This window comes from Danio rerio, chromosome 6, assembly GCF_049306965.1.
Source record: "Danio rerio strain Tuebingen ecotype United States chromosome 6, GRCz12tu, whole genome shotgun sequence".
Taxonomy (NCBI): Eukaryota; Metazoa; Chordata; class Actinopteri; order Cypriniformes; family Danionidae; genus Danio; species Danio rerio.
Window position 1 is genome coordinate 9,160,189 of NC_133181.1, and position 121,945 is coordinate 9,282,133.

Below are 121,945 nucleotides of genomic sequence, written 5' to 3' on the forward strand. Positions count from 1 at the left end.
AAGTAAAGGAAGGTCTTTTTCATTTTGTTACAAAGCAGTTTTGTTGTATTAGTTATAAATAAACATGATTAATACACACAATTTGTACATAATGCCCCTCTAATAGTCCTCTTAGCCATGCTAGAACAGTTGATCTAACAATAACATGTTTCTTTAATGAAGTCATGGGCAACACCAGTGTGTTGTATAATATAATTAAAAGCTTTGTTTAAATCCATTGGAGGCTCATGCGCAAGTATATATGCTCGAGACATATGCAGAATATCTGAACATCACCAATGACTGCATCAAAGTTTCATAATTTACACCGTTTATGTAAGTCAAAATATAAGCCTGTTTTCTCAGCTATGGCTGTGAATAAAGATACATTAATACTGTTAAGGGCGACAGTGAGTAGCACAATTGCCTCACAGCAAGAAGGTCATTGGTTCGAGCCTCGGCTGGGTCAGTTGGCATTCCTGTGTGGAGTTTGCATCTTCTCCCCGTGTTCGTGTGGGTTTCCTTTGGGTGCTCCGGTTTCCCCCACAAGTCTAAAGACATGTGGAACAGGTGAATTGGGTAAGCTAAAATGTCCATTTGTGTGTGATTGAGTGTGTATGGGTGTTTCCCAGAGATGGGTTGCAGCTGGAAGGGCATCCGCTGCGTAAAACAGATGCTGGAAAAGTTGGCGGTTCATTCCACTGTGGCAACCCCTGATTATTAAAGGGACTAAGCCGAAAATGAATGAAAGAATACTGTTAATTAGCTTAAAGCAATGGTCTCAAACTCAACTCCTGAAGAGCCGCACTCTGCATAGTTTATCTCCTACCACCTCCAACTCACAACAATAGTTTCTAGTAGTCTTGAACACATTGATTAGTTGGATGAGCTGTGTTTGATTAAGGTTGGACAAAAACTGTGCAGTGCTGCGACCGTCCAGGAATCAAGTTTGAGACCTATAACCTATAATGACAAAGCATTGCATGCACAGAAAGCTATCTTAGATTATAAGTTTATTATCTGTAAGCACATGCCTCGGTCAATGGTAGTGAGGCCTGAAGGATTGCTCTCACACCCTGATGCACAGCTCAGATCAGCTCCAGCGCCTCCACCAGACTCTTATATAACAAAGTCAGGAAGGACAAAAAATAGGACAAGCACACCTGTACATGGAAATGCCATTCTGCTTAATATCTAGAAGCAGTATTAAAGGGACAGTTCACACAAAAATGTCAATTCTGTCATTTACTCACTTGTTCCAAACTCGTTTGATTTCATTTCTTCTGTTGAATACAAAAGAAGATACTTTGAAGAATGCTGGAAACGTGTAACCATTGACTTCAATTGCATTTGTTTTTAAAGTCAATGGTTACAGGTTTTTAGATCTATTCTTTAGTGTTCAGCAGAAGAAAAAAACTCAAATTTTTTTTTTAACCACTTGAGGGTCAGTAAATTTGTATTTTTGGGTAAGCTATCTCTTTATAAGAATCCCATTCATACTACAGTAGTAATATAGTCTGTGATTGAGCTTGGTTATGAATTAGTTCTCATAAAGCATGTGTTTATATGAGAAAGAAAAAAATGTTATGGCAATAAAGGATGAATTCCCTGAATATTTCTGTTATGAAAACACATGGCAGAGATTTGGGGCTGTTTACATGACAATTTTACTAAACATTAAACCTTTTATGCTGTTTGACAGTTCATTTACACATCACAGTGCCATGAAAACACAAATTTTTGAAAGCAGTTAAAATTATATTGGAATCATCTAGTTTTAACTTAAAAATGTACTGACATTGTGTGTGTAGCAAATTATGTGTGTAGGTATGCAGGTTCTTTACAAACTTGACTAAAAAGCAGCACTGTCCTTGTGCAAGTGCATTTTTTCTAACTGGCCTGACATGAAAATTACAGGGTGTTTAGGCATGTATGCAAACCATTTCAAAGTCACACTATGTTGTTATGTAAATATAATGTACAATAGAGAATTTATAAATTTGATGGTCCAGGATCAACATTAGTGAATTTGTATATTGGTGGTCCAGGATCAACATTAGTGTATTTATATATTGATGGTCCAGGATCAACATTAGTGAATTTATATATTGATCAACATATAAATTCACATAAATTCATTGATGGTCCAGGAGCAACATGTGTGAATTTATATGTTGATGGTCCAGGATCAACATGTGTGAATTTATATATTGATGGTCCAGGATCAATATTAGTGAATTTATAAATTGATGGTCCAGGATCAACATTAGTGAATTTATATATTGATGGTCCAGGATCAACATTAGTGAATTTATATATTGATGGTCCAGGATCAACATTAGTGAATTTATATATTGATGGTCCAGGATCAACATTAGTGAATTTATATATTGATGGTCCAGGATCAACATTAGTGAATTTATATATTGATGGTCCAGGATCAACATTAGTGAATTTATATATTGATGGTCCAGGATCAACATTAGTGAATTTATATATTGATGGTCCAGGATCAACATTAGTGAATTTATAAATTGATGGTCCAGGATCAACATTAGTGAATTTATATATTGAGGGTCCAGGATCAACATTAGTGAATTTATATATTGATGGTCCAGGATCAACAGTAGTGAATTTATATATTGAGGGTCCAGGATCAACATTAGTGAATTTATATATTGATGGTCCAGGATCAACATTACTGAATGTATAAATTGATGGTCCAGGATCAACATGTGTGAATTTATAAATTGATGGTCCAAGATCAGCATTAGTGAATTTATATATTGATGGTCCAGGATCAACATTAGTGAATTTATATATTGATGGTCCAGGATCAACATTAGTGAATTTATATATTGATGGTCCAGGATCAACATTAGTGAATTTATATATTGATGGTCCAGGATCAACATTAGTGAATTTATATATTGATGGTCCAGGATCAACATTAGTGAATTTATATATTGATGGTCCAGGATCAACATTAGTGAATTTATATATTGATGGTCCAGGATCAACAGTAGTGAATTTATATTTTGATGGTCCAGGATCAACAGTAGTGAATTTATATTTTGATGGTCCAGGATCAACATGTGTGAATTTATATATTGATGGTCCAGGATCAACATGTGTGAATTTATATATTGATGGTCCAGGATCAACATTAGTGAATTTATATATTGATGGTCCAGGATCAACATGTGTGAATTTATATATTGATGGTCCAGGATCAACATTAGTGAATTTATAAATTGATGGTCCAGGATCAACATTAGTGAATTTATATATTGATGGTCCAGGATCAACATTAGTGAATTTATATATTGATGGTCCAGGATCAACATTAATGAATTTGTATATTGATCGTCCAGGATCAACATTAGTGAATTTATATATTGGTGGTCCAGGATCAACATTAGTGAATTTATAAATTGATGGTCCAGGATCAACATTAGTGAATTTATATATTGGTGGTCCAGGATCAACATTAGTGAATTTATATATTGGTGGTCCAGGATCAACATTAGTGAATTTATATATTGATGGTCCAGGATCAACATTAGTGAATTTATATATTGATGGTCCAGGATCAACATTAGTGAATTTATATATTGGTGGTCCAGGATCAACATTAGTGAATTTATATATTGATGGTCCAGGATCAACATTAGTGAATTTATATTTTGATGGTCCAGGATCAACATTAGTGAATTAAAAAATGTAATGGTCCAGAATTTATATGCAAACAAGAAACACTGCATTAATTTGTATTTTTTTTGTATTAATTTGTCCAACCATGTCTTTAAAATATGGCAATTCATGTCACGGCAGTATTTTTAATGGAGTTTTGCGCTAGCTTGCTGCTAATGACAGCGCCTGCTTTTAAAGTTTTTCATCTCTTTTTTCACTTTAACAACCAAATGGATGCTTAAGTCTATTTAACTGATCCTATTTAAATTACATTACAACATCAACACTGTATGAGGAACCTTATAATATTGAAGGTAGTCACCGGAAGTTCATCATTGGGTGCAAAACCCTAGCTGTGCATAGAACCCATTGTTCAGCATTAATTTAATCTCCGGTGTCACATGGTCCTTTAGTAATTATTCAAATAAGCTAATTTAAACCTTATTAAACATTTCTTATTATCATCACCATTGAATAAAACTTGCAGCTGGAAGGGCATCCAGTATTTAAAACATATGCTAGATAAGTGGTTCATTCCACTGTGGCGACCACTGATGAATAAAGGGACTAAGCCAAAAGAAAATTAATGAATGTTGTATACGTGACAGATATTGTATGCTTGAGAACTTGTATGTCATATATGAAATTTGCATTTACTGCCATGTATGTAAAGTTCTATATGGGTAATACTTTACATTTTTGTTTTTGACATTATGACTGACAGTGTACACGTGCACATATTTCAGATTCTGTGCTGTGACGGTATCTCTGCCTCATCTTCATCACAGGTGTCATGTGAGAAGAAAATCTTCAACAGGTGTCACATTAGACTGACGAGTCGTCTGACATGCAAATAATCATGTGCACAAAATAACTGTCTCTTGAAATCAAACTACATCATGTTCAATCTCTTTATTTTTCTTAAGCATGAATGTCCAGAATTCTAGAATGATTATGTTTTAAAGTGGATCAGATGCTGACGAACCCTCATCATGGGGCTGGATCAGATCAGAGTTTACCCTTCCTCTTTTTGATGCGAGTCTTCCTCTTGGTATTTGCGTCAATGATTGCCTGCGACTGATGCTTCAGGCTGAATCGGGTGATGATATCGCCCTCATCATCGCCGCTGTCCTCCTCATCTGTTGACAGAAAACACATGCAGGTGTGTGATACCTTTTTTCTAATAAATATGTCAGTTCTGGTATATTATGGGGCAGTTGTGGTTAGGGAATTAGACTTGTAATTAGACAGGTTGCAGGTTCAATTCCTCGTCAAGGAAAATAGGGGGAGTGAATAAAGCACACTCTTACCACATTTGATACCTAGCTGAGGTGCCCTTGAGCGAGACACCTTACCCCTAATTGTTCCACGGGCGCTGGAAGCAAAAAATACCCACTACTCACTTCACTTCCCTCCAATATAGATCCACAGTATATACATACTGTACACTCATATTATATTATTCATTCATTCATTCATTTTCTTTTCGGCTTAGTCCCTTTATTAATCAGGGGTCACCACAGCAGAATGAACCGTCAACTTATCCAGCACATGTTTAACGCAGCGGATGCCCTTCCAGCTGCAACCCATCTCTGGGAAACATCCATACACACTCATACACTATGGACATTTAGCCTACCCAATTCACCTGTACCGCATGTCTTTGGACTGTGGGGAAAACCAGAGCACCCGGAGGAAACCCACATGAACATGGGGAGAACATGCAAACTCCACACAGAAACGCCAACTGAGCCAGCCAAGGTTCGAACCAGCGACCTTCTTGCTGTGAGGTGACAGCACTACCTACTGCTCCACTGTGTCGCCATATTATATTATATTATATTATATTATATTATATTATATTATATTATATTATATTATATTATATTATATTATATTATATTATATTATTTTACATTATATTATATTATTTTATATTATATTATTTTATATTATATTATATTATATTATTTTACATTATATTATATTATATTATTTTATATTATTTTATATTATTTTATATTATATTATATTATATTATATTATATTATTTTATATTATTTTATATTATATTATATTATATTATATTATATTATATTATATTATATTATATTATATTATATTATATTATTTTATTTTATATTATATTATTTTATATTATATTATTTTATATTATATTATATTATATTATTTTATGTTATGTTATGTTATTTTATATTATATTATATTATATTGTTTTATGTTATGTTATGTTATGTTATGTTATGTTATGTTATGTTATGTTATGTTATGTTATATTATATTATATTATATTATATTATATTATATTAAATTATATTAGATTATTTTATATTATATTATGTTATATTATATTATCTAATATTATATTATATTATATTATATTATATTATATTATTTTATGTTATGTTATGTTATGTTATGTTATGTTATGTTATGTTATGTTATATTATATTATATTTTATTATATTATATTATATTATATTATATAGAATTCAGAAGGTCATGATTCCCACCTGATAAATAATTACTTTATATAAATTTATTTTACATTCTAAGGAGATACAAAACACAATCGTTTCAGCAAAATGGCTTCCTGAGTGTGTGGCACAATCTTCTCGCTTCACTCTATTATTCCAGTCAATCACTTTACATCATTAGTTAGACGACTATTCAATAGTTAAAAACAATCTCATTTTTGTTTCAATGTAGCTAACAACACTAGAATTATTTCCTTCACCTGTAAAAACATTATCTCCATTGTACAGGAAAAAGCCATTTCATTTATCATCATTAATACATTTCATGTATTCATCAACTGATACAATGAAATTCCGACAATCCAAAACATTAAAAATACATTTTTATATCATTATTTGTTTCATTATTCACTCAAAATCCATGATTCACAATGCTTTAAATCAGTGGTCACCAAACTTGTTCCTGGAGGGCTGGTGTCCTGCAGATTTTCGCTCCAACCCTAATCAAACACACCTGAACAAGCTAATCAAGGTCTTACTAGGTATACTTGAAACACCCAGGCAGGTGTGTTGAGGCAAGTTGGAGTTAAACCCTGCAGGGACACCGGCCCTCCAGGACCTAGATTGGTGACCCCTGCTTTAAATAAACGATAATACATTAAAGAAATGTAACCCTTTTGGTGTTACTGATTTTAATTTATCAATCCAGAACACTGCTCTTTGTAATCATTTTTATTTAGATTATTATATATAGAGTTGAAGTCAGAATTATTAGCCCCCCTTTTCTTTTTTTAAATATTTCCCAAATGATGTTTAACAGAGCAAGGACATTTTCACAGTATGTCTGATAATATTTTTTTCTTCTGGAGAAAGTCTTATTTGTTTTTAATTCAGCTAGAATTAAATCAGTTTTAAATTTTTTGAACACTGTTTTAAAGACAAAATTATTATAGCTATATAATATGATGTATAGCTATTTTTTTTCGATAGTCTACAGAACAAACCATCATTATGCAATAACTTGCCTAATTACCCTGCCTAGTTAACCTAATTAACCTAGTTAAGCCTTTAAATGTCACTTTAAGCTGTATAGAAGTGTCTTTAAAATATCTAGTCAAGTATTATTTAGTCATCATGGCAAAGATAAAATAAATCAGTTATTAGAAATTAGCTATTAAAACCATAATGCTTCGAAAGCTGTTGAACAAATAAGGGACTCATGAATAACCATAACAAAGCAAAAAAAAAAAAAAAACAGTCATAGATCATCCACAAATCAAGGGTTCACAAAGTTTTGCATGGGTTAATTAATAAATTTAGGTTGTTTTTTTTACTATATGCAGATATATTTTATGTAAAATGAATGGTACTAAATAAAAAATAGCATGCATTTATATAAAAAGATTTTCACATTTTCACAGATATTGTCAGAGGTTGATAAACTTTCAATTGCCACATACAGTTGAAGTCAGAATTATTAGCCCCCTTCGATTTTTTTTCTTCTTTTTTAAATATTTCCCAAATGATGTTTAACAGAGCAAGGCAATTTTCACAGTATGTCTGATAATATTTTTTTTCTTCTGGAGAAAGTCTTATTTGTTTTATTTCGGCTAGAATAAAAGCAGCTTTTAATTTTAGGGACAAAATTATTAGCCCCTTTAAGCTATATATTTTTTTCGATAGTCTACAGAACAAACCATCGTTATCCAATAACTTGCCTAATTACCCTAACCTGCCTAGTTAACCTAATTAACCTAGTTAAGCCTTTAAATGTCACTTTAAGCTGTATAGAAGTGTCTTGAATAATATCTAGTAAAATATTATTTACTGTCATGATGGTAAAGATAAAACAAATCCATTATTATAAATGAGTTATCAAAACTATTATGTTTAGAAATGTGTTGAAAAAATCTGCTCTCTGTTAAACAGAAATTGGGGAAAAAATAAACAAGCGGTCTAATAATTCAAGGGGGCTAATAATTCTGACTTCAACTGTATATATGGGCTTTATATGGCAAGTATACAGTATGTATCCCCATTCAAAATACATTTGACACTTCATGCCTCCAAAAATAATTAATATCAATTAAAAAACTAGATTTGGAAGAAATCATTGAGATAAAATAATATGTGATCATGTGATAAAAATATGATATTATGAGTCAAAGTTATGTCTAAGCACTGCAATAAATATAAGCTTTCTGCCTTTGTAATCATTTTCAGCATTTAATTAGTTTTTATTATTTAGATTCTGATATTTTCAGCTTAGCTCATGCTGTACTTTTAATCTGAATTTTATAACTTAGTATTTCAAAATTTGTACTTTTTAAATCATAACTATGACTTTGTATTAGGCATCTCATGTTATGTAACAGATATGTGATTTCATGTGGAAGGAGTGTCTCACCGTCAAAAGGATCCTGTTTGTGGGCCTCATGCAGCTGAATGCGAGTGTTGTACTGGGGTATTTTTCTCGCTATAGTGGCATGGAACTGCAGGGAAGCAGAAAAAATATGAGCAAGGGCTATTTTACAGCTTTAAATAAAACCAAACAAAGATAGCACATGTTCTTAAATTAAACAAAACTCTTCATAAGGCCAAAATATAAAAACACTAATGGCGTCCCTAACCTCTTCCTCCTCCATCTCCTTCATGATGGTTGCCAGATCATTGCCCTGCAGTTCCTCTTTCAGCAGCATGAGTTTCTCCTCAGCCTCAGACATCAGCTCCAGTATGTGCTCGTCTGAGTCTGGAGACAGCTGGGGTTCCGGACCCTTCATCTGCCAGAGACACAGAAAAATATTTATATTACAGGGTTTACAAATACACTCGCCGGCCACTTTATTAGGTACACCTTACTAGTACCGGGTTGGACCCGCTTTTGCCTTCAGAACTGCCTTAATCCTTTGTGACATAGGTTCTACAAGGTATTGCAAATATTCATCAGAAATGTTGGTCCATATTGACATGATAGCATCATGCAGTTGCTGCAGATTTGTCGGCTGTAGAACTATGATGCGAATCTCCAGTTCCCCCACATCCCAAAGGTGCTCTGTTGGATTGAGATCTGGTGACTGTGGAGACCATTTGAGTACAGTGAACTCATAGTCATGTTCAAGAAACCAGTCTGAGAGGATTCACGCTTTATGACATGGCATGTAATCCTGCTGGAGGTAGCTATCAGAAGATGGGTACACAGTGGTCATGAAGTGATGGACATGGTTAGCAACATACTCAGGTAGGCTGTGGCGTTTACACGATGCTCAGTTTGTACTAATGGGCCCAAAGTGTGCCAAGAAAATATCCCTCACACCATTACACTACCACCACCAGCCTAAACTACTGATACAAGGCAGGATGGATCCATGCTCTCATGTTGTTGACACCAAATTCTGAGCCTACCATCTGAATGTCGCAGCAGAAATAGAGACTCATCAGATCAGGCAGCGTTTTTATAATCTTCTATTCTTCAATTTTGGTGAGCGAATTATAGCCTCAGTTTCCTGTTCTTATCTGACCAGTGACACCCAGTGTGGTCTTCTGCTGCAGTAGTCCATCAGCCTCAAGGTTTGACGTGTCATGCATTTAGAGATGCTCTTCTGCATACCTCAGTTGTAACAAGTGGTTATTTGAGTTACTGTTGCCTATCAGCTCGAACCAGTCTGGCCATTCTCCTCTGACCTCTGGCATCAACAAGGCATTTGCGCCCACAGAACTGCCGCTCACTGGATATTTTCTCTTTTTCAGACCATTCTCTGTAAACCCTAGAGATGGTTGTGCAAGAAACTCCAAGTAGATCAGCAGTTTCTGAAATACTCAGACCAGCCCGTCTAGCACCAACAACCATGCCATGTTCAAAGTCACTTAAATCACCTTTCTTCCCCATTCTGATGCTCAGTTTGATCTACCGAAGGTTGTCTTGACCATGTCTACATGCCTAAATGCATTGAGCTGCTGCCATGTGTTTGTCTGTTTAGAAAGTTGCATTAACGAGCAGGTGGGCAGATGTACCTAAAAAAGTGGCTGATGAGTATAGATTAGTCAACACAACAGAGGGTTTTTACATATATGTCTTAAATGTACTACAAAAAATGCTTATTTTAAGGGTCAGGGAGAGGGAGAAAAAGGTCAAATAAATTACAAACAATTGAAAGTTTTATTGGTGCAATAAACCTTTAAGGGAAAGTACATTTTCAGATATTAAAATTGACAAAACCCTTTGGTCATTTGTTTTTTTTTCTTGTTGAACACATAAGAAGATATCTTCCTGTGCATTCTGCATAAGAAAAACACCCAAATAGTTTTAACCAAATGAAAGGTGAGTAAATAATGACAGAACTTTCTTTTTTGGGTGATCTATCGCTTTATCATTTTGAAAAGATTTCAGGCAAGAAAACCCATGACCTCTTGAAGCTTCAGGAAGGCTGAAGTTCCTAGAAGCCTATTTGTAGAAAACATGTCTATTATTAGCCAGGGTTATAAAGGGGCATGTTTTGTGGAGCATGTTTGATGTGTTTGGCTGGACTGATTAGTACCGATGGGATGTGCTGTAGTTTGTCGCTGAGCTGCTGCACTCCTGCTCTGACAGTGTTTAGTATGTGTGTGAGTCTGTCCAGATGATCTTTAGCTGCATCACGACGCTGCTGCTCCTGCTGTAGACGAAGCTCACACTCCTGCAGCATCTGCTCCGCGCTGAACAACGAAACAAGAGAATTACAAAGCTCACCAATGAGAATAATTGTATTATATAATGCCTTTCAGAAAATGTCACCACTAAGGTTGCATGTCTACTGAAGCGTTCTTGCACAGCTGAAAACACAAGGTAAGGGTTGCACCAGCTGTGAGTTCATAAGTCCATGCTTGAGGTTTCTTAAAGGTACAGTTCACCCAAAAAAATTCTTATTTTACTATTTACTTTCCCTTAATGGTTATAAACATTCACATGTTCCTTTATTTTAACACAATCAAAGATATTTTGAAGAAAGCTGAAAATCTTTAACCATTGACTTCCATAGTAGAAAAAACAAATCGTATGGAAGTCAATGGTTACAGGTTTTCAGCATTCTTCAAAATATCTTCATTTGTTCAACAGAAGAAAGAAACTTATTGAAACTCATTGAAAAGTATTGAAACAAGTTACAAATGATGACATAACTTTCATTTTGGTGTGAACTATCCTTTTAAGTATGTTAGCCAAATGTAATGGTGTAACGTAAAAATATATAGTAGTGCATTAGTTTTAATTTAGTGTTCCTTTAAATTCTATCTAGGCTGCACTGTAACCTGCACACAGCTCATTAAAACCCCCCAAAAATACACTTGCTTTGGTGGACACATGGCCTAAGGTCCCGCTTCCACCTTGCATGGGTTTTCCCGATTTTTGACCCCACATGACTAGCAGAGACACAATTTTATTTTACTTGCTATAAACAGGCGTTCAAATATGTTATTGTGACTCGCTTTTGGATTTAAATGAGACCATCACCTCTTATGCCATTACATTTTACATGACTTTTGTGCTACTGAATAAACAAACCCACACTACACAGCTTCTGTGAAAGCAGAGAGCAAGCGGATGAAAAGAGCAAAGATGACAAGTAAAATTTATATCGTAATTTGTGTTTTAAGATACACTGCAAAAACAAACTAATCAAATTTGTTTTTAACTACTTGCACAAACCATTTCAGATCATGTTTACAATTCTGTGTTCTCTAGTAAACAGAATAACGAAAATGCATATTAATACCAGGTATGCAGGTGTAAACGGTAGTGATGGTAACACTGATGCTACTCGAATTTTTCCACGTTAAAAGTAGTTTTTGTTCTAACCGCCCATAATGGCTATGAGTGAAGCTTTTATTTTAGAAACGGCTTCTATTTCTGCGTCATGGCTAAACAACAGCACAAACTACTATGACAGTTATCATCTAAGGTGCTGTGTGATAATGTATGTGAATGTATGTGAATGTGAGAGTATATGGATGTTTCCCAGTACAAGGTTGCAGCTGGAAGGGCATCCGCTGTGTCAAACATATGCTGGTAACATGGATCCCAAGGTTTCCATATCCTGGATCAGGCCGTATCCTGAGCAGCTGCTGTGGTGGTCATGGAGGAGTGGAGAGCGTGAGACTGATTCCTGTGACGCTCCAGAGACAGACAAGTCTTCGCTGAGGCCAGCTTCCAGCCTCCGCCGCTGAAACTGCAGCTCTGCACAAGACGTTTGGCCAGCGGAAAAATGGAAATGGCCGTGCCCAATTGAGTCTGGTTTCTCTCGAGTTTTTTTTTCTTCACTTTTGCCAATTGGTGAAGTTTTTTTTTTCTTTGCCGCTGTCGCCACTAGCTTGCATGGTTCGGGATCTGTAGAGCTACGCATCGAGGGATTTGCTCTTCAGTGTTTGGACTCTCAGTAGTGATTATTAAACCACACTGAACTAAGCTGGACTGAACTTAAACTCTGAAAATTGAACTGACACTGTTTCAATTTACTATGATCTTTTATGTGAAGCTGCTTTAACACAATCTACATTGTAAAAGCGCTTATATTCATAAGGTGAATTGAATTTAATTGAATATGTTGGCGGTTCATTCCACTGTGGCGACCCCTGATAAATAAAGGGACTAAGCTGAAGGAAAATGAATGAATAATGGTTATTAATGTTACTAACGGTACAATGTCTTATGCATGAATGCTTTTAAAATTCTCATTCAGTCACAGGCCGCAAAAACACATGCAAATGATAAATTACAATACAAATCCTGCGATTTGTCTATTGCAAATGATCACATTGTGATATCGATGCTGAAAAGATATTGTAGTTTTCAGCTCTCACCTTGAGAGTTCCGTCTCTCGTGAGTATTTCATATCCTGAAGCTGAGTCTGTAGTGTGTTTCTCTCTTCTTTCAGTTCCTGCAGCATTCTCTCGTTTTCTGCTTTCATCTTCTCCAAATGACCATGAGTTTCTCCCTGAGAGACAAACCTGTCCACTATTTCCTATTATAAGAGACACCATGAATAAACAATCCTAACCTGAACATAAAGAAGTAGTCTATATGCACTGAAATATATATACACTGTCCTCACCTGTGAGTCTGTGACTCCAGTGGCTTCTTTGATGCGCTGGAAAGCTTCTTCAAACGTAGATGTGGTTTCTGCTTCTTCTCCTACTATGATGGCGCTGCGCTGGGCCTCGCTGCTCAGCTCATCGGGGTGCATGGTGGCCCATTGAGGCTGGATAAGAGACATGCAGAAGAAGAAAAGAGATATACTAAACAAAACCATACTAAAACACTTTGGCACTGTCACCTCACAGCATGAAGCTTGCTGGTCCGAACCCCGGCTGGACCAATTGCCACTTGTGTATGGAGTTTGCATGTTCTCCCTGTTCATGTGGGTTTACTCTGGGTGTTCCGGTTTCCCCCACAGTCCAAAGGCATGCGCTATAGGTGAATTTGGTAAACAAAATCGGCTGTAGTGTATGACTGTGTGAATGTGAAAGTGTATGTGTGTTTCCCAGTACTGAGTTGTGGCTGGAAGGGCATCCTCTGCGTAAAAACAATGCTGGAATAGTTGGTGGTTCATATGGCAACCTCTGATAAATCAGACTGAATGAATGAATGAATGAATAATTGATGGTATGAATGATCTAAGAAATTTTAAGTGGAAACATACAGAAAGATACACACAATAAAAGTTGTTTCTAATACTTAATATTTGTTAAGTTTTAGAATGATTCATTTTTAAACTGTTTTTCCGGTCTACTGATTTGAAACGGAGTAACTGAACGTTAATTTTGGAGCTTATTAGCCATGAAGAAAGCGCGTGTTTTTACTGTATGAAATTTGTGGAAACTGATGTGTTCTTTCAGGATTCTTTAATAAACTGAAATCAATGATCAATATTTAATGAAAATTTGAATATTTTGTGGTAAAATTTTAAATATCTTTCTGCCTTTGTCAACTTCATGTGGCTTAGTAAACTTAATTATTAATTTGTTTTTCTTAATTATCCCTCACATTTGAAAATAATGTCTAAACCAAAATGTTCATTCAATCATTTTCCTTCGGCTTAGTCTCTTTTTTAGAGGTTGCCACAGCGGAATGAACCACCAACTATTCCAGCATATGTTGTAAGCAGCGGATGCCCTTCCAGCCGCAACCCAGTATTGGAAAACACCCATACACACTCATTCACACACACTCATACACTACAGCCAATTTAGTTTATTCAATTCACCTATAGCGTAGGTCTTTGGATTGTGGGGGCAAGCGGATCACCTGCAGGAACACGCAAACATGGGGACAACATGCAAACTCCAAACAGAAATTCCAACTGGCCCAGTGGGGACTTGAACCTGCGACCTTCTTGCTGTGAGTGCTAAAATATTAGGCAGTAAAATTAAATAATCCAAAATGTTACTTGAACATTATAGAATGACATCTGAAGAATGGAGTAACTACTTCTCATATTCAGCTTTGCCATAACAAGAATAAATTATTTTAAATTACTATATATATATATATATATATATATATATATATATATATATATATATATATATATATATATATATATATTATACAGTTATTTTTAATATATATTTTGAATTAAATAAATATTGAGAATAACAGACATTTAAAAATGTAAACATTCCAAACCTTTGATTAGTAGTGTATCTACTTTTAACTAAATTAATTGCCTATTTTAACCAACACTGTTGTGTTTTGAGTTTTAATTGCAGCAGGTGTGTTGTGAATGATTCTTACTCTTCTCTTCATTCTCTCTGCCTGATTCATTCTCTCCACCGTCTGCTTTTTGTAGCGGGAGAGGATTTTCTCTCTCTCTTTGCGCTCTCTGTACACCTGCTCCTCCTGAAGCTGCAGCTCAGCCTAGAGACACACAAACATTACTCTAAGCATTTACATTGCCACACTTAAAAATGTGCTTACTTCATTATCTCATTACATTTTTTAATAATTCATTAAACATGTCTTTACCTTGGCAGCATCCTTAGACAGATGAGCGTCACTGTTCATGACCTGCAGGTCTTTAAACACTTGTGTCTGTCTGTGAATCTCTGTCTCCATCCTGTCTAGCTGTGGCTGAAATGTAAGACTCTCTTCCTGAAGAAACAAATCATAAATGATGCTCATTTACAATATCATACACTACCATCCAATCATTCTAATATGCAGATTTGGTATTATTATCAATGATGAAAACTACCTAATAGTTTAACAGGGCTCAACAATAAGGGGCCAGTGTGCAAGACGCTCGGGACAGTATACAGAATGGTTACTGGCCCGATAGGGGCCAGTGCTGCTTTGTCACTAAAGTTTAATTTGGCTGCGATTGTTTGTCAATTGCGAGCTTTCATGCCCAAACGTTTGTTTCAGAACTTGTTTGCCCATTAAGCGCGATTTGTGCGGCTAATATGATTATTATGTTGATGGATCAAGCAAGAACAAGAAGTGAAATGCATTTTAAATTAAGATTGACAAATAAATGAATAATAAAAATACTGACAGTATTATAGACTGATGTAATGAGCCGGCTTATAAAATTAGGAATTTTGGTGGATTTTAAACAAATAAAAAACATAAAATTGTCAACTAAATAGTTAAACTAAACCACACATTAAACAATTCACTTTAATTAATCTAATCAGTATTGTATTTAAATTAAATCATTTTTAAATTGTCAGTTGTATTTAAAGAAAAGTTATGCTGAATAACTAAATGGCTAACTTCTTTTTTTGGAGGGGCCAGAGAAAATGTTGGCAGGGCAAGTAAAAATCTGAACCACTTGCCCGATCGGGCCAGTAGAAAAAAATCCCTAGCGATGAACCCTGTTTAATATACACTGAACCATTGTTTTCAAGATTCTATTATGTGGCAGTCAAAATGTGCAGTTTTATTATACACAGCTCTTTGGATTTACTGTGTGTATGTGAATTTGCTGTGATACCTGCAGATGTTCCTTCAGTTTCAGGTATCCTCGCATTATGTGCTCCGCTTCATGGCATTTCAGCTGCGTTTTCTCCAAACGGTTCTCAAGAATACGCAATTTCTTTACAAAAAAAAAAAAAAAAAACACACAAGTTCATTCTTCTTTATTTTGCTTGCATAGAGTTTAAACAGTCCACGTAGGTCAAATCATGACACAAAAGAGCCAAAGATACATTTAGGAGGATTAAGATGAGAATCTAAAAGGCAGAGACCCACTTCTGATTCACCAGTGTTTATCCGATATGCCCATAAAAAAAAAGTTCTACCTTTTCCTCGTCCTCCTGTTTCTGGGTGTCAGGCAGAGGGCTTTTGTTGTGTGGCTTCATGCTCTGGTACTGCAGCTTCAGGTCCTCTAAACGCTGCCTCTGTTTCTGAGTGGCGTGTTTCATAGCATTCAACTTCTTCATTTTATCACGCACCTGCTTCTCCAGCACTGTCCGAGCTGCCTGCATGACAAAAAATGTCTGTCAACTGCAATTTAAATCCATGTGATTCAGTAATCACAAACAGTTTGCTTAGTTAGAACCAGAAATGACTGAAACAGAAAAAAGTTTAATTTTATAATGAGTAACTGAAATAAAGATACTGTTAAAAAAGCATCCGCAAGTCAATGTTATATATAAATTTGTCATAGTTGTGTATTACATTTACATACTTATTTCATGAAAAATGTTTAACTTCACTTTTAATTCAATTCAAGTTAATACAATATTGACCATTCCAGATTTAAAAGGGGTGTGTTATTAGATTACAATTAAAATTTTTTGAGAGTTTGGCTATCGTGGACTATATTTATACAGAGTTAACCTACAGGTATATAATCTACTTTACAAAAAGATGATGTTCAGGGTCTGACACAATCTGTGAACCTTTTTTGGCAATTTATTTAAAAATCTAAATGATTTTGGGAGTGTCGTAACTGAAAACGACATAAAAAATTATATATTTTTAATTTAAAGAATGTAAATATTTACATTTTTCTTTACATTTAAAGAACATTTTTCTTTAAAATGTAAATCCAGTTAGATCTACTATTTTTTAGTAAACAAAACAAGTTTCTCATAAAATATATCTACCAAAAAACTAAAAATATTACTTTACACCCTGTATTTCAAATAAATCATATAAACATTTGCATATTAGTTTACGATATACCTTAAATTAATATATGTTCATTCATTCATCTATTTTCTTTTCGGCTTAGTGCCTTTATTAATCTTAGGTCGCCACAGCGGAATGAACCGCCAACTTATCCAGCATATGTTTTACACAGCAGATGCACTTCCAGCTGTAACCCATCTCTGGGAAACATCCACACACACTCATTCACACTACGGACAATTTAGCCTACCCAATTCTGCATTTCCTTGGACTGTGGGGGAAACCGGAGCACCCAGAGGACACCCACGCGAATGCAGGGAGAACATGCAAACTCCACACAGAAATGCCAACTGCCCAGCTAAGGCTTGATTAAGCAACCTTCTTGCTGTGAGACGACAGTGCTATTATATATATATATATATATATATATATATATATATATATATATATATATATATATATATATATATGGCTGATTCCAGCGTTATGGACGTGACATTTGCAGTAAAAAAATGAAACGTATATTCTCAGAGAAGGTATATGTTAACAGTATATTGAAATATATGTTTATATTTTTCTTACCCCTTAACCATGGAGTTCAGGCATCAAAAAATATCAGTCTATGCAGGTGTTTTATATTTAAAATGACGGCAAAATGAATGCGTTACGGACGTGACAAAAAAAAGACATGAGTTTTGTGAGTTGACATACTTTGTGAAAATTCTGTGAATGAAAATGCAGAAGCCAAAAAAATATATAACAGTCAAAAGGATAAGGGTTGGCTCTGCATGGGACATATATAATTAATTTTATTTAGTTTTTCATTTTTGCATTAATGAGGAAAAACTATCGTTACGGACGTGACTTGTCTTCGTTACGGACGTGACTGCTCTGAAATTCACAGTTGACACATTATGAAAATCAGATAAATGCTTTCAAAACTTGACCAAAGACCTATTTGTGGATATCTGTTGGGTGTGTAAACCAATAAACTTTAACCTCTGAGACATCTGAATGGTAAGGTTGCACAATTAATCAAACTTAAATAGATATCACCTTGTTATATTTAATTCGTATTATGGCATGTGTGTTGTTAAAGGTTAACGCACGTTCGAATGTTCAAAACTCAATTCGGTAACAATGTTGCATGCTAACATGTTGCTTTTATACTCTGAATAATATAGAATTTATAATAAACATAATCAGCTATAATGGGCCTATGTTTAGCAGGCTCCTAAAGTTAGTGTTTCAGACAAACTTGAATTAAATCATTGCCCGACTGTTGCGCAAGACCTTGTCTACGTGGAGAATATTATATTTGACAAAGTTTATTTTAGTTTATTCTAGTTAACGTGTTAGTTGATGGAATAAATAATTTAATTTCTCCACTCGCGCTTGCTTTCTTTTTCTCGTCGGCAGTCACTTCAGGACAGGTTGCAAAAAGTTCATACGCACCAGGGTGAGAGAGAAAACTTTATAACTTAAGAAAGGTTTTGTGTAGGCTATGTTAAACAAGCAGAAAAATAGTCATTGGTTGTAGGCATGTACGATGGATGACTATAATGTTTATATTTTTAGGCTATAGTTCATAACCGATTGTGTAAAATATTGAATTAAATATTTACAGCTGCAGGTCCTATCGATTTTCTAACAAATTTATTACTCTTATAATGTAGTTAAAGCTTAGATCAATATCAAGATTTTATTCTTATTCTTATTAAAATAATTTTAATAAGCACTCAAGCGCATTTGCCGGGTGCTGGAAATCTTTGAAAATGTTTCAATTTTAATGTAGGCTATAGCCAATTTTCAAGCTTTGAAAGTGCTTAGATTTTGGATAAAGGGCTTGGAAAATGAATTGTGTCGCTTTGATAATTTATCTTTATAAATAGTTATTTAATTAATGAAATAAAAAACATATTTATGCTCTGCATGAAACGAAAACTCCGCTGTGGCCTGACCCGCGGCGTGCGCATTTTGAGCAGTGGGAAAAGACCAAATGCATGGAGGTTATTGATTATGCGCCTTGCACGCCTCGCGTTTTGTCATTGCGCGCTTTGTGCGCTCCAGAAGAAAAGCATGTTACCTCAGTGGCGTCTTTCATTCTTCAATCAAACGAAAGCAGAGGCGGGGTTTCCTTGGAGGTGACAGCAGTGTCAAGATGACTACGGCGAACTTTTTGATGACGGAGAGACTTGTGGTCGTTGTTTTAAGTCATCCAAAGTTGTATGACTTTACAAATCTTGAATTTCATAATGTTATTTAAAAATTTAAATTATGAAAACATTGACAGCAACACTCGCGCACAATAGACCAGCTGATTCAGTTGTTATCTATAGTGACATTCAAAAGAGCACCGTGCTCCTTTTCTTCTTGTCAACATAAAATGCATTGCGGAGCGCCTCACGTCTCTGGAATGAAGAAGCGCGTTCGTTGTGATCGGCTTTTATGAGCAACACATATTTGTTAACTCGCATGACAGTAACACGTGCAAACACACGTGCTTACATATGTTTTTTGCCAAAAAAGGAAAATGAAAGAAGGATATTCTGGCCACAGTTTGACACAGGAGTTGACGAACCAGCGCTGATCCTGGTCGTCTGTGCTGCCTGGAGCCGCGTCATAAACTCAACTAGGCATATTTCATGATTTAGTGCAGACTACAATCAACAAACCACCCTTTTTTCCATTTGGAAAAAACAGCTATTAATAGTTATTATATACATTTTAAATAGCCTAATCTACAAATCAAACAAAGACAAATATTTTATAACTTCGCACCAAACTGATGCTTTCATTTTACAGCTTATAAAACATGTATGCAAATTAATGCAGTATCACATGTAAATAACAAAATTGTTATATGCTTAGCCTATACTTTACAAAATGTATAGGTTCAAAGCCTTATGGTTCATTGTCATTATCTTTCACTATAGGCAGCGCGTGCGCACATGAACCGCAAGTAAGACGGAGGAAATAGGTTAAGTCATTATGGCAATATGTAAAATGTTGTTTTCTTATTAAACATTTATTTCTGAAATGTTACTAAAGTGGTTTATAGTTAAATGAAATGTTCAGTTCTTGATATAACATATGGATGTTATGTAATGTAAGTCAGTAATTGTAATGCAGCATCATAATGAACAAATATGCGCTAGTCATTGGCTTATATTAATAAGGAGTTCAAAAATGGTCACGTCCGTAACGCAAAATCGTGGTTGTTTAGAGCAAAGACCTGAGATGAATTGGCGATCATAATTAGTATGGACATATTTTGGCTTTGTATACAAAGTTTCATTTTATTTGTTATAATATTTATTCCACAGTATAAACTTTTTCATTAAATCGTTACGGACGTGACACGTGACCGAAGCTGCGTGATGTCTTAAATATGTAGCTCATAAATCAAAAGGGCAGTAATGTTATGAAAAAGTAAGGGTAATTATTTATACTACAGACTCCAATCCTTCTGCAGAATGATTACTGTTAACATAAAACATGGAAAAGGGGAGTCTTTAATCCCTTATTCTAAAGCACGAAATGTGGTTGGATTATAATGAAATTTACCATTGGCACAATCCTCATATTTCATGGATAAACAAACCAATTTCATTAAAAATTTAACAAGAGCACATCATTACAATTAAATATAGACCTTAATGAGCAAATTTAAATAGGTTTTGTTATTTTGGTCAAAAGTTTATTTTTTCATGATAAGGTTGACATTTTCATGGAATTGCTCATATATATATATATATATATATATATATATATATATATATATATATATATATATATATATATATATATATATATATATATATATATATATATATATATATACATATACAGTATATATATATATATATATATATATATATATATATATATATATATATATATATATATATATATATATATACATATACAGTATATATATATATATATATATATATATATATATATATATATATATATATATATATATATATATATATATATATATATATATATATATATATATATATACAGTTGAAGTCAGAATTATTAGCCCGCCTTTGATTTTTTTTTCTTTTTTAAATTTTTCCTAAATATGCTTATCAGAGCAAGGAAATTTTCACAGCATGTCTGATAATATTTATTATTTAATAGAAAGCCTTATTTGTTTTATTTCGGCAAGAATAAAAGCACTTATGATTTTTTTAAAAACCCATTTTAAGGTCAAAATTATTAGTCCCTTTAAGTTTTTTTTTTTCAGCTGTCTACAGAACAGTAGACAGTTGTATATATATTATATATAATATGGTGGGCCTACTAGTGATGTGTTTATAATAAATTTTCAATCACGTGATCTGATCATAACAATAATACCTTCACAGGCATGTTCCTGAATGGTGCTTTCTCCACACCATGGCCTTGAAAAACATCCTTGATAACTTGTTCATCGCTCTGGACAACATAAAAAAAAACTGTCAAACCATGCTCAACCTATACTTTAAATTATATATATTTTTAAGATTCATAATGTCTGACCTCAGCCAGTTTCTTGTGCAGGTTTTTGTTTTCTTGTCTCAGCTGCAGGATGCTCTCTCTGTTCTTCTTAATGGCAGACTGAGAGCTTTCGAAATACGCGCTTCTGTCTCCCTCTAGTGGACAGAATAGCAATTCATTAGCAATAACAATTTAAAAAGCTAGTGTAATGCCATTTAATATTTAAATAACATTACAGTTTAACGTTTTTTTTTATTTTTGACTATAACGTTGGTTTGAAATTGATATGCTTGCTTTAAACAGCAAACTAACGTTATCGTTACAGCAGCCAGTTTGCTTTTCATTAACTTTACATATTCTCGAATAATTCTTGTTACATATTCTCGAATAATTTAATGTAATAACGTTATAACAATGAATTATTCGAGAATAAAGTAAAAGGTAATAATTAAATAATAATAAGACGGCAGAAAGTCAATTGTACGTTAACGTTACCTCCTGAATATTTACAAGGTTTTAAGTAAACAGTTTTAGCAGAACTTACCAAGAAGTTGGATTTTTCTTTGGAGCTCCGAAATTTTATCATGAATAGGGACCTTAAGGCCACCAGAGACCGACGTGCCGGGCATTATATATGAATATGTTGAGGTTTAAAGTTGAATTTTCGTCTCCTCTGCAGCCGAGCCACAACCGTATCCTGTGCGTCTTTAACTGGTTGCCAAGCAACTCAACCAAGTTGACTCATGAATATTCAGTTACGTACCATTGCGGAAAGCAATACCACGTGCTTGGCCAGGTTAATATTTATTTCACATCATTGAATTATTTACACTTAATATAACGGCTTTGCTTCAGCCTTGATGTAATAACACTTCAGAAACATCAAAAACATATCAAATACATAAAAAAGTTGTCATTACTGTGAGCAAATACCACAGTATCAAACAGAAACACTGTCAGCAGGAGAATAAAATAATTCAGTAACATTAATACAGTCAGATAGTCTTTTCTACATTATATACATATTATAATATTATAACACCAAATACACAAAAAAGTAATTAGCAAGAACAAAATGAACAAAGGTTTAACACTTGGCTAATGACGTAGCATGAGGGTGCCTGGGCTATAAAAACAGTGCAAGTCAGCTCTCACTCATATTTTTTTTTTTGTCCAGAATGCCTACAATTCTGTTTGTTTGCTCCACTATTCAGCTCCTCATATACTCAATTCGTTTCACCCCCAAACCCCTAAATTTTAGCCGTCTTGGGAGCTACACGAGTGACTCCAGGAGATTGATTTGACTTCTTGAGGGTGGCCATCAGTCTTTCTGGCATGAAGTATGGTCTGTCCACTGTGCCATCGTTGCGTTCAAGATCCTCCACTGTTGAAAAAGTTTGGGTTAAGACAACCAATAGCATAATATATAATAACAGAAGCTGCACATTCAATAAATCCCTGAGATGTCAACATAGAGAGAGTTCAGTTTATTAAAGCGCTGGGAGATCACATTAACAACATGCAAAGATTGAGAAAAGTGAAGCACAGAGGTAGAAAAAGAGGCAATAGAGCGGCAAACAGCGACAAATATCAGGCATTGAAAAGTTGCAATCTGTTGATACAATAGCCCATCACAGCAGACCAAAAGATATGGGCAACAGCTTTTTCTTTCTTTGCTCTGTTTTTAAGTTGCCATATTTTCCATATCACGTTAGGCATAAATTTAACACAGCAATTTTTACAAAATGGCATTGGTCTTGGCTGGTATCACTGTAAACAGATGTGGGGGGTTTTCTGTTGTTGTTGCTGCTGTAAACATAGCAATACTGCAAACTTTTTTTTTTTTTTGCATTCTTCAATATGCTTAAGACATTGATAATTAACGATAATTAGGCACAAGTCGAGCACCTACATTACACTTCTACAAGTCCTTAGTTTGAAAACGTTCCACAAAAATCACACAAACACAGTCACATTCTACAAGTGCTATGTAGGCATATCTAATAGGGTTTTAGGTCCACGTAACCAACTGTCGTCCATTTAATAAGCTTCTACTTTAAAGTCTGTGTGAACCGGAGGTTGCTGAGACTTTTATTTCAGTATGGTGACGTACTTTCAACTGAAACTGAATATTGAGTAGGGGGCAGGGCTTTTGATTGCGCATCCTTCCCTAGTTCCCTCATAGATAACAAATGTTAGAGGAGCGTGGTTAAGAATATCGCTATGCAGTTGCCGAGTTGACGTCAACAGAAGAACCTCTACTCCAAACATGGGTTGTTGCTAGATCAGATACAGTTGCGGCCGTAAGTAACCAAAAATATGTATTGTATTTTATTAATGCCTACCGCCTCCACAACTCTAAACCCAACCATCACAGTAACGTAAAAACAGTTGTTGTCCCGAGTATTCTTTATGCTATCTATTAAATTACCCAATAAATTGTATTTTTTAACGCCTACCCCCACCCTAACCCTAAACCCAACCGTCACGGTACTGTAAAAATAATAATTATTGTTATACAGTGTCATAAAAAATGCTGCTATTTTGATGTGCATAATCGCACTTCCGGCCAGCCGCATATCCGATCTAGACTTTACCCCAAACATGAAAGCAAACGGTCAGACTTTGATTTAAAATTACTAAAACAAAAACTTTTTTGTTTAGTGGATTAACTTCCAACAATTTAATTTAATTATTTACCTCAAGAATAACAATGCGAGCTAGCAAAATAAACAGTAAATTTGATTTCATGCGAACTTAAATTAAAATAGCGTTTTTTTATAAGTTCGTATCAGTAGCCCTACTCACACAGTGATACTGGTAAATATCCGGACAATTTCCAGAACGACTTTACGAATTTATTCAAATATGTGCTGTTCACACAGGTAAGGACATTAACCTGAATTTCTTAGGTAAGGACTGATCCGGGAAAGGACCATTCACACATCCACACCAAAATACCGGTAAATTCTGGCATCATTAACTAAAAACGAGTTATAATCAGCCGCGCTTGTATTAAACATAAAGGAGGTCCATCTTTTTCTTGATGGTTTCACTTTTAGAAGAGGGTAGCCAGAGGTACATATGGGTGCAATTTATCTTTGAAATGAATGCTTCAGGGTGGTATGAAGCCGTGGAAGGCTTCTGTTTTTTTTTTTTTTTTGCGCTACCAGCTGACCACATACCTTCATGTGGACGGCTTTTCTGATGTTACCAGTTTGCATGTTGGCTCACCGCGTACAAGGTGGAGCGGAGTTAACCGCGACAACGAGGTCAGAGTCTGGTGAACAATACTTTTAAAAAAAAGCAGGTAAAACAAGAATAAAATAAACAAGTAAATTCCAGGGTGAGAAGGTGGTAAGCTGTGAAAACATGGTAAAAATCAGGCGACCGTGAGGTTTTTTTTCCTGGATTGCTTTTGAAAACGCTGTAGGTTGGGTTTAGGAAAGGGGGTGGGCGGGTCAATCAGGGCTTTTGAAAACACTATCGGTTGGGTTTAGGGAAGGAAAAAAAATTACCTACTGGGATGAATTTTGCACTCTCCAGATACTTATACAGGGGTACATATCCACAATGAGCCTGGGCTGTCAGTTTGTCATCAAATCTTGACCAATCAAATGCTCTCTAGCAAAGGACATGTTCTGCCCCCTTTAAGATGCTTCTCATTTGCTTTTCATTTGATGTGCTCAACCACTCTCACTAGCCGATCTGTGAAAAAAAAGGCTATTGGCTGCTTTTTAAAAAGGGGAGGAGCTACCTACCGTCTTCATGTTTCAGTTGAAATTATGTCAAACGCTGAACAAAAATAAACATTTCAAAGCACTTCACAAGACCTTTCTGTACAAGCCTGCTTCTCTCTTACTTAGTATCAAGCCGTCCATTTTGACAAGTGATTATTACAGTTCTCAAAGCTGATTGATTGAGTAAACATTATGACTCAAATGAAGGAGGTTCTTTTCAGTATCTACTAATGGCTTCCCAAAGCCACCAAAGTGCACCATTTCCCAAATCAGTAGGCATCTTTGAAACATTGTATGAGCATTCTTACGCAGCTACTCCTGAGGGGTGAGCAGAGTATCGCTCTCCTGAGGTCCGTTTTCTTGAGGCTTGGGTTCCTCTGGTTCTGGTGCTTGCAGGTTCTCAGCCTGTGGTGGTTCTGCTTGAGCGCCTGGCTCCTCTTTGTCTTCTGCGTCAACCTCTTGTGGTCCATTTTGCTGTGGCGTTGCTTGTGTTGGTTCATGTTCTTGAGCAGTCACCTGCTCTTCAGGTTTCTCCTCAGCGACTGCAGAAGCTTCTGGAGCTTGTGTTTGTGTTTCTTGAGGAGCTTCTTCAATGTGCGTCTCTTGATTGAGTGGTGTCTCTTCTTCTTGATCCTGTTTCAGAACAGTCTGTTGCTTGAGCTGCACCTCTCCATTCTCCTGGAGAGGGATTTCTTCTTCGGCTTGCACCTGTATGACAGGCACCTCCGCATGGTCTGTTTCTTCTATGCTTTTTTCGATAGATAAAATCTGGTGCAGCTCAGGAGACATGAAAAAGGGTTTGTCGGAAGAGCCGTCATTTCTCTCCAGGTCTTCGCCTTGAGTTTGCGTTTGTATGGGATGTTTTTTTAAGTGTTAGTGTTTTAGAGCGCACGTTGCAGAAAAAAGCACAAGGACGCATGATTGGACACAATCATGTAGCAGGTAGAAAAAAAAGAGAGGGAGAGAGAGAGAAAGAGAGGAAATGGTTAGACATAAAGCAAGCCAAGTGCCCCAAAAGCATTTGTGATTTGCAGGTACGTCAACAGTGGGTGCTGGAAGTCAAAATGCCATCATTTTCTCCATACAGAAATATGCCTTCAAAACAAACCATGAGCTCTGAAGCTGAGAAACAACATGTGATAATGTAGTATAAATGTGATTTCTGATAATATAGCATAAATGTATGTTTTGTGTTGTTTATTTACAAAAGTTTAATGGTCAAATTGGAATATATGAATTAATCAACCCATGATCCTTAAGAAAGCTCAATGCTGTTTAAGTCTCTTTAAGGCAAGTCATTTCACTCAGCGACCATCTTTGAAACGCCATTTGGGCCAGTATGCTCGAGCATTCAGTTTGAATGGGGAAACATCATATTCTTCAAAATTGCTTGCCAAGCTTACAATTAAATTTTATAATAGGAATTACCAATAAAATAAAACAACAACTGTCTATTTAGTTTCATTTCTAAACAATTGAATTACGCAAAATCTGCAGAAACTCACGTCTGGTCCAAGCCTCTCCCGGAGGATCGTCAGTTTATAGCAAACGATGATTAGCTTCTGTACTAGAAGCCGGGGCTTGATTCGCTATGCTGACTGTTACACTTTTCCCTATTCAAAACTATGCAAGTGACATGTCTTGTGTACTCAACAGTCTTTGGTTTTAACCAGTTAATATACTAAACTTTGTGTTCTTATATCCCTCTTATACTGTTGATGCATGAATAAACCTCAACTAGACTATATAGCACAACTCCTGTATCTTAACTGCAAGAAGCTTTGTGCTTTGTTTCTTTTGATATGAAACTTTTTATATGCTTTATATGATCTGTTTGTGTTGTCTTAATTATTCAATGTATGTTTAGATATATCTGTCATGATAACAAGCAATGAAACTAAGTGTGTAAATGAAAATATTTTCACAATGAATTGGAGTACATTAAATTAAAGGTGTGCATTTATGTAAAAGCTACCTTATTAGTTTTTTACATTGGAATTTGCATACTTTTATATTGTAAGAGTTGGTTATTATATCTAAAAATAAATAATAACTGTATCCAGTAGTTCAGTCTCTATTAATAGTAATAATAATAATTCCTTACATTTATACAATGCTTTTCTCGACTCTCAAAGTGCTTTACACATTGGAGGGAATCTCCTTATCCACCACCAGTGTTCAGTGTCGAACTCGATAACACAACAGCAGCCATATTGCCCAGACCGCACACCACACACCAGCTGATTGGTGGAGAGGAAACAGAGTGATGAAGCCAATTATGATATATGGATGGTTAGGAGGCCATGATGGACAGAGCCCAGCGGGCAAATTTGGTCAGGATACCAGGGTTAAACCACTACTCTTTTAAGAAGGACATCCTGGAATTTTTAACGACTGCAGAGAGTAAGGACCTCGGTTTAACGTCTTATCCGAAAGATTTCGCTCACTGAGTAGTAGAGAGTCCCTTTCACTATACTGGGGCGTTAGGACCCACATAGACTGCAGGTTGAGTGCCCCCTGCTGGCCTCATCAACACCACTTTCGGCAGCAACTTAGCTTCCCAATGTGGTCTCCCATAAAGGTACTGACCAGGCGCAGCCCTGCTTTGCTTCAGTGGGCGACTATGTGAGAGCTGCAGAGAGCTAGCTGCCAGAGATTAAATAGTATTTAATAGTTATTAATAGTTTAATAGTTATTAATAGTCGCCTTTGTTATGTACTCCTATATAGTTTACAGCTTTAGCCAAAAAATATTTGTTTTATCCAAAAGAAAATTGTAAACATGAAATTTATTTAAAGACATGGAGCTACAATTTATTTCAGTAAACCATTGTTTAATAATGAAATTGTCAATGAAACAAGCTTTTAATGTTTAGTTTTGCCCTCGTTTGGCTTACAAACGTTTGTGAATGAATTCTAACATATAATTTTAAATCACTTGCAACTTTTGTAAAGCTGAATATGACCGAAAGTTAATGAAAATAAAAACACAGTTACATTTTTGGTGCACTTAATTTAGTTTTAAATTAAAGTTTGTAAATCTGGAATTAAATGTTGTGATTCACCTCAGAGCTGACCGGTTTGGTTTAAGCTTTGAAACTTTACTGAATGACATGTAAAGTAAATGTAGAGAAAATGAAGGAGGAATCTAGCAGATGGTCACTGTTCCCATTATAGGAAAGAACAACCGTTAAAAGACAAGAAAGATGGCAGTTTGAGAGCTGAAAATGTGTTTAGCTGTTGATAACGATAAAATTCAGTATCAAGAAAACTCATCAATAAAAACAGCTGCTATTCATCAGAAACCATTGCTCTGTTAAGCAACCAATACATTGAAAACTTGTTAAATGTGTTCATTATGTATTATCTTGTGAAATAATTAAAGCTGCTTTGCACTTACAGAAGCAGAGGAAGAGTGTGTCCACGCACATGGCATATACGCTAAAAAAGCCATGAGCGATCAGATAGGCTCCAAACACCACAGTCTGCAAATGAAGGGGATGTAATTATAACAGAAATGGGACTTGTCATATTGCAAATGAAGTATCTAGAATGTATTACTCACCAATATAGGCACCCAGTAGTAATTAAGAGCTGGCGTAACGTCCTGCGCTATCTTAATCTTGCCCGTGAAAAAGAAGAAGGAACAAATTCCTGCGAATAAGAGGAAGAAATTGCTAGTGTATGCATTGCTAGTTGTAGATTACAGAACCGGAATGTTAATGTCAGGTCTATCCAAATAACATCTGGATTCAAACAACATCTGTGACCAAATCACTCACCCACAATACCAACGATTAGGAGTTTGCCCAAAAATAAGAGGAAGTCAGTCACTTTGTCGAGAACTGCCACACTAGAAAACAAACAAGCAAAGAGATTTCACTTTACACTATTTATTTACAGTCACACAAGACACTGACTAATGATTTAACACTCACACTTGTGCTTACCCACATTAAAAAAAACAATATAGTTGGATAGTAAATAGTCGGTTAAAATAATAAGGTAATTTATACTAAATACTGGGCGGCACGGTGGCTCAGTGATTAGCACTGTCGCCTCACAGCAAGAAGGTCACTGGTTCGAGTCTGAGTTGATTTCTGCATGGAGTTTGCCTATTCTCCCATTGATGGTGTGGGTTTCCTCCAGGTGCTCCGGTTTACCCCACAGTCCAAACACAAGCGGTATAGGTGATTCGGGTAAGCCAGGGGTGTCAAACTCAGTTGCTGGAGGGCCGAAGCCCTGCACAGTTTAGTTCCAACCCTGCTCCAACACACTTACCTGTAAGTTTCAAACAAGCCTGAAGGACTCAATTAGTTGGATCAGGTGTGTTTAATTAGGGTTGGAACTAAACTGTGCAGAGCTGCGGCCCTTTTGGAACTGAGTTTGACACCTGTAGGGTAAACAAAATTAGCCATAGTGAATGCCGGTGTGTGTGAATGAGTGTGTATTGGTGTTTCCCAGTACTGCATTGTGGCTGGAAGGGCATCTGCTATGTAAAACATATGCTGGAATAGTTGGCGGTTCATTCCACTGTGGCGACCCCTATGAAATAAGGGACTGAGCCGAAGGAAAATGAATGAACGATCCTAAATACTACAATACTTTTGAATGATACTATGGTAAGGTGTTTTATACTATACATATATTACAGTATTTAGAATTTTTGTTAATGAATGCTTCACCATACAGTAGTTTTAACTATAGTGAACTGATAAACTTCTTAAATACTACTGCATACTTTAGTTTTTACAACAGTAAACTGTGGTGTATCGTAGTATAATAAACCCTATAGTTGTAGGAAACTACTGTATTGGGTAATATGTTTTTATTACAGTTGTTGTGTTACCATGGAAACTATAAAATTACCCAACATATTAATTCAAGTACTCTATCATGTATCAAAAACACTGCAGTATTTTTTTATGTGGGTGGGTTGTCTTGGATAAACAGCTCCAGATCAAAAAACATAAATAAAACATTAATCTTAGCGTTCACCCTGTCAACTGTATTGGGCAACATTGTTACAATAATAAATAAGAAAAGGTTGTTAAAGAATTGTTTTCTTTTATTGCTTCATCTTGTGACATCATGACATGTTTTTGCTTCGATTATTGATTATGGTTTGTGCTACATTCATATTTCACTCAAACTGCATCAGAGTGTGTTTGACAGCAGAATGAGTGCCATATTTTCCCATCACTTTTTGATGATTTTTGAGGTACCTATAATCAAGTCAATCTTATCAAATGTGAACGTACCCTTAAATTTAATTCACACTCACCGGACTATGTTCCTCATTAGGAGGAAAAATGCATCCCTGGCAGATGTGCAGAAATTTTTGCCGTAAATTGCCACCTGAAAAGACCAGTAAGTTACTTGACTGTAAATAATTTCAGTATAGAATAGCAACACAGGTTCATTGGAAATATGTGGCTCAGCCTACAGTTGTGCAAAATGTATTTTATTGCAGATTTCAGATGACAAATCCACTAAAGGGTGAATTGCAAATTGCAAATCTGAAATACGTTAAATAGGGGATGCTTTGTTGTACATTTCAGAAACACATCCTTCTTGTACACAGTCATGAATAGGTGGTGCTTGTCGTACAGATAATTTAGTGAACCACTGACCTAATCCCTTTCTTAAACCCAACCTATAGTGTTTTTAAAAGCGACAGTAAGAGAAAAGTTCACTGCGACTATGTAGTTTTACTTTGATTTTACATTGCTTTGATCTGTTTGGTGGAACTATGCTTCACTGGATTCAACCCCGAGCACTCACAACACCTTACAAGGTGAGCTACTGAGCAAACTGACCACAACTAAAAAGTTGTCCATATGGAGATAGAGAGGTGAGGTAAACATATTCAAATAAAATCATAGACACTGTTAAGTTGTTTTGAGTTATTTATTCAGTGTTGTGCAAAGAACTACATGTAAATAATCCTTTATTTGTCGATATTATGTCCCTTTATATATCATTAATGTGAAAAGGAACAAAAGATGTTGGCGAAACACTGCTCGGTAGTGTTCATTTTACCTATAAACTGCAGTTAAACATATGTTGAAGTATGTTTTTGTGGTTTCACAAAAAAATTGTAGGCTAAAGCACGTATTTCAAATAAACCTGTGTTAATGAAATATTGTTATCAAGCACTATAACATGCACTACTGATGCTCCCTAGCCAGAAACAAAGCCCAGGAGTTCAAACATTATCAAGATGGGAATAAAAATGTACCATGATGTAGGCGTTCCTGTTTATAAACTTGATGAATTTCTCCAGACACCAGAAGCAGCACTTCAGGCAGCTCAGCAGGAATTTAGCAAATTTATTCTGGGCACCTGAGAGAAGCAAATGACACAATCAAGACTCAGATTCATATAAAAGACAATGGGTCTGTTCTCTAATCACATCCCACACATATTTCTTGAGACTTTTTTTGGCCGGTGGAAAAGTGGGACAGAATCAAGCTGTCTGAGCACATTATTTCTATAGATTTTAATAATAACTTTACTTATAGTATCTAATATATAGTTTAAAATGGTGACTTTCATGTAAAACACATAAAAAATAGCTATTTTCTATACATTAAAATGATGAAATGGCCATTGACTGCCAAGCACCAAAACACAGTTTCTTTAAGTTTTATGAAACTAATGTATTTGATGGGTTGCGGCTAAAAGGGCATCAGTAGCGTAAAAACGTGCCGGATAAGTTGGCGGTTCATTCTGCTGTGGTGACCCCGGATTAAAAAACAAAAAGCCGAAAAGAAAATGAAATGAATAAATGAATAAATGACACTACAGTAGATTTAAGACTTTTTAAGACAAAAACAATGTTTGAGGACCCTTTAACCCTCTACCGCATGGTGTTGCCATCAGGCTACATGATATTTATGTTAATTTCCCTGCCACTGTTTCTTTAAAACCAATATTCAAATTTTTTGTTGGAAAGAGGAGACCTTAGAGTAGCCAATGATGTACTTTAGTTAAGTCACATGACGTGTTTTTCTGTAGCGCGATTCTTGGTGTATATGTGAGTAATTGCTGAATGCAAAATGTAAACGTTAATAAAAACAAAGGATCAAATGATGTCAGATCCACAAATAAAATCTGAAACATCACCTTCTGTAAGTTATGATCACATATTCACAACTCAATTATTTTTATCAAATTAGATCTTGTAAAACGATCAAATGTGTGTGTTACCAAATGGCAATACTGCAAGTGGAATAGTGGAAGGTGCAATATTGCAATGGGTTAGCTAGCTAGCTAGCAAGGTCAGCTGTGAACTTTTAAGTTGTAACAATAACAACATGAAAGCTAGTAGAATAATGTTCAGTAGTTGTGTGTTAATGGCATTTGCATTATGGATAAAATCTAGTTTTAATGGCAATACTACTTTTGATTAGATATGAATACAGGGAACAGTGTATTAGCGAACACCATGTTCTATGGTTACTGGTTCTTCCTGCAGATGAAAGTGAGTATGAGATGGGTTTTAGGTACCATGAGAAGGATGCAGACTGGACATTGGATAAGAGCAGTGATGGAGACAGTTCACGTAAGTTAGCTCAGAGGCAGATAAGACAGGCGTAGTATAGTATATAGTACAATATATAAACATTGTCAGCTAGTAGCTACATTATTCTGATGCATCTGGATATACCAGACTTGTTATTTATTTGTTATAATATTTACTGGAGAAAATATTTATATTTACTGTATGTTGTGTACATGATATTACAATATTAGAATTGTTTTCAATGATGTTCAGCAAAAAAATGGAATAAATGAAAGTTGCTGGAATATAAATTGTTGGAAAGTATGTATAAGGTGTCATTTATAAGTTCTGTGTTAAAGCTTATAATGCTGCAACACCAATTAAATCATTTCAAACAACAAAATTATTAATCATAAGGAAAATTCTAAAAATTCTAAAAAGTTAGATCCACTGTTGGACATTGTTGCCATATGGCAACATATCATACACTGTAAATTCTAACATGTTCAGTTTACTTAAAAAAAGTTTGGAAACCGATTGCCTTATTTTTGCAATATAAACTTACAAGGAAATCTTAAGTTAAGTTTAATTATTGCCTTGAAGTAAGAAAACTAAAACTTATAAAGTAAACTAACTGTTAAAAATTAAGTAAGTTTAATAGAAAATTCTAGTTAACATACTTGTCATTATTTAGTAATCTTACTTAGGGTTTTATAGTAAGATTACTTTAATAACTCTATTTAACTAATACTGTTCTACCATGTTCAGTTAACATCTTGAATGCTAGTAGTCTCAACATTGTTTTAATCCACCATTTTAAGTAATGTCAACTAAAGAAACTACGTGCAATCGGTTTCCACATTTTCTTCAATTAAACTGAACATAAAATATGTAGTTCAACCTACAAGTAATGACATTATACAGGTCTTAAATGTAAACATTTTATTTGACAAAATTAGCAGAATTTCACAATACACTTGTGATATTTTAGTATCACAATACACTTGTACACAATACAGTTTTGTAAAAACCTGTTGTAAAGTGCTGTAATATACTGTAAACAGCAATACAGACAAAAAATATAATAAACATGTTCAACCCTAAAACACAAGTTTTCGAAAAGGTTTGAAAATCTATCAAAAAAACTTTAAATACTTGACACTTGGAAAAAAGATACTTGAATTAGTGTAATTAAACATGCCATTGCACCAGCACCTTAAACATGGCAGCATAGACACTCACAGAGGAACAGATATTAAGCTTTAAAGCTAATTTGTTAGACTGTGTAGTTTAGATTTTCCTACAGAAAATATCACATTAGTGTGGTCAAAAGTATTGAGTTTGGTATCAATCAATACTGAAATATTAAAAATATCCATTTTCCACCAGCATTTGAGTGCTACTGAGCTCGTTCTTAAACACCATTGATTGGCCACTGTGTTCACATGCTCAACAGAAATGACTGTGATTGGCTGTGACTGTCATAGGTTTACCATTTTTCACTGAGTCCAAACAAAGTTACACAGACACTGAAGTGTTTCAAAGCCATGTCGATAGCTGATTTGTTTAGAAGCTAACATATAAGCTATCTGGTGATGAATCGACTGATCGACAGTGCTTTGAAGTTATCCAGTGTCTTTGTATCTTTGCACCTGGTGAACAGTGGTGAAGTGTGGTAAAAATAATGACCTTCAAAGCCAATCAGTCATATCTACTGAGCATGTGAACACAATGGCCAATCAGTTCTTGCAATGTTAGTGGGAAATGGATGGACTTTTTTTTTTTTTTTTCAGTACCGATTGGTACCAAACTCAATACTTTTGACAACCCTATAAATCACAATACACTTTTTTGGTAAAAAAAAAGAAAAAGTGTTTTAAACACCAAAATGCTGCAGTCCTAAATGTAACACTGCAAACAGCAACATGTTAAAAAGCAACACTTTGTAATTAAACATGCCATTATACCTGAACCTTTAAACATAAAGCACAGCAGTATATAGGCGCTCGCCGAATAAAACACATTACGCTTCCCTCCCAGCAAAAGCAACACACGTTGAACAAATTCAAATGCATTGCTCAAAGTCTTTGGGTAGTCCGAATTCAGTGTGTAAATCAAAGCAAAAAAAGAGACATACTGCATGTGCAAAGTCCATAACCACTTTTCCTTCCAGTATAAAGGCCCACATTGCATCCATAATGAGGTTCTTTAGACATCTTCACACACGACAGTCAGCAGGCCAACATCTTCTTCACTGAAGTCCGACTCTACAATTACATCCTATGAATAGAGAAAGAAAAATAAGTAAAGTTTGATATTCTAAATGGCACTAATAAAGCCTGTAGTGGTACTGCTTCTACTAGGCTTGTCATGATAGTGGAATTTATTACCAATCCATATAGTAATTTTAAAAACATCCATTTCCTGCTAACATTTGAGCATAGTTGAGTGTCATTTCTGTTAAGCATGTGAACAGAATGGCAAAACAGTGCTGTTTAAAAATGTGCTCAAAAGTGCTTAAAATGTTAGCAGGAAATTTGCTGCTTAAAATTGCAGCAGAGATTGGTACTAAATTCCAGTATCTTGAACATGATACTATTCTAAAGGAACAATAAATTTTTTTAATTAAAGAAACACTGTAATGTAATAAAAAAAACTGCAGTAAAAGTATTTTTAAAACATTTTCAAGAAATTAAATGCAAATGTGTGAGAGACCAATTAGTGCTACATAATCAATATAAATATTTTGTAGGGAAAACTTAATAAATTGGGAACCGATTCATGAATGCATTTGGTTTTGCTAGATTAAAGCAGTGAGTCAAGTTTGCATTATTTAGCACACTTTTTAAAAATGTATTAATAACTATTTTTTAATAAGAAAATTGATGTTTTAGTATGGCTTTTAGAACAAGGGTGCAGCCATCTACAATCCCACAGCAGGTGACTTCACAGGGTCGGTTATAATACGGAGCATCTTTGACTTTGTGGCTTTTAACACTATCTTTTTACATCTTAATCCAGCAGGTTCTTTCAACTGAAATTATATTCCTCTCAACATATTACATAGGTATTACACTTATTAAGATTTTTTTTCAAGCTAATCTTCCTCCTTTTCAAAACAAAAGTGTTTAAAAATTAAAGAAATGCATTCATTACTTCACTGGCCTATGAAGCTAACTGACCCTGTGACGGCACAAGCTGCTGTATTTGCAACATAGCAATGCTCTTGCTCCAAAGGCCATAATATAACATCCCTCTTACTTTCAAATACTTACATTAAATGCATTTGTTTTATTTTTATAAAATTGAAAATTTTATTAATAAGTGAAGTAAACTGGAATGACTGCTTCATTTCCAGTCTAAGAAAGCAGAAACAATAATACTACTTACAAAACACATCCTGAAAATTTCTTTAGACTCATCCCTCTAAAGGACTGAAAGACCCCGGAGAACTGCTGCCAGATGACCTTGAAAAAGTAAAGACAGGTAGACATGCATTATAGCCCAATGAAAACATCAAATGCAATTTATTGCAATCAAATGCAAATTATGATTCAAAGATGATGTCACAAAAATACCTTTGAATTAACATGTTGAAAATTTCTTCTAGTTTTCTTCTGCAATTTTCTCCTCTTTTTTTTTTTTTATTTCAATCAAACGAGCAGTGTGTGTCCAATGCAGCGTAGAACTTGGATCTCACATTTCTTCCTGATATTCGATTGAATTCTGCAAAGATCCAATCAAAACATTATTAGTCATTAATAACATTCAAAAACACAAATTCACAAAATCACACAAAGTTTTGAAAAGAAAACAAACCTTCTGCAGCACTTGCATCAGCTGGTGTTTCCTCTATGACTTCCTTCTGGATGTCACTGTTGTGCACAAAAACGTAAAGTGTTATTGACATGGCTAAGCGAAATTCTAAAACAAAAAACAGAAATCAGAAACACATGCAATGATACAATGCAATGCCATTTAACAACAGATGTTACACTTTAACATGACATAGTTAAATGTTCTTGAATAATAAAAGCTGCCAAATACTCCCGGCGCCTGTCATCAAAAGCATGAGCTATACTTGTCACCAAACAGTAATAAACACAACCATCGATTAAATATAATCATGGCATTGTTGCTGGTGTGCCTTACTTTTATGCGCATTAAAAGTGGAATAAATATTTGTCTCAATTGATGTCTTTAAAAGGACACTGAACTTTCTGACTAGGGTTGCACGGTTTACCGGTACTATGGTAGTATCGTGATACTATGGCTCCAAGATACTGGCGGTGCCACTGTAGTTTGTAAACGGTAGTATTGTCATTAACAGTCTGCCTACAATACATAATGCTGCATGTGAAAAAGTCACTAAAATACTTACACGATTCAGCAACAATAGATCATTGTATTTTAATAGTCTATGGAGCCTTCTAAGGTTGTAAAACTGTAGAATTTGCGCCTTTTATAGTAGCCTATTGCATATTTTGTGATGGTTCATTTTGAATCGGAATTCGTTTATTTCTGTTCCTGTCAATATGATATAATAGCTACAACAACCTTGACAATCTATTAAAAAGAATGACTCATAAAGTGAAATTTTGAATTACTTTGGATTCTTATCCGATAATAAGTGTGAAAAAAGTATGATAGATGAAAAACCCAAAATAGCAACAGGAAACAATTTTTGACCACTTCATATAGCCTAGGTTTGTTGGAAAAATGCTCTTTTCTTTATGTATCTTTATTTTAATGTATTTTTTTTGCTGGAATGAATACATTTTAGGTGAAGAGATGTGCAAATACTTTTTTCAACAATAAGGGAATTATTTAAATTCAAGTAGGCCTATAATAACATATACAATATATTATTTCTGACAGTTTTCTTTATTTCATGGATTTAAGTTATGAATTACAGTATTGCAATACTACTTGGTATCACCATACTTCAGCTGGTATAGTATTGTAACATAAATTAATGGTATCACAACACAACAACCCTATTTCTAACTAGTCCTCAGATGATTATTCAAATGGACAAAATATTCGGACTATTCTTGATCATGCAGTTCTTTGCTGAGAATTTTGTTAAATGTACTTTTAATGCATTAAACGATTTAAAATTACCCTGACACTCAGTATGGAGACAAGGTAACGTTAATAGAACAATTCATGAATATGTTCTATGGCTTGTGCGGTATTGTTCAAAAAGTTTTCTTTGATGTGTAAGTGCAAAACTTACATTTCCACTGCATATCAGCTCACAAACTGGTAGTCTGAAATAAAAAAATAAATAAAGGGTATAATGATATTACAAACCAAATATGCCACTCACAATACTCTAATGGTGTGCTACATTTTAAACAACCTTGTAATTGTTCAAATTTATTTGCCCTAAATTGTTAAAAATTAGTGAAACCTCCTTTAAAAATGCAAACTAACAGGTTTGGCAAAGCCTGTTTCTTTACAGAAAGTTTGCTTATAACAAAGGCTTGTTGATGCCTTTGTGTGATATTGAGCAAACAAAGGGATGTTTCTGTGCTTGGTTGTACGAGTTATACCACTTCATCATTAACGTTATCCATCACACATATTCAGTCGCGTCTGGTCAGATTTATTTGTCATTACAGCAATACAAAACACTCAATCACGTAACGGCAACACTGGAATAAACCTTCAAAACGGCATAAAGAAAAGACAAATAGCATATAAAACAAATAAATGAGTTAATTAAATATCTCTCGCATTTTCATAAGTTTAACTTTAAGTTTCATAGGGATTGTTAGCATAAGCACACTTTAGCATCATGTGTAAATATGTATCTGCCTCATACAGTGACACGAATCGTAATCCCATCGAAATCCTAAATTACCTACGACACTCACGGGTCCATTTTGAGCTGAAACTGCTTTATAATGTTCTAAAAGCCTCGGCGGGTTAAAACTGCTGCTGCCCCGGCGATCATGAAGAAAAAAACGACTGGTCTGGTCATGAGCCGCTCGCTGACGCCGGACCGAATCACAGCTGATCTCCTCACCTGCTTCCTGCAGGTGATCTCATAAAAGTAAATCTTAAAAAAAAAAAAACACGCATATTTTCGTCACAACAAGCGCCACTAAAGTTCAGCGATAACTAACGTTACTGTATTTGTAATGCGGATAAATAGGTTTCGTTTTCTTTTTTAAAAATGTAGACCTACAGCTATGTGTTAACTTTACATCTAATTGAACGGATCATTGCGCGCGCTCTTGCTCTCTCAGTGCATCATTTAAAATGGCGCGGCCCGCTCTTTTAGAGCATAACGCCCACTTTACAAACTACTACTAACTTTACAAATTATTAATAGTTATTAAAAAGGACTAAGCAGCTAAAAATAGCTTATCTAGTAAAGTAGACAGTATTGCAAATAACGTGCAGTGGTCAAAACGTTTAGTCACAACATCATGGGCTATTAATTAGTTCAAAAAACAGCAAACAATTTCACAAAGTGCAGGAAATAAACAGATTACTGATACTATACAAATAAAATCAAAGTAGTAATTAAAACGAAAAGTTTACCTTGATTTACAGCAGTACATCTTCTCAATATGAAATCCTGTCCTTCAATGGCGGTGCTGGGTGGCGGTTGGTTGTGACTCGGGATGGGGGATGGGAAATCACCACCCAGTACGCATGCGTAACAGCATGGCTTAGCCCTTATAAGCAATTTTACTCAAATTACATTAGTTATGGGAACTTTATACCTTACTATGTCAGCAACACTAATGCATTTCTAGTAAACTCAACAATTAGCTTAAAATTAAGTAAACACACTAGAATTTTGATAGTAAGGAATACTATTCGCATTTACAGTGTATCAAGAATTTTTCCATTATTTTTTCCATTACTTTAAATTAAGCCAATTTAAGAAAAGAAAAACAGTCAAATATATAATTTTTTTATAGATGTATCATAATGCGTGCAGTAGAGGACTAAGATAAACAAAGGGAAAACAATAGATTAAAAGTATTGGTCTCACTTTATATTAAGTGTCCCTAACTACTATGTACTTACATCAAAAAATAAATACAACGTACTTACTGTGCTTATAATGTATTTGAGAACACTTGTGGTGCTTTTGAGTTGGGATAGAGGTTGGGTTATGGACAGGTTTGGTGGCATGGGTAGGTTTAAGGGTGGGTTAAGGTGTAAGGGATGGTCAACAGTGTATTTACAAATGTAATTACAAAAGTTAATTACAGATGTAATTACATACATGTATTTAATCAAGCATAAGTACACAGTAAACACATGTATTTACACAATAAGTACATTATAACAAACTATTAATTCCTAAGTACATATTAGTTAAGGCCACTTAATTTAAAGTGGGACCAAAGTATGAAACATTAATTTATAGGCAGAAAAGTCAAAGTTTTTAAAAAATTACTTAAAAAATGATCACATTGAAAAAAAATAATAATAATTTCCAAGCACAAATGTCTAAAAGATTATTAAATCAAGATACACACATGACATATTATTATTATATATTGTCTTATTAGCTAATGATCCTTCAAAAACAATCACAAAAAATGAAATAAAAATCTTTCATTGAGCTTTTATGATCCTGCTAAATACTATATAAACTTTCCTTTTTTAATCTTCAATACACCAAAACTTTGTACTAAGAAAAAAAGTGTATGTTTCCTATTAAAAACATGTTTTTCTAATACAAAACAAGTCTGTCTAGTCTTCATATACAGTCTCTGAAACCTAATTATAGAAAAAACACTAAAACACTGAGACCTTTAAGCTTCTGATCCAGATACTCCAGTACGACCCTGATGACTTGAACGATAGCAAGAATGAGGGAGCCAAACGCCAGAGTGCCAGTGTGATACCTGCAAAATAAGTGGCCAATATACATCATCAAATTCCACATATACGTTAAAATAAAAGCTGAAAACGTTTTTTTTAATTCACACACCTGAGGGCTCGTCCTAAAGAGTTGAAGATAGGGAAAGCAGGCATGTCGTCGGGCTTTTTGAACGCCCAGTAATAAGAGGCAAAGGCCCCCGCCAGTGTGACCTGACCCAGCGCTATCACAAAATTCACGCACCAGAAGAAGAGGAACAAATTGTAGAACTGGAAGACAATCAGCCACTTGTGGTATAACGTCTCTCCTCCATAAAACGCAAACAGACACTCGGCATCAGGACATTCAGTGGTGACGTTTGAGGTGTTGAAAGTCTGAGGAGGGAATCAAATCAATGCAACATTATCTAAAAAAATACTGCAAATGCATCCTGCGTATTGCTGCTCATTTACTTTTCATCAAACCTGACACAATGGACACTAGTCTGTATTTGTGGTAAGCAAAGCATGGTTGTGCTATGCATAGCAAACGCTGCCGGTGTGAAACCAAAACAAATGCATGCTACTTCTGCTCTATATACACACTGCTTCTGCACTAAATCAGGCGTAAGTGTGAGACTGTATCTTAAGAAGGTTTTCCTTTTCCTGTTTTGAACAGTGTTATTGTAACATCCCGGTGTCTGTTTCTGTGCGTTTCAGTTCTGCGTTTTTATTTTACTTCCTGCTCACCGTAGTTTACCCCTAATCTTGTTAGCCTGAGTTAATTGTCTCCACCCTCTTGTCAGCTTGTTTAGTTGATTGTTTCCTTGTGTATTTATACCCTGTCCTGTTAGCACTTCGGGGTCATTAGTTTTCGTCACTCCTATGATGTCTGCGTTTCTCTTTTGCTTTGCTTTGTTTTAGTTTGTTTAAATAAATGTTTTGTTTGGCTGCATCTGGATCCGGACCTTTAATTATTCCTTCCTTTACGCCAGACGTGACAGTTATGTTTATTAAAACACTTAAAAAAAGACATCCAAATACAACTGAAGGCAAACTACAGTATTATTAGTCCCTGTAAAAGTAATTTTTTAATAAAGCAAGGAAATTTACACAGTATTTTTTTTTCTTCTGAATAAAGTTTTTTTTTTTTAGTTTGGTTGGAATAAAAGCAGTGTTTTTTTTATTTTTTTTATTTATGTTTTACAATTTTTTAAATATTTTTTAAGGTTAAAATTATGAAGGAATTATTTTATTCTTTCCCTACAAAAGAAACCACTGTTGTTCAATGACTTATCTAATTAAACTTATCATCATGGTTAACCTAGTTAAGCTTTTAAATTGTGCTTTAAACTGAATACTAGTATCCTGCAGAATAACTAGTCAAATACATGCACTGCCTTCATGCAAAAACCAAACTTAAAAGATGGGATTTATTAAAATAAGAGTTATTAAAACTATTATGTTTAAAAATGTTGAAAAAATATTCCCTCTATTAAACAACACTTGGTTTTTTTATTATTATTAATAATTTTCGACTGTATTTAATTTGTCAGAGACATTTTATTTCATAACTTATTAAGAGATGTGAATTTTCAGCAGTCATAACTATGGTCTTTAGTGTCACATATTTTATCAGAAATCCTAATATCATATAGTGCTCAAAAACATTTCCTATTATCAATGGAGAAAATGTTTGTCCTGCTTAATTTTGTTTTTGTGAAAACCATGTTAATATTATTATTTTTAGAATGGTTTGATTAACAGAAATAGCTTAAAATGAATTACTTTTTATGGTATCCATTGATTATATATATTTTCTTTCCTCAAGTGGATGTCAATGATTACCACCAATAACTGTTGGCATCAGTTACCATTTTTCTCACTTTTGTCTTCATTCATTCATTCATTTTCCTTTGGCTTAGTCCATTAATTATCAGGGGTCGCCACAGCGTAATGAACCGACAACTATTCCAGCATATGTTTTATGCAGCGGATGCCCTTCCAGCTGCAACACAGTACTTGGAAAGCCACCATACTGCCTCACTTTTTCCTTAGTACATTTTTTTTTCTTTTGAGTTTAGAAAATCAGAAGTTAATCAGGTTTCAACTATATATATATATATATATATATATATATATATATATATATATATATATATATATATATATATATATATATATATATATATATAGTTGAAGTCAGAATTATTAGCCCCCGTTTATTTTTTTCCCCAATTTCTATTAAACGGAGAAAATATTTTTTTCAACACATTTCTAAACATAATAGTTTTTAATAGCTCATCTCTAATAACTGATTTATTTTATCTTTGCCATGATGACAGTAAATAATATTTTACTAGATATTTTTAAGATACTTTTAAGTTTAAATTTTTACTTTTAAGTTTGTTCAGTTTGTTCAGAAGGAAATTCTACAAAATGCTTATTATTTGAAAATAAACATATATACATAGAGTTGAAGTCAGAATTATTAGCCCCCTTTGAATTTTTTTTCTTTTTTAAATATTTCCCAAATGATGTTTAACAGAGCAAGAAAATTTTCACAGTATGTCTGATAATATTTTTTCTGCTGGAGAAAGTCTTATTTGTTTTATTTTGGCTGTAATAAAAGCAGTTTTTAATTTTTTAATAAACATTTTAAGGTAAACAATTATTAGCCCTCTTAAGCTATATTTTTTCGATAGTCTACAGAACAAACCATCATTATACAATAACTTGCCTAATTACCCTAACCTGCCTAGTTAACCTAGTTAGTTCCTTTAAATGTCACTTTAAGCTGTATAGAAGTGTCTTAAAAATATCTAGTAAAATATTATTTACTGTCATCATGGCAAAGATAAAATAAATCAGTTATTAGAGATGAGTTATTAAAACTATTATGTTTAGAAATGTGTTGAAAAAAAAATCTTCTCTCCGTTAAACAGAAATTGGGGGAAAATAAATAAACGGGGGCTAATAATTCTGACTTCAACTATATATATATATATATATAAACATAAATTTATCATTTTAAAATCATATTCTGAAATGCTTCATTTATGTTAGGAGCGACAAACATTCAACCAACACAATAGTAATAAAGCATAATAAAGTACTAACCGCAGGATTACAGGTGGCCCTGGAATATGAACAATTGCTTGTATTGAAAACCTTGTATATTGGCTCATTGGAGGTGGACAAAAACCTGCATCGAAGTCAAGGAGATTACATCTGCATGGAAACAATGTTACCTTACATTACCAAGATTACTAACAATATAGCATTTTTGTAGTAAGTAATCAAATAAATCCATTATGCCTGTGTCTATTTGTGTAATGTGTATTATGTGTAATGGCATCATTTCTGGCATCATTGTGACTTTTGTAGGATACACAGCGGTGATGGCCCAGTATGCGATGACCAATGACATCAGGGCGTAGGTCAGCAGTGGGTAGAACAGCGATGACATCACATGACCGATGGCCCTGAAAAATAGATGGGATCATTAGGGCTTCCTGTCTAACACTCCTCCTAGTTAACCTAATTATTATTTCATGACTTTAAGCCTCTGTTAATCCATCACACCCGAGGAAAACGCTGCTAAAGTACTAATGCTATTAGAGAGTATCTAAAGAAAGCAGTGATATGGAACATGAGACCAAACAATGTCAGCAACACATCTGAAAACATGGTTTGTTCTACTGTTAAAAAGATTTCTGGAGGTTTTATCAAGATATTTTAAGACCTTTCTGTGAATTAAATTTCAGACTTATACAGGTCTTGTATGTTTCGGTTGGGCCAGCAAAAAAGATTCTTACTTGTCTCATTAAAAAATATATATTATTTTGTTATTTCTTAGCTACATATTTTAAATAACTTCAGACCAAGCAAGTTGTATGCAAGCACCTTTTTCAACATAATGTTTCTTTCTTAATTGACAAGTTTTAAAAACTATAATAAAGTAAATTCATGCACAACAGTCTGTCCAGGTCAGAGTCCCCACCAGGTAGCTATAAATACTTGGAGAACTTTGAAACAAATGTTATTGTAAGGAAAATAATTACTTTATATTGATAAATAGAGTTAAAAATGTAACTTTCGTTAAAATGTCTATTGAGACAAAAGATATGGTGATAGATTACAGGAAGGCTTCTCCAACCAGAACATAACTAATATTAAAGGCTTGGACATTGAAATTGTTGACACGCATAAATATATAGGGGTTGTTATTGATAATATGTTGACATTTCAACCTAACACCCAGGCTGTATATAAAAAGTCCAACAAAGACTGAGGAAACTTAGATCATTTCAGGTCTGTACCTCGATGATGACGCTGTTTTATAAACAATTTATCGAATCTGTTTTATCTTTTTGCATTGTAGCTTGGTACGGCAATCTGAGTGTGTCAAGCAAGAACAGGTTGAGCAGCCTGGTGAAGGTGGCAGGCAAGATCATTGGTTTTAATCAGACTGGTCTAATGGTAATCTACCATAATTATGTTCTAATGAGAGCTCAGGGTATCCTATGCACCACGGATCACCCACTGTACTCTGTATTTCAGCTGTTGCCATCAGGACGTCGTTTTAGGGTTCCTATTTGCAGGACAAATAGAACCAGAAATTCTTTTATAATGGTGGCCATTAGGTCATTAATTGAGTCCAGGGGGGAGGGGGATGTTTCTATATACTGATGTATGGATGTTGTGTTGTAATATATATATACATATTTTTTTAATGTGTACATGGAACTTCGCCTGTGTTATGGTATCTTGTTGCAATTTTAGTTTCCCTAACGGGATAATAAAGCTGAGTCTAAGTCTGAGTCTGAGATGTCTTGTTGATGATTGTATGGGTGTTAGCCCGTCTGGGTAACTTACATGGACAAAAATTAAGACCTATTTAAAATTAAGGGGATTTAATTACAAGATGCAAGTCTCTGATGTCCCTAGAGTGTGTATGTAAAGTGTCAACTCAAAATAAAACACAAATACTGTTTTATAACTCTTTAAAACTGCCCAGTTTGGGCATTGATCCTAATTGTGCCTTTTCGGCGTCTGTTGCATTAAATTCAAATAAGATTTTGCTCTTTTAAAAAGAGGGCGGAGCTACAAATGCCTGTATATCAGCATAGTGGCAGATTCAAAAACTAAACTAACGTCTTATGCTAATGAGTGAGAGATTGTCAATAATGGGTGGGGCTTTCCCCCCTCTGATGACATGTACAAAGGGTAAATGTCAATCAAAGTGTTTCTGCAAAAGAAGTATGATTACAAACAATAAAATTAATACATTTTTACCATTAGAAGCTGGTTATATTCACACACTGTTGCTACACAACTGTGTTTAACGCATTTATAAAAGTGATTTTTACATAATAGGTCCCCTTTAAGAGCTTTAACACTGGTTGCGTCCAAAATCGCCTATTACTCAGGGGGTTCTGCATTTGTATTTAAATGTACTATTCAGCCATTAGAAAAGTACGTTCTATACAGTATGAATGTGCGCAGTATGACTGGAACTCGAATGTAATACATCTGCCATTTTGTCATGATCACGTGACCTAGCCTCGTCAATTTTGTTGCTTCACTCCCATTTATGAGATGAAGTTTATTTATAAACTAATTTCAAGAGGATCACATGCTTATTATGATGGAACACAGCTGGTCATGCATTAGCCAATTCATGATTCACCAATCAGATTCCTAAGCCACTATTAATACCCTCAGTTCTACATCACTGCCATCTTCGCTTTAAAGAATCCCCCCTTCCGCCCCTACTCCACCTCCTTTACTAGATGGGTGGCTCAGTGGTTAGCACTGTTGCCTCACAGCAAAAACGTCACTGGTTCTAGTCCTTACCAAACCAGCCGACGTTTCTGTGCAGAGTTAACACATTCTCCTCGTGCTCATGTGGGTTTCTCCCAGTTCCCCTGGTTTCCTCCCACCGTCCAAAACATGCAACTTAAGTTAATTGACTAATCTAAATCAGCCCCATAGACGTGCTCCTAGTAAGTAGTTATCTCTTAAGAGCAATAACTATCTATTCATTAGCTACTAAAGAGGGGGAGTTTTGAGATCTACTTGAGCTCAAACTCTTCTCGCGCCCTGCAACGGGAGGGAGCCCTGGGCTCGAGGATCTTTTGAGCTCAGGGCTCTCTCCCGGGACAGCATGTCAAACACACTTTATAATCAATCATCAGATAAGTGTGAACTCTTGAATTCTCTCGTATGGTATCATGGGATAGTGTAACGTGCATCGGATGCACACTTCTGAATCTCGCCAGAAGCAGTAAGTAGTCTTGGTATTTCTCGCATACTGTTTTTCGAATTCTATGAATTCGGACCTACTACTTGGCTCGCATTCGGACATACTACTTGGCTCGCATACTGTTTTAGCATACTATATAGTATGGAAGTATGCAATTTCGGATGCAGATTAATGTTCCAGTAAATGTATGACATTTTAAGGCCTAATTTTCAAAACACACTTAAGACATTCAATAGATTCAAAGACATAATTGACACCCTGTGTAAGAAGGTAAATGTAGACTGACTTGCTGGCCTCTTTGATGAGAGCAATAGCGATGAGGAGCCTCTTCCTGAGGAAGATTAGGAGGAGGAGGATCACCGCTTCCACAATACACAGGATTATCACTGTGTGGAGATAAATGTGATGAAAAATAAACATGACAAAAAGAAACCAGATACACATTATGGCTCATTTAAATGTCATGACTACATTAAAATGACATAAATTAATACTTCAGGAAAACTTTTAATCTAAAGGGATAGGTCACCCAAAAATGAAAGTTCTGTCATTTTTTCCTCATCCTCTAATTCTTTCTTCTGTTGAAGATAAGAAGAGAATTTGAAGAATGTTGAAATCAGCAGTCATTGACTTCCATATTATTTTTTGTTCCTGAAATGAATGTCACTGGCTACTTTTTTCCCTGACATATTTTTTTGTGTTTAACAGAAGGTTTCAGAATACTCAAGTGTGAGTATTGGTGAGAAAATTTTCACTTTTGTGTGAACTTTCCCTTAAACCTTTTAATAGGTCAAAGAATAGACATCTTATTTTTGATATTCACATCAAATTAAATTCACAAAAATTATTTTATATATAGGAAACAGTAGTTAGAACTAAAGTGTTTCAAAAAGAAAAGAAAATATGGATGAAACTGTAAGGACTTTGGTCCCTGTTATTCCTCCCAGACTCCATTTCCCACAGCCATCTGCCACAATCACACACCTGTCTCCAATCAGTCAGACTATTTAAGCTGCACTCAAACACACAAGGTGAAGTATTGCTTAGCTGTGTCCTTGTTTTCATTGTCTTGTCTTGCATTGCATGTGTTTTTACCCTTGAACTATTTCCTTGTTTTTGATTAATTGACGTCTGCCCTGACCCTAAAAAAGACTCTTTATCCTTTCCCTGAATTTAGTTGTTTGCTGATGTTCAAAAGAGCTTGTCTTATTCAAGCTTGTGCTAAATAAAGCAGCCCTTGAATCTTACCTCAGCCTATAATACAGAAATATCGTTCCATTATTGAAAATTGTTATAATATTTTGAAATAATGATTAAATTAAGGTAAAGACGACAATTAAAAACATACCAACCCCAAACAGTATTTTTTATCTTTGTAAATATTTGTAAATATTGGCATAGGGAATTTATTAATTTCTTAATACTCACTGAAGGCAAGCCAGGTCTGCTGAATCTGTAAATACACAGAGAAGTCCGTCTGCAGACCCAGATCCTTGATAGTGACATCAGAACCAGCCTGTCCTTTCAGGCTTGCGTACTGCATGTAGCAATGGAAAATACCTGGAAAAAAAGACCAAGGAGAAGAGAAAATACAGGAGTGAAAATCGAATGGAAATCATTATTAAATGTTCTGACGCATTAAAATACACTCACTGTTCACCTCATTACACCTGTTTAATTCAAAATATTTGATCACATGGCTGTTATTCAATGCATTTTACCATGTAGATGTAGTCGAGACAACCAGAACAAAGAAGAAATCTTGTTTAAAAGGCTATACAAACACCATAAACAATCATTATTCTCCAGGTTAGTGGAGAGTCTTTGCACCAGGCGAAGGTGTTCCAGTTTCTTGTTTTTTTTCCATGTATCAGGGAAAAATGAGATTAAGTTTCAGTCATGACTGAAAGGACAAGATCTCAGATACAAGCAGCTGAAATGATTTTCCTTTGCAGGGTTGAAGCGCGCACCCCCTCAGAGATCAGATGAGAAGCCTTGTCACCCAGAAGGAGGCCCTGGGGAAGACCCAACTAGGACTATGTCTCACGGCTTAAAACGGTGTGGTCGGAGCAGTCCGACTTGGTCGGAGCCAGCTCCGATTGGGCAGGTCAACTCCAAGTGGGACTTGAGCTCCTATTGGGCTGTCCGAACCTCCTGTCTCCTACATGACTAGGAGTGCAAACTATTGTGTTTTACCAACATCTACACCTATCACAACCCTAAACTTAACCTCACAGTAACTTGTTGTGTTTTAGTAATGTCTACATCTACCACAACCCTAAACCCAACCTCACAGGAACCTTTTGTGTATTATTAATGTCTAAACCAACCACAACCTAAAACCCAACCTACTTGAGGCATAACTCCCTACCACTTGGAGCGCTCCGTGCTGCAGCGATACCAACTTGACCTCACGATCCCCCCGGATGAGCTGGAAGTCTGCGACTCCCCCATCACGGATGTGCAGCCATCAAATCAGCAGCTCGTATGCTTTTTTGTCAATATGGACAAACACTCCATTTAGTCTTCTCCTCGGTGTCAGTATAGGGTGCATAATTACGAGAGTGTGCGTCCCATTAGGTCACGTTGCAGACGTATATAACCTTGGATGCACCTGTGCTTTGTTTCAAATAGAGGAAGATGCACACTGGCATCTGGGGTACACATCAGTGCACAGTGCTCTATACTGACAATAAGTAGAATAAACTGTTGAATAAATAATATATAAATAATGTGCACAAAAGAATTCTTGTAGCTTCATAACATTCCAGTTGAACGACTGAAGACATTTGGTCTGTTTTGAGGATGTCTTTTGGTATTTTTCTGGACTTATATCTCAGGAACGTTGTTGTCAATGATGGAGCTCTCGATTTCAACTCAAATATTTTTGTGTCCTAAAGACAAACAAAGCTCTTGGGGTTTCAAAACAATATGTAGTTGAAACTTAAATACATAAATAAATAAATAAACATAAATAAAATAACTAAAATAACTAAAATTTTTGGTAAAGCTAATAATTAAAGACATTTCAGAATCAAAAGGTAGCCCAAACCAGTACTAGTACCTAATACAGTGGCCAGTGATTGTATATGTTTATTTTCTCAATTATTTCATTTAGTCAGTGTATTACTATAAATGCATATTGGTTAAGCACAACACAAGTAAACAAAGTGTTTGGTTACCAGACTAAACATTCTAGGAAACCTAATTCGATACTCGCATACAAGATCCAATACCGTACCGTATCCGATAACAATGATGACCATGATGATCATAACCCAGACCATGACTCCAGCCAGAAAACGCAGGAGGAGAATAAATATCAGACTGATCAGCATAGCGATCACCAAACCACTGGAAAAAAGACCACATAGAGAATCAATCAATGCCAGTGTGAATCATGCAGAACTCACTGGAGCTCAATAACACTAAATCTGACTGCCATAACTCAATACTGAATGTTATGTAGGAAGCTGCAGAGGGGAAATAAAATAAATCAAAAGTATTTTACACTTACAGAAGGATCCAGTGCCAGGACTGTGTGTAGTCCTCAAAGATCCTCATGGCTACTGCCCGAGCCTCAACTACTACATTGGATTTCCTGCAAAAAATTCAATATTAATGTTTGTGTTATTATAAAAATAACAATGAATGTTCAATGTTGTATTAGTTACCGTTAGTTAATTGCATTTACTAGCATGAACAAACAATGAACAATACATTTATTGTACTGTATTTATTCATCTTTGTTAACATTAGTAAATAAAGTTGTTCATTATTAGTTCATTTTAATTCACGATGCGGTAATAAATATAAATTTATTTATAATAACACATAGTAAATGTTACACTATGAATAATAAATGCTGTACATGTGTAATGGTTGTAAACTTTAGAGTATTTACGGTAATAGGGCAGGCTAGGCGAAATACGGTAAATTCCGGTCATATGCTGCTTTTATGGATGGAGCAGCAGTTGTGAGGAGGAAAGGTGGCATGCACGCCAGACAGACAACGCTGATCAGACAATAGCTGCGTCCCAAATCGCATACTTATGCACTATTCTACGCCATTTTGTAGGATAAATAGTGTAAGTAGTGTGTTCACACTGAAAACTCTAAAAATAATAAGTGCACTTTAATTACCCGGATGATGCACTCAATCAGCCGCTAAAACGAAGTGCGAAATGATGGACACTTCACGTACTCAAAGACCGCAGGTTTGCTTACGTAGCGGAAGGGGCGGAGCTATCGGGCGCACATGTTGGATAACTTTATTTATTTTGGATTGTGAAAGCAACTCTCCTACGAGAGTGATTATAGCGCCTCCCAATGGTGAATGCGGTTATACTCACGGCAGGTATTATTTGATAATTCGGCAGTTGATTTGGCAACCGTCAAACGTCATTAGGGAAACGGTTTGAATTTCTGCTTAGTAAAAAAACATTAGTGTGCCCTTTGGGACGACACTACTTACATATACTATCCTGTTCAATGTATAAGTGCAAAGTGCATGAGTGCATAGTGTATAGTGTGCCATTTGGGACGCAGCTATTGTGGACGATCTATGGAAGGTTGGGCAGCGTCAATGGTTTTTTTAAGCATGTGCATTCAGGGATACCTGCAGCAGGTGCTGCTGGGTGTTGCTAATGCTGAGTAACAGCTATAGTAGCTGTGCCCAGCAGTTGAACTATGCCACTGTTTTGAATTACTATATAAAGACTATGGAGTATTGTATATTTGCACTGTATCTAAGACTGGGGTATGCCTCAAATTAGCTTGAAAATATTGCAAGTCAGCACCTGACATAATTGTGAATATTCTGCTCACCTGCAAGTGTTTTTTGTTGTTGTTGTTAATCATTTGAGATCCCTTTTTTGTGTAATAAATAAAGGTTATTTAAGTAAAAGTCATTTTTTCTTTATTTTCTTTCTAATGAACTAGGGGTAACACATGTATTGCTTATTATTAGTTCATGTTAGTAAATACCAAGGAAGTCACTTTAATTCGTGACACCACCACTGCCACCACCTACCCATCGACCCATCCCCCCTCCCCTGCTCTTCACTTTTGTCCGCGAAACCTTCAGAATGTTGTCATAGGGCCTGTAGGCCAGCGGCGCGTCTAATAATGAAACCTTATTGTGAAGTGTCACCAATATTACACAGTTGTAAATTATATTGAGTAACACTATAATGCTGTATTATAATATTATCTAAACATAACAACAGCATAGCTTTTCAAACTTACTTCTATAGTCTTTTGCCCAATTATTTTTTTCCTCAGCAATATTATATTACATTCAAACAAACAACAACAAAAAAAAGATTCTACGAGTATCATGCATCTACATAGTTAATCTGCAGAGTTGCACAATAATGTCTACATTTAGCAAAGCAGATAAGTCTATGTCTTTAATACACTAGTATTACTCACTTTGCTGCATTAAGGAGGTCTGTTGCATTTATAACTTCTCCTTGATCGACAGTGAATTGAGTTTCGTTCCCAATCACAACCACACCGCCTTTCATTGTCTCTAGAGCAGGCAAGCATCTCCGTGTGACTGAAACACAGGGCAATCATCATTTTAAAGCAATTTAGGGATGCATCAGACGTTAAAGACAACATACCTTAAATTAGAGTAGTTCAACTGTATATGCAGCGAGGAAAATAAGTATTGAACATGTCACCATTTTTCTCAGAAAACATATTTCTAAAGGTGCTGTTGACTTGAAACTTTCGTACGTTGGTAACCACCAAATAAATCCATACAGTATATGTCAAGAAAACAAATCTAATTAGTTTACAAATTAAGTTATGCATAATAAAATGACATGACGCAGGGAAAAACTATTGAACACATGAAGAAAGGGAGGTGCAGAAAGGTAGTGAAAGCCCAGACAGCAGCTGAAATCACTCAGTAGTTATTCAGCAACCCTCTGCCCTTCCTCATTATAAATGAATATTAGCTCCTTCAGTCCAACATCTACATTATCAGGATGATAAAGATGTAACCAGGGTGGACATTTCAGCAAGACAATGATCCAAAACACAGCCAAGGAAACTCTCAAATGCTTTCAGAGAAAGAAAATCAAGCTGTAGAATGGCTCAGCCAATCACCTGACTTGAATCCAATATAAAATACAAGTTAAAGATCAGATTTGATAGACGAGACTCGCAGAACCATCAAGATTTTTACACTCTGATGAAAAAACTCACATCTGGGCAATGCATGTGACTTCATTCTCCATATGAGAGGCGTCTATAAGCTGCCATCACCAAAAAGGCCTTTTATATAAAGTATTAAATGCGTTTCAGTAGTTCAGTAATTTCTTCTTGTGTCATTTCATTGTTATTACACAACTCATTTTTCAGCTTTTTTTATTGTTTTGTTTTATTTTGATGTTTGTTTTGTTTGGGTTTTTACCAAAATCTGGTTCAATTCCATGTCAACAGGTCCTTTAAGCCTAGTTCAGACTGCGTGATTTTAGCCCCGATTTTGGCTCGCCGACAGGTTTTGAGAAATCGCCGACAAATGCCTGAAATCACAGGCAAGTCTGTGATCGTGCACGTGAGTGACAATCACACAGTATGAACAATCAAAGACGCGATCTGAGAGAATCGCAGATGAGTCGCCGATGCCTGCGAGATATTTGGCGTGCTAAATATCTGAAGCTGTCGGCGATTCAAATCATGCCGTGTAAATTGAGTTTTGACTGAAAATAACATCAGCGATCGCCTACAGCCAAAGAGAGAGCAGCATTCACTTGCGTGTGCGTGTGTATACCTGCTGCAGGCCAGCGGGAGGCTGGGGGAAAAGTTAAAAGCGCTCTTTTTCGGTTTATTTGGACCCACAAAATTGAGGAAAAACTAGTGGAGGTTTGAAAGGACTCAGGAGCAACCGTGTCTGTTTGACGTTTCATACAGAAAGAAATTAGTTCATTATCAACGTTGAGGAAAAATGGCTAATTCCCTTTAAACCCAGGTGAGCAAATATGTACATTTTCAACCCCATTAAAGGCTTCTTTCTCGTTATGTAGTTGATAACAAAAGATATACTACATGCTTTTGGCTGTGAGACGTAGTTTGGACGAAGTTGTCGGCGATTCTTCCTATAGTAAAGTCATGCAATGTGAAAGTCCCTGTTGCCGATCCATCTTACAGTGTAAACAAAGCAGCGACGTAACGCTTACACAGATAGTCATGCAGTGTGAAAACATCTGTGACACGACTGCTTTGAAAATCATGCAGTCTGAACTCGGCATTAGACATATTATTCCCAAGGAAAAAAAAATGATGTGCTGTATTTCTTGATTGAACATGATTTGAAAGACTTACAGTTCTTGCTAGGAAAGAGGATTGAAGGGCACAAGCCCTCGCTCAGGATTTGAGGAGCATTCTAAAAAAAGAAAAGGACATTGTTACTCTTTGATCATCTTTATTAGAACATTTTTAATAATAAATAGTTTAATTCTGAACACATTAAAAAAACCTACTTCATCATATTTCAATTTGCAAACATGCAAGGTTTATTAATTATAAAGTGGATCATAACCATGTTGAATCCTATACTTCAGTGATTAACAATTTTTTTTTGCTTGATGCCCCCTTTCCCCCCGAAAAATATTGTAAGGCCCCACTCACTCCACAGTGCATGATATTATCCCTCATATAAGTTCGCAGTAGGTTTGACAACAAAAGGTTGTTTTCAAACAAACAATTTGTTTATTACTATATCTAGGTATGTTTATGCACAAATAATAACCTAATGTAAAATATAAAAGCAAAACATCAGTAGGCCATTTGTATTGGGTGCACCTTGTAGTACTGAAGATGAGTGGTCTGCACATGTCTTATTATTTTGGATGGCCTCATGCATTCGTTAGCAAGAACTTTGGAGGAGACAATGGACTCTGGCTGGGCCAGGCACTCTTTGCTTCGATAAAATGGAATCAAACCATAGTTCAAGTAACTATCTGGTGTTTCCTGCATTTAGTATTTCCAGTATTGCTAGTGATGACCAGCGACGAGATGATCCCAAGGTTTCCATATCCGGGACCAGGCCGTATCCTGAGCAGCAGCTGCGCTGGTCATGGAGGAGTGGAGAGCATGAGACTGATTCCAGTGACGCTCCAGGGACAGACGAGTCTTCGCTGAGGCCAGCTTCCAGCCTCCACCGCTGAGACTGCAGCTCTGCACAAGACTTTTGGCCAGCGGAAAAATTCAAATGGTCATGCCGAACTAAGTCTGGTTTCTCTCAAGGTTTTTTTTCTTCACTCGCCTCGGTGAAGTCTTTTTGTCACCTCTAGCTTGCATGGTTTGGGATCGGTAGAGCTACCCATCGATGGATTTGCTCTTCAGTGTTTGGACTCTCAGTAATGATTTTAAACCACACTGAATTGAGCTAAACTGAACTGAACTTAAACACTAAAAACTGAACTACTCTGTTCCAATTACTATGACCATTTATGTGAAGCTGCTTTGACACAATCTACATTGTAAAAGCGCTATACAAATAAAGCTGAATTGAATTGAATTGATGTTCACCTGGGTACAGTATGCTTGGGACATTACTATTAGCTGCTGAAGGTAAATCAGTGAGACTCTTTCTTTTTTTTTTTTTGGAAATCTGTCGATTTTTTTGGTCAGCCAGGAGATAAATTTAACTAAGGCAAGATGATCGTTCTCCTAATTGTCCGCTGCAATTTTTTTTTTTTAAATATGACGTGACGCCCTTACAGAGCTTGCTGAGGCCCCCTTGAGGCCCCCCTGTTGGAAACCGCTGCTTTATTTGGTGAATTGTCATTTATGTTCATAACAATGCCTGCAATAATAAAAAGCTACAGGTCTGATTGAAAAAACTAAGCATTTAAATATCATTGTATGTTTTATAGAGGTGGCATGGTGGATCAGTGATTAGGACTGTCAACCGAAGAAAACTGATCGAATGAATGTATGTTTCATATAAATGTTTTTATAATGTTTTTTTATATTTCCCAGTGATGGGTTACAGCTGGAAGGCCATCCGTTGCATAAAACATATGCTGGATAACTTGGTGGTTCATTCCGCTGTGGCGACCCCAGATTAATAAAGGGATTAAGCCGAAAAGCAAATGAATAAATGTTTTTTATATTAATGCACTGTGTTTATTATTTATGAACTATGTCATACAATAATTTGAACCAAAATCTCTGATGTTTTAAATATTATACTCACAAAATACACATACAGTACAAAACGTCATATTTAGTCTAAATATCAGTAAACCTTATCCTTACAAAACAATGCTACAGCCAAAAGTCATCGTATTTACCCTCATACCATAATTTATACAGGAAATGTTTGCTCATGTCTCACCTTGGTCATGTCTACTCCCTCCTTGCAGAACTGGGTGTAGTAGGTTTTGTCGCTTTGGCTTTTTAAAGCATTCACTAACGTCATGAATTTATCCGGACATTTCTCCACACAGATCTGTCAAAAGAACATAAACACATATACTTCACTGCCAACGTGTGACTACACAGTCACAGGCCACTTTATTTTAGTTTTAGATATACTATAGATTTTCTAACAACTGGGCTGCACCGGTGTACCTGATAAAGTGTGTAGATACACATGATATTGCAAAAAGAGGCTTAAATGAGTGTCAAACCTGAGTGGTGGGACACTGAAACTCGAGCAGGACCAGAGGACTTGCACACTTCATGATGTTGAAGTAGAACAGCAGAGGCTTTTTCCTGATTATTCAGACAGAACAAAATAAAGATTCATCTCTGAGATTTAGTCTGAGTAGGAAAACATTTCATAATTCCACCACAGAATTGCATTAAACGTCTATTGTCAATGGAAAACATGTCAGGGGAAGCTTTACTCACTCAAGTGGGGTGCCGGCCTGCCCACAAAACTGACCGGTGCTGTCCGTCGGGTAAATCACTTTCCGAGGGTCCCCTTGAGACCATGCTATAACAGAAGATAAAGCCCATTCAGTATCACATGACCAATAACTTGCCCTTAAAAAATGGACAGGTTAGTACTTTTAGCCAGGAAGGCACCATCAAAGAAATGTGAAAGGTACCAGGCTGAAACTTACCCAAAATCCCAACTGCAAAGTATCCCAGCAAGGCCAAGATGAACAGGATACAACAGAGAATGTCTGTGCAGCCCCTGTTCATCAAGAATAGCAGACGGGTTTAGTGCTACAGCAGGTCTATGAGGTTACATAAGTCTTGTTACATAAATCGTTGTGCTTAGATGTGTCTCAAACAGAGTAATTATCGCTAACTAGAACACTAACCTAAAAAAACCACTGATCCCTAATGATTGGGCCGTAATAAGCGTTCTCCAACAAATTCTCTAACTTTCACTGACAACAAATCTGAATTTCCACAACATCTATAATGAGTGGATGAACAGGTAGCTGTTGTGCTTGTATATTAATACTCTAATATAAAAAAATGTTAAAATAATAACATAATATGAAAATGTTTTATAGCTTATTATTTTTTGATCTGCAACCATGACACATTTGGTGGGATTATGATGGAGGACAAAACCTGTAAAAACAATAAACAAAATATTACGCAATATAAATAAATGAACAAATCCATACGTTCCTGCATAAATAATTACGCAAATAAATAAATAAACAAATCCATAAATTCCTGCATAAATGAATACACAAATAAATGAACAAATCCATAAATTCTTGCATAAATAAAAACACAAATAAATAAACAAATCCATAAATTCTTGCATAAATAAATAAATAAGCAAATAAATAAATCCATAAATTCCTGCATAAATAAATACACAAATAAATAAATAAACAAATCCATAAATTCCTGCATAAATAAATACACAAATAAATAAACAAATCCATAAATTCTTGCATGAATAAATAAATAAATACGCAAATAAATAAATAAATCCATAAATTCCTGCATAAATACACAAATAAATAAATAAACAAATCCATAAATTCCTGCATAATTAAATACACAAATAAATAAATAAACAAATCCATAAATTCCTGCATAATTAAATACACAAATAAATAAATAAACAAATTAATAAATTCCTGCATAAATAAATATACAAATAAATAAAAAAAATCCATAAATTCTTGCATAAATAAATAAATAAATAAGCAAATAAATAAATATATGAATCCACAAATTCAACATCAGCTCATTCTGAAACGTAGCCCTATATACATTTCTGGAGACTGTGCATTATGTAGCCAGAGGTTTGTCAAGAAATGCAGACGAGTTTAGTGCTACAGCAGGTCTATGAGGTTGAGGTTAGGGTTAGGGTCTAACCCCAAGTCTTGTTACATAAAACGTTGACTTTAGATTTAGACAAGATAATCATCGATAACTACAACACTAACAACTAATAAGCGGAAAAAAACAGGCCGCTGTTGTGCTTATATATTAATAATATAATATCAAATATGTTAAAATTATAACATAATATTATTTTTCACTCCGCGACCGCAAAACATTTAGCAGGACTTTGATCTCATATGGAGGACCAAACCTTTAAAAACATTAAATAAATCCACAAATTCCAGCAATCATAAATAAAACAATAAAAAAGAAATACACAAATAAATAAATAAAACAATAAATTTAAAAGAAACTTTGCTGTCCTAAAGAGCTTTCTTATTGTGTGTAATTTCATATGAAATTATTACTCCAATCATATTTGCTTTTATTACTTTTACCATTAATAATAATAATAATAATAATTATTATTATTATTATTATTATTATTATTATTAGAGTAATTTCTAAAGAATCATGTGACTCTGAAGACTGAAGTAATGAAGGTGAATCATCTTTAAAATCACTGGAATAAATGATTAAACTAAATATAAACTAATTTTGAACAGTTACTTTATGGTGCAATAACATTTTACAGTTTGTACTGTATTTTTGATGAAAAATTCTGCCTTGGAGAGCAGGAGAAGCTTATTTTAAAACCTACTAACCTCAAATGTTTGACCAGTAGTGTGTGTGTCTATATATGTATATATATCCACAAATTCATTCCCATGAATAAATATGAAAGTTGCTCAACATGCTAATGAGAGGGTATCCATCAATCCTCAAAAGGTGTTCCAAAAAATCGAACGTGATCATTTTAAAACGATACGGCATAAAGACCACCTTTATTTAACAATATATCTGCCTGCACTATTAATTATTCATATATTTATTATTTTACATATATTATATACAGTGCTTAGCTTATACACCCCATTTTGAAAATGAATATTTTTATCCATTTCTCAGTCAATAAAGGTAATGTATTTTGGTGCATTTAAAGAAAACAGATTTATTAAACAGATATGTTTATGAAAGTAATATTTTAGTCACCGAACATATTTAGAAGTTGAAAGAAAATACGATAAAATTCAAGCAAAATATTGCAAAAATAAATTACAACCTACAAAATGTAAACTAAATTTTTCTTTTTTTTCTTTGTTCTTCTTGATTTGTTTTCTATTTTTTAAATTTGTATTTAATATTTTTCTATAACATATAAATTTAAGTGTACAAGATTTTGAACTGTTATCATAAGTTATTTTGTTAGATAAGCTCTAGATTTGGCTTTAGTACTGACTAATCTAATGTATATGCACAACTATAATATTGTATAGCTTCCTATTAAAAATATCAATTTAAAAGAGAGATTTGCGAGGAGTGTACTTATATATGCTGAGCACTGAATCTATTTCTTTATATGTATTTATTTATTTGCATACTTGTTATTTATTTATTTAATGTTATTGCAGGTTCCGTCCTCCATAATCCTATAAGTTTTAGCTTGAATTTAATTTTTGCATAACTTTAAGAAAACCAATATTCACAGCTTTACTACAAATTTACTACAACTTTAAATTAAGCTTTTCTGAACGAATATTGGTGACGCAGAGGCACAGTAGATAGTGTTGTCGCCTCACAGCAAGAAGGTAGCTGGTTCGAGCCTCGGCTGGGACAGTTGGAGTTTCTGTGAGGAGTTTGCATGTTCTTCTTGTGTTCGCGTGGGTTTCCTCCAGGTGCTCCGGTTTCCCCCAGTCCAAAGACATGCGGTACAGGTGAATTGGGAAGGTTAAATTGTCTGTAGTGTATGAGTGTAAATGAGTGTGTATGGATGTTTCCCAGAGATGGGTTGCAGCTGGAAGGGCATCCGCTGCATAAAACATATGCTGGATAAATTGGTGGTTCATTCCGCTGTGGCGACCCCTGATTAATAAAGTGACTAAGCCAAAAAGAAAAGGAATGAATGAATGAAGATCAGTGGAGTCACCAGTGGGTCGCACATCTGTGTTTGCACTCGGTAAACATCAGTGAAGTGTAGTAAACTGATGACCTTTACGGCCAATCACAGTCATTTCTGTTGAGCACTGATGAACACCATTGCAAATCAGTTCCGTTTGAAAACTAACGCGCTCAACAGTACTTAAATGTTTGCGGGAAATTGATTTCTTTTTTTATTGCAGTACTGAAATTTAGTATCATGACAATTCTAATATATTGAAATAATCAGTTTGTTAATTTGAGTTTGATAAATGGCATCTAAAACGAATGAACAAATGAATGAATGAACGAATATTATCCTTTCATGTCAGCCTCAGTTAACAGAAGAATGCGGTAACTGCTTTTGATTTAAGTGACTAAGGTGAAAGGAATAAAATCAAGCTGAAAAAACGAAGATCATTTAATAAAACCTACTGAAGTATACATTTTAAAAAATACATAAATAAATATATGCTATCTAATGCTACTAAAGTAACACTGGTAATGGTTTGTAAACATTAGATTACATATAAAGGTACTAAGCAATGTATTCATCATTCAGAATGTGTCTTACCTGTTATAAATCGGGCCTTTAAATGTGGGATCAAATTTCCTTGGCTCGCCTGTGGAGACAATAAAATGACTCATTATTCCCAAAAGAAATAGCATTTGGATGATGGCCAACATCACAATATCGGCAATTACATATGAAGGTACTAAGCAATGTATTCATCTGAGCTGAAAACCCAATGCATAATTTATAAGGTTTGGATTAAGCTGGTTCATATTTCTGATATCTTAATGAACACACTGAGACATCAGAGTTTTGAATAAACAGACTTTGACTGGAGGGACACGCTTAACTAAATTAAGTTAAATATTAATTTGTTTTCTGACTTTCTAATGCATTGGAATAACATAAGGTTGAGTAAATGAAGGCAAAATGTTTATGGTGGGGTAAACAGACTCTTAATGAAGATTGCTTTCTGCTGTGATGAGAAGGTTTGTGCTATCTTGCAAAATCAAGTAGTGGTTTTGATAGGGCATGAGTTCTTTTCCTCCTACAAATACTGACAAAGATTATTTTATTCTTTATGAGTGTGCAATGAAAATGTCTACCTATATAACCACCTAGCGATGCTTAGACATTTATTTTGAGGAAAAAGGGCAACAACTGGTGGTAAATTTTGAAAAGAAAGGTGACAACTGGTGGTGTGTGTAGAATGAGTGTCCTGTTGAGGAATGTGTAAGTTCATTATTGTTTGGAGCTGCTGGAGAATGAGTTTATTTGTAAAACAATGGTTGTGTATGTAAAACACACAAATGAAGTTATAATTGTGAGAGGTTTTCAGGAGAATGAGTGACATATTATGACATTAATGTGCCATCACACGCCAAGGTATGTTAACGCTTAGACAAAATTGAATCTATGGAGAGAGAACTCTGGTGTGAAAACAGGTGTTTGCATTGTAGGGGACAGGGCCCAGAATAGGATGAACACCTAAAGATATACTAAACCCCTCAGTAAAAAGAAAACATCCTAAAATGGTCAGAGTTACAACGAGAGAGGTGGGGAGAGAAAATCAGTATAAATATTTTGAAGAACTACGCCCAATTTAAATTGTCCTGGAGTGAGACTAGGGATGGGTCTGCTTATAGACGTCTCTGCTTTTTTGGAAAATATTCCAATAAAGTATACTCTTCTGATATTCATAACCCCCAGTCTGAGTTTGATTCATCAAGAGAAAAACCGAAAACCACTACAATACCTCATCACTTCCTGGTAAAGTCTAGAAGCTGTGGATATCAGTATAACATAAGTTTTGTGATGCTGTACAACACTAATTACTATATTTATATTACTATTATTTTATATTATTTTATATTTATTATTTTAGATTTCGTAAAGAGGAGAATATTAGATCAAATAAAATACAAATATTGGGTAATTTAATAAATAATATAAATAATTATCATTAACATCCGGTCACAGCTGTATCCCTTCTAGCAACAACTCTGTTAGTAAGTGTAAAAGAACGCATCCTTTTTAGCTTAATGCTATGACTAAATTGAAAATTACCTGTTTTATTAATCTTGTGAGGTTAAAATTGCCATATTTACATCTACAGTATCACATCACTCTCACATCCTTCACTCAAACATTAGCAAGAAAGTAAAATTATCACGCATATTTAGATCAGCCGGACTGAATATTTGACATGTTTGTGATGGATTCAGTCATCTGTGCAATGCCTCACTTTCACGAAACTCGGCCAAGTGCGAATTTGGCAACGCTACCATGTCTATTTCGAGAAGCAGGTTGGGCCCCGGGATGTGCATCCTGTAAAGGCGAAAGTAAATGATATGAAACTCCTTATATGCCTCTTTATGCCACAAACCCTTATATATTGAGTAAAGATCCAATTCCATTAAGATATTTAGTAAGTTTCCATCTGAAAATAAATCAAAATGTCATATTTAATTACTTATATGCATAGCTGAGCTTAATCTAAGCAACATTTAGGGCATCTTTTTCAATATTTAGATTATTTTAACCCGCAGAATCCTGATTAATAATTGTATCTAGGCCAGATATTATCCTACATCCTTTCCTTACAAATATCACAACGTCAGTGTTTAATAGTGCAGCCCTAATACCTAATAAGCTCCAAATAATTAAACACATACACACAGAGAATACTCATTGTTGACGTTCTGTTTTTAGTCGTTTTGATGAGATACATTTTTGCCTCTGCCCTAAAGCCCCCCTGAGGCTACACTACATTAGTAACCAATAGGCATCGTCTCATAATAACTTTCTGTTTTACGTGTGTGTGCACAGTATTGACAGTTTATAGTGCCATCCATTTAAAAAGCCATCAGTGAACTAGATGCACTCAACAAACAGCTCCCTGATGACCGTAGTATTCAAAACAGTCACACTGTGCAGTATATCAATCAAACCATTCATATCGTGCTTTAAGAGCCTGTATATCAAAGTTCAATTCAATTCAAGCCTATTTATGATAACACTTTTTACAATAGTTATCAATCCAAGCAGCTTTACAGAATGCACACGTCTATATATTACAATCGAAATTATAAAGTTAAGGTGTGGAGAGCACTATAGAGCAGTCAAACATACATATAGTTAACCTACAGCAATAGAATATATTCATATAACACATTCTCAATGAAGTGATCTGATCAACTGAATAATTACGAACAATTATAAGCGAACAAAGTTAAACGGCTGTATTTAAACAGTAGATAACCAGCAATAACAGAGTTAGTCATAAAATTAAAAAATATATATATTTATATGTACTTTTTTTGTCTACAAAACTATGGCTAAAGCTGAAAGTAAGCTTTTTGAGCTATGAAATACATCACTGCTAAAAAAAATAAACATCAAACCTTGGTTTCCATAATAGGCACCCTTCGCCATCAGATTGCCTTCTATTCTTTGTCTCAATGTTTACCGTCAGACAGTCTCAAATACCACTTCCGTCCCCCTTGAAACAGGAAACTAGTCATATTTTGTTCCTCCGAAATACGTCTTGACTGCTTTTCTCAAAAAAAAAAATGCACTTCCTTAAAAGAAAAATGCCCTCACCATTTATTTACGCTCAAGTAATACACTTTTTTTCTTCTGTCGAACTCAAAGGAAGATATTGTGAACAATGTAGAAAAAAGCAGCCATTGACATCCATAGCAGGAACAAAAATGACTATGGAAGTGAATGAGTGTTTTATCAAGCATTCTTACTTATATCTTGGAACAAATAGAGAATGAGTAAATCATGACAAAATGCTCCTCTTTGGGTAAACAATTCCTTTAAATTTGCAGTATATATTTACTACACTCTGTTGTTATCTGTTGTAGTTTTAATGTTATTTTATTGCTAATCTTAAACATGCAGTATGTAGTATTGACAGTGGTTGAGGTAGTGGTGTTAGTGAGGCCAGCAGGGGGCGCTCAACCTGTGGTCTATTTGAGACCTAATGCCCCAGTATAGTGAAGGGGACTCTATACTGTCAGTGGGATGAGACGATAAACCGAGGTCTTGACTCTCTGTGGTCACTAAAAATCTAATGGCACTTCTCATAAAGAGTAGGGGTGTAACCCCAAATTCTCTCCTTCGGCCCTTACGATTATGGCCTTCTAATCATCCCCCTCCACTAAACTGGCTTTTTCACCATCTCTTCATTCCACCAATAGATGGTGTGTGGCGAGCATACTGTGTCACATCTGTCAGTGACCACCTGGGGCGCTGTAGTGCATCAGGACTCAAAAGGCACTACAGCGTCCCGGAAAGACTACAATTCCATACATACCACGCGCATACACCGGAACACATATACTGATCTGCCATTCACAGCTGTCTTCATTTCTGTTGATTATCTGGACTATATATTCCATCATTCGATCGTTGTTTGTGATCGCGTCGTTTGTCTACCTTGTCTTTCTTGTCGTTCTTGTCCCCAGTTCTAGTAAGTCTTGCATACCGAGTTTCTTGATCTTGTTCTTGAATTTTTGCTAAAGTCTAGTTCGTGTCTTAGTTTCTTGTTTTGTTTGTTTGTTTGTTACTTCGCACTTTGATATTTTTGGATTTTTGTTCACTGTTTTTGCACTTTAATATATTAAAAATCTGCACTTGGATCCGCAACCCTTTGTTCCCGTTTTTGTTTTGATCACGCTAAACGTGACATACTGGCACTGTTGTCCTGTGGCTGCGGTCGCATCATCCAAGTGGATGCTGCACACTGGTGGTGGTGTGGAGAGACCCCCAAATGATTGTGAAGTGCTTTGGGTGCATGACCATACATGATAAATGCGCTATATAAATACACATTACTTACTAGGTATCGTGGTCGAAATTCACAATATTGGAGACATTTTTTTTCCTGGCCGCTCCAACAAAGAATCAAAGCAAAAGCAGGTTGCCAGATTGACGGGACCAACTTGAGCGAGCATGTCTGATAATTGAGCCTTACAATGTAAGCTGCTCAGCTAATGTTTACATTTGTAATATATTTTTATTGTTTGCGTATTAAAAACCAACTGATAAGGATTTTTGGATGCTAATACTGTCCTGCAGAAGTTGGATTTTGGGACAGGCCAAATATATGGAGGCAGACTTTTGGACTGAAATGAGGTACTGTCAAGGTACCCAGGTGTGTCAAAATATAATTGGGTGAACTGACATTGGGCGGAGTAATACTGAACAAAACAAAGACACGAAACGCACATTTTCAAAGGAGAATATCTGACTTGATAATTGTTTTTAGATAAAAAAGTGTTGTATGCAGAACTGTTGTAAACAATGTATGTTTTGAATTTAAACAAACAAATTAAATTTAATAATGTTCAATTTAATTAGTTTGTTTAAATTAAGCCCAAATAAATTGTTTACAACCACTTAACGTAAAAAATTAAGTAAATCCAAGGAATCATCTTTGAATATTTTTTTCAGTGTATGTTCACCTAGCATGTTTCTTCAATATCTGCAAAACTATTTAGAATTTTTTTTTATTTCTACAGCTTTTACTTGAACCACTTTTACCGAATTTTATTAATAAAGTTATTAAAAAAGTTATCTGGAATGGCAAAGAAAGCCTTCTTGCAGACTTCTAAAGTTCATCGAGATCATTTGCATTCAACTTCAATGCCTCCTCCTTCATCTTACTCCAGACATGCTCAATAATGTTCATGTCTGGGGACTGGGCTGACCAATCCTAGAGCACCTTGACCTTCTTTGCTTTCAAGAACTTTGAAGTATGATAAGGAGCGCTATCCTGCTGAAGAATTTGCCCTCTCCTGTGGTTTGTAATGTAATGGGCAGCACAAATGTCTTGATATTTCAGGCTGTTGATGTTGCCATTCACTCTGCAGATCTCTTGCATGCCCTTATACTGAATGTAGCCCCAAATCATGATTTTTCCTTTAACAACTTGGCTGATTTCTGTTAAAATCTTGGGTCCATGCTGGTTCCAATAGGTCTTCTTATCACTTTTCCGAATTTTCATTGTCAATCTTAGCCAATCATAATGGGGTTTTTTAGGGTCAATTTTGAATTTCCACAACCAGCCACAGGGATCAGGGAGATGCTGGCTTGACCTCTCCTAGATCCATATTATGGTACTTTTATGCTTTAGAACAGTGGTCCCCAAACACCGGGTGGCAAACTGGTCCATGGATCAATTAGTACTAATTAATCAATTTAGCTTAAGAAATCATTAATTATTTCTGTTTTACTTATTATCCGAGTCTGAACGACCTTTTATTTTGAAAAATCTTTTATTTTATTTTACCGTTTTCTCTCTCGTACATCTCGGTCACTTGAGCAACTAAATTTAACCCACAACCTATCAAAACGAGCAGGAAACAGACATCTTTGTGAAGTTTCTTTGTGCAGGGAAAAAAAGGCCCAGTGAAGGACCAATTAAGTGTCAAGGAACCCATTTGTCAACAAATCAGGTGAATCCCCCATGTCTGTGCAAGAAGAAGATCAACTGCTGGAGATCACAAATGACTGTGGCCTTTTAGGGGCCATTTACGTTTATCACGTCATTTCTGCGTGCAAGTTAGTTAATTCCAATGGTTATTTCCAAATGATGCGCTTGCTCCTTCGAGACACACCCAGTTGAATGAACGTGACAAGAACTGAGCGATCAGCTTCATACTTTGTATGGAATATACACATTAAAGTAGACTAATTATGTCAGACAAACACAGAACACCCAAATACTGCTGTGCTGTTTAATTTTTGTCCATAAATAAAATAAAACTTGTATCAGTTAGGGGTGAAGGGTACACCGGTGTCATAGTCATCACCAGTGTGAAATTGCGCCAGGACTAGGATTTTCTAATACCATCAATATCGTAATAAATCAATTATATTCCTTGAACGGCTGCATTTACATCAATAATAGCTCATTCTAAATAATAAGCCATAATAAGGCTACCTGCTGATGGTAGTGGCTGACAGTGACTTTGATTCACTGGAGTGGTGGCGTCTCCAATGTTCCCACTTCCCACGCATTAGCCGTCTGGCAAAAAATACTTATGCATCCCAACCACAAGCTCATCCTCCACATGTCTAGTTTAGAGGACGAGAAAGTTAGTTTTTGTGAAAAGTACACATTATTACACTGTTCTTGTGTTATTACACTGCTAATTTTTGTTTCGTTGTACACTGTTAAGTAAGATCTTTAGGTTTTTTGCTAAATAAATATGTCGAGAATGCATAATACTCTCCCATGTCTCTTTTTGATAAGGATACCTACCATTTACTTATTATATTATAAAAATAGTAACTTTATTCACATACTAAAGGGACAGGGCAGGCTAGTCCTCCCAAAATGTACCAAAAAAAAATTATTCCCTGATATTATACCGTCACCGTTCAAAAGATTAAAAATACAGTGATATTAATTTTAGGTCATATCGCCCACCCCCAATCAGAGTTACAGCAATGTTTTGTCAGCTTGTCATCCTCTGAGAAAAAGATTGATGGTCGCCTAGCAATCTACGTAAACCCCCTTGCCCCCAGCATGCGGTAAATCTGTCAATCGTTGACTATTCCGCAGAGATAAAAAGGTTGGGACCACTGCTTTAAAAGAGTCACCTTTAAATATAAATGCATTTTCTTCAATTTAATCAAACGGAATCCACGCTCTGGGATATTTTCCAGGCTTGCCTATTATTGAAGTTGATGTAAGTTGTTAATTTTAGTGGCATTTTGACAATTGGTGTTGACATGAACTTCAAGCACAAGAAAGTCCAGGAGCCTCATGTACGAAGACTTGCGTGGAAATCATACTAAAACATAGAAAAAAACTCAGATGTATGAAACCCTAAATACGCCGAATCTCACGCATATTCTGTTTGTACATCTGAATGAACGTGAAACTGAGCGCAACATGCACAAGCACAAATCCCCTCCCTGCCTCCATCCCCGTATGAATATGCTAATGACTCTACTTTGGCAAAAACCAACGAAAAAGCAATGGCAAAAGCAAGCAAAAAGAGAAACTTTGAACAGCATGTGAATTGTGCTGCTTTCGGAGGTAGACCGGAGAGAAAAACTGTTTTATTTGCAAGTTTGTCCTCTGGAATTAATAACCAAAGAAAAAATAGAGTGGGGAGAGTTTTATTTTTTTTTTTTGTAGTGGGGAGAGTTTAGCTGATGCGGTTAACACAGTTGGGTCTGAACATCGCACTGAGTGGATTAAAAAAGAAATAGTGCGATCTATAGGTGTAAAATTTTATAGTGTCTTTCACAGCCTAAGTGGCGCAGCTCGTTAAACCCATGGCAACATGTGTTGACTAGTTCAAGCATGAACTCGGTTCGAATCCAGTGGCTGATGAACTTACTCTTTATTTTCCCCGCTACATACCAAATTTTGCCTATACTCTTTATCATGAGAAAGACAAGTAGGAATCATTAATAAGTCTGCGCATCATATTTTATTTGCACATTTCAAGAGTTCACACTTAGCTGATGATTTACAAAAGCTTGTTTGGTATGTTGTCCCGGGAGAGAGCCCCGAGCTCAAGGGCTCCTCGAGCCCGGGGCTTCCTCCCGTTGGCAGAGCAAGAGGGGAGCCTGAGCTCGGTGGATCTCAGAACTCCCCTGTCGCTGTAGCTAAGGGAACGCAAGGGATTAGACAAGCTTGATTGTTATGCATGTTGAATGTCTTTGGATGGTGGGAGGAAACCGGAGAACCTGGGGAAAACCCACGCGGACACAGGGAGGACATACAAATTCCTCACAGAAACACCCACCGGTCCTGTGGAACCAAAAACTGTGGCTATTTATAGTAGCTTAGGGCTCATATGATTGGAAGATAGTGACTAGCAAATGCGAGACTGGCCGTGATAAATCATAAGCACGTGATCCTCTCGAAATTAGTTTATGAGTAAACTTCACTTATTGAATGGAAATGTTTCTGATTCACGTATGCCAGTTCATCCTCAGATGGTGCCTTTATAGAAATGTGCGTGCAGTAGATTGCTCCGATATAATTGGGAAAACCAGCAACCGCTGCGAATTGCGCTTTAATGTTTGGATGGTCAAATGTATGGTACGGAAACCTTATGCGGACGAACACGACTCATACAGCTGAGAAGACACTTTGTAGAGAGCAATTTAACACAACTGCCTCTAGGAGTCGCCAATGGAAATAAAACAGACACGCACAAAAAAAAAGTGCGTACGCCAGCCATAAAGCTGGCGTGGAGCTGTGCACATTCCCACGTTTAGTTCATCGTTAGTAAATCCAAACGTGAGCGATTCTGATCGTGAAACCTGGCGTACGCAAAGTATTTGTGTGTACACAGCATTGATACATGAGGCCCCATGTTACAACATATATGGCTTATTAATACAGATGCCATGAACAGAACACCACTTTCCATCAAAGAAACCCTTCCAAGTTGGATCAGTGGCAGCTGTGCATTTAAAAGCAGTGATCATCAACAGCTTCAGGGTATCTGGGGGGAAATTACAATTCAAGCGATCACAAGCGCCAAAAAAAGGGAGCTTTTCCATAAATGCAATCTGCAGTGCACAGCTGTTGTTTATAAAGGCATGTTTTTTTTTCTGCGTTATCAATTTGCTCAGTCTCTTCCACAGATTGTGCGTTACATACAAGCTTGATCTGATCAGACATATGGCTGGCAGACAACCTACAGCTTGATTCTAATCAAACACTTTGGCCCCTGTTTCCAACTGACCTTCTCCTCCCGCAAAGTCACGTGACCTCCAGACACAATAAGGGCCACAGATATTTGAGATGCCTTTATAAGGGCATCGCGATGTTGTGAGATTGCTAGGCAACTGGAGAGAAATCTATCATTGTCATTCAAGAACGAGCCTTATAAAAGTTACAGTCAAGCAGGCACTTCCCACAGTCTTAGTCAGAGATTGAATTTAAGGATCTCTGGTGTTTGTATGGTTAAAAGATCATAACTAGAAAAAGATGACAATTGGAGAAGTCATTGGAGTGTGTGAGTATGTCACAGACACATTCAGACTGTTTTTTAGTCAACATACACTAATGTAAGTAGTAATTCATATTTTGATAAGAATACTTAAGACGTCTGGGTAACAATAGGACAGAAAATTTATAGTTTTACTGAACACAAGTTCTTTTTACTAATGCTATGTATTCGAGTCTGGCCTTGGTGATCATCATTCTCTTTCTGTCCACTGTCTGATCCTGATCTCGTCTCTACTACTGTGTGTGCCAGTAATATTGAGGTAAAAGTCATATTTATATGTATATATTACAGGACAAATGTAAAGTACAACAAGGTAAAGGCAAGAAATTAAAATTTACACACTACCTGTATACACACTAGTATACACACTACCTGAACAAAGTCTTGTCGCCTATTCAAGTTTTAGGAACAACAAATAATAACTTGACTTCTAGTTGATCATTTGGTATCAGAAGTGGCTTATATGAAAGGCAAAGGCCTCTAGATTACGTTTATTTTACCAAAATAAAATATGATCGTGCCTTGATTTTTAATTATTTAATTAGGACAGTAACGTCTGACTTTGCTTAGACAAAAGTCTAGAATATAAAGTCATGGTGCAGTGGAGAAAGATTTAATATTGTGTATGACTCCCATGAGCTTGGAGGACTGCATCCATACATCTCTGCAATGACTCAAGTCACTTAATAATAAAGTCATCTGGAATCGCAAAGAAAGCGTTCCTGCAGGACTCCCAGAGTTCATCAAGATTCTTTGGATTCATTTTCAATGCCTCCTCCTTCATCTTACCTTAGACATGCTCAATAATGTTCATGTCTGGTGACTGGGCTGGCCAATCCTGGAGCACCCTGACCTTATTTGCTCTCAGGATCTTTGATGTGGAGACTGAAGTATAAGAAGGAGTGCTATCCTGCTGAAGAATTTGTAATGTAATGTAATGGGCAGCAGAAATGTCTTTCTCTGCAGATCTCTTGCAAGTCCCAATACTGAATGTAACCCCAAACCATGACTTTTTCTTCACCAAACTTGACTGACTTCTATGAGAATTTTGGGTCTATGGGAGACCCAATAGGTCTCTTGCAGTATTTTGGGATGCAGTTCAACAGATGATTCAGAAAAATCTATCTTCTGCCACTTTTCTAAATGATCAACTAGAAGTCAAGTTATTATTTGTTTCTCTTACAACTGGCCACAAGTTTTTAAAACTGATTGACGACAAGACTTTTGTCAGGTAGTGTATATTTATCAATATATAGTTCAATTTCACAAAAATTCTGAGAAATTTTTTAAATTTCATTTTATATTTTTTTGTTTCATAATAGTTTTTCAGGCAATTAAACTAAAATTCCACAATTACAATTGTACAATTAAAACTGAAAACATTTAAATATGAACTATTTTAAAAGATTTGGAACAAAGATAAACATTAGTAAAAAGTAATTTTTACATAAATTAAAAGGCTCCTATTTTTCTCATTTTTACACGCTGGTATGGTGTCTTATACATTTGCAAAGTTTCAGCTCATAATTCCAATCAGATCATGTGTTATACCCTGCATAAAATGTAAATTTTAAGAAGAAATTTTAGCTGTTTTGTGCCTGTGCCTTTAAATGCAAATGAGCTGGTCTCCCCGCCCACTCGAAGCAGGTTATCACCACCTGCTGTTCGGGCATGCTGCTTCAGAAGGATACCCAGCCAGCGTCAGACGTGGGGTTAATGGCAAAATAACAAACAGCAACCCAGTCACAATACCACAGTAAGAATAAACCTGGAAGTTTGATGTTGAGTACATGATGTAGTTATTGTGGGGTTTATAAAGCCTTACTGCAACAATGAATGAGCCACACACAATTGCCATTAAATAGTTTGTCTTGCGCACACCACTGACACAGCACACACATACACTTTTAACATTTACTTGCAGGCAAATGTGACAATGCCCACCATACAAGTAAATATATGCAGCTGTATAGAGATCTGTTATGTATGTTACTTTAAAATATGTCTGATTAAATGTATCTTTTTTTTGAGCAAGAAAAACAGAATGACGATCATACACATCATATACATTATTTACAGATTTAAATGCTCATTAATTCTGACAATAAATCTTTCAAAGATCATGATGACAAAAAGTCATCTGAGTGTGTGAGAAAACTTCACCATGACCCAGACTCGAGAAATTCACGTCATAGCTTGTTCTAAAATGAGGAACTTGAAAACCCATCAGCTGAAGCTCAAGAATGAGATGAGTTCTAGACAGTCTCAGGAACTTGCAAAGAGGCTTTAGGTTAGTCTGAATGTATTTAATACATGTTTCGTCAGGCTTAAATCTTCTGACTGACTCTTGCTGAAGATGTAGCAATCAATACTGAAATCTTTTCACTATGGAGTTATGACTGTTTAGTAGAAAATTAAGGGTGTGTTCACACTTGTTTGCAACCGAACATCCAAAACTATGCTGTGTGCAGGCCAGGGCTAAACGCTCTCTCTATGTGATATTTATATCAGGTGAAAACTTGTGAAGAAGTAAAATGTGTCAGATCAGTGATTCTCACACTAAACAGACAAACAAACAAACAAACAAGCAAATATCTGCTGCAAGGTGTATATATATATATATATATTAGAGGTGTGAACCTATACTGGTCTCACGGTTCGGTTCGGTTACGATTATCATGCCTTCGATTCAGTTCAATTCGATATCTCGGTGCATCACGGTGCATTGACGATGCTTTCCATATACAGTGTTATATTTAAGGGGGGAGGCTATAACAAGCTGTCTGTATAAACACACAGACACACAGCTCCACACTGTCTCTCATTCAAACACACACAAACATAGACAGCACAAAACAAACAAACAAACAAACAAACAAACACACACACACAACCACAAACACTTAAGCCCTTGCAACAGGGAGAGCTCGCGCTGAGCGGAGCAGAAAAACGACAAAACCAAAAAAAAGAAGCACTTTTCCGACGGTCCCTTACTGAGAGCTCCTCTCAGTGCGAGCTCTCCCGGCTAAACACATATTGCGAGGGCTTAAACAGAGCAGTGCTCGTAATGTCGAGCGAAAAAAAAAAGAAAGACAGCTGTGAAACATAACCAGCTTTGTCTTTTTGTAGGAAACGCACTTCAGATCTTTTTAGGGTAAGAGGTTTTTGAGTTATTGCCGTCTATAACTGAATGTGTGTCAGGAAAATCGAAAACAAAACCAACTGAAGCGCGCTCATTTCTGGCGCCCCCCTGGATGTACAGCGGCCTTAGCATATGCCTATGGTGCCTATGCCACGGGTCGGGCCTGAGTTGGCTGAGTGTTGTAAATACTCGCGCTCACCTCCCTCGCGACAGAGCGCATAGGAGATAAATGACGTCAATACATAAAAACCGGCTATGATTATGATGTTTTTGGTATTTTACTTAGACCTTGAACGTCTTGGGACTATTGCTGTCTCTGAAAGACGAAAGAGTAGGAGATCTAATTTTGTGCTCTGGAGATGAATGAAGGGGGATCTTATGGGTTTTGAATGTCGCAAGGGTGAGTATTTAATAACATCATTTTCATTTTAGTGGGAACTAACCATTAGGACAGGAATCATCATGGGCTGGTGGTAATTAACAAGTACTTCAGAAGTTAGGATGAAAATTAGGCCACTAGTAATTTTGCTCACTTCAAATGACTTTAGAAATTTCTCAGTTTCAGTGCTCTGTGTGGCCTTGGTCATCTTGTCTCTCACCTGTGTCATCCTGATCTCCACTATTGAGTTTTCCAGTAATATTACATTTGTGAAATTGTGCACTATAGTAATTGATATTTTTGTCTAAATGTGAAACTAGACATTTATTTCACTGAATTGGCGACTGTCAAAGGTCAGGAAAAGGGTTTGAATTTCCTTCTTACTAGGAAAAACATTAGTGCTCCATTTGGGACGACACTACATACATAGACTATAATTTTAAGTGTGTAAGTGCATAGTACATAGTGTATAGTGTGCTAATTGAGACGCAGCTATAAACTATTTTAAAATAAATAATATTAGGGTCAAAGATGAAAGATGTATTGAGTAAAATATATAGGCTTATTAAGGTAGCATTCAGAAAAAACAAAACACCAGCGAAGAAATGAGACACAGAGGAACATAGACACCTACTGCCAGCTAGTGTTTCGAAAGTGTTATTGCAGAGCAACACAAACAGCGCCCAGAAGTATAAATCCACGGCTAGACGAATTGTATGCGCCGTGGGTCATGCCGATCACTCGACACAGAAGTATAAACCAGGCTTTAGGCACTTGGCCTGCAGCCTAGAGCCAACAAACGCCTCCATCCAGTGCCGATATACACCCATGTCGCACTGCTAATGTGATATTGCTCATATATATGATTTTTTTTCTGAACACACACACACACACACATTTTTAAGAACTCTGTTATAGTTTCATTTAAGTTTATTACGTTATTATTGAGGGAGTCACACCATTTAAAACCTCAGTTTCCCTGTAATGCAAACATTTAAGGAATAGTTCACGCAACACTGAAACATTTCACAACATTTACTCCCTCTTTACTTTTCACAAACATGTTTGAGTTTCTTTCTTCTGTTGAACGCAAAATAAGATGTTCTGAAAAATCTTGAAAACTGGCGGTAACCATTAACTTCCAAGGAATTTGCTCTCTGCACTATGGATGTCAGCAGTTTCCAACATTCTTCAGAGTATCTTCTTTTGTGTTCAACAGAAGAAGAAAAAAAAACATCAATCAGGTTTGTAAACACTTAAGGCTGAGTAAATAGTAAGAAAATTGTTCATTTCCATAACTTTATTAGGCTTTTACTATATTTATAATGACTATAATGTTGTAAAGCATTGTGAAATTAAGTAATGGGTTAGCTTAATATTCTCATTAGGACGCAAAAGCAAAACATAAGAGGGTGGCAGTAATTACTGACCTGAGAGTAATTACGCCAATGTGTGTGTGTTACGCCAACACACGCCTGTTGTTTTCTTGCTTACATTCATCATACCGTATCCTCACACACACTTATCTATTTCATTCATTCACGTATCTATGATTTCTGTCGACCACCAGTGTGCAAGTCTGCATTACTACGAGTCTTCATGAAAATCCCAGAGAGACCCACGCCCCACGCATTAGTCATTGTTTCCATCAGAAGACCATCCCTACCACTTTCAGAAGGAGGAACCCTGAAATGAAAACGTCTTACCATATTTAGATTCTGGGTTTTTCTCTTCTGGCTCCATTGCAAAGATATGATGCGCACTTGTGGCAGTCAATTAAATCTCTGAGGGAATCGTATTGCCGTCGCTTAGTCTTGTGAGGAACTGGCCATCAGTAATTCCGCTGCTCTACAGTGGAAGTGTATGGCAGGAACGTAACAGTACAGACATGACGATGTGTTTCGTTTTTTTCGAGCGTGTCAGGGTTGAATCCGCCAATCAGAAGAGCGGAAAAAATGATAGGCAGTCGCGTCAGCCAATCAAAACACACAAACGCGACTGAAAACTGATGATGCACATGAAGAAATCAGAAATTCTGTTGCAAAACTCTGCGTTTAATTTTGCAAAACAAAGATGACACACAAAGATTGCCTATGTTCGTATAACAATCAAATGTTTGATGTTATTTTGGTTAAAATATTTTGTATAATGAATTTATGATGAGCTTAGAATGGAAGTTTCTATCAAAACTAGACTGTTTGACGTGAGAAAAGCAGCACATTCATTGAGTTCGATGGAAATGCCAGGTCGGTTCCTAGAAATCCTAATTAAATGAACGTTTTATTAACACTTGCCAAATGTGACACTCTCTGATTGTCATCATGAATAATGCAATAAACAGAATCATGTTTCACACCTGGTGACAAAGTTGTGCATTTTCTTTGTGAGCCAGTTCCTTTACTAAAGCTTTTAAAATTCACCTCATTTAATTGACAACAAATAATAATACTAATTAAAAACAATGGTGATAATAACAACAACAATAATAATAATAATAATAATAATAATAATAATAATAACTAGAATTGTACATTTCCTAAAGGAAATGTGAATGGGGTTTGCGTGGCAAATCGATGGGGTACAATGTATTTGTTTTGGTAGCTAGGGTATTCTGAATGGTTGCTAGGGTGTTCTGAGTGGTTGCTAAGGTGTCCTAAGTGGTTGCTAGGTGGTTGCTAAGGTGTTGCTAGGCGGTTGCTAGGGTGTTCTGAGTGGTTGCTAAGGTGTTGCTAGGCGGTTGCTAAGGTGTCCTAAGTGGTTGCTAGGTGATTGCTAAGGTGTTGCTAGGTGGTTGCTAGGGTATTCTATGTGGTTGCTAGGCGGTTGCTAGGGTGTCCTGAGTGGTTGCTAGGTGGTTGCTAAGGTGTTGCTAGGTGGTTGCTAGGGTGTCCTGAGTGGTTGCTAGGTGGTTGCTAAGGTGTTGCTAGGTGGTTGCTAGGGTGTCCTGAGTGGTTGCTAGGTGGTTGCTAAGGTGTTGCTAGGTGGTTGCTAGGGTGTTCTGAGTGGTTGCTAGGCGGTTGCTAGGCGGTTCTTAGGGTGTTCTGAGTGGTTGCTAGGTGGTTGCTAAGGTGTTGCTAGGTGGTTGCTAGGGTGTTCTGAGTGGTTGCTAGGCGGTTGCTAGGCGGTTGCTAGGGTGTTCTTAGTGGTTGCTAGGTGGTTGCTAAGGTGTTGCTAGGCGGTTGCTAAGGTGTCCTAAGTGATTGCTAGGTGGTTGCTAAGGTGTTGCTAGGTGGTTGCTAGGGTATTCTATGTGGTTGCTAGGCGGTTGCTAGGGTGTCCTGAGTGGTTGCTAGGTGGTTGCTAAGGTGTTGCTAGGTGGTTGCTAGGGTGTTCTGAGTGGTTGCTAGGTGGTTGCTAGGCGGTTGCTAGGGTGTTCTGAGTGGTTGCTAGGTGGTTGCTAAGGTGTTGCTAGGCGGTTGCTAGGGTGTCCTGAGTGGTTGCTAGGCGGTTGCTAAGGTGTTGCTAGGCGGTTGCTAGGGTATTCTGAGTAATTGCTAAGGCGTTGCTAGGCGGTTGCTAGGGTGTCCTGAGTGGTCGCTAGGCCCTTACTAAGACGTTACTAGGCGGTTGCTAGGTGGTTGCTAGGCGGTTGCTAGGGTAATTTGGGTGGTTGCTAGGCAGTTGCTAGGGTACCCTGGGTGGTTACTAGGCAAGCCTCACATACTTTTCTGATGAAATATTTATACTTAGTAAGCATTTCTAGCAAGTTACAGTACATGGCTAGTCAATATTAGCATGTAGCTAGTCACTGCTAGCATGTGTAGCATATAGGAAGTTCCGTTTGCTAGCATGAGTCAAACGAGCCAATCCCCAAGTCTCTACGATGTTCTGATGCTGAGATATAGCTGTTGATGAATGGTTGCTAGGGTACTCTGTTTTGTTGCTATGGGTGAGGTTACAGAGTGAGCTTGAATGTGGTTGGCTGTCTAAGTCAAAAGAACCAACCCCCATCTCTCTATGACAGTGCTATGCAAAGATATGCATCTAGGCCTATTTTAATGGAAGTCTATGGAATCAGTTTGGGGGCGTGGCTTGTGAGCTTCATTATCATATTGAGATGCTCATTGGTTGTCTTAGTCAGATGAGCCATCCCCAAGTCAATAGGACATTGCTAAGCAAAGATATGCATGTAGGCCAGCTATAATGGCAGTCTATGGGATCAATTTGGGGGCGTGGCTTGTGAGCTTCATTATCATATTGAGATGCTCATTTGTTGTCTTAGTCAGATGAGCCAACCCCCAAGTCAATAGGACACTGCTAAGCAAAGATATGCATGTAGACCAGTTACAATGGCAGTCTATGGGACCAGTTTGGGGGCGTGGCTTGTGAGCTTCATTATCATATTGAAAAGCTCATTGGTTGTCTGAGTAAGATGAGCCAACCCCCAAGCCAATAGGACACTGCTAAGCAAAGATATGCGTGTAGGGCAGTTATAATAGAAGTCTATGGGACCCATTTGGGGGCGTGGCTTGTGAGCTTCATTATCATATAGTGATGCTGATTGGTTGCCTGAGTCAAATGAGCCCACCCCCATGTCTCTATGACACTCCTATGTAATGTTATAGATGTGTGACCTTTATAATGGAAGTCAATGGGATCTGCAATGGGACATCCCACCCCATGTTAAGTCAATGGGGCAGTTAGAGGGGTCTTTAAATGGTCTGGGGGGGCGTGGCTTGTGAGCTTCAAAATCATAATGAGATGCTGATTGGTTGCCTGAGTCAAATAAGCCCACCCCCAAGTCAGTATGACACTGCTATGTACTGTGATTGACATATGACATTTATAATGGGAGTCAATGTAATGAATGGAAGTCAATGGCCAATGTAAAGTCAATGGGGACCACTTTGGGACGTCCTAGCACCCCAGGGGAACAGCCTATACCCCCTTTCGGGGTATGTTCTCACTTAGGCTGCAACCCCCTACAGATGTTGTGAATCCCATATTTCTATGAAATTCACAATGGACGCAGTGATTGGTTAAAGTTCGGCTCCATGTAAAGTCAATGGAGACTTTGGGACGTCCTAGCTCCCCAGGGGTACAACATTTACCGCCTTTCGGGGTGTGGTTTGAAGCCTCCTATAACCCTCTCGAGATGTCGCGAATCCTATGTCTCTACAAATTTCGCTGTTGGCGCTACGGCGATTTCCGGGAATAGTATCTTACGAGTGTCTAGAAAATGAATGGGAGTCAATGGGGCCCATGTAAGTCAATGGGGACCACTTTGGGACGTCCTAGAGCCCCAGGGGTACAACTTATACCCCCTTGCGGGGTATGTTCTCACTTAGGCTGCAACCCCCTACAGCTGTTGCGAATCCCATATTTCTACGAAATTCACACTCGGCGCTGTGATTCTTCAAAGTTCGGCTCAATGTTAAGTCTATGGGATTTTTGGGGGGGGGTTTTTGGCCCCTGCGGGGCCAAAAAACCCCCCACCCCTTATAAAAGTCATAGCACACCATTCCCGATAAGACCGCACGATTTGAGCCCACTTTCAAGGGTCTGGGACGAAAGCTGCGGGACTAGTTACGCGCCGAAAAATAGGACGGAAGAAGGAAGAAGAAGAAGAAGAAGAAGGAAGAAGAATAATAAACCAGGCACAATAGTAAGAATGGACTTTGCCTATGGCAAACCCCATTAATAATAATAATAAGAAGAAGAAGAAGAAGAAGAAGAAGAAGAAGAAGAAGAAGAGGAGATAAGTGAAAGAAGAAATAAGTTTAAGTAATAGACTAATGATGTGTGTGGTAATGGGGTGGGAAAATAATAAGCTTGGCTTAATCCCACTCCATTTTTGACTATGTTGAAATGTATTATTATTATTTATTTATTTATTTTTTTTTTTTGCATGATATTTCTGTTCGAAATAAATTAAATCAAATAAAAATAATAACACTACGGGTCAAAAGTTTGGTGTCTGTAAGATTTAAAATGTTTTAAAATAAGCTTATTCTGCTCACCAAGGCTGCATTTATTTAATCAAAAATACAGTAGAAATTGTAAAAATCATTTTTTTTTTCAAAAGTAGCTTATAATTTAATTTAATAATTTATTCCAGCAATTTTAAAGATTAATTTTTAGCTTCATTAATCCAGTCTTCAGTCACATGATCCTTCAGTAATCACTCTAATATTTATAATAATAACACTAATATAAAAATAATAAGAAAAATAATTATTATTATTAATGCTAATAGTAATAAAAGCAATAATGACTGGAGTGTTAATTTAATTTGAAACTACATACAGTAAGAAAGCAGTTATATATATTTTTTTTACATTTAATAAATGCTGCCTTGATGAAAATAATTTTCTTAAGAAGCATGAAAAATAACTGAAAATAGTATATATAAAATGAATGTTCACAAGATCCTAAATTTTTATTTATTGTATTGATTTAAAAAATATCGCCCCCTAACTTGGTAAAGAAGAACATGAGCTGTTAAAAATTTCCCCAAACTAAAGCAACATTTTGCATTTTTACTGCCCTGCGTTTTACTTCATTTTTTCATCAATATATTTTTATTATTTTCACATCAATAACTTACAGAATCTTTTCAGTATACATGTAAACATTCTTTTTTAACCTCCCTCCACTCTTTTCCCACCCTTACATGACAGAACACTTAAATGGACATTATTGTGAGACACCGAGCTGATGTGTAAAATAAGAGGAAATAAACAAGTAAACAAACAATGATGACAAATAAAAGATTAAATCAATGTAGAGTCATAATTTTCCATCAGCATTTTCAGTCAATGTAACATCCAAGTTATTCATGTATTCAAAAAACTTTTACCTCAAGTCTTTTCAAACATTGATGAGGTTTTTTTTTTTAATTAAACTTTTTTTTTTTCAACAGGAACAGGGCAAAAGTTCTATAAGCCATACAATATGACTTGGTGGTTCTACTAATTTCCATTGTATTGCAATGCATTTCACAGCCATTTTAATTAAATGTACATTTTTCCTTTGATCGAGTCCCCCGGTAACACAAAGCTTGGCTCAGGTGAAAGGTTAACATTAGCAATTTTGCTAATAATTTGTGCTATATTTCTCCAATAGGTTATACATTTAGAACATGTCCAAAACATATGAAATAACGTACCAACCTCGATTTACTAATCAATAATTATATTATATATATATTATATGTTACTTATTTATCTATACTATAAACATTACCCCCTGATTATTGTGCAGACTATATAAAAAACTAGTAATAAAAATACAGAATATCAAAAGTAATTGTTTTGAATACACATTGTAAAATATAGATGAACATGGGCATTTATCTTAATGTTATTTATTTATTTTTATATTTCTTTCTCTCCTTTTGGTCTCTGGTGGACTTATCATTATTATGTCAAAGAAAACTAGTCCTTATTAAAGAGCGGTTTTACATCAAAGTATTCTATCAATTAAGTAGTTTTAAAGTTAACTAGCTAATATATTGTATCGTTTATTTATTTTTGCTATTAAATTAGTCTACAATTAACAATAACAATAAAAATAGTAGCTCAAACAAAAACATGTATTTAAATCCATAAAATAAAATGTATTGTTTTAATGCAAAAATTGGATAACGGCTATATGAGAATACTATAATATAATAAAAAAAAACAATAATAAATAATAATAATAATAATAATAATAGGGCGACACGGTGTTGCTGGTTGCTAGAAGGTCGCTGGTTCGAGTCCCGGCTGGGTCAGTTGGCATTTTTGTGTGGAGTTTGCATGTTCCCCGTGTCCATGTGGGTTTCCTCCAGATGCTCCAGTTTCCTCCATAGTCCAAAGACTATAGGTATAGATATATTCACGCTATAGATGAATTGAATAAGCTAAATTGTCCATAGTGTATGTGTGTAAAACAGTGTGTGTGGGTGTTTCCCAATGTTGGGTTGCGGATGAAAGGGCATCCGCTGTGTAAAACAAATGCTGGGTAAGTTTGCAGTTCATTCCGCTGTGGCGACGCCTGATGAATAAAGGGACTAAGCCAAAAATAAAAAAATGAATAAATAATATTAATAATAATACTGTAGTAACTTCATAATATATGCATGAGTCCTGCTGGTTTGTTGAAGATACATTAGCCACCATGTGATAGACATTTATAATCATGCACATTACAAGGCATGAATATTAATTAATAACAGAAATAATACCAAGTACAGCAATCCAGGAGTCATTTTGGTTGAACAAGTGCAAGGCACTTTAAAAATTCCACTCCTCGCACACGCCTCCTCTCATCATCCAATAAGAGGATACGGTTTCCGTAAACGCCTTCGAGGTTTCACAAGGTTACAGACGTAAAGTTCAGCCATTTTGAATGTGACATAATCAAACGAAATTGTTAAAAATATTTATTTAAAGTGACAGCTATTGCTATTTTCAGTTTTCAGGTCATTGTGTTTGAGTGTATCCATCATATGTGTGATTGTGTAGAAAAAACATTTAAGTTTTATGAAAAAATAAAAACAATCTTGCATGTACTGCAGGGCAAGATCCGAGTCATAGGCGTTTATGAAAAAACGCCACACAAAAGATGGACGACTCTTTCTTCCAATTTGCGACACGTTCACGCAGCTCAGCTCTGAACATAAATAGTATTACAGTAGCAAGAGAAATCATCTGAGCGAACTAGGCCGGTGAAGGTAATACTTTCTCATTATTATATCCCTGTTAGACTGCAAGAAATAACATAAATGTTAGCTATAATACATGTTTTCAGATATACACGTAACGTTAGATAGACTTTTAAATACATAATCTCTAATGAGCATATTACGTTGTGTAATTGTAATTGTGTAACCCTGCGTGGACAATTATGAAATATATTGGGAGGAAATAATAACAAGGAAATAATAATGATACTATAAATAACACCACACGAGTTTGTCTGAAATTACGGCAGAAGTGTTTTTTGTTAAGAATGCTTTATAATATTCAATAATAATAATAACAATCTAGTACCATTGTAATAAAGTTGTCACTTGTTTATGTAACTTACAACACGCCAGTAATCTAAAGGTAAGAGCACAGGACGTATTCCAAATCTAACTGGTTGTGAATTAAACTTTTAACACCCGGTTTTAATGTTGCTGTGATTGTGTTGATTATTGTTACACCTTTTCAGATTTGAACATCACCAACCATGGCATTGAGAACAGCTTTGTCTCGTCTGCTGGTGAACTCACAGAGATGTCCTCTGATGTGTGTGTCGAGGGCCCAGGGCACTTTAGCACCTGCTGCATATGGTAAGAGCACTGCTTCAGCATAATTCAACTCAACTCAATTCAGTTCAATTTAAGCTTATTTGTAAAGTGCTCTTCACAATAATAAATATTTCAGTTCTCAAAATAATATGTAAATGCATTAATTGTTTGGTAATTAAATAAAAAAAAACTCTGTAAACTTAATTTATGCTTCTAATTTATGTAAAAAATTTGATTAAATCAAATGGAGAATTTTATGTTTTCACGTTAATCAAATTATTTACTCAAAAATATTAATTTGGTGATAGGTTTTCTTCAGTAGATCACTGAAATAGCATTACACTCTCAGAAAAAAATGGTACAATGTTGTACCAAAGAAGGTACAAACCCTTGCCACTGGGGCAGTACCTTTTTATGGAACAGAATTGTATCTTAAGACAAAAAAACAAATTTGTAGCATTGCAGTTTGTACCTTTAAAGACATCATTTGTACCATGGGAAACCAAAATGTACCTTTGGTTTTTAAAACCTGCAGATACAATATTGATCTGATCCATAAAGGTACCACTACTGTGACAAGACACTTTGTACCTTAAAAGTGTCAAATGTGTTTCTTCAAGAAGTATTTAAAGGCATTTTGCTCTATCCAAAAGGTGTCAATTTATTTTCAGAAAATATAAAACATCAAATACATTTTTTAAAATGTTTTTTTTAAGTTTCTTTTTGTGTAAATGCACATTTCCCATTTACAATAAAGAATAAATCAATACAAATATTTTTTGCTAAACATTTCACAACACTTCACAAAAATGTTATAGAAACACATTCTCCCATGTACAATATAAAACTTTTTTTTCTCCAATTTTCACACAAAACCTTTGTATTCACTTAAAAGTTGGTAAATAATGAAAATCTATTCATTAGAAAATGCTTACTAAATGTTTATTTAAAATGCCTTGAATGTTTAGTTTACAATACCTATAGTTTTGTTTTACCAGTTGTTTTGTTTGATAGAACTTAATAATTAATGTTTATGAGTTTCTTTAAACATGCTTTTAAATGATGATCCATGTTTTAATGTGGAAATTATTCGTAAATCACTTTGTCTTTCCAGTAATGTTTAATTTCACAGATATTGTACTAAAGGAGTTGTCCAACACTTATACACCTTTTATGAGAGCAATTCTGTACCTTCATTTCAATTGTACCATAAAAGTTACCGAACAGTATCATAAGAGGTCTTTTCTGTACTATATAAGGTACATCTTTTACAAAGGTACATAACTGTACACTAAGGAACATTATTTGTACCACTGTGTACCTTTTTTCTGAGAGTGACAAAAGCATTTACATTACAAAACATTATGAAAGCATTGAATGAGTTTTGGATAAGTATAAAAGTAATTTTAACTAAATAGATTGTTGCACGTTTTACGATATGTTGTAATAAAGTTAAATGGGCATTGTTTTGCTTATTATTTATTTACCACAGATACAGATGAAGTCAGAATTATTAGCCCCCCTTTAAATTGTTTTCCTTTTTTAAATATACAGAGCAAGGACATTTTTACAGTATGTCTGATTTTTTTTTCTTCTGAAGAAAGTCTTATTTTCTTTATTTTGGCTAGAATAAAATCAGTTCCTAATTTTTTAAACACCATTTTAAGCACAATATTATTCACCTTATTCTCCGCCGACGAGTGGGCGCTGCCATTTGAATCTTTTTGTCTCGCGACTTCCGGTCACATTCACTTCCATTCATTTTTTGACGTTAACAACTGTTCGTTACGCTGCTTGATGTTGCAATTTAATATTTTCTTATTATATTATGCTACTTGGTCTGTATAGTCATGCAAACATTTGTTTGTTGAGCAAGTAGTTTGGCCATTTTCTGCCGTTTATTATTCCTAGTCATTTCTCCCATAGGCGACTGAATCGGAAGTTCTAAGACAATCGCGAAAACAGGCGCACTTCCGCATTTTAGAATAAGGTCAATAAGCCCCATTTTTTTTTGACTGTCTACAGAACAAACCATTATTATTCAATAACTTGCCTAATTACCCTAACCTGCCTAGTTAAGCCTTTAAATGTCCCTTTAAGCTGTATAGAAGTGTCTTGAAAAATATCAAGTCTAATATTATTTACTGCCATCATGGCAAAGATAAAATAAACCAGATATTAGAAATGAGTTATTAAAGCTATTATGTTTAGAAATGTGTTGAAAAAAATCTTCTGTCCGTTAAACAGAAATTGGGGAAAAATGAACAGGGGGTCTAATAATTCAGACTTCAACTGTATGTAGACATTACATGAAACATTAGGTCACGAAAATTTACTTGAAAGTCTTGGAAAAGTCATGGAATTAGAATAGGTATGAACCCTGTAAATGTAAAAAGGCCTATGAATTATCCCTTTAAAGGGGTAGTTCACCAAAAACTGAACTTACTATGAGTTTATTTCTTCTGTTAAACACAAAGGAAGATATTTTGAAGAAAGCTAATTCCTACTATAGATGTCAATGACTGCTTTTTTCCCACATTCTTGAGAAAATCTTGTTTTGTGTTCAATAGAAGAAAGAAATTCATAAAAGCATAGATCAACTTGAGGAATTTTTCATATTTGGGTGAACTATATCTTTTATTGATTGTGCTAATAACCATATCCTAATGTTTTTTTATTTTCAGACAAAGAGGAGCGAGTCAAAAAAACATCAAAACAACGTAAATATTCATTATTTAATAGTACTGTTATTCTTGAGTTTGACTTCATATAGTGTATTTAAGCTGAAAATAAAATTGTTATTTCTAGCTAAGGTAACCTTTGACTGGCGTGACGCGTTGGATCTGGAAGGGCAGCTCACAGAGGAGGAGATCATGATCAGAGACAGTTTCCGCACATACTGTGAGGACAAGCTCATGCCACGCATCATCATGGCCAACAGGAATGAACGTAAGTAAAAGAGCTGCTCGCAATCTGAGGTAGCGCTGCACAATATATCCTTTCAGCGTCGATATCAGAATGTGCGTAAAATGCTGAGACTGGATTATGGTGTTCTCACACTAGGCTACCTGAACCGTGCCCTTGCATGTTTAACCCAAATTTCCCGATTCGTTTGACAAGTGTGAGTGCTCCGAATTGGGTCCAGGCACAGTTCAGTGGGCGGGCCCTGGCCCGTTACGAAGAGGTGTGCCAGAGGGCTTTGACGCGGTGCGCTTATAGCGTGAGTGCAAATTGCGCCTGAGCGTGAAACTGAAGACCCAACGTCACTTTTAAGGGACTGTTTTATATGGATTTATTAATCATTCTTACTTTTTAATGAACGCGAACTGTCACAGTTTATTAAAGATTCAAACCCCTCGCTTCACGTCAGCTGCAACCTTCAGCAAACCTGCATTTGCTGTGCAGCACGACATGACTTATGAACATACTGTAGTACATTTTGATTTATCAACAGGAACAAGAGATCTTAAACCCTGATATTGAAATCTGTGGCTCTAAATTTTCAGATTTCCATCGGGAGATTTTAAATGAGATGGGAGAGCTTGGTGTCCTTGGGCCTACAATTCAAGGTAAAACCACATTAAAATAGCAGTGAGTTGAAACTCTACAAGGCTCTTCAAAGTGTCAGATTTACAGTCTTGAAAGTGTAAACTCAAAGCACTGTTTCTCTAATGCACATGGTTTCATGTTTTTTGTGTTGAAGGATATGGCTGTGCAGGCACTAGTTATGTGGCGTACGGTCTGATCGCCAGGGAGGTGGAGAGGGTCGACAGCGGATACAGATCAGTTATGAGTGTCCAGTCCTCACTGGTCATGCACCCCATCAATGCCTATGGCACAGAAGAGCAGAAGCAGAAATATCTGCCTAAACTGGGTTAGTCAAGTACCGGAACTACTGTGTGAAACATACTTTAAAGTTCCAAGGGTCCCGAAAAAAACATGTTATGTTAGCAATTAAAAAATTATTTGAATCTCAGTTCAACCGGGATATTTGCTGAATTTTATTATTTAATTACAAAGATCTGAATTTTAATCGTCTGTACATTGATTGCCCTATTTTAATGTGTATATATATATATATATATATATATATATATATATATATATATATATATATATATATATATATATATATATATATATATATATATATATAAATCTATTTATATAGTTCACACAAAAATAAAATTTACACCATAATTTACTCACCCTCTTTGGTTTACATTAGGGTTGTCAAAAGTATTGAATTCGGTACTTGAAGGTCATGAAGTTCATCCGTTCACTATTCTTTACTGATGATCACCAAGTGCACACTTAGATACAGGGACTCTGGAGCATTTCAAAGTCATGTCAATCAGCTGGGCTGTCTATTCGCTGATGGATCGTCTGATCTAAGGAGCTTTGAAATGCTCCAGTATCCCTGTATCTTTGATTGAACTTGGAGAACAGCAGTCAAGAGTGGTGAACTGATGACCTTCGCAGCCAATCACGGTCATTTCTGTTGAGCAGGTAAACACAATGGCCAATCAGCTAAAAATATTCAGCGCCCAACATATTAGCAGGAAATGGACGTTTTTTTTTTTCATTTTGAATGTTACAAAACTCAATTTTTTTTGACAACCTTAATTTATATGACTTTCTTCTTTCAGATGAACACAGTCTGACTAGTTTTACATTTCATCCTGGCTCCTCCATGCTGTATAATGGTGTTGGGTTGTGACCCTTTTTTTTAAGTTTCCAAAAGGTGCATGAAGTTGTTGTTAAGCAAAAAGCATATGCTGCAAGGGGGTTAAATGTAATTTAATGAAAATGCATTTATGTGTTTTTTTAGCAGAAATATTTTATATTTTTAATTGATAAATGGCAGCTGAATGCCCATTCTCAACAACGTTTTGACTGACCTCTGACACGGCGTAAGATGGCATTGTAACGCTAAGCCAACTAGTTTTCTTGTTCACCATTGTCTTCTGTGGTAAAACAAACTGTGATTAGCAGGGGAATATTATTCTTTTTTTCTTTTTTTTTTTTCTTGTTTTTAATTGTGTGCTTGTTATTTTTTTCCAGCTCGTGGAGAGATTCTGGGCTGTTTTGGTCTAACAGAACCAAACCACGGAAGTGACCCCGCTGGAATGGAGACTAAAGCCAAATACAACCCCTCCAGCAGAACTTACAGCATCAGTGGGACAAAAACATGGTAACCATGATGGTAACATGGTGTTCAGTTTGCATTGTCTGGCTTGGAGAGGCCTTGGATTTTGTCATTAGTTTATATAATGTCTTTACTTTAAATTATATTATAATTATATATTTTAATTATATGTAAATATTTTATATGTGGTATAAGTATTATTTTAATATTTATTTTTTACCTTTATAGGTTTTAATTATATATATTTATTTATCTATATATATATTTTTTTCATATTCTTTTTTGTAGTTTTGTGCATATATTAAAATAATTTGTAAAACACTTACGTGTAAATATCATATTTTAAAAAGAATTATTAAAAAAGGAATGTTATTTATTAATAATAATAATTATTAATAATAATAAGAAGAAGAAGTATTGATATGCAATACAATAAATGTGATAGTTAGGGTATAATGACACACTCTTTAAGTGCATCATTGATTTTGTAACTGAGATTAGTGAAGTTGCACAACATGTCATGAAGGTCAGTTCAGACAGTGTCTGATGATGTAAGAGAAATCATCTGAGAGCCCTGCACCAGATTTAGATTTGGTAACTTCACCCTCTACAGGGTGTTTGTCCCTTGCTGGTTTAGGAGGACGCTGAAATCTGCTGACCATCTGTTTGCTTGAATGTATACAGTACAATTCTGGCTTAAAGTTAGAGATGATTCTGTCTGGTGAGATTTTACATTTACATTTAACAGAAGCATTTATCTAAAAGAGGTTTTAATTGTCAGTTTCAATAATAAACCAGAGCTTTGAATTGCAGTCTAGTCTGATGTGCATTTGAATGTGTTGTTATGAATAATTTTAACTATAACAAATATGTCATGTTTCTTCTGGGAAAAATATTTCTAAAGGAGCTGTTGACATGAAATTGAACCAGATTTTGGTAAAGATCCCAAAACAATCTGAAAAATGAGTTCTGTGTAATTATAATGGAATGACACAAGGAGAAAGTGCTAAACTACTGAAACGTATTAAATACCATAAATAAAAGGCTCTTTTGGTGACAGAGTGCAAAAATCTTGATGGTTCTGCTGGTCTTGTCTATTAAATCTGATCTTTATTTTGTATTTTATATTGGATTTAAGTCAGGTGATTGGCAGGGACATTCTACAGCTTAATTTTCCTTCTCTTAAAGCATTTGAGAGTTTCCTTGGGTGTGTTTTGGATCATTGTCTTGCTGAAATGTCCACCCTGGTTTCATCTTCATTCTCCTGATAATGTAGATGCTTTGACTGAAGCAGCTAATATTCATTTACACTGATGAAGGGCAGAGGGTTGCTGAAGAACTACGTAGAGGTTTCAGCTGCTGCTGTCTGGGCTTTCACTGCCTTTCTACACCTCCCTTTGTTTATGTCAGTGGTCACCAAACTTGTTCCTGGAGGGCCGGTGTCCAGCAGATTTTAGCTCCAACCCTAATCAAACACACCTAAACAAGCTAATCAAGGTCTTACTTGGTATACTTGAAACATCCAGGCAGGTGTGTTGAGGCAAGTTGGAGCAAAACCCTGTAGGGACACCGGCCCTCCAGGACCAGGATTGGTGACCCCTGGTTTATGTGTTCAATACTTCTCCCAGTGTCATTTCATTTTATTACATATAACTTCATTTGTGAACTAATCAATGTTGTTTTCTTCGCATATATGTATTTCTTTAGTTGTTACAAATATCTGATGACAATTTCAAGTCAACAGCACCTTTAAAAAATATGTTTTCTGAGAAAAATGGTGATTTGTTGAATACTTATTTCCCTAACTTATATAAAATTGATATCATAATTCACATAAAAATGTAAAAAATGTATGCTTAAAGTAAACTTTGAACGACTATCTAATTATTTTAAGAGTGTGGTTTTATGTTGGTCTAATTGAAAATATTTTCCGGAGTGCACAAATTGTTTAAATATTATGTCTAGAAGAACGTAAAAAATATACAGATTTATTATTGTCTTTTAAATTAATAAGCTGAATGCCTTTTGTGTATGGGAAAATAAACATTTTCAATTAATATCCAATACAAACTAAAGGATTAACATACAAACAGGTTGTTCTATAAATAAAATCGCTTGTAAAAAGGGTTTAAACAGTTGTTTGGCAACAGTCTGTGAATATAATCAGCTTCTAATAGTTAAAAATGTATTAATTGTATTTTTTTTATAATCACTCTTTATGAAAACAGCCTACAGAAACACTTTGATTGACATCCCCCCCTTTTTACATGTCATCAGAGGGGAAAAGCCCCGCCAACTAGTAATGATCTCTCTAATATTAATTCTAGAAGAACCTAAAAAAAAATACAGATTCATTATTGACTTTTTAATAAATAAACTGAATGTCTTTTGTGTATGGGAAAATAAACATTTAGATTAATATCAAATCCAAATTGAAGGTTTAACTTAACAGGTTGTTCTATAAATAGCTTTCTATGGTAAAAACAAACAAACTACAGACTCAGTTTTAGAGTTATAATAATAAATAAATAAAAATATTAAATAAAAACGTAATAACGTAATTAAAATGAGATTTGTTTTTCTCATACCAACCCTCTTTTGTTTGAACAGGATCACCAACTCTCCGTATGCTGATATCTGTGTGGTGTGGGCAAAATGTGAGGATGGCAAAGTGAGAGGGTTTGTCCTGGAGAGAGGGATGAAGGGGTTGAGCACCCCGAAAATAGAGGGCAAATTCTCCCTCAGAGCTTCAGCCACCGGGATGATTGTGATGGATGAGGTGGAGGTGCCAGAGGAAAACCTGCTGCCCCACGTGTCTGGCCTAGCTGTGAGTGTGTTTGTACTGTTATTAAAGGTTCAGGACACCCTGGAGAACTTTTTTTTTTTAAATTAACAGATTTGTGTGTGTTGAGCATCAGTTAAAACGATGTTGGCACATGTCAGCTTTAATTGTAGGGAAAACTGGATAATTTTGAGCTTTTGTCAGCTAATTTCAGCTTCCGGGTTTAAAATGATTTTTGGGGCGGGATCAAAATCGGCGACGTAGCGCAGTACTGCAAGTGCAATGATGACGTGTCGGTTTCTCATTATTATTCATAGCGGAGTTTTCTTATCCTATGAGAAGAGCCGGCTGCTTAATTATTCATGAGACCTGCCAGACCTACCAGAGTCAAGCCTAAGCTGTGAGACACGTCACGGACCCACGGCACGGGCACACAGTATTTAGCCGTTCATGAAGGCTCATATGCGTTTGTTTCCATGATCCACGCGGTTTGTTGCATGTTTTCCCCCGCGATCTTGTCAGGGCCGATCATACAGCAAAGATGTGTGTGTGCTGCTAGCATTTTTGTCGGGAGAGCAGCATGAGAATTAGAGAATGGCGGACGCTGTCTTTTATCAGGAGTTCATTCACATTCAGACACATCACTGTGCTGCTGTGTTTGCCTAAATCCTCCAGATTACCAGCAGGGCTAACGGTTAAAATAGACAGGTCAGGAAACCTGCTGCACTGAGTCTGCTGGATACGGGGATTGAGGGAGAAGTCCTCATAGGGTTTACATGAACACACTTATCTTTATAATTATATAAATTGTGGTTATGTGTATATGAAATTACGAATAACAAATGTAGCAATGCATTAAATCACTGTTCATTTCTTTGCATTTTAACTTTGTAAACTATAAACTCATGCGTCTCATGGTTTGTCTCATTTTGTGAGCTAGCTTCGTTCGCTCACGTTCTCCCCGGCTGGCCACGCCCACTCCTGCCCGATGCTCGCGGAGCTCCACGCCCATTAATCATGCATCTTTTGAAAAAATTCTGAAGTAGACTTTAACCGAAAGTGGGGGGTGTCATGGCCCTTTAATGACTAAAGACCTGTTCAAGGATGATTTGTACTTTCGCTTATTGAGGGCATTGCTCAAACAAACCCTTTTATTGCTGTCTGCCACTTTGTCTGTGATTAAATCTATTGATTTCTGTAGGGGCCCTTTGGCTGCCTGAATAATGCCCGCTTTGGCATTGCGTGGGGCGCTCTGGGTGCTGCTGAATTTTGTTTCCATGCTGCTCGTCAGTACACCATGGACAGGTGAGCAGCATCATCTTATCAGTGTAATATTAATAGTCATTACATCAGAAGTAATTAAAGTATATTCGTAAATAGTATAATTGTATTTCCATATTCATGATTTGTCAAATTATGAGCACAATCAAAGCGACTTGTTATTCATCAAGTAACATTTTGTATTATTATGTAATGCTGCAAACAGTTGTGCTGCTTAATTTCATTAGGATTATTTGATAGGCTTTTTTTGAACAGGATTTATTTTGAAATAGAACTGCTGTATAACATTTCCCCCTTTTTTTATTTGTGGATGGTTTTATTATATAGAATCCAGTTTGGCGTCCCTCTCGCCAGAAACCAACTCATCCAGAAGAAGATGGCAGACATGCTGACAGAAATTACAATCGGCCTGCAGTCCTGTTTACAACTGGGCAGACTCATTGACCAAAAAAAGTGAGTCCTCCATCTTACCTACTGTTGAAGTCAGAGCTATAAGCCCTCCTGAATTATTATCCCCCCGTTATATTTTCCCCCAATTTCTGTTTAGCAGAAATCAACACATTTCTAAACATAATAGTTTTAATAACTAATTTCTAATAACTGATTTTGTTTCTCTTTGCCATGATGACAGTCCGTAATATTTCACTAGATACAATTTAAATGCAATTTTTAAGGCTTAACTAGGTTAATTAGGCAAGTTAAGGTAATTACGCAGGTCATTGTATAACCTCATTAGACAATTGTCATTACACAATCAAAAAAAAATAATCGGATAATAATATTGACCTTAAAATATAAAAAGTAAAAATAAAAACTAGCAATTCAAGCCGAAATAAAACAAACAAGATTTTCTCAAGAAGAAAACGTATAGGAAATACTGTGAACATTTCCTTGCTCTGTTAAACATTCATTCATTCATTTTCTTTTCGGCTTAGTCCCTTTATTAATCAGGCGTCGCCACAGCGGATTGAACCGCCAACTTATCCAGCATATGTTTTATGCAGCGGATGCCCTTCCAGCTGCAACTCATCACCGGAACATCTACACACTCTCATTCACACTCATACACTATGGACAATTTAGCCTACCCAATTCACCTGTACCACTTTTTGACTTGTGGGGGAAACCGGAGCACCCGGAGGAAACCCAAGCAAACACAGCGAGAACATGCAAACTCCACACAGAAACGCCAACTGACCCAGCAGAGTTTTGAACCAGCAACCTTCTTGCTGTGAGGCGAAAGTGCTACCCACTGCGCCACCGTGCAGCCCCTCTGTTAAACATAATTTAGGAAATGTTTGAAAAAGAAAAAAATCACAGTAGGGCTAATCAATCTGACATGGCATGTATATTGACTGGTTTAATGTATAATAGCTCATGTACAAAAGACTTAAGAGCTCACAGAATTCACAGGTCCAGTGCCCTAAAGCTGAATCTTGTCAGAAATACAGCTGTTCTGTTTCTTATAGCTCACTGATGTTTCTGACGTATTTCTCCCTCAGACACACACCAGAGATGATCTCCCTGCTGAAGCGAAACTCATGTGGTAAAGCCCTGGACATCGCCAGACAGGCCAGAGACATGCTGGGAGGAAACGGCATAGCAGACGAATACCACATCATACGGCACGTCATGAACCTAGAGGCCGTCAACACATACGAAGGTACTAGAAAAAGATTCCATTTTAAAGTGCTCCTATTATGATTTTTTATATAATAGCAATTCACTCTTTTGCATAGAATCACAAAGCAGTTTGTGAATGTACAAGGTCTGCAAAATCGTAAGTGTTAGCTAGGCAAACCGGTCTTGGTTTGAAACACTTTAAAGGTACAGTAGGTGATTGTCTTCAGAAACATTTTTTGTTGTGCTGGTTGAAAGTCTCTACACATTGCAAAAGTACAATAGTCTTGGGTAAAAAATATTCCTTACAAACATAATTCTGTCGTGTGCACTGTAGTCAACACGCTGCGCTCTCATAGCAGGGAAATGAAAATAAAACCTTAGTTGCAGCACATTTATAAACACAACACTGACGACGGATTGTCTCCAAACAATTCTTGTTCTTCCACTTGTTTTAACAACACAACGTGGCGTCTCTCTGCCGTCTGAAGTCTGTAACAGGTAAAAACAGTCTTCGAAGCTATCGTGCATATTAATGAAGTTGCACCTCATACACAATAAAGTGCGCTAATTGGTTCTCAAAATGGTATTTTGTTTTCAAATGACACACACAAGCCATTACATGAATAGCTAATTTAAGTCTTTCTCATGCATTAATGCTGCACACTCAGAGACATCACAAAGTACTTGGCGGTACAGACATCCACTCTTCACACTGGAATACACGCAAGGGTATAATCGCCGTGACGCAGCTTCAAAAAATAGTTTCAAACTGGAGTAACGAATTAGCTCGAAATAAACCAATTTTCACTTTTTTGTGACATATATGAGTCCTATTGGTGTTTTTAGCAGCGTGGGACATGTATATGACTGTCAACATCTCAAGACGTGTGTTTTGTGACCCTTTAAATGACAGCTATACATCTGGCCAATCAGAGCAGAGGAGGCTCTAAAAGGTGTTTAGCGAGTCCAGATACTGGATCCAGACACTGTAATTTACTAATACTTATAAAACGACCTGGATAGATGTAAACTAGTTGAATGAAACTTTTAAAACAAACTTGCTTTCACACCTGCCTTACTTCGGTTGAATCGCACTTGAGATTGTTTTCCCACTTGGTGCGGTTCGTTTGGGCAAGTGTGAATGTAGAAATCGCACTCAATTGCGCACCAAAAGCTGATCAAAAATGCGTACGCTTTCAAATGAACCCTGGAGCGGTTCGTTTGTGGTGAGAATTGATCCGAACTGAAACAGACCCAGTACTATGCCTTTTTGGATTAGGGGAAAAAAATTACCTGATGGATCCTTGTTAATGTTTGCGGAAGATGACCATGTCACAGTATAGCTAAATTAATTCACACCTCCTCCTGAAGTGACGTGCAATGTGCCTTCGCCGTTTGCAATGCATTATTTCCCAGCCGTATCCGCACTTCATTCTCGAAATGTATAGTTTGTCTAAAGTGATCTACACAAACTATATAGTATACTATGAGCAGGGATACAATCAGCCAGCGCAGGAGTAGCTCCAGGGCCGGAGTGGGACTCCTTTTCAGCCCTGGAGTTTCAAGCCTTAGACCGGCCCACCTCAGTTCACGACAGACTATATTAAAATAAAGTAATTTCCAATTCAGTTTCTAATGACACTCTCACTTCTTTTTCAAGGACACAGCTGCTTTAGAACTTCAAATGTTTTTCATAAATATGAGAACATTAAAGGGTAGCTAAATCTCCAACACTATTCTTTAAATCATCACAATGTCCTTTCCTGCAATATCTGAATATTTATTCTGTGCAAAATTCTTTTTAGATATCCATTCCTTTGTAATGGTGGTCACACAAAAAATAAAAATAAAATATGTACACCTACATAAGTAACCCAAAAAGTATTATATGTCTTTACACTAAAAATGAAAAAAAAAAAAAAAATTTACTCTGGTGAGGTTCAAACTCGGGTTGGCAGCATCGTAACGCAACGTGCTGACCATTGGACCATAATGGTGCTGTTATTCTGACGTGTTTGGGAAAAAAAGTATTGCAGTGTGATCTGCAAGACTATTTTATCATCAATACTTTTTATTGATGGCTTAATCTTTTTCTTCCCGTTTTAGATTTTTGATCAAGTTATGTCAGATTTATTATTGTAGTAAATCATCTGATTTTCATTGAGCAGGTGTATTATTCATTAATATTAATTATTCAAATTTTTATATTCACTAAGATGCCGCTGTTTGGGGTCAAATCATCATTAACCTGCAGGCTGCATTTTGCTCACGGGGCTGTGAGAAAATAAATAAAAAGAGCAGAGTTGCGGCAAAATAATGAATAAAAAGAGTGAGGCTATTGTCAAAAATATAAGTAAATGAAAAAAGTGCGAATGCTGAGAGTGCAAAGCAGCTAGGGACATCGGCCCTTGCGGCCAAAAAACGGACCGGCCCACCGGGAATTCTCCCAGAAGCCAATCCGGGCCTGCATAGCTATATAGTCAAAAGCAGAGCATTTTGTGTCTGCCGGTTTGTTTACTTGCGGAAGTTCCATTGGCATTTTCCCGCATGTTAATTCTGACCAATCGAAAAGCAGTTTAAGAAATACGCTCAACAACATCTGGCCAATGAGTGATGTGGATTTTGTCAGATGACTGCATTTTGGTTCTTTTCAACTGGTTCAGACCAAAGCAAACAGTGTGGTGTGAAAACGACCTAAAGATGGCAGAAAATGTTTCAATGTATCATTTGTTTCCCTTAGTCTGGACCAAATGAACCTAACCAAAGATGTGAAAGCACCCTTAGCAACCTTTAAAAAATATATATATGTTAGGAGCACTTTAAATGACAGCTATACATCTGGCCAGCAGAGGGCAGTGTAGGCTTCAAGTAGGTTAAAATGGAGTTTATGTTTTAATGCAGTGATAATTTACTCAACATTCTTGCATTAGTTTGTTTAATATGAATAGGCTGTAAGAGGGTAAATCAATAAACCACAATTTTCTTCTTTCCCACAGGCACTCATGACATTCATGCGTTGATTTTGGGCAGAGCCATCACTGGACTCCAGTCTTTTACTGTTGGAAAATAAACCCATAGTTCTTTCTGAACGTAATCATAAAGCACTTTTGCGTCTGTCTCTGAAACGAGGGAAACTTTATCAACACCATTCTTCCATCTCTGTATAACCTCAAATGATTTGATTCGAGTGTGGGTCCAAACTGAAATCTGCTTCTTCTGTGTCTGCTATCTGAGGGTACTGATCTGACATCTATTAATGTCATGTTACAAAGACGCTTGCATTAAGAAGGGGTTCATGATCTTGATGTTTATTAATTTTTGAAAGCATTCATCCATGGGATTTATGGATAACAATGTCATGAGAATGATGAAAGATAATCTATATCAGTTTTAAAGCTCCGCTTTTCTTGATGTCAGACATCCTGCTTGCACTTTAGAGATAACTCTGACCCACTGATCACTGTCAATATAAGTATTAAAAATGATGAATTTGATAAAATAATTCAACATTGTTATATTTATTGAGTGCTGGAAGCCACAGTGACTATTCTTTCATTGTCAGTAAAGTCCAATTTGTTTTATGAGTGTTTAAATATGTGATTGTGGGTATGTATACGTTACTTAACATTAATGATGTCCATAACAGTATTTAATAACTATAATAACTCTAAGAGATATATCATTTTTAATATTTGGGTAATTCATTCATTCATTTTCCTTTGGCTTAGTTACTTATTTATCAGGGCTTGCGACAGCAGAATGAACCACCAACTATTCTGGCATATTTTACTCAGCTGATGCCCTTCCAGCCGCAACCCATTACTGCGAAACACCCAGAAACTCTCATTCATGTTTTATATAATGGATGCCCTTTCCAGCTGCAACCCAGTACTGGGAAACATTTATACACACTCATTCACTAAGGCAAATTTTAGTTTATTCAATTCACCTATAGCTCATTTCTTTGGACTTGAGGGGGAAACCTTAGGACACCCACGCCAACATGGTGAAAACATGCAAACTCCACACAGAAAGGGCAACTGACTCAGCTGGGACTCGAACCAGCGACCTTCTTGCTGTGAGGCGAAAGTGCTATTCACTAAACCACCGTGCCACCTAATTGGAAAAAATGAAAGTATTTTTTACTACCAGTCTGTCAATTAAGTTAGACTTTCTCATTAATACTTTTTAATAATAATTCTGCATTAACCCTTATTACCAGATAATTATAATAGAGTGTACTGCCCAGACTTTAGACTTTAAACTATATATATATATATATATATATATATATATATATATATATATATATATATACATACAGTTGAATTATAATCCCCCTAAATTATTAGACTGCTTGCTTATTTTTTCCCCAAATTCTGTTTAACGGAGAGAAAAAATTTCAACACATTTCTAATCATAATAGTTTAAATAACTCATCTGTAATAACTGATTTATTTTATGTTTGCCATGATGACAGTAAATAATATTGGACTTGATATTTTTCAAGACACTTCTATACAGCTTAAAGTGACTTTTAAAGACTTAACTAGGCTTATTAAGTTAACTAGGCATGTTAGGGTAATAAGATAAGTGATTGTATATTGATGGTTTGTTCTGTCGACTATCGAGAAAAAAATATAGCTTAAAGGGGCTAATAAATTTGTCCTTAAAATGTTTTTTGTTTTTTATTAAAAACTGCTTTTACTCTAGTCGAAATAAAACAAATAAGACTTTCTCCAGAAGAAAAAATATATATTATATCAGACTTATTGTGAAAAAATTACTTGCTCTGTTTAACATAATTTGGGAAATATTTTTTTAAATAAATTCTACTTTTTGCTCAAAGAAAAACAAAAACAGGCAGAAGAAAGCTGGCAGCCAAATCTGCAAGGTCTGTAAAACTGAATTATGAATTTTAATTTTAGTGAACTAAATGAACATTTATAATCAACTGACAACCCTAAATAATATAATAAAAAATAAAATAATATAATATAATATAATAAATATAATTTAATATAATATAATATAATACAATATAATATAATATAATATAATATAATATAATATAATTTAATATAGTATAATATAACATAATATAATATAATTTAATATAGTATAATATAATATAATATAAAATAATATAATATAATATAATATAATATAATATAATTTAATATAGTATAATATAATATAATATAATTTAATATAGTACAGTATAATATAATATAATATAACATAATATAATGTAATATAATTTAATATAGTATAATATAATATAAAATAATATAATATAATATAATATAATAAATATAATTTAATATAATATAATATAATATAATAAATATAATATAATTTAATATAGTATAATATAATATAATATAATATAATATAATATAATATAATAAATATAATTTAATATAATATAATATAATATAATATAATATAATATAATACAATACAATACAATATAATAAAATATAATATAATATAATATAATATAATATAATTTAATATAATATAATATAATATAATTTAATATAGTATAATATAATATAACATAATATAATATAATATAATTTAATATAGTATAATATAATATAATATAATATAAAATAATATAATATAATATAATATAATATAATATAATTTAATATAGTATAATATAATATAATATAATATAATTTAATATAGTATAGTATAATATAATATAATATAATATAACATAATATAATATAATTTAATATAGTATAATATAATATAATATAATATAATATAATATAATATAATATAATATAATATAATTTAATATAGTATAATATAATATAATATAATATAATATAATATAAAATAATATAATATAATATAATATAATATAATTTAATATAGTATAATATAATATAATATAATATAATATAATATAATATAATATAATATAATTTAATATAGTATAATATAATATAATATAATATAATATAATATAATATAATATAATATACTAAAACCCTCGACTTTCATTGTGAAAATGTATAGAAGAGTGCTGAAAAAAATACAACACTGTTGTTCACCTTAACTTTTTTATTTATTAAATTTATTTCTACCTATTTATTTTATTTTGTCTTGTACAGTCGATTGTTCCGCTTCCACCTGTGTCTTCTTAATTCTGATGTTGTTGGCATTGTCTTCAGTGTATGATCTTCTGCGGTCCAGAATCTGCCGGTTTGTCTTAGTCGGGCATCTCAGCTGAGACCTGTCCACTATGGGTGACCCTGCCGGTATCTGTGAAGTACCAGTGGTGAAGCTCTCAGCATCACTGATGCACACAAGCCCTCACAGCACGTCAAGCTGCAAACCGTGTGAGGGACCCTAACCTAACCTACCAGACACCGCGAATCACTAAACGCATCGAAACACCCAGAGGAGTCCAGCGACCGACCAGCGACATGAGAACAACCGCTCAGAAAACCACCTGATGACCACACCGCAAAGTATTAAAAACCATGAGCAAACCAACTGACAATCACCAAACACATCCTATTGATGAAACAAGAGTGTGTGAAAAGGAAACTTACTTGTAAACTTGCTCTAGAACTATATACAGTATTTACAGTATATACAAATGCAGCATGTGGTGTGATTCTGCATGTGAGGACTCAGTGTCTGGGCCTCTTTCTTCTGGGCTCCACAGGCAGCGGCTCTTCACTGATGTCTACCTGGATTCGAGGAGCGATGCTGGAACCAGACCTGCTCTCAGTGATGATTACTCGTCCATCGGCCTGCACTGTCTCCTCCACTACAGGACACCCGAGTGTTTCCCACAGCCGCTGCTTGATATCCAGGCCCAGCTGCAGGCTGTATGGACGGCGATGACCACAGCGGTTCTTGGTCATGGGCTCCACCACAGAGCGGTAGATGTCCTGATAGACTTCAACGCTGCAGCCATGGATGGAGAGAGGCTCTGCCTGCTGACCTGCATCCACTGAAGACACTGTGACTGCTGGACGGAGGTCAGGAAGGACAGCCGTGTTCTTCAGGTGTCGCTCCTCCAAACCTGAAACAGAGACACAGCTGTAAGTGTGGTCTAACCTGACCACAGCTGCAGGATCCAGAACAGAAGAGACGCCCTCCACCCAGAAGTCTTTCAGGCGTGCAGGAAGAGCTCTGGTTCTTCTGCGGCGACGCTGCTCCATGAAGATCAACTTAAATCAGACAAACTGATGAAACTTGTCAACTTGGAGAGTTAAAAGAGCTTCAAGCAGAGGATTCAAGACTTTCAGAGAGTTGTGTGGATTTAAATGTGTAAACTCAGGTTGCCGTGGTGACAGAATATTGAAATGGTTTAAATGTAAACAGCTCTTGATCAGCAGTAAGTCAATCAGAGCAGGAGAAGAGTTCTTCTCCATTACTTCTCTAGTACCAGTGTTGTATTTTTTACAGCAAATATACATACATGTGGTGTAAACTCAACTAAATCAGTGATACAGAAACATAAAGAAACATTTTGATTTAAATATGCCTCAAATTAATTAGGCTCAGTAGATATTTATTATGATTCATTATTTTAAATCCAATATCAACTAAAGATCTCTTGAAAAAGCTTTTTAAAATGTCCACATGCAATGAGATATATGCACACAAACTTTGAATTTCTCTTTCATTTAATTTTTTTAATTAATTTGAAAATAACCCATAGAGAAAGTCAGTAAGAGCAAGCGGAATCCTCTGTCGGCTGTGGCTTCAGTGTGACTTCAGCTAATCAGTTTTGGCCAGTGCAAACACGTTTTCATGAGTTTAACAACCAGCAAGAAAACACACAATCTGACGTAAGTGAAGTCGTCTCTCACTACTGTATTGTTTTTAAATGGAGGAAAGATTTTACAAGTAACTTTTTATTCTAAATCTTGGACGTTATTCTTAAAACAAAAAATGAGCAATAATAAGGTGTGAAGCACCAAAAGCGGCTCATATTAAAATGAATTTGAATAGTAATTTGGCTATTATTGTTTATTCTAAATATTTAACTAATATATTTTGGAACATTATAATGTGTGCTTTTGATGGCCATCCCACAAGCTAATCCAGCTAAAAATAGTGCTAAAAATTGCACTTAAATGCAATATTTAAATTTCACCGTTAAATAGAAAATGATGCGAATAACTGCAAATAAGTCCATTTTTGAGAAAAAGAATCACCCCTTTCACCAGGCTGGCTTCAGGCCTGGATCATCACTACCTGGCTGAAATACAATATTAAGTAGGTATCAGACCAAACAAGAAGCACTGCATTAAATTCCATTTTTCTGCACCGTCTTTAAAATATGGAAATTAATTTGACCCCAGAATTTTCAATGAAACTTTTGCGCTAGCCTGCTGCTAATGACGCTGCTTGCGTCTTTTTTCACACTTTAACAACCAATTGCATGCTTAAACCTTTTTAACTGATTATATTTGAATTACATCACAACATCCATGCTGTAAAAGGAACCATATCAGATTGAAAATAGTCACATTAAGGCAAGCTTTTACCGAGAGTTCATCATTGGCTGAAAAACACTATCTGTCCATATACTGTATAGCTCATTGAAGTCAAAATGATCAGCCCTCCTATGTTTTTTTTTCTCCAATATTTTGCAGGTCAGAGTTTGCCAAACTAGAACTTTACAACGCAGCAACATGCAAAACTTGTCGCACAAGCCTGCGTTTCCTGTCTTCTGCTTTCGCATGCGTTTGCATGGAAATCTATGGGGCTAAAAGTGCAGTGTGACCATGACTTTAGGCCCACAGCTATTTTTAGTTTATATGCTACGCCACGTTATCATTATTAGAAAACATCAGGTGAATTATATTTGTCATACAGATGCTATTTATTACAGGGTGTCCGCGGGGTCTTGAAAAGTATTTAAAGTTGATAAATCAGTTATGAGAAAATTAAGGCCCTTAAAAGGTATTAAAAAAATAATTGAGTTTTTACAAAGTCTTAAATTTTGTTCAAGCGATGTCCAAAGCGTTTGACTCCAAAAAAGCATACATACATTTATGTTTCTCCTAATATTAACAATGGCATGCTCAATTCATGCGTTTGGTTTGGGCTGGGGTGCATCTGGCCAAGCTCCTCCTCTGCAGCAGGACATATTGTATATAAAGAGTTTATTTGCAAAAACAGAGAACACCTTTTTTTTTTTTTTTTTAAGAGAAGTGCGTTAAAGAGAACACTTGCAAAAACTAGCATGATGTATGGAAATGACAAAAACTGTGGATTTTAGTAGTTTTCAGAAACTATGTTTTTATATTATGTATTAAAGATTTGTTTAAAGATAATTATGTGAACAAAAAAAAAAATAACCTCTTCGTTAAAATATAAGACGTTAAGAGATGGTGTCCATTTCACTGGCCACACAATGGATGAAAACAATGAAGAGATATAGTAGTATGTTCCAACTCATTATCTGCATTAGATGGTTTTTACAGTGATTAAAGAGATCATCTTTAAGACAGGACTTTCTATATGAAATTTGTACAAAATTTATACTGAATTGAAAGAGAAACAACGTTTATGAATGCCTACTCATGTACAGGAGTAGAGGTGAATGAGTTGGCAGAGAAGCTGACTTAAAACTTGCTCAGAGAAAGGCTGTTGTTATTTCACAAATCAGTTTAATGGTGAAGGGATTGATCGAACAGGTCTATTGATCGAAGGTTTGGGAAGAAATGTCACACTTCCTTGTAAAAGAATTTTGTATAATTTTCTAAATACACAGCAAAATCATTGGTGTTAAATTTCAAGTGTTGTGATAATTCAGAGTAAAGTGTTAAAATTCTAGAGTTAGATAAAGGTAAACTAACCCTCTCGGTGTTAGAAGCTGATTTGCCTCCTTGTCATACAGAGTAACATGTATCTACCTTTGTCGAAAACCCTTATTTTGAGAAACTAATCAGAGTGTCTGATCTCGCCCTACACCCTCATTCACCTGGCCCTTAAATTGGTCAATTAGTTTAGTCCAGACAGAGCGAATGACCACAAATAAGTGAATTCAGACACCTGCTGTTGAACACCTGCTGTTAACAAGCACAATCACTGAAGAAATAAGAAATTGAAGGAAGAAATAAAACTACAGACACAGCCTCACACCAAACCAACTGAATTAAAACAGAGGATTAAACAACTCCATTAAATAATAGTATAAGCAGCTTCACTGATTACAGTTTGACTTCATTTCTGTAAGAATGTTTGACAATGAACAGAGGTTTATATTTTTTTATTAAAAATATTTCATTTGACCTCACCATCATGGAGATCAGAGGCTGCTTATTTGAGCTCTTGAAGCTTTTCGCTTATGTCCTAATGTTTCTCTGACTGTTATAGCTGTGTTCCTTAAACTCGTCAGTTATAGCAAGAAAGGTCAAGAGAAACTAAACTGTTTATGCTTAATTGTTCTAGATATAATTTCAGGTGTTTGATAAGTTGATTGATAAAAATATGCAAATATAGTTGCACTATACTGCATGGGACAGTACTATTGGCAATCTGCTACTCTTCATAGAAGATACATCAAACAATTAGGATGCAATAAATAATTAGAGTGTCATGCACTAAACATTCAAGCTCCATCTTGTGCATTATCACACACAGACATCAAGAATCAGGATATGAACCTCAACCGTGGTTGCTAAAAAGAAAAGCTGTATAGTTCATGCCGCAATGCATGCTGGGTACCAGCATAGTATAAAGCTCCCAGCATGCATTGCAGCATGAATAAATTATGCAGCTTTATGTTCTTACAATCTCTTTCTTTTCCTGTATTTTGTGTTGTTTTTGGGAGGTGATATTTCAGTAGTGTTTTTTTTACTTGATTTTTATTTTTTTGTTTGTCACCATCATTGAGATTCAAAGACTAATTGTTGATGTCTGGGTGTTTTTGAGTTTTGCCATAGATGAAACATTGTCATTGTTAATGGTGATTTTAAACCTGTTATAAGGTCGTTAATTGTTGGAGCTTCAGTGGTTTCATTTATGTATATTATTTATTTCTCAAACATTACTTAAATGATACTGAATTAAAAAACCAGCAGGAAAGGATGGCTATGATATCATAAATAATCTCTTCAGACTGACACTTTTATTTTCTTTTGGCTTTCCATGCTGTATGTATAAATAGTGTGATTAACACTAACTATAAGAGCCAAAATAAAAGACAGTTATAGTAAGAAGTTGAAAAACCTGACTAAAGCAGACTCTGTCCTCCATCATGGTGACTTCAAATGAACAACAGAAATTTCATTAAGAGCTTTTGTTCACATGACAGAAATCAAGTCAAAGGTCAGTAATAAGTAAAGCTCCATGATAAGTTGTTTAATGTGATGAGTTTTTTTAAAGATGTTGAAAAATAATTTTTTTATTGTTTAATTTGTTTTATTTGTATTGATTATTATTTTATTTAGAGTTTTTTTCCCCCCCAGTTGATTTCATCTTTGGTTTTGGCTTGTTTTTCTTTCATTCTGCTAGTTAACTGTTGTTCATCAATAATTCTCAATCATCCTTTAATTAGACACTTAATTGTCTCATTAACTTCATCACTGTCTGAGTGTTTAGCCCTCTGTAGTGAGGACACTAGTTAGGATTTTGCTCTGGAATTTAAGGCTTAAGTGTGTTTGAATGAAAAATACAGACTATGGGATGTATTTTTAACAGAAATATTCTGGAAACGAATGTATTTACTGTACGAATGTAAAATGTTGAAAACGGCAGATTACTGGCAACCACTGCTGCCAGTATTTTGACATACATTTAACAGATATTTTACACAATAAGAGTTTGCTAATTAACACTCTCTGAGTGTTCAACATTTTAACACTTTCAAAAGTGTTATTTTAACACTTACAGTGGTTCCCATATAAACACTGAGGGAGTGTTAATTTTAACTCTAAGGTTGTTAAATCTACCAAATCTAAAATGTGCAGTGTGAGATCGATAAAAAAATACAGACTGTTAAATGTGTTTTTAACAGAAATATTCTGTAAACTGAATTTATGAATGTTAAAAACAGCAGATTTCTGGCAAGCACAGCTGCTGGTATTTTTCCGTAAAATCTAAAACTGAAAAAAAAAAAAAAGAAAAACAGCAAAACGGTTTTTGTGTCACCATTGTGGAGGATAATAGCGTCTCTGTTCAAGTCCGAGATGAACTGAGCATATTTGATGTTATGCTGCAGCTTCTTTTGTTTAAGGGTACCTGTGTAGTTACTAATGCAGTCAAAATCTGTTTGCTAATTGCAATCTCTCATGAAAACATTATTGTATCTAAAGACTTTACATTTTTGTGCACTAAGCAATGATTTTGTAAAATGAACAATGTATTAGTGTATTAGTATATTTAGTTCATGAAATATCCATGTTTTTCACAGAAAGATTCTGGCAACCACAGCTGCTGTTATTTTTTCGGAAATTTAACAGATATTTTACACAATAAGAGTTTTCTAATTAACACTCTCTTGGTGTTGACAATGTTAACACTTTCAAAAGTGTTATTTTTAACACTTCCCATATAAACTCTGAGGGAGTGTTAATTTTAACTCCAAGGTAGTTAAATCTACCTAAAATTTGCAGTGTACTGTGCGACAGCTATATTTAGTATCAAATATAATATTGATAATAGTCTCACATTAATAACTATAAAATACTTAACTTATTTCATTGGTGGTTGATTAAGATACATTAATACATACCAGATAAATAGTATTTTAAAATGTTATTTTCAATGTTGAAGTTTAAGGTGAAAACAGTGATTTTGAAACCTAAAAAGAGGTTGAATAATATGAAAAATAAATAATAGAAAGGTAGTACATTTGTTTAAGTATGTTAAATTATTAGTTTGACAAGGAAAGAGGAATTTAAACAAAATTATATATATTTTTTGGAAATATGACTAAAGGACATAAAAGTGCCCGTAGTTGAAGAATTGCCCTTATACTAATCATTTAAAAAATAAAAATCTCTTTACAGATTGACATTTGTCTGACCCCATAGCTCTTTGGTTAGTAGTTTTGGAAAAATATAAACGTTTCAATAATGTTCACGTATACTTTCTATGTGAATTTACTGCAAAGTCACATCCATAATGCTGAAATAGCTCGTTTGTAATCTTCTATCTAGGTTGGCCTACATGTCTGTCTGTCTCTTATGTAGAGCAGAGAGCACCTGATGTGCTCGATCTCTCAGGCTGACCTTGAATGATCCGTGCGCGCGCCTTGATGAGATTTAGCTTTAATCCATGACGCTTCAAATCCACCAATCGTCTCGCTGTCCGAAAGAAGATCAGGGCCGCTAAATGGTGTGAGATCTTCAAACCTCCACCACTTACATCACAGTCAGTCTGTCCATTCAAACAGAGGAAACGGGAAAACACAGTCCGCGTCCTTCGATGAGTCCTGATTTAAACTTTTTATCTAACTGAACAGTTTAAAACGACATGATGCGTCGTTTCTCTTCGACGACTGGACGCTCAGTTAGAAAGTTAAACTTGGGATAAACTACCTGGAGGACGAGTGCAATAAAGGAACTTGCGTTATCACTGAAATTACACAATCATGAATGCGATCAGACTGAACGCGTCCATGTCCGAGAACTCAATCTATCGTTTTGCGGTTTACGAGAACCCGCTTTATGAGGAGTACAAACCCCCGGCCAGGGACCTCATCCAGCTGCCCAGAGCCCTGCTGTACCTGCTCATGGCCGCCGTGGTGGTGGTCGCCGTCGCATATGCCATCGTGGGACATTTAATCAAAGACCTCGCGCATGACATCTTAGGTAAATCTGCTGACAGGCGCATTAATTATGCTTGCTTGTGAAGATATTGACCATGTTGACTGGTCTTCATAGTTTTGGAATGGTTGACCAATGGTGTTGGGGAAATAGTGGAAGTAGACTATTTTCCTATATCTGCTTCTGCTTCTTCATTGTCATTATTATTACGAATATTGATTGTTAATCTATATTGGATTAGCAAACGGACAAATTAGTTATTTTATAGCCTACCCTAAGCGCTTATTAATTAGTTTTTAAGTTTCTAAATTTGGAAATCTAGCAGGCAAACCTCTTTTAAACAACATGTTTGGTTTTTTGCATGTAGTTTATAAGTAACAAATTTTATCTGGCCATAATGATGGAAAGCTCCAACCTCAGATTAGTGTGGAAAATGGTTACATAAAAGGGATTTGATCTTACAACACCTGTCAAAAACAGGGCATATTTAAAAAAAAATAGTTTTTAAATGTATTTTAGGACTTTTTAAATAACTGCATTTGAATGTAGTGATTTCATCATCACTCTCAGAAATAAATTTACAAAATCTGTCACCGAGGTGGTACCTTTTCAAAAGGTAAACTTTTGTTCCACAGTTCCTTACAGGTACATTTTTATACCTAAAAAGTACAAATGTGTACCTCATAGTACCATAAAAGGTAAAAAAAGAGAACATTAAAGGGACAAAAGTGTACCTTAAATGTACTAATGTCCACCTGTAAGGTACAAAAATAAAAGGTAGCAGCACACACAAATAGAGTGGGTAAAATAGGTATTGAACTTGTTGTGATTTTTCCTGGCTAATATATTTCTAAAGGATCTGTTGACTTGAAATTTACCCACATTTTAGTTAAAATAAAAAATACCAATAAATAAAAATAAAAAACCTGAAAAATGTGTTGTGTAATAACAATAGAGTTATACAAGGAGAAAGTGCTGATCTACTGAAATGTATTTAATACTTTATATCAAAGGCTTTCTTTGGTTAATGACTCCTCTAATGGAGTCACGTGCATTGGTCAGATGTCTAAATCTAGAAATCTTGACAGTTCTGTGGCTCTCTACTATTAACTCTAATATCTAGTTTTTATTTTCTATTGGATTTAGATCAGGTGATTGGCTGGACCATTCTAGAAGCTTTAATTTCTTTCCTGAATCCATTTGGGAGTTTCATTAGCTGTGTTTGGGATCATCGTCTCGCTGTCCACCCTGGTTTAATTTCTTTCTTTATGTGTTCAATACTTTTCTATATGTCCTTTCAATTTATAACACACAGTTGAAGTCAGAATTATTAGCCCCCATTTATTCCACAATTTCTGTTTAACAGAGAGATTTTTTTTACATCACATTTCTAAGCATAATAACTCATTTCTAATAACTGATTTATTTTATCTTTGCCATGATGACAGTAAATAATATTTGACTAGATATTTTACAAGACACTTCTATACAGCTTAAAGTGACATTTAAAGGCTTAACTAGGTTAGTTAGGTTAACTAGGCAGGTTAGGGTAATTAGGCAGGTGATTGTATTATAATGGTTTGTTCTGTAGACTATCAATGAAATAACCGCGTAAAGGGGCTATTAAATTTGACCTTAAAATGTTTTTTTAAAAATTAAAAACTGCTTTTATTCCAGTTAAAATAAAACAAATAAGACTTTCTCAAGAAGAAACAAATATTATCAGACAAACTGTAAAAAATGTCTTTGCTCTGTTAAACATCATTTGGGAAATATTTACAAAAGAAATAAAATCAAAGAGGAGCTAATAATTCTGACTTCAACTGTACATTTTCTAAAACTAGTTTTGTTTTCTTTGTATGTATGGGTAAGATTGTTTTTTACTGACATGTCAACAGCACCTTTAGCAATAAATATCTGAGAAAAATGGTGATGTGTAAATAATACTTATTTTACCGGGTATATATAAACAGCTTGTTATCTTCCAACACAATCTCACGGTAATTTGTATGTAATTTTTTATCTTTAGCAACTCATTTATGTGATTTCTTACAGTTTCATTTATACTTTTAATGATTTGCTCATCCTCCAATCATGGCTCTGTTTAGGGGTGGGGTTTGGGGGTATGCCTATTGTTAAAAATAATACGTTTACATACAAATTTAGTTCTATGAATTTGTATGAATAAACCTCGTTTCTGTTATACGTAAAATAGTTACTTTTCCTCTGGAAATTGGGCTGTACTTTCTCATGCTTTCAAATGCATTTCTAAAAAATTCAAAGGCATTTCTAATGCTCTCATGGCCTTCAGTGGTCCAGCCTGTTCAGATTGCTCAAGGAACTACAAATCTGCCACTTTAATGCACTACATATGCCATCATGCACTTCACTCACACACCTGGTCCAAATCCCCGTTGATTGCAACACACAGCTGAAGCAGTATAACTTTAAACACAGCGCACACACATACACATGAGTTTTGTTTCTGTTTTAGAGCATCACATGCTTTTTCCTCGCCTTGTCTAGCCGTGTTTTGACCCTTGCCTCTCTTGGCTTACCGTTTAGATTGATTCTTTGCTGTCTGTACTGACCTTATGCCAGTTTTGACTATTATCTTGGAATACTTTTATGCTCCTGTTTGACCGTTGCCTGTCTGACTACTGTCCTTAATAAACTGCTTGTGTATCCTCAATGTCCAGCGTGCTTACATGACAAATGTAAGTCAACAGATACCGCATTTAGGATGAAGGATGTGAAGGGTGATAACTTTAACTATAGTGCTAAAAGTTGTAAAGTCTAATGATAAAATTCCAAAACAAATTTTAGGCACCTATTATAGTTTTTATCCTTTTGTCTCAGAAATAAGGTACAATTTCATAAAGGATAAAAGGTACTAATGTGCTCAAAGTGTACCCACGTCCTATGCCAGCTTCAACTGGTTTTTGTCCTGTTTGTATTTGTACTGAAAGACATTTTGTCACCCTTTTATTGTGACATTGCGCTGCCATCCTTATATTGTCTGTGTGTGTTTTCAGATTGGGTTTTGGGTCCTGATGAGGAGATGTTAAAGGCCAACAGTGAGGCGGGTGATAACGGTTCAACACACATGCCCCAAGGCCTCACTCACTCCCACCCCAACGCCTTCCACGTGTGGGATCAGGACGACGTGGTCATCCCGCTGTCCCCGGAGGACAGTCCTCAGAACAGCCCTCTTCTGGCCGTCATCCCATTCATCCCTCACTTCTTTCCAGCCTCTCACAGTGTGCTTAACAGCCCCTCACTGCCACAGCCAGGAGAAAACAGGAGTCCCACTAAAACCACGCAAGACGCCTACGTCTTTCCTACACCCAAAATCACCAGACAAAGCTCCACTTTTTCACATCATTCCGTATCGTTCCACGACTTGTAAAGGTTACATGACTGAACGCAGACTAAAGTGAAGTACATAAAAAACATACATTACCTGAGTAGTCTTGTCGTTGATCCCAGTTGTAAGAGCAACAAAAAATGAGGAAAAGTGGATCCTGCATGGACCCAAGTCGCACAGAAATCAGTCAAGTTTGGTGAAGGAAAAATCATGGTTTGGGGTTACATTCAGTATGCAGGCGTGTGAGAGATCTGCAGAGTGGATGGCAAAATCAACAGCCTGAGGATGTAAAGACATTTGTGCTGCCCATTACATTACAAACCACAGGAGAGGGCAAATTCTTTAGCAGGATAGTGCTCCTCATACTTCAGCCTCATCAAAGTTCCTGAAAGCAAAGAAGGTCAAGGTGCTCTAGCATTGGTCAGCCCAGTCATCTGACATAACTATTATTGAGAATGTCTGGGGTAAGATGGAGAAGGCATTGGAGATCAATCCAAAGAATCTTGATGAACTCTGGGAGTCCTGCAAGAACCCTTACTTTGCCGTTCCAGATGACTTTATTAATAAGTTATCTGAGTCATTGCAGAGATGTATGGATGCAGTCCTCCAAGCTCATGGGAGTCAAACACAATATTAATTCTTTTTCCACTGCACCATCACTTTATATTCTATACTGTACATTATTTCTGTTGAGTGTCAAGACTTTTGTCTCGGCAAAGGCAGAACTTATTGTCCTAATTAAATAATAAAAAATCAAGACATGATCATACTTTATTGTGGTAAAATAAGCGTAATCTAGAGGCCTTTGCCTTTCATATAAACCACTTCTGATACCAAATGATCAAATAGAAGTCAAGTTGTTATTTGTTGTTCCTAAAATGTGAATAGGCAAGACTTTTATCAGGTAGTGTACATATAATAATTGGTAAAACTTTACAATAAGGTTCCATATGGCAGATAATTGATAACAAAAAAAAAAGCTCGCAAAAAAGTTTTTGTTTCAGAAAGCTTGACAGATTGGTCTGATTCTGAAATAGTGTTCTGGGGCAATGCTGTGGGTTTTTAGTGTAAGACAAAATTGATCTGGCTATTTAATGTACATTTTGACCATGGCCAATTTTTGCGCAGTATATTAAATTTCACCAGACACTAGTGAGTACTCTTAAAACACTTGAAATATGCTAAATATTTATGGGAGCATTTTGTGATATTATAAGCTCAACTCTATTCACTCATCCGTTATAAAGATGAAAATAAAAATCTTTTAAATCTACAGTCCAAAAAAGGAAGAAAGAATTAAAACAAAAAAAGAGGAGAGTAAATGACCACTTAATTTCAAGTTTTGTGGTGAACTTTCTCTTTAGTTGGTAAAATAAATAATACATTATAAAAAAAATACAAGTTAATATTATTAACTTTATATATTGTTATTTATATATAAAATATAACTTTATATTACTGCTAATATTTATTGAAAATTAACTTACAATGAACAGTTATCTGTCATTAGATGAATAAATACTGTAACAGTTCAACAACCTGGATTTCATAACAGATTTGAGCAAAATTGAGATATTTTCTTGATGTCGACTCTACAAAGACTATTGCAAAATCATGCTCTATTCCATTAACCAATTTAATACACGTAAAACAACACTTCCAACTCACGTCACAAAAGTCGTGACAAGAAGTTTACATAGCCATTATATTGGTAACACTTTAGTTTAGGTCACAATTCATGCCATTAGCTACTGATTTATTATCATTAAGATATTAACTGTTCACTAATTATAAATTCATTCATTCATTCATTTTCTTGTCGGCTTAGTCCCTTTATTAATCTGTGGTCACCACAGCGGAATGAACGGCCAACTTATCCAACACCTTTTTACGTAGCGGATGCCCTTCCAGCCGCAACCCATCTCTGGGAAATAGTAGTTATAAAGTACGATCTTATTCTGCATCCATACCCAAAACCTAAGCCTAACCTTACTAACTAATAAAAAACAGCTAATTAGTTGTTTATTAAGCTAGTTGTGTTCGTTATTGGTTTGTTATTACCGTGAATTGTGACCTAAACTAAAGTGTTACCATTATTTTTTAATCGAAGGAGACAGGGGTGTTATATTTAGGTGTAATTATGGAAACATGTCATCTGCGATCTGTGGATTCAGATTTGTTTTGGATTAGCAGTTTAAACTTTTTCGAGTCAGGGAGCCAGTTTCTACAAATGAACGCATAGACAAACCTGTAAAGAATGATCAGACATTTTACATACGTCAAGTATCCAGTAAATGTGAAAAATATTTTCATTGCAGTTTTGAATCTCCTGTAAAAAAAAAAATTGAGAACTTGCTGCAAATTCAGCAGATATTTTCATTCACGCAATATGAAACTAAGATAATGAAAATGCAGCTAATGTTAATTACATTAATTAATTAATGGAACATTATTGTAAATGGTTACCAAACAGCTCCCCTAAAAATGAAACTGTCATCATTTATGTAGGATGTTATATTCATTCATTCATTTTGTTGAATTATTTATTTTAAGTAATGATCGAACATATTCAGCTTAGCATGATCCATTTCTTTAAATAGAAATGAAAAATAGATGGAACATTTTCTTTGATAAACACCCAATGAGGGTGTTGACTACATTTACCATCGCACCCTTTGCTTTTCTACTCGTCTGCAAAAGCTGGGCTTTGTCCTGTGGAGTGTGTGAGGATCAGTGACCTGTCCTCAAAATAGGTGCTGGTGACCACAAACAACCTCAATAAGCAGAGAGCCGTATCAGTCCAAGCCGCATTACCGGAACGTGGTTGCCCGGTAATACAGGGACAAGGCAGGACTGCAAAATCACGTCTGTAGGATTGTGCCAATTCAGGAGAAGCCTTCCCTCCTGGAGCCAAAATGCATCCTCGGAACATATCTGAACCATCGGATCGTTCACTTTGACGCAGGATAACCAGCGTTTGCAGTTCATGGATTTGCACGGAAATATTTTCGATTTTGTGCTTTATTTCAATGACCAGTGAAACTGGATTGGATTCAAAATCCAAAGTGTTACCGTCAAGAAACATTGCAGGAGTGTGTTCATGTTCCTAAATTAACACTTTCAAAGTGTTAAATGCACGCAAAAAAACAAAAGTCTTTCTTTCAAAGGGACTTTTTATTTACAACAAACATTGTTAATAGTGACACCGCTGGTCATTAAGTGAACTGCAGTCAGCAACTTATTGTGCACGGAGACTGAATGAGATTCAATGTCCTAAAATGCTCAAAGGGGGTTATAAAGAAGTTGGAAACGCTGTGATATAATGATAAAGAACATGTGAAGAGCAACATTTATGAATATGTATATAGTATGCGTTTCCTCTCTATAACATAATAAGCACAAAACACAACTGGTGAGAAAACAGCAGTAAAGAAAGCATCTGTTCATAGTGATATAGATTTGTTTGCTCAAGCTGTGAAACTCACCATCAGTGTCAACGTCATTTAAATGACAAAGTCTGTAATGATTACAGTAGTGATTATAAATGATATATCTATAATGATATATTCACAGGGGTGCACTTAATGGTCGGAATACATGATTTAAATGAAAATTGTGCACTATATACGGCACTAGAGAAGCACTTTTGTGGACCAATTCCGCTTCCTCATGAATACATATGAGGAACAAGCACCAACTCCAGCTTGATGTTGAGAACATTGATGATGTGCTCCCCTGTATATACAGATGCTTTTTATTCATCAAACATGGATATTATTGTACAGAATATCTGTATCTGCATTATCTTAAGCATTTCATGTATCATAGAATGCAAATAAATATCAATTAATACTTAAAGTAAGACAGCGTAGCCTTTTTAAGAGCGGTAAAACGGAAAAGGTATTTTTCTTCGTTTCTAAAAGTGGTTGTGTACTAATGCAATTTTCTCAAGTTACACATTGACAGTTTATTGGTCACCTGATGGCAGGTGTGGCAAAAATTAATTCATTAAATATTAGATGCTTTTCCTCTTTCAGGCCGAATGGTTCTCTTTGCTTAACCGTTCCATTCTATACCAGTCAGCACAGATACGGTTTAATCTTTCACGGTGGTGCTGATAACACTTTCTGGACTGTAATACTAACATGTCAGTTGTCGTAAACGGCTTTATGGAAAATGGTGGCTCGTGGAGAGATTTTAAGTGTGTCTCGAATAGGGGTAACACATTAAAAGTGCCACCATGTCTTTTAAAAAGTCTAAACTTTTTTCCATTCGGTGTCTGTCTGCAGTAAATAGAAAACAATGTAAAGATGTGATGCGCCTCATTGAAGAAGCTGACAGATGTTTATGAAACTGTTCTGCTCTTTCAGGCTACGTCTACATTTATCCAGATAAATGCTCCATGTACACTAGTTTTCAATTCTTTTAGAAAAAAAAAATTAACTGAAAATGCTTTCATCATGTACAGGTGCAAGACGATTTTGGGCTCCATTTTAACAATCTAGGCACAGAGTCTAAAGTGCATGGAGTGGCCCATGGTCTAACAGGATTGTGCTTATTCTCTTCATAAGTTATGGATGTGTTTTGAGTATAATGTGAATTAAACCAATTAGAGTCTCATCTCCCATTCCCTTTAACCCTTAGACTGCCGCTTTAGCTATTGGTTGACCATGTTTTTATGGTTTTAAATAATGACTGTGAAAGTAATTTAAAATAGTAGTTTTAAATTATGGTTTACACACACTGCATTGTTGGTTTACAAAAAAAAATAATTATAATAAAAAAAAATCAAACAATCCTGTTGCAGTACTACACTTTGACTTTGGTGTTATTGTAAAAAACAAAAAACAAGAAAACATGTTAAATGAGAATCTAAAATATTTAGTATTCAAAAATGTTTTATTTTGAATATTTAAAAAAAATGGGTCTTACATTTCGTATTTGCAGATTTTTCATAGTTGATGTATTAATTCCTTTATTTTTTATCATAAACCAACATAACTATTTGGTAGAGGTTGATATTTTAGAAATTATGGTATGTGTTAAAAAAATGCATTAAGCTTGTTAACTAGTGACATTACAGGTCAAGAAATGCAATGCAAACCTTTTTTTTTGGTGGGGTAGTTAAAGGGTTAAGAGTCAGTTGCGCCATGCCATGGCGCAATTGCTATTAACATGGCGGACCTTATTGTGCGGCCCTTATTATAATGCGGCCCTTTACCCGTGTCATATACAGTACGTCTGCTGTTTATTTACTTTCCATTTCTTTGAAACGTCACAGCAAAAAGTTGCAACTGTGGTCTGCATCAACTGCTAAACAACAGCTCCCAGTATTCGTTCTGTGTTGTTATGCAATATGGAGCATGTACAAACTGATATTAATCTTTTAAAAAGCTGTCAAAATGGACAGCATCCAAAACATCTGCTTTATACAAATGTAGTCCACTTGAATTACACCATAATTTTCTAAAGCCTCCATTTTTACAGTCCACACTGCAACACGAAAACAGCATTTGTAAATGTATCTACTTTGGACAGCTTTTTCAAAAATAAAAAATAAAAACTTTTTATATTTTTATATTAAAATAAATAGTATTTTAAAAATTAAAAAATATATATAAAAATATTTGGTAGCACTTTATAATAACTACACTATGAATCATTTATTAAGCACTAGCAAATAGTGAATTCATTATTTGTTAAGCATTAACTCTACATTAATAAATGTTAGTAAGCAGTTTATAACTGAAGCAACAGATGCTCTGTTCTTGCCTTATAACCACATTTATAATGTGCTTAATAATTGTACTTTTATACTTTGTTACTGGTTGATTTTACATGACTAAATTAAGAATTGCATTATTTACAAGCCACTTGTATTTAAGAGTAGTTGATGGTTTTTAAGATCATTCAGAATGCATTAGTAAATGATTAATTAACTATTGAAATCAACATTTATATATCTTATCATTCAGGTGTATAGTAATAATTACTATGTATGTTAAAAAATGCTTTATTAACACAACTCCATGCAGTTTTGTGACCTAATCTAAAGTGAGGACTATTTGTGAATCATAAAATCCCTTATAAGTGACAATTAAAGGCTTAGTATATCTTTGCAATCCTATCTAAGAATAAAACTACTGTAAAATTACTGTATAAAACAACAATAAAATAATTTAAAGGTGTATTTTGATGCAACATTTCAATGTTATTTAGTGATGTTTAAACTGCACAGGCATTTTATTTTAGTTAAGATTGCAAAGATTTATTTTTCATTTGGTACATTTCCATTTGTGCACCTTCAAATCAATAGAAATCAATAAGGTCGTTTTTTCCCCTGGAATATTACTGAGGCTTTAATTGTCATTTAAAAAAGGTTTATAAAGCCTAAATAGTTCTCACTAGATTACGGCAAAAAATTGGATAAAGTCAAGTTAATAAAGCATTTATAAAACATACAAATTAACTATTAGTATATGCCTGAATAATAATAATTATAAATGTTAATTTTAATCGTTTATTGATCATTTACTAACTCATTCAGAATGATCTTTTAAAAACCAGCAACTATTCTTAATTAACTGATTTGTAAATAATGCAATACTTAATTTAGTAATGAAAAATTAATCCTAAACTATGAAAACATAATCATTAGGCACATTATAAATGTGCTCATAAGTCAAGAATAGAGCATTCATAGCTGTATTTATAAACTGCCTAACGTTTATTAATTAAGTTAATGCTTAACAAAATAATGAATTTGCTTTATGCTAATGCTTAAATGATTCATAGTGTGTAGTTATTATAACAGGGTTAATTTAAATTTTTTTTTCCTAAAAATGCCATGATCCCCGTGTGGACGGAAGGCAAAAACTCTGCATTTTTAAGTATGTACCATCATCATTATGTTAAGGATACACATGGGCAGCATAACACATTTCTATCCCTGCCTACTACATCTCAGAATGTCGGTAAGATAAAAAAACATTGCTTTTCTGATGTTTTTTTACCCTTAATTAAAGAACTTAAAAAATGTTTTAATCAGGGCTTTAAACATGCCAAGAATTTCATACAGAGATCTGTTTGTTATTGCGTCGCACCATACCAGGCTCACATAAATAGAAATACAACTCAAATCATACTCGACTTATCTCTGAACCATTTGGTACGATAGTAATAAAGCAGTTAATAACATTACTGTTGAGATCATCTGTACCTGCATTACCTTGAACATTATAAGCATTGCATGCATCATAGAACGAAAGAGAGGCTCAGTTAAAGGGCACATAGTTTACCCTTTTTGATGATTTAATATTAATATTATGGTTTTTCTGACTGTGCCAGTTTAGGTTCAGTTTAAAACACAGTTCAGATGTTTTTATTATGATGTGTTAAAAAGTGTCATGTTGGGGGTGTTTTAGGGGTGTGTTGCTTCACATGAAAATTAGTTTCGGCTTCCTGCCCAACATAACAAGGGGGCAGAGCCAAGAGCTCACCCGCTCTGTGTTTGCAACAGACAGGCAGACTGAGAAAAGTAACATGAGTGAGAGGACCAGCATTCAGCCGTACATGTACCACTTGGACACAGACCAAGCAGAGAGTAAAAAAATCATTTGTGTCTTTGTAAAGTTTTACAGCCAACTGTGTGCTGGTTTAAAGTGCCGAGCTTGTACACCGAGACTAATAACCACCACACTGAATTAACTTTGATTGAGGCACCGGATGCGCTGCTCGAAGCCGCGACACGGTACACTAGACACACTCTGTGGCATCGCGCCACGCATTTTAGAACTCTAAACACAAGTTTCCATGAGGGCACACACAATAGCGCCCCAAGTCGGCGGCTGTGCGGCCCCCAGTCGCCGACTTGAAGCGGCGCCGCGTGCAGCCCGACAAAAACTCACGCCCAGATTTCCAAAACACATGGCGCTGCATCGTGCCACGCAGAGCGGAGCTTCTAGAGTGCGACCTGCAGGCAAGTTTGTTCTTTTATTTCCGACGGAAATAAAGCACCTAGTTAAGATCACAGGGAGCTTCTGTGAACGTGAGAAATGCAAATGTTTAAAGGTTAAGGTAGAAACAACGAAAAGTACACGTTTGCAAACCTACCTAAAGGTACAACCAATGATTCCGATTAGAGCGATAATGTGGAGAATATTGATCTTGTGTTGAGCCCAATGAGCCTTGCATCTAAAAATAGAGCAAGGATGTTCCTTTAGTGATATCGCTTTGACTCACGCTGAAAATGGCGGACGGGAAATAAAAACTGAGAATTAGGTGACGTGTGCCTGTCAATCAATATTGGTGGGCGGGGCGACCGCACTCCTACGTCAAGTTGCGGTCAATCTGAAAACCGCTATTATCGCATATCTCATATACATAATCTCCACCGTTATTATGTTGTTAAATTGGGGGGGAAAAAAGCACTGGGTGTGTTTATATCACCCCAATATGACGGTCTATACACTATACCTACACACGTCTGTCCAAACAGCTTGAAAAGTAGATTTTTTTTTTTGTTTTACCATAGGTGCCCTTTAATGCTTGAAAAGTATAACATGTAGCCTCTTTAAGAGCATAACATGTGTTTTCCTTTGTAATTATTACACAACCATCACTTGGAATGTTTATCATTTTTATATTTACATAATCTACATTGATTGGTCATCTGACTGCAGGTGTGGCAAAGGTTAAATTTATACCCTGTGGTTGTACAGGAACAGGTATGTGATGCTAATTATTGCACCAGTAGAGGATCAGCTTAAGTGACTAGCTGGTCAAGAGCAAGAGTTAAAGTGCTTATAAAGATGTTATCAGATTAGACTCCCCTTTTTTGCCACGCGATTTAAACCTGACAGTGCAGCGCTGACATATGGCCGATCACACTCTCTTATATTTTATATACACATATCTACACACATGATCTACAAGGTTGTCCAAGCTATGCTTTCATCTCTCTTTGTGTTCAAGCTATGCTCATTTGCAAGCGGCTTCCTCGAGAATGCACAGTACCCGTTAATCTTTGGACTTAAATGACATCGGAGTGTAGGTGACCTGTTTTAGATAACCTGACCCTGACCTTGATTATTATCAAACTGCATTTATCGGTCTTTGTCGTCTTGCTTTATTTTAAGGTACAGTTCTCGCTATTAATAAACCATTAACTATGACTTTTGGCTCCTGCTTTTGCTGCATATTAATAGTTAAGGTAATTGTTAGGTTGAGGTATTGGGTAGGATTAAGGATGCAAAATAAATTCATATGCACTTTATGTCCCAGTTTCACAAACAGGGCTTAGATTAAGCCAGGACTAGGCCTTAGTTAAATAAGTCTATTTAAGCTAAATTTTTAAAAATGGCCTTAGAATAATATATTACTGGTGTGCACCTGGAAAACAATAATGACACTGATGTATTTTAAGACATCTCACTGAAAGTTATTTTGAGTTGAGACAGTGTAAACATGCAATTTAATCTTGACTAGCCTTAAACCTTGTTTGTGAAACTGGGGGTATAAGTACTAAAAACTCCAGTGTTCTGATATTTGGTGTCAAACTAGACCTCTTATTTTATCTTGTCATGGTTTATCACTGATAAATGTTTTCTTTGTACCAAATGTAAACACAATAAGAATGTTTAACAATTAAACCCATTACATACTGCTAATGTTTAACGCTGTAATGCCCCAGACGAGAAATCTCCCTGCAGGTGGGCGGAAAAGCTTAGCATTAAGAGTGTCTTGGTTGTGCTCAGAGTTCAGATACTTCTAGAACAGGGGTGGGCCATCTCGGTCCTGGAGGGCCGGTGTCCTGCACAGTTTAGCTCCAACCCTATTCAAACAGACCTCCCTATAGAGTTCAAGTGATCTTGAAGACACTGATTAGTTTGATCAGGTGTGTTTGACTAGTGTTGGAACAAAACTCTGCAGGGACACCGGCCCTCGAGGATCAAGTTTGCCCATCCCTGTTCTAGAAGTTAACAATTTTATGTAACAAAAAAAGCTATAACTTTGAAGAACTGCTCCAAAATGTTTTACATTACAGAATGTGGGCATCATAAACACTTTAAAACGTTCACATGGGAAGATTTGACATGATTTGGGAAAACTTAGTTTGTCAAAATTGTGTAAAATATCTTACTTTCGTCCTGGATGTTGTAAGAGTAAAGCCACTTTCAAAAGCCCTTCGCAAGGGTTTTCATAATACAAAAAGCTAAGGGCTGCACACTGTAAGGGACTCGGTGGATTTTCCAACTGTTAAAGAGGGGTTTAGGGAATCATTTAGATTAGAGAAGATTGAATTAAGTACAGACACAGAGCATGTGCAGAAAGGATTATGGCCGGCTGCCAGATAAGATTCAGATTAAAGTGTGAAGCTTACATTCACACCGTTCTTTTTAAAGCACTGTTATAAATACACACACATTCCCACATCTGTTTGAGCCACAACTGAGTTTTCTTGGTGAAAAAATGTCTACTCTCAATTTATTTTAATTATGATTAGGCCCAGTTGCATCAAAGCTCTTAAAAGGAACACATTTTACAAGTTCTCTTACCACTTGAGTTTTAGCATTTCTGAATCCATTTAGTCAATATCTGGAGCTTAGCTTAGCATAAGTCAGGGTTCACCAATCTTGGTCCTGGAGGGCCGGTGTCCCTGCAGGGTTTAGCTCTAACTTGCTTCAACACACCTGCCTGGATGTTTCAAGTATAACTAGTAAAGCTGCGGTCACACTAGGCTTTTCCTCCCATAGACTTCCATTCATACGCACGCGAATGCATCTGACCGGAAGCAGGGTCATGCATCAAGTTTCGCAGGT

The 121,945-nt window shown here is 35.5% G+C and overlaps 3 protein-coding genes and 1 long non-coding RNA gene across 12 annotated transcripts; 1 reads left to right on the top strand and 3 right to left on the bottom strand.

The window, feature by feature from the left end:
- Window positions 1–4,569: 4,569 nt before the first annotated feature.
- odad3 (outer dynein arm docking complex subunit 3) lies at window positions 4,570–22,493 on the bottom strand. Of its 2 annotated transcripts, NM_001077369.2 has the most exon segments (13): window positions 4,570–4,811; window positions 8,578–8,662; window positions 8,801–8,950; window positions 10,706–10,862; window positions 13,002–13,162; window positions 13,253–13,399; window positions 14,935–15,057; window positions 15,166–15,291; window positions 16,136–16,237; window positions 16,443–16,622; window positions 21,649–21,726; window positions 21,811–21,923; window positions 22,313–22,493. In NM_001077369.2, coding segments are annotated over 13 exon segments (1,638 nt in total). In that variant the 5' UTR covers window positions 22,398–22,493; the 3' UTR covers window positions 4,570–4,680.
- A 458-nt stretch (window positions 22,494–22,951) lies between these two features.
- On the bottom strand, window positions 22,952–75,809 carry slc44a2 (solute carrier family 44 member 2 (CTL2 blood group)). 4 transcript variants are annotated; one of them, XM_005165750.6, is made up of 22 exons: window positions 75,653–75,809; window positions 60,992–61,040; window positions 57,204–57,277; window positions 56,989–57,073; window positions 56,766–56,850; window positions 56,471–56,584; window positions 54,451–54,511; window positions 52,549–52,675; window positions 50,633–50,716; window positions 50,357–50,469; window positions 48,544–48,675; window positions 47,402–47,501; window positions 44,240–44,332; window positions 43,968–44,052; window positions 40,981–41,243; window positions 40,800–40,894; window positions 31,749–31,852; window positions 30,792–30,865; window positions 29,290–29,360; window positions 29,073–29,161; window positions 28,908–28,992; window positions 22,952–23,152 (listed from the first exon to the last, which is right to left on the bottom strand). In XM_005165750.6, exons 1-22 carry the CDS (start codon window positions 75,687–75,689, stop codon window positions 23,019–23,021), a joined length of 2,154 nt encoding a protein of 717 aa, XP_005165807.2. In that variant the 5' UTR covers window positions 75,690–75,809; the 3' UTR covers window positions 22,952–23,018. The 4 variants fall into 4 exon arrangements, with proteins under 4 accessions (XP_005165807.2, XP_005165806.2, XP_073809702.1 ...); XM_005165749.6 differs by having other exon boundaries at window positions 22,952–26,344; XM_073953601.1 differs by lacking the exon at window positions 75,653–75,809 and adding an exon at window positions 63,835–63,964.
- Window positions 33,942–39,618, bottom strand: LOC137490182 (uncharacterized). 5 transcript variants are annotated; one of them, XR_012407618.1, is made up of 7 exons: window positions 39,570–39,618; window positions 38,897–39,081; window positions 38,254–38,287; window positions 36,834–36,889; window positions 36,593–36,740; window positions 36,405–36,481; window positions 33,942–35,294 (listed from the first exon to the last, which is right to left on the bottom strand). It is a non-coding gene; the product is annotated as an uncharacterized lncRNA (long non-coding RNA). The 5 variants fall into 5 exon arrangements; XR_011009571.2 differs by lacking the exon at window positions 38,897–39,081; XR_012407620.1 differs by lacking the exon at window positions 39,570–39,618 and having other exon boundaries at window positions 38,888–39,021.
- A 6,782-nt stretch (window positions 75,810–82,591) lies between the features above and the next one.
- gcdha (glutaryl-CoA dehydrogenase a) lies at window positions 82,592–97,579 on the top strand. The gene is given in 12 exon segments (NM_200886.1): window positions 82,592–82,602; window positions 83,085–83,205; window positions 85,848–85,883; window positions 85,972–86,112; window positions 86,670–86,732; window positions 86,867–87,037; window positions 88,228–88,357; window positions 90,923–91,139; window positions 92,296–92,399; window positions 92,703–92,828; window positions 93,878–94,038; window positions 96,995–97,579. Coding segments are annotated over 11 exon segments (1,326 nt in total). The 5' UTR covers window positions 82,592–82,602; window positions 83,085–83,102; the 3' UTR covers window positions 97,069–97,579.
- The last annotated feature ends 24,366 nt before the right edge of the window (window positions 97,580–121,945 follow it).

Coding starts and splice junctions, on each gene's coding strand:
- odad3 (XM_073953013.1), bottom strand. CDS start 16,628: ATGCAGGCAGCTCGGACAGTGCTGGAGAAGCAGGTGCGTGATAAAATG. Junction 13,163..13,252: donor CTGGAGTCACAGACTCACAG/GTGAGGACAGTG, acceptor CTCTTATAATAG/GAAATAGTGGACAGGTTTGT. Junction 8,663..8,800: donor AGGAGATGGAGGAGGAAGAG/GTTAGGGACGCC, acceptor GCTTCCCTGCAG/TTCCATGCCACTATAGCGAG.
- slc44a2 (XM_005165749.6), bottom strand. CDS start 75,689: ATGGAGCCAGAAGAGAAAAACCCAGAATCTAAATATG. Junction 54,512..56,470: donor AGGGAGTAGACATGACCAAG/GTGAGACATGAG, acceptor TTCTTTTTTTAG/AATGCTCCTCAAATCCTGAG. Junction 44,053..44,239: donor TACTGGGCCATCACCGCTGT/GTATCCTACAAA, acceptor ACTTCGATGCAG/GTTTTTGTCCACCTCCAATG.